Source organism: Bombyx mandarina, chromosome 23, assembly GCF_030267445.1.
Source record: "Bombyx mandarina strain Sakado chromosome 23, ASM3026744v2".
In the NCBI taxonomy this organism is placed as follows: domain Eukaryota; kingdom Metazoa; phylum Arthropoda; class Insecta; order Lepidoptera; family Bombycidae; genus Bombyx; species Bombyx mandarina.
Genome location: NC_143229.1, coordinates 16,853,718 through 16,985,756, shown reverse-complemented (window position 1 = coordinate 16,985,756; position 132,039 = coordinate 16,853,718). Strand labels below are relative to the sequence as shown.

Sequence of the window (132,039 nt, the reverse complement as noted above, 5' to 3'; positions counted from 1 at the left end):
TAGCCTATGTTCATCAGGGACAATGTCGGCTTCTAATGGAAAAAGAATTTTTCAAATCGGTTCAGTAATTTCGGAGCCTATTCGAAACAAACAAACAAACAAATCTTTCCTCTTTAATATTATAATATTAGTATAGAAGTATAGATTACTTTTCAAGTCCTATTTTCAATATTGACTACCTTTATTTAAAGCTGGTAGAGGGTTGGGCGTCCCTCTTATCACTAGACGGACCGTTTATCTGCCTAAAATGGCAAAAATAATGGGTCATTCATATATCAAGTAGCATTTTATAGTATTTTTCAAAATGATTTTAAGGATTACCTGAAAAATACGCTCTTTAGTAAGTATTTAATTATTGCAGTGAATTTAAAATTTAATACTTCTTATATTCAGATTAAGATTAGGATTTTAAATCGGGATTATTAAAGATGGGCACTCTGAAATAGAACAAAATTGATATTGTACTCATTATAAAAAAAAATAAAAAAAATACTTTAATGATATCACTAGATAATTAAAGTTTTGCAATTATTATTTTTAATATTTACTTTAAAAAGTCGGGTAGGTGTGTGTCGGTGTGTGTGTGTGTGTCGGACGACAAAGTGAAGAGTTCTGTGGTCAGAGTTATTACAGATAAAATTCAATACAGTTTTACCTTTATTCTTTCTATCGGGAGGTTACTTTAATTACACTAGGTATGTAGGTGAGTTCACGGGTTCAATCTGAGTGACATTGCTAACACTAGCCCTAGCAAGAGCAGTGCTTCGCTGAATCTACCACGGGATCGGAAACGCGATCCACGGAGAAGATCCGTCAAGCAACTCAGAGGGCTGTGTCTGTGGGTTAAGTTGCACATCAAACCCTTTTTCCGCCGGTGCTTGAAGTGCCTTAAAGCATTGAGAGTCAACCAGTAGGATCCGTAAAGACGTATTCAGGACGACGGCGGCTGTGTGTTGGGCCGTCGTCAGTATCAGGTATGTAATTAGCCTCACACCTTCTGTCACTACAGCGGACTTGGTGGGCCTGGTTACTGGATGTAGGACCTCTTGCGAGTCCGCACGGGTAGGTACCACCGCCCTGCCTATTTCTGCCACGAAGCAGTAATGCGTTTCGGTTTGAAGGGAGGGGAAGTTGTTGTAACTATATACTTGGGACCTTAGAACTTATATCTCAAGGTGGGTGGCGCATTTACGTCGTAGATGTCTATGAGCTCGCCTACCCATCTAAGCAATAAAAAAAACCATTATTTCCTTTCACCGTTCGGGTCCTTCCAAGAAGTTTCCTAAAGCATAGACATGTTCTTCATCAATAGAGGTTTCAAGTGGAATCCTTCATCGAGGCAGCGAGCGATCCCTGGTGTTACCAGTAGGTATACAGGATCTATTGAAAGAAATCAGGATACGTACCTAGAGAAATAACTAAAGGAAAAAGAGAGGGGAACCCTAAAACCATGGCTTCTTAATTATGCACAACAACAAAAAAAACCTTAATATAATCAGTGTAAAGTAAAATAATTAACAAAATTATAAAACTAATTAAATATGTAAAAAAATAATTAGTTAAAACGTAGTAGCATTGTCGACACGTGACCAACGCAGAAGCAAATTCGCACGTTTAAAATAATTTAGTGTTTTCCGGACGAAAAAAAAGGAATGTCTCGTCCACACTGAATTACATAATGCCATTTTAATAGTTAATCAGAAATTAAATCGTCCTTATTTGCGCTGTGTAAGCTGTCTCCTGAAACATTTGAGAAGCGAGACAGCGAGGGCGTTCCTATCATGGTCCCGGCGAGTCCTGGGTAACTTAAGTCGAGAAGACCATGTCAGCCGGTGTCTTCTACTGACTACTTCCAGTTAAGTCTTAACTTCGAAACGATGATTGAGGGTCTCTTTGCGACAAGAAAATACACAAACTGGTATAACGATCCAATTGTAACTTAATAAGAAACTCGTTATTATCATCACATTATTTCAGCCATTTCCAATACTTTACAATGGTTATTCGTAGAAAATTTTGCTCTAAATACCGTCAAGTTTATCTTTATAAAAATGATTTGTATACTTTCGTACGTTTCAATGCGGAAATACAGAAATGCGGCTCAGACAACCGTCAGCTATAGAAGTTAGAGACAATTTAGAGACTGACTGAGTCGATTGGTAAGCGTTAGACGTTAGAGCGTCTCACCCTACCATTAGAATTGGAATATGATGACGGTGGAGGGAATGCAGTAGGCACCAAGAGGTACATGGGACATTTGTAACAGAAAGATTCGATTGGAAGCTGTATACTCGTATATGGTAGGCAGCGGCTTGGCTCTACCCCTGGCTTTGCTGAAGTCCATGGGCGACGGTAACCACTCACCATGAGGTGGGCCGTATGCTCGTCTGCCTACACGGGTTATAAAAAAGGAAAATACTTCCGAAAAAATCCACGAGGGAAAACATATTAAGATCTTAATTTTAAAGTCCCAAAAACTTTTATTAATTGTGGTTCAATGTGCACAAGGTGGCTTAGTCGACTAATATTTTGACATTCAACAAGTAACTATCACATTATGACGACATTTATGTTGGAATAAAAAGTTTCAAACTTCATCAGGCCTAAAAATTTGCTTGAATGAGCAAAAACATCGGATGACAAACAAAACTTATGACGAGTAACTGTTATTGTAATCTCAGATTAATAAAATAAAACGCTGACGTGAAATTAATAAAGTACTGTTGATTTTAATACCAATAATACGTGAATCGAATTTTGCGTAATTCGACATATAAGCATTATCAGCACAGGGAAAGAAAGCAATTGGACATTCATCGGGGACCCATTTCCTACCCCCGTGGGTGAACCACTCCCCCGTCTGGGAGTGTTTGTATGTCGGTCCCTCCCCGCTTCGGTCTTCCCCTTTTGGGGAGCCCGGAGCGGGTGAGCGCCTAAACTATTGCCGCGGCTCCCTCTCTGTTTTGTAGAGGTGGGGCCGCGGCATGGGGCCGGTGGCGGGCCCTCGTCTGCTGACTGTTGTCCTGGTTTATTGTAAATAGTAGTTGTAGTTAGCTGTGGTTAAATTAGTTAGATTTAGTTAGACTTAGTTAGTAATAGAAAGAGGAAACAAAAAAAAAACCTAAGCCAAGGACAGCAGCCGGCGCCTAAGATCAAGCCCATCGTATTATATATATCGACGCTTGAAAGGCAAACGTGACTAAGCGACAATGCGTGAACTTTATAGTAGACTAATTTAAAGTTTTAATACCTGAAAAAAATCTATTTTAACGAATCTGTAAGATTGAAATGATTTTAATAGAGCTAGAAATATATTTTTTTGCGCATCGAATATGGTTATTGCCTATCATTTATGTACAAAGCAGTTATTGTCGCTTAGTCACAGTCTTAGTTGCCTTTCAAGCGTCGATATGTATACATAGATGTAATGCAGCCGGACACGCTGCGAACAGCAGTACCCCTCTCATCTCCTCCCTGCACCTACTTCACCCCTGCCCTGAGTGGCAGGGAGCTTCTGCCCGGGCAGTGGGGTTTGCCCCGAGGCCCGTTCTGTGCCCCCGTAAGGGGGTACGATGACCCCTCTTGACATTCATCCCGTTGTTCAGGTCGAGTCTCTGACCACGTGGTATAAAGTTTAGAGGGTGCACTTTTTTAAGTTGTTGTTAAGTTGTTGTAATGTTTACCAGGACAGGTGGGCGAGCAAGGCCTTAGCCAGGAGGGGTGGGATTTGCTAACAGCTGCCCGAGCACCTCCGAAGAAGACCTAACAACTCAAGAGCGGCTGCTTCGCGAATGAATCTACTACCGGATCGGAATCGCGACCCGCTGAGAAGATCCCGCGAGAAACTCCGCGGGCTGATGCTTAGGTTAAGTTGCACGTCGAACTCTTTGCCGAGTTCGACGAGTACGGTTACCGGGGAGAGAGCGCACGCGAGACTGCGGACAGAAGCTAGTTCTTACATATGAATAATTAAATATGATGTTAAATAGTTTGGAAGCCGCTGCCTCAAAACGTCTATGTCATACTGCGCGATATTTTTGTAACACAAAGACAATGTGTATTTGACATACAGACGTAACGTAACGGTACAGTCGCGCTGGAAATTCGTTCATTGACTTTTCTTTTTTTGTTCATGTTTTAATTCATTACACTTAACCCGCCTATATCACGGTAGATACGTTCCTACAAAGTCCTGTATTGTGCGAAACTGTGTTATATGAGGCTTGTTTTAATATCGGGTGGGCCGTAAGCATGTGGATCTGTATAGCGTAACAAATAAAATGCAAATACCGCCCAATAGACACAGCCCATTGAGTTTTGCGAGTTTCGGTGGGTAGCGATTCCGATCCGGCGGTAGATTCTGCGAAGCACGGCTCTTGCTAGGGTTCGTGTTAGCAACAACGTCAGGTTTGAGCCCCGTGAGCTCACGTGCTAGTTCGGTGAATCTAGAATAAACCTTCGAGGTTACTGGAATAGGTAGGAAAAAAACTCGAAGCTCCTCCACGCGCATATAGTGCTGAGGCGCATTGGAATCTTGAGCTCGGTAAGAATGGAGCATAAGAGCTCCGACGATGACGTCATCAATCACGTCGAGCCAATTTTGGATAGTTACTTCAGTCCGACCTCTTCAATATTAACACGTACGCATTGCGACACACCGGTGGGCCCAACGTACCATAACATTGGGGGCGAGCCAAAATCAACGAATCAGTAAATTTTTATAATTTGAGACTTTCGTTATAAAATTTATAAATAGTGTTACGCCGGTAAGAGTAACGCCATCTATCGCCGAATAGTCGAACGAATATCGAAGGATCTAGTAGCACCTTGAACGCTCGAGAAGTACAACGCCATCTATTGTCAGATAGCAGAAACTACTACTAGAGATGTGTGGAATATTCTCGATAATTCTAGGTATGAGGTGTCGACTATAAAAGCGTTGCAGGGATGGCACGGAGTCAGTCAGTAATCGGAACTACTCGAAGCGAAACAGCGAACGGATCACCTGAAGCGAAGCGGAAGAAGCGAACTGAGAATTTTAAAGTGTTTGTGAACTTGTGCAGTGTTTTTAAGTGTTCTAAGTGTTGAATACAGTTTTTTAGTTGTACTTTGGTGGAATTTTATTTATCCCCAACCCCAGCGCGTAACAATAGCAATAATTTGCGCGAAAGATAAAAATTAGTGACTTTTACCGTTCCAACTTCGGTATTTTAAAAGGTTCACGGGTGACCCTCATGTACCGAATGATTCAGTATGATAAGGCTCACTGGTGAGCATCGTGGCCTAAATGAAAATTCTCGATTTTTCATATCGCGTTCAGACTCCAAATAGGCTAGGAATCAATCCTATTACCAAATATTTAGTTTCGACAAATGCACTATTTTCACTAGGCTCCTTTTAATTTATCTTTGTCTTTTTAACTTGAAACGAAGGTCAGCTTATCAATTTTAGCTAAATTAGAAATTTGTTTCCTTGAAGTAACTAATAAATATGTATATAATTTGTTTGAAATGTTCATGAGAAATTAAATGAAATGGAGTAATTCTTTAAGGTTTTTATCATTTTAAGAATCGTTCAAGGCGTTGTATTCACGGGTAATTTTCGTAGAAAAACTTTGATATGTTTTTATAGCTTTAAAGGGTGTTGTAAGTTCTCGACAGCGTAAATCCTGCCATTCAATTTTAAACTTGAGTTCTAAGTTAATCCTACAATACAACGGTTGCTTCATCCTTCAAACCGAAACTCATTAACTGCTTCACGGCAGAAATAGGCAGGGCGGTGGTACCTACCCGTGCGGACTCACAAGACGTCCTACCACCAGTATTTACGCAAATTATAATTTTGAGGGTCTGATTTTTATTACACGATGTTATTCCTTCACCGTGGAAGTTAATCGTGAACATTTGTTAAGTACGTATTTCATTACAAAAATTGGTACCCGCCTGCGGGATTCGAACACCGTTGCATCGCTACATACGAATCCACCGGACGTCTTATCCTTTAGGCCACGACGACTCCAAAACTTGATTTGTAAACACAACCTTATTTTACTTTTTTTTTCCCTAACTATTCATTGGTAGCCTAAGAGGCTATTCCAGTTACGCCCGGACGGGTAGGTGAGCTCGTGGGCTCAACCTGAGAGAATTTGCTAACACTAGCCCTAGCGAGAGCAGTGCTTCGCAGAATCTACTACCGGATCGGCAACGCAACCCACTGAGAAAATCTGGCGTGAAACTCAGTGGGTAATTTACTTAGAACACGCGCCAAAGCACGTGAACGTTTTTAGGTTTCAGAATTTTAATGTTACATACATTTATGCCAGTTGTGTTTAGATAATTACGTCATTAATGACGTCATCGGTGCCCCATCATGTTCGTCATTGATACGTAACAGATGTTTCAAGTGAGAATCTGAACTCTTTTTTTATATGAATGAAAGATTACTGGTGGCCCAGAGGCCTTTCCAGCTTTACCAGGAGAGGTGGGCAAGCAAAGGCTCAGCCAGGAGGGGTGCGATTTGCTGACAGCTACCCGAGTGCCCCCAAAGAAGACCTAACAACTCAAGAGCAGTGCTTCGCGAATTAATCTACTACCGAATCGGAAACGCGACCCGCTGAGAAGACCCGGCGAGAAACTCAACGGGCTGATGCATGGGTTAGGTTTCACGTCGAATACTTTGCCGAGTTCGACGAGTACGGTAGATTTTTTTTTATTTTTTTTTTATTGCTTAGGTGGGTGGACGAGCTCACAGCCCACCTGGTGTTAAGTGGTTACTGGAGCCCATACACATCCACAACGTAAATGCGCCACCCACCTTGAGATACAAGTTCTAAGGTCTCAAGTATAGTTACAACGGCTGCCCCACCCTTCAAACCGAAACGCATTACTGCTTCACGGCAGAAATAGGCAGGGTGGTGGTACCCACCCGCGCGGACTCACAAGAGGTCCTACCACCAGTAATTACGCAAATTATAATTTTGCGGGTTTCATTTTTATTACACGATGTTATTCCTTCACCGTGGAAGTCAATCGTGAACATTTGTTGAGTACGTATTTCATTAGAAAAATTGGTACCCGCCTGCGGGATTCGAACACCGGTGCATCGCTTCAACACGAATGCACTGGACGTCTTATCCGTTAGGCCACCACGACTTCATAACTGTTTGAAGAAGCGTACCTTCACTGGTATAATATGTTACTATTGTTGATCGAAGTATAATATACATCTAATATATAAAATTCTCGTGTCACGGTGTGCGTGATTGAACTCCTCCGAAACGGCTCGACCGATTTTCGTGAATCTTAGCGTGCATATCGGCCAGGGTGGAGAATCAAACAACATCTATTTTTCATCCCCCTAAATCTTAAGGGTGGTCCACCCATAAATTTTATTTTTTATTTTTTAGACAAAATTTTTTGTTTTTATTTTTTTATGATACAACATACAATCCTAAATTTTCACCCCTCTACGACCAACCCTTATTTTTTATTTGCTAATTAAAAACTTTAAATATTTACAAGAATTTTGTTTTTATTTTGTCATGACTTAGAATAAAAAATTTCATATTACTCTGAAATTTTCACCCCTCTACGATCAATCCCTATTTTTTTTTTTATTGCCCTTGTATAACTATAATATTCCCTTGAAGTAAGTAAAATCGAGTGATTTTGGATGGCGTAACCTATGAAAGGAAGAACGTAAGAATTTCCGAATTTGATATGAAATGCTAGAAATATTTCATCTTTCTTAGAGGTAATTTTATTTTGGAAGATAAAAACCTTCATTTATGTCTATGTTTATTTATATATCCCGGAGTGAAAGGTTTAAGCGACATTTATCTTTGTAATTAAAGGTCCGTTTTATTTGGTATTACCATCAAAGTTCGATGTTTTTAATCGAACTTCAATGAAGTTTACTCCCTACAAATAGCTGAAGTTTATTTGTTATGATATATTTTTTTTCAAATTTTAAACTTTAAATTGCTCTCTAGTAATATTGCAAACATGTCGGAAATAGCCTCTCACCTTTCGATATACAAACACACACACACACACACACACACACACAATATACATACTCAAAACGGTTATCGGATTGTACGTACATTGCCCTTGGTTCAAGTAAATAGAATAAAGCCGTTGTTAAATTCGCACGTTCTCATAAGCGAATCACGTGTGATTGTCTCGCGGAGGCACGTTCTGACCGATCAGACTTCTAGCGCGGGAGCCTCATAGTCTTGATGCTAATGCGACTTTTTTTATCCTACCTAAGCTGATAGCCTTGAGAGGCTATTTCAGCGTAACCTTAACAAGTAGGTAAGCTCACGGGGCACAAACCGGACGGCGTTACTAACACGAACCCTAGCAAGAGCTGTGCTTCGCAGAATCTACTGCCGGATAGGAAACCCGACCCACTGAAAAAATCCGGCGGCCATGATAAGAGGGTTCTCATATCGTGCCGCTTTATCGAAGTGGGAGTACACAAAACACGTTTGTTGTCTTAGAACAATTTAGATATCTTCTCTTGACGTTAGCAAACGAAAACGAATGACAGTTGTTAGGACGGAGGCACCGCTCCTCAAGAAGGCTGGTTGGTAAGTGTGATGGCGTCTACGCGCCTCCATTGGCTAGGTTCTGTCGTAGCACGAAGTTAGCCGAGTTCCGACGAATCGCTTCGCTGAATCTTCCACCGGATCGGTATCGAAAACTCACTGAGAGGATCCGGCGAGAAACTCAGTGGGTAAGAAGAGTTTTTATTGAGCCAGCAAACAACATGTAGATAGCTTCTCCGTGTTGCGTTACCACGGCAGTTGCTATTTACGGATCCATCAGCTCTAATAGCCCTTGCATTACGACGCCTTCAGCAAAGCTTTCGGCAAAGATTTCGATGTGCTACCTAACCTAAACATAAGCTCGATGTTTCTCGACGGATCTTAGTTAGTTACTTAGTAGATTCATTCACGAAGCAGCTACTCTTGAGTTGTTAGGTCTCTTTTGGAGGCGCTCGGGTAGCTGTTAGCAAATCCCATCCCTCCTGGCCGAGCCCTTGCTCGCCGACCTGCCCTAATAAAACTGGCAAGGCCTCCGGGCCATCAGTAATCTCTCAAACCTAAAAGTTACTATTTAATCCGTTTTTGCGTTCCATTGCGTGTTAAAAAAACTTTGCACTAATTTCAGAAATACGAACATTAACTCAGCTTCCGCGGGTTCAGTAGACCGCTTAGTACCTATAGAGCCGCGAGCTTGTCATAAAAATAAAAAATAAAAGAAAACACATTACGGATAACTTTATTTTTTCATAATATTTAATTTTAGGTGATAATTTTAGACATCCCATACAAATAATACAAATAACATCACTAGATTTTAATTACTAAAAATAAATTAACTAACCGGTAACATTAATGATGCATCGTAATTACGACCGGATAACAAATACAGCCAACCTTCCTATAGCAAGGTATTTTACAACGCGGTTCCACTTTAAGACGAAAAGAAATAAATAATAATTAAAAAAACAACTAACAAAATACGCTTTTACAGAAAATCCAACTAAAAAATAGAAAATAAATTTTAATAAATTTGAATTAAAAATAGTGTAAGAAAAAATGATTTTATTGTAAAAAAAGCGTTGGGTGCATGGTATCAGTAGTTATATTTTATGAACATATATGAGTAGAAGGGTTATTTTGATAATATCCTGAAAATCATATTTTGTTAGTTCTTTTAAACTTTATTTTTCATTTTTTAGTTGAATTTCAATTTTTTCAATATTTTTTTTTAATACTGAATTGTCATCTATCTTTAATAACTATACAAAATTTCAAAATCATGTTCAAAGATTCCGTTACATACTAACATACATACGTCTGAAGCTAATAAAAGCGTATTAAAAATCCTCAAAACCCTCTTGAATGTAATACGGTACTTTTACAACACGATAACGAGATTTATGTTTAAAATTATTTAGAAAATTACATTATGCACTATGAACACACAATGTATGGGAATTACCGAAATTTTACTGCTTATTTTTTATGTATAACAGTACAGTAGTAACAGTTACGTCGGTAAGAGTAACGCCATCTATCGCCGAATAGCCGAAACGAATATCAAAGGTACTAGTAATATCGGGAACGTTCGAGAAGTCTAAGGCCATCTATTGTCAGATAGTGGAAACACACATCGAAGCTACTCGACTTGCCCAGAATGTTCTCGATAAATCTAGGGATGTCGTGTCGACTATAAAAGCGTTGCAGAGTTCGCACGAAGCAGCACCATTCCCGATCCTGCGGACAGAATGGAAAGCAGTCGACGTCGCCTAAAACACGTCATCTCGGATCCTCCCGATCCACTAACGGTGCTTTTAGGTACTTCAAGCACCGGTCACCGTCCTCGTCGAACCTGTCCATCGCGACGAAGGGCTCGACGAGTAAATTAACTCCTAGACACAGCCCACCGAGTTTCTCGCCGGATCTTCTCAGTGGGTCGCGTTTCCCATCCGGTGGTAGATTCTGCGAAGCACGGCTCTTGCTAGGGTTCGTGTTAGCAACGTCATCAGGTTTGAGCCCCGTGAGCTCACCTACTAGTTAGGGTTACGCTGGAATAGCCTCTCAAGGCTACCAGCTTAGGTAGGAAAAAAAAAAAAAAACTAAGCAGTCAGTAATCGGATCTACTCGAAGCGAAACAGCGAACGGATCACCTGAAGCGAAGCGAAAGAAGTGAATTGAGAATTTTAGTGTTCGTTAACTGTTTTAAGTTAACTACAGTTATCATTTGCACCTTGGTAGAATATTTATTTATCCCGAAACCCAACGCGTAACAATAGGAAAAAAATACAGGCATAGTTAAGATGTTTCATTCGGTAAAATTACTCTCCTTTTTGTACTGGCTTCTAATGCCCGTATCTTTAGACGTTTCGTAAAATAGTCCTCCACTCTTAACTCATCCGATGATGCTCGAGAATTCCCTCCAAACTTACTCGAGTTTGGTATTTTTAGTCGACCATTACAATATTCCTCAACAGTCCTCGAGTGAGGTAATAATGATGAAAATTTGATCAAGCTAGCATCAAACCCATAGAGTTCTGTAGTCTATGGTCATTGTTTAATGTCAAAGTCAAGCTGCCGCTGTCTGTTTGACACTAGATGAACTTGTTTGATGTTTTGGTTGCTGAGTTATTCGTAAATATGTGTGCGTGCGGTAAATCTGAAAGTGTATTATTTATTTTCTAACCTATTATTATTTTAGATTTCGGATCCGGCTTTGTATTTTTATTCGCCGCTTTTGTGTGATTTTGGTTGCATCGTGTTGTTGAAGTGCTTTTCCACAACCACCACTTTATTATTATATAAATAAAACTTATAATCGCATTGACTTTATTTATCAGGTAGTAAGCAAAATATGTCTCTTATGTAGGTAAATAAAATAAATAGTTTCAAATGTCTAACCTCGAACTATTTACTTTATTAATAAATATTATCATACTTAAATTATCAAAATATGCGGGAATCATGCACAGATCCAGGCCATTGCACAACAATATCATATATTTCCATTTGCGGTCCACATACTATTTGGACTTTGATAGAAAACCAGCCTTGAGGAATGTTCAAGGTACGTCGCGACGTACCTTGACTTGACAGTTCGCCTACTTCACTCCGGTTAGGAAAATTTTCCAAGGACGTTTGAGTGGAGTTTATTTTTACGACTAATCATACCAAAACGCGCGTTGGAGGTTGAGTCGAGTCGAGTTACGCTCGTGTGAACGACTAAAGATACGGGTGTAAGTCTCATATAACGCGGTTTCGCACAACACGGGGCTTTGTAGAAACTTATCTACCGCGTTATAGGAGGGTTACCTGTAGCATTTATTTTATTCCTTAGTAGTGTGGACGAGGTCACAGCCCACCTGGTGTTAAGTGGTTACTGGAGCCCATAGACATCTACAACGTAAATGCACCACCCGTCTTGAGATATAAGTTCTAAGGTCTCAGTATAGTTACAACGGCTGCCCCGCCCTTCAAACCGAAACGCATTACTGCTTTACCGCAGAAATAGGCAGGGCCGTGGTACCTATCCGCGCGGACTCACAAGAGTTCCTACCACCAGTAATTACGCAAATTATAATTTTTCGGGTTTGGTTTTTATTACACGATGTTATTCCTTCACCGTGGAAGTGAACATTTGTTGAGTACGTATTTCATTAGAAAAATTGGTACCCGCCTGCGGGATTCGAACACCGATGCATCGCTACATACGAATGCACCGGACGTTTTATCCTTTAGGCCACGACGACTCTAATATATACGGATATTGGACGTTGATTTAAAATTAAAGAGTTGAGATTTAAATATGATTTTTTTCGTCATGAAAATAAGTACAAATTTAAGAAACTAATCGAAATACATTTCACCGATATTCACTTTAGTTTAATTTTTAAAAATTATTTGAGATCTTCATGATTTTTTTCAAAGTGAAATTATCATCAGTGGCATTATGCAAGCGGAGCCGTCGCCTCAAAAATATCTTAAGTCATATGTCACAAGTTCTTATAAATAAATAAATAAAAAATTCCTACAGAATAAGTACTATATCTCTGAAAACACGTTCAGGTTTTTACCCACCGCAATGATAGTAAAGTCTTTTAAGCGTTTAAATAATGACTGACTACACTAACTTTAAGCTTTCCGTTAAAATTAGATTTTATAATCATTATAAATATTACCAATAGATAGAGCTACTTATTCAATTTAAATTTTAACGTTATATCAACATATCCAATTCTACCAATAGATGGCGCTATACGATGAATATAATTTTATATTATTTAACGAATATATTCAATTTTACCAATAGATGGCGCTACATGTTTAGTATAATTCTTATGTTATACCAACGAATATACTCAATTCTACCAATAGATGGCGTTGGATTTTTAATTTTCAACGATAAAAAGTTGAGACGGATTTATTGAACTTCATAACGTTCGCGCTGGCTGTCATCTAGGGCCAATTATGTCCTGGTTTGGTCCAACTGCGCCAATTGGTAGGCCAGTCTTTCCTCCCTCGCCCTCCTGGCTTGACCGAGGGCACGTTTCTCGGAGAACTTTGATATGAATGTCTCCACTGGAATGTTACCTGAAAATAAGTATTTATATGAAGTCGTCACGGCCTAAAGGATAAGACGCATTCGTGTGTAGTGATGCACCAGTGTTCGAATCCGGTCCCACCACCCCTAAGTGCCAAACAAAAACATTTGGATCCCCCCCTCTACTGAACAATAGCACAGGTGCCGTTGGAAATCTTCACCTTATTGTTTCTGTCCAAGGTACAAAAGAAGTGTTAACTTTAAAAATCCTTCGGTACCTAGTAAAAACTGTTCAGCTATCGCATCAGCATCCTCGTCAGCTTTCAGCGCGGCCTCACGAAGACAATTCCTGATGCAGTGCGGATCATAAACCTCGCATAGTTTCTGATGTTTCTTGTTCAATTCTTCGTAGTTCATCTGAGAAGGATAATTTTAGAATTCAGATACTTGCTGTGACAATAATTCAGTCCACAATGTGTCTGGAGCTGGAGCCGGAGCCAATATGCACTACAGCGAGAGTGAGTAAGGGTTCTGAGTCTCAAAGGTATAAAATAATGGCTTTTCTACCATTTAAACAGGCATTAAGTAAATAACATATCACACATTAATTGGGACATCACAAATATGATGTCTACATTGACTACCGTTTGTTTACGGAACGTCGTGGCCTAACGGATAAGACGTCCGGTGCATTCGAGTTGAGCGATGCACCGGTGTTCGAATCCCGCCGGCGGGTACCAATTTTTCTAATGAAATACGTACTCAACAGATGTTCACGATTGACTTCCACGGTGAAGGAATAACATCGTGTAATAAAAAGTGAAACCCGCAAAATTATAAATTGCGTAAGTACTGGTGGTAGGACCTCTTGTGAGTCCGCGCGGGTATGTACCACCGCCCTGCCTATTTCTGCCGTGAACCAGTAATGCGTTTCGGTTTGAAGGGTGGGGCAGCCGTTGTAACTATACTGAGATCTTAGAACTTATATCTCAAGGTGGGTGGCGCATTTACGTTGTAGATGTCCATGGGCTCCAGTGACCACCTAACACTAGGTGGGCTGTGAGCTCGTCCACCCATCTAAGCAATAAAAAAAAACCTAAGTTACATGATGACTAACTATGATGTAGTGTTCATTAATGGACCAATATTTCTAATATCGGATGAGGCAGAGATGCGAATGTTGAGATGGATGTGTGGAGTAACAGGAATGAACTAAATAAGGAATGAGTATATCAGAGTAAGTGTGAAAGTTGCCCCGGTAATTGACATATTAAAGAGCGGACGGTTAGCGTGGTATGGACATGTGATGCGTTAAGAAAAGATGCATGTGACTAGGAGACGTAAGGAAATGGTAGTGCAAGGTAGAGGGGGAAGAGATCGACCAAAGAAAACATGGGTGGAGTGTGTGAATGATGATATGAGGGAGAGAGAGGAGTGAGTGTTATGAAGACGGCTGATAGAAGAGAATGGACGAGAAAAATTAGCTGTGTCGACCCCACCGAATGGGATAAGGTGGCGAAAATGATGATTTCTAATATCAGATGCCTTTTTTTTTTTCCTACCTAAGCTGATAGCCTTGAGAGGCTATTTCAGCGTAACCGTGGCTAGTAGGTGAGCTCACGGGGCTCAAACCTGATGACGATGCTAACACGAACCCTAGCAAGAGCCGTGCTTCGCAGAATCTACCACCGGATCGGAAACGCGACCCACTGAGAAGATCCGGCGAGAAACTCAGCTATCAGATGCCAAAGTTCTGTAATTATATAGCTACTATTTGAAATCATATTTCGATTTAATAGTGTACTCTATCTTATCGCAGCAATTTACTGGTGGTAGGACCTCTTGTGAGTCCGCGTGTGTGGGTACCACCACCCTGCCTATTTCTGCCGTGAAGCAGTAATGCGTTTCGGTTTGAAGGGTGGGGCAGCCGTTGTAACTATACTTGAGACCTTAGAACTTATATCTCAAGGTGGGCGGCGCATTTACGTGGTAGATGTCTATGGGCTCCAGTAACCACTTAACATCAGGTGGACTGTGAGCTCGTCCATCCATCTAAGCAATAAAAAAAAATGACTTACCTTCATCTGTACTATACTAGATATTATTTCTATAACTTCAGTCTTCATGTCGTCCAGGGTTTGCTGTTTCGCTATATTCCCCTGGGCCACTTCCTCGATGCTGCTCATCAGCTCTTCAGTCTCTAAATCTAATTCGATCAGCTGCGGATTATTCTCAAGAAGTTTATCCTGGAATTAGTGTAAAATTTATGGTAGGGCTGTCAACTTTGATGCATGATGTTAATAAAATTTAGTTTGAAATGTAAACTGTGACTGCAATACAAATTAGAGTCAACCTTGTGTTGGATGTTGTGTATGGACACAGTACACTCCGGCAAATACATTATGCCAATATTATATGTGTTTCTTATAAAAGAGATATTTAGATTTAACTTTTCCATGATAAGTACTCTTTAAATACTCGTTTACTTGTAATAACAAAGTATGATGCACATATTCTTATGAATGTTAATATTGTTATGAAGACATGTTTCTCTGACCACAAGCACATTATTTGCTTAAATGGAGATTCTCAACCATGTTTGTAACTATTTATGAGTTCAAGCATAATGAGTAATTTGAATTTGTTAGAAGACCACCCATTTCTGGCAGTTTGAGAAGTGTAAGGGCTTTTGCAATATAACTGAGGCATTGGCTTTGGTATTATTAATAAATATATAAGTATTTAGTATTGGCATTGCTACTTTTTCACTAAATACTTATAATATGTTTATCTAGCCCATATGTTTTTATCTTTCTACCTAAGCTGATAGCCTTGAGAGGCTATGCCATCGTAGCCCTAATGTGTAGATGAGCTCTCGGGGCTCAAACCAGGAGTTGCTAACACTGACCCTAGCAAGAGCAGTGCTTTGCAGAACCTGGATTCGATGAGAAACTCAGTGGGCTGTGTCTATGAGTTAATTTACTTACCGAACCCTTTGTTGCAACCTTTGTAAAAGCACTGTTAGTGGATCAGGAGGATTCGAAATGGCGTGTTTAAGGTGACGTCAACTGTTTACCAATCGGTTTGTAAGACCGGACTAAAAAAAATTTCCGTGAACTTACCTGCAAATCTGTATTTTCTAATATCTCTCTTAACTCCTCTATGGTGAAATTATTAAGCTCCGGAAACAGCATTGACTGAGCACTGACTGTGGACCGAGGACTCGCCTCACTTGATCTCGAGCTTACTTCTACAGTTATGTTTAAGACGGATTTCTGGAATTCACGTATTATGGCTTGGACTACGCGGCCCAGGTCCGAGTGTATCGTGAAATTCAAGAGTCCGGGAGCTCCTACAATTTGGTTTGAGTTTTCGGCCACCCACGGATGGAGTACCGGTGGATTGACAAATATAGAAGGCTTCTCGTTAGGAAAATCTGGACTTAGTATCACGTTCAGACACATGTTTTTCTGATTAACAATAAAATCTATGCGATACTCTGAACTTTCTTTGATCTCAACGACATTTTCGTTGAAGACTTTTAAAGTGTCTATTTGTCTTTTGCGTGCGTCTTGATCGTTGTAATACGGCCACTGTAGCATTTTCTTTGTTGTCTTTTAAATCTAAAATACAAATCATGGAACTCAAGGTAAACTAAATTTTATTAAATTACTTTTTTTAATACAGTTAATTAAACCGTGCCTTGATAAGTTGTTCTGCTACTTACTTTAGCGGCAAAGCTGTTATGAAACCAGTGCAATGGCTGCTAAGGTGTTTCTTTATTAAATTGCATGAAAACGACAAAAAATTACAGGTTCTATGTAGCTTTTTATTTTCAATCGATATTTTGTTTTCTCAGTACTGTTTCGTTGGTCTTCAAAAAACGTCACATGATGTTTACATACGTATATGTGTTTTGATTGGTCAGTATTATTTTAATTACAAATGGACCAATGATATCAGGTCTTTTCGAATTCCTAGCTTTGACGAAAACAGTACTTTCAAGATTGTCTAAGAAACGTCAAAGCTTATTCCAATTTACACAAAATGACTCTTAGGAGTTAAAGAAAAAAATATTATTATCTGATTATTATATTAAAATTAGTATTTATATTTAGTGATATTAGTATTTCTTGTACTGTTGAATTTATGAATCTGCTTTTTTGTATTTTATATCTTTATCAAGACTTTACTGGCTCGATTCTCTCGTATCTAGGATTTGTCTATAGATGCCGCTATTAGTTTTATTAGTTTTGTTGAAAATGGATTGGATATCGAAGGATTAGGATATCGACTTTGAAAATGATCAGGATTTGGCTATCGATTATTAGATGGGTGTTCAATATTTTGTACAAACAGAGCAAGGGTACATTAAAGACTTGATGTAAAAATGGTATAATAGGTAGTTCTAATTTTGTGAACGCAATAAATTCCAATTTGATAATTGCCCCTCGTTAAAATTATCTCGTATGAGAAAAAAAAAAGCAACGTTCTGACGTTATTGCATTTTCCATGGATTTTATGCTTCAAACCTATCATTAACCGCTATTAAAATAAGCCTGAGAAATAAACGTAAAAACTATTTACGCTATTTCACAATTTTTTTACCTTCTCAATTGTTTTCCTGAAATTTCTTGCAGAGTAATTTGAAAAAAAAAACAACATCTCAAAGAAAACGTTGTAATAACACGTTGTGATGAACAAATCGCTTTTAAATGCGATTGTAATGTTTGTAGGAGTTTATTATTGCGTTAAATTATATATAATTTACACGCTTTTAATAGTTGTGCTTTTGTAAAAATGCGTCACTATGCTCCAACCCAGTGGTCGACAAAATTGTCAACAAAAAAAGCCAAATGTAGATAATACCTACACAATTGAAATTATATATTGAATATTTAAAGAGCCATTTTCTTTAAACTTTATTAGATTTATGTATAGTAGCGGACCCAACAGACGTTGTCCTGCATACACAAAATGAATGAAATGAATGAATGAATGAATGAATGAATACACAACAATTCATTCAAGTCGATCCAGTCGCTTAGTTCCAGTATAGTTAAATAAACTAGATACCGACTGCAACGCCATCTGCTGGGCTGATTTGTGAATCTAAACAATCCGGGGCGCCACTCAAACACAGATAAGAATATTAGCCGCTTAGGAGGAGTTCAGTGACATACACACATACAGTAAAATTATTGAAATAAAGATAATGTATTAGCTTAAAGCTATAATTTCTGTTTAACACGTTTATTGCCATGTAAGTCACTGGTGCCCTACGCGGCGCACTGAAGTAATTATGTCGATTTATTTAAGGCGCCGGAATATCTCTAGACTAGACTCTAGAAAAGACGAATCTGACGATACAGAGAATGAATCTATTTCTAGGAGATCTTAAAATTCTATAACATATATTAAAAACAAGGGAAGGCCAAGTTAGACTATCCAGGCGCTTATACAGAAATCGACATAATTACTTCAGTGAGCCGCGTAGGGCACTTCTGACCTATGCTTTAAACACGTCATTACCGATCCTCCCGATCCATTAACGGTGCTTTTAAGTTTTAGGTACCACCAGCACCGGTAAACACCGGTCAGCACCGTTCACTCTCCTCGAGCTCGCGACGAAGGGTTTGGCGAGTAAATTAACCTACAGACACAGCCCATTGAGTTTCTCGCCGGATTTTCGCAGTGGGTCGCGTTTCCGATCCACTGGTAAATTCTGCGAAGCGCTACTCTTGCTAGGGCCAGTGTTAGCAACACTCCTGGCTTGAGCCGCGTAAGCTCACCTACTCGCCCGGTTACGCTGACAAAGCCTCTCAAAGCTACCAGCTTAGGTAGGAAAAAAAGTGACACATGTCACAGTCTTACTTACACTCTTAGTCTTAATCACACAGTTATTTACTGGTTACCACCAGGATTTCTTGTGAGTCCGCACGGGTACCACCACCCTGTCTATTTCTGCCGTGAAGCAATAACGCATTTCAGTTTGAAGGGTGGGGCAGCCGTTGTAACTATACTTGAGGCCTTAGAACTTATATCTCAAGGTGGGCGGCGCATTTACTTCGTAGATGCTTATTGGCTCCAGTAACCACTTAACACCAGATGGACTGTGAGCTCGTCCCATCTAAGCAATAAAATAAAAAAAAGTCAAAAGTTTAAAAAAATGCAAGATGATAAGTAATTGTCCGTGCCTGAACTAAGCATTCAGCTGTTGCCGAGGAATCAAAGAGCTGCGGGTTTCCTACTACTGCTTCAATCGCTCGCCGCGACTGATTTTTCTCTTACCCTCTGCTCTGACGCAGGATCTTGAGTAAAAAGCGTAATTAGTCCACGCCTACTTCGCACAGCACATAGGAACTCCGGCATCACACTAAAAAAAAAAAAAACAACGACTATAATTATTTAGTTGGAAAACTAAAAAAAAACACATACCTAATTAAACAGCAAACCTAACTAATAATTATTTTTTTATTTCTTTCTTTCCTGTCGGTACCGGCATATTAGAGCGAGGCTAGGAAATTATTGTTCTGTAATCGGTCCGAAACTAGTAATAAGGTTTCTGATAAACTGAGCAAAGCTATGCGTAACGTGTCTTTCAATGTGACCAATCAGCTAAGCTTGACCATGGTTCTTAAGGAACGTGGATCTCCATGATGACCTGGAGCTTGACTCAGTCAGTAAGTATCTACAGTCGGCATCATTGCGCCACTTTGAGAAGGCGGCACAACATGAAAACCCTATTGTCGTGGCCGCTGGTAATTACATACCATATCCTGTGGACCGAATGGTAAACAGTCGACGTCGCCCTAACCACGTCATTTCGGATCCTCCCGAACCATTAACGGTGCTTTTAGATACCTCAAGTACCGATCACCGTCCTCGCCGAACCCGCCGAACCCAAACCCATGAGATACCTAACCGTGTGGGCTCAAAAGACGACCTGCCACCGTCAATGACGCAGTTATTATTTTTTCGAATTTGACTTGCATTACACGATGTTATTCTTTCGTCGTTAATGTCACTAGTGAACAAGTTCTCGCCGAACCCGTCGCTTGCGACGAAGGGCACGGCGAGTAAATTAACCTACACACACAGCAAACTGAGGTTCCCGCCAGACCTTTTAAGTGGGTCGCGTTTCCGATCCGGTGGTAGATTCTGCGAAGGCCTGCTCTTGCTAGGGCTACTGTTAGCAAAGTCGTCAGGTTTGAGCCCCGCGAGCTCACCTACTTTACCAGCTTTGGTAGGAAAAAAAAGCCTTTGCGTTGCCTTGTCGCCTGGATCGGATATTATGTAATTAGCGGCGACCACGTTAAGTGGGTTACCACATAGTATATCTACAGTACCCAGTGATAAATATTGCGCATCGAATGAAACGCTAACTATACTCGGACTGTACACTGTCGCACTGGGACAACGACTGATAAACGTCGCATACGTAGTGTGTAAAAGAGAGAGCGCTCTACGAAGCCGAAATTTGCCGATTGTCTCTTTCCAAAGGCCGATATGCGATATTTATCGCCGGGCACTGTAACAGTCGCGAGCAATATTTACAATACGTTCACTGCAACGATGTTAGAAGTACCTAATATTATGTAATTGGCTGCTCGTATCGTATTGGAATGTGTTTAATGTCACGAGTTAACATTAACTAAGTCAGGGGCGAAGTTTTTAATGGCTTCGAACGTAAAAGTATAAGTTCTCTGTGATAAATGTATGTACGAAGCTCAATTTTTGATTTCGTAACGTCGGTCACGTGGCTTATAAAATTATTAGCCGAATGCGAACAGCGATGTGGTTGTAAATTATGACAACGCGACATTAAAACGGGTAAAGTACATAATATTATCTTCTTTTTTTACCAGATTTGACGCGACACCGAAAGAAAATTGTGCGCGGATTCAAACTGGTTAACAAAACACATTTGATAATTTACCAGTAGTATCAAAACGTGCAAGATCTTAATTTACGTTTTTATGAGTTTGGAATATATCAAATCCGTATAGATTTCGTCAATAATCACATAGATTTAACCCAGAGATACAACGCAGTGAGCTTCTCGCCTGGCTCTCTGATCTGATTCTGATCTGGTAGTAGATTCACCAAATCACTGCTCTTTTTAAGGCAGATGCTAGCCAAGCTTCACAAGCTGAGCCCCGTGAGGTCACCGTACTAATACGGTGAACGCAGAAGGCTCCTCTCGAAGCTACTGGTGATTAGGCAGGAAGAAAGAGTACTCGATAGCATTTGTTTAATAATCTATGGTCTCAGGTATCCTCTTAGCACTAAGCTCCTTAGCACCATCTCCGTGTAGTAACAGTGTCTGCTGAAAGCGAACTAATTAAGGTGGCGCCACAGTAGCAAGTGTAAAGATTTTAAAAACAGCGCCATAAGCTACCATACTTCACTCTGTTTAAAACTGCTATATTCATATCATTTCCACTTGCTACACTAGCGCTATTTCGGTGAGTCTTTCAACAACGACTTGCTTTTTAAAGGTGGACACTATTTCAATTTGTCCCCTATACATGATGGTGCTCTGTACCTCTACCGTCCGTATTATATCTGCGGCGAAGGTATGCTTTGCGTTCTGAAGGATAGGTCCTCGATGTCAAATCTCAAGAAAGGTAGCGCCTTAAATCACGGTGAACATTTTTGTTCCTACCTATTCTTGTAACCTCGAGGGGTTGTTCTAGATTCACCGAGTTAGTAGGTGAGCTCACGGGGCTCAAACCGGGACTGTTGCTAACACTGGCCCTAGCAAGAGCAGTGCTTCGCAGAATCTACCAGCGGATCGAAAACGCGACCCACTGAGACGACCCGGCGAGAAACTCAGTGGGCTAAGATGAACCGTAAGTCATATGCAGTAATAAAAAGCGATCCGAATCGTTGCAAGAGACATGGGAATCGTATAAACCTTTTTCTGAGTCAAGGGTAACACTGCTTAACCTTGACGCTCCGATCTTGAACCACGTTCTAAGAAAATTGTGACATAGCGCCTGAGGAATAGCGACTAATAAACACATTAACAATTTCTCGGATACAATATTCCGAGAAGTCTGTCTTCTAGAGGTCATTGCTCATAACAAAAGAAAAACAAAAACCTAATTAATTGTGTCCCCATTGGAATACCGCAAATCATTATTCAGTGTATAACAAATCATTTTGTTTACAGCGCATTACAAATATCACAAAGTATTGACATATTCCACTCAGCTTAACCTGGAGGCCATGCTAGGGTAAGTCAATTCTTTTTTATTTTTTTATTTCTTAGATGGATGGACGACCTCACAGCCCACCTGGTGTTAAGTGGTTACTGGAGCCCACAGACATATACAACGTAAATGCGCCACCCAGCTTGAGATATAAGTTCTAAGTTCTCAAGTATAATTACAACAGCTGTCCCGCCCTTCAAACCGAAACGCATTACTACTTCACGGCAGAAATAGGCAGGGTGGTGGTACCTACCCGTGCGGACTCACAAGAAGTCCTACCACTGGTGACGAGACGTGGGTTTACAAGATTAATAAGCGAACTGGTCAACAAGCTCCGGAGTGGCGCTTTCCAATTGAATCGAAACCGAAAAAAACACGTCAAATAGTCAAAGTCCCATTGACTGTTTTTTTTTGGCTATCACAGGGTTATACACTCAACATTTTTGCTAGTAGATCAAACGGTAAATAAAGAATATTACATATTTGAGTGATAAGTGGCGTTTTAGAGACCAAATTCAGGAGGAAAACGGTCAGATTTATGGAAATATAACGCTTGGATTTTACACCGCGATAATGCATGCGCCTTCGCACAGTTACAGAATTGTGAACGATATTTTGATCAAAAACTCAACAAATGCCATTAAACAACCATACCTTATTTATTAAACACGGTTCCAGCCGACTTCTTTTTTTTTCCCTAAACTTAAATTATCGCTTCTTAGCACCCGTTTTCGTTCCATTTCGACGGGACTTTCACTGGTATGTAGCTGATGATACAAGGAGTAACTTAGGCTACTTTTTTTTTAGACTAGCTTCGTCCCGCGGATTCTCCCGCGGTACAACAATAACCGCGGATAACATCGCGGGACTCACCTAGTAAGTGATAAGTAAAATAAAAACTTTTGTATTGTACAGTTGTAGCATCGGGTAATGAATACTCCAGAGGGTCCCACAAACAAGTAAAATATAAAATTGCTTATTAACGACGCTTACGATCAACAAAGATATTTGCGGTTGGAAATTAACCAGAAATAACCGTGTCAAGGATTTTTGGGCTGGAGATACCCAGATGTACTATGATTAATAAATTTACATATTAAATCGAGGAAAAAAATTATAATGTTAATTTTTTTTATATTCGTTCCCTTCATGCGTTTACCTAGATTGGCGAACTTAATGCTTAATGCTTCCTTTATCAGTCGAGCGAAGGCAGTGCAGAGTAAATAAGTATATAATAATATACATTGCATACCTAGTATTTTAGATTGTATTTTGGCTTATTATCATGAAATGGGGAGTGCTTTGAGGAATTGTTTAGTTGTGGTAGGACCTCTTGTGAGTTCGCACGGGTAGGTACCACCACCCTGCCTATTTATGCCGTGAAGAAGTAATGCGTTTCGGTTTGAAGGGTGGGGCAGCCGTTGTAACTATACTGAGACCTTAGAACTTATATCTCAATATCTCAAGGTGGATGGCGTATTTACGTTGTAGTTGTCTATGGGCTCCAATAACCTTTTAACACCAGGTGTTGATCACTTAAACTAGGTCTCCCTATAACTTTAGACGACCAGATTTATGACTTAATCATCATATCTCACAAATGCGATCTTCCTTAAACTGGTAACCTTAACACAGGGACTAAAGCCACTTGAATAATCAACCATTGAGTACGTTGTAACAACATACCTGTCAATATTCATAAAGAGAATAAACAAATAACTGTAAATGTCATTATGGCTAAAACAAACAACATATTGTTTAATTTTAATCCTTTTCAATTACTTGAACATCTCAAAGGATACGTTTGGGTAAATATGCTGAGGTCACGGGCACGTTATGTGTTTGTGTGCGTGTTTGTTCGCACACGTCATACGTAGGATTGGATGCCATGTATTAGATGATCGGAGAGTACGTATATGGACTTCCTGTGGACCAAAAGGTTAATAGCCGCCGCCCATAACATATTTTTTATTTATTGCTTAGATGGGTGAACGAGCTCACAGCCCACCTGGTGTTAAGTGGTTACTGGAGCCCATAGACATTTACAACGCAAATGCGCCACCCACCTTGAGATATAAGGTCTAAGGTCTCAGTATAGTTGCAAAGTGATTTGCTATTTCTCTACTCGAAGTGCACTTTTGCTTTCGCGCTAAAATAAGTAGATACAAAAATATATTGAAAAAAAAAAACTATAGAGAGTGGTTATTTTGTTCGTCTAATTTTTATATCAATACGTGAAGCGAAAACTTTGTATCCCTTTTTATGAAAATTGCGCGGACGTAGGAGTATGGAATTTCCCGCACTTATAGAGAACATAGAGAAGGATTGCGGAATACTAATATTTTTTATTATAAAAATAATAAATAAAATAATATCAAATCATTTTTATGATATATTTTTATGATGAAATAAAATCATTTTTTTAATGATTTTATGTATGAAATACATAAAATCATTAAAAAAATAAAAAAAACATTGCGCACACTACCATGTATTTGACACACGCATGCACAAGTACTCTTTTGTTTATTGTTAAAGTTTGTGGTCAAATTGAAAATAGATTAATATTGTTTGCCTTTAATATTATTTGTCTATAGTGTAGACTTGGCGAAATCTGTGAATCATAGAAGTAATAAAGTCTTTGAGGATAGAACCATAATAATGTTCAAACTTATAATTTAAACTAATAATTATGGTTGAACTTCGACCGTTGGACGACCACTAATAAAATATTGCAACCACTTAACTTTTGTTATACCTAACTTATTCTCCGCTAGCAATCTGGTAGGGATGTTGCGTATAAGTATTCGATTTAATTTATGGTGGGGGTAATATAACTGAACGTCAGACATCGAAAATGCTCACAGCGATTCCCGCCAAAACTTTGACAGTGCGCTTTCGTGGATGAAGTATAACGTAATTGTAATTTGAAAAAAAAAAAAAAACGTATCGAAGGACGCACCCGCGGTAGCCCAAAAGAGGTGTTTGCATAATACGCGGTTAGCCGGCGGCCGTATTTATGTAATGCAATGTTATATAAGTATTTGGCCTCATAATTTTTCGGTTGCGATAGTCAGCTGTGCGCCATGGCAAGAGGCGTTCGCGCGCTTTCCAATTGACAGTTCTGTGTTTTGACATTTATATTTTTTTTTATGTATTAAAAAAAAAAGGAATCAAAGTGATATGTGCACGTAGTGTTTTGAGTGCGGGATTTTTTTCATGTAAGTCTTAGTTTTAGATTTAAATACAAAAATATATGTGTATTAAATGTAAACATGTGAAAGTCACGGAAATGAGCCTACGTAGACGGTGTTGTACCTCTGTGTGCTTTTTTTTATATTTATACATACGTACGATTTCTTAAAAATTGGGCAACAATTTAGTTAGATAATTTTTCGCTGACTCGCACCGACCTAGATAATCTCGATTCTGATTATAATGTTGGTCAGCGTGTTAACTACATTTTACTGTTTTATTATTATTAATGTATTCTTTATGTTGTTAATTAAAGTTGAATTATACATTTAATGTAAGATTGTATGTTATTACGTGTAAATAAGAGATTATATCTTGACTTTTTTTGACTTGAAGCTGTAATTACTGATGATTTAAAAATGTTGGACGAAAGAGAAGTTTGATGCATTGTTTCCCCTAAATATCATCTCCCGTGAGTATCATTCTCCAAGTATAATGCTATCACATCGCTGTCACCAATCCACATTTTTTTTTTTTTTTTTATTGCCTTTGTAGGCAGACGGGCATACGGCCCACCTGATGGTGAGTGGTTACCGTCGCCCATGGACTTCAGCAATGCCAGGGGCAGAGCCAAGCCGCTGCCTACCAACATTACGATGCCATCCCCAAACACTATACCTGATAAGTGACCACTAAAGGTGGGTGGCGCATTTACGTCGTAGATGTCTATGGGCTCCAGTAACCACTTAACACCAGGTGGGCTGTGAGCTAGTCCACACATCTAGGCAATAAAAAAAAAAGTATTTCCTAATATTTATAAAGATGTCTCTAAAGACTACTTCTTGTAGGTTAAGTAACACCGTATATATATAACAGACTAAGAGAGCAACGGCAACTTCATTAAAAAAAAAATCCAGTGAAGAGTTCGACTGAAAAGAACAGTTTCAATTAGTGGTGGTAGAACGTCTTGTGAGTCCGCGCGGGTAGGTACCACCGCCCTGCTTATTTCTGCCGTGAAGCAGCAATGCGTTTCGGTTTGAAGGGTGGGGCAGCCGTTTTAGTTTAAAAATAAAGACATTAGAACTTATATCTCAAGGTGGCATTTACGTTGTAGATGTCTATGGGCTCCGATAACCATTTAAAATCCCACGGGGCCGTAAGCTCGTCCACCCACCAATCTAGAAAAACACAAAAAGTTATGATCACTGAAGCCACAAACCCACATAAAAAAGGTTCTGTCAAATGTAGGTGATTCAAATTTGTAAATTCTCCCTAGACTGTTTGCCCCCGGGAGGTCTTTACAAAGCCAGCAAAGCCAGAATAGCTTAACGAAGGTAATTGCAGGAAAGCAAAACATTGCATTGAAAAAGAAATAAGCAAAAGGATTATTACTAAACAGTTCAGGCGAAAATGTCGATAACTCATATTTATTCAATAACAATGTATCTTTCTTTATTCATGTCGGTTCTGAAATTGTCATGAATTTATAGCCAGATAAATATTACATTCGTTACTTGAACTGTTTGAAGGTCTATTGTGTATCATAATTTTTATCAATAACATTAATGGACGATCGAAACTGTGGCAATACCCATCACGGAATTTGACAGATGCTTGCATCTTGCTAACGATATTTTCAAGATAAGCTTGCATATATACAAATTCCGAACAATAACATTTGGACCATCCTGATCACGCAGGAGCCAGTCACCGTCAACGGCTTTTAGGCTCCTTCAGCTCTAACACTAGGAGGAGGCTTAGGGACCCCGGTAACCATAGGTACTCGTCGAACTCGACAAAGAGGTCGACGTGCATCAACCCATGCATCAGCTCGCTGAGTTTCTCGCCGGATCTTCTCAGCGGGTCGCGATTCCGATCCGGTAGTAGATTTATTTTCGAAGCAGTTGTTCTTGAGTTGTTAGGTCTCATTTGGAGGCGCTCGGGCAGCCATTAGCTAATCCCACCCCTCCTGGCGGAGTCTTTGCTCGCCCACCTGTCCTGGTAAAACTGGAAAGGCCTCCGGGCCACAAGTAAAAGTCGTCATCGTTTGGAAGTCGTCGTGGCCTAAGAGATAAGACGTCCGGTGCATTCATGTTGAGCGATCCACCTGTGCTCGAATCCCAGGCGGGTACCAATTTTTCTAATGAAATACGTACTCAACAAATGTTCACGATTGACTTCCACGGTGAAGGAATAACATCGTGTAATAAAAGTGAAACCTGCAAAATTATAATTTGCGTAATTACTGGTGGTAGGACCTCTTGTGAGTCCGCGCGGATAGGTACAACCGCCCTGCTTATTTCTGCCGTGAAGCAGTAATGCGTTTCAGTTTGAAGGGTGGGGCAGCCGTTCTAACTATACTGAGATCTTAGAACTTATATCTCAAGGTGGGTGGCACATTTACGTTGTAGATGTCCATGGGCTCTGTGAGCTCGTCCACCTATCTAAGCAATAAAAAATAAATAAAAAGTAATCCTTCAATCATAAAAAAACATTTGGACTGTCGGTCTACCGAGCAATATCACCCGCTCGGTGGAAGATCTTCCCTTTGTCGTAATAACCCTACACTATTCAGGTTCCGCCGGATGCAGGTAACATAGAACCGGTCGTTGTGGCGAAGCTTCGCGAAGGCCTATGCCCAACAGTGGACATCCGTGGGCTGATAGATAGCTAGAACCACGAAGAAGATCTTATAATAACCAAGTTACATACTTGATCTTTAAAACCAAATTTTAAAACCTATACGCGGCTTACATTCGTCCATTACCCTGTAAACCTTAAAGGAATGTCGAATCAATTAAGTAAAGTGGTATAAAGACGAATTTTAAAGTCCTCGACCCTCGTATTTATTTGTGACATGAGGTCAATTTTATTGTACAACAGCCGCCTCACTCATTAGCCGGATCACATGGTTGCATGATATTGGATTTAAAATCACAAGCCTCTAATATCAGCACATAAAGAAAATCGTGGAAGAAAATAAAAATCTCTTTCTCTATATTCTCTATTAAAATAGCCCAGATGTTTGGCATGTAGCTTTTGTTTAGTACGATTATTAATATCATTATTTTATTCTTCGAAATTTAATTTCATGCTAAAGATCCCTCAGACACAACCCACTGAGTTTGTCGCTGGATCTTCTCAGTGGGTCGCGTTTCCGATCCGGTGCTAGATTCTGCGAAGCACTGCTCTTGTTAGGGCTAGTGTTAGTAAATTCGTCAGGTTAGAGCCTCGTCAGCTCACACACTCGCTCGGCTAAGCTGATATAACTTTTCGAGGCTACCAGGGTAAGAAAGAAAAAAAAGCTAAAGACAAATAAAAAAAAGTTTAATAGGCCGTTGGCCGCGAACGCATGGACTCCATTGCCTTCCCGCCAATTTAATTTAAAAAAAAAAACCGGGACCCTCAGGACGCATTTCAAAACAACATAGCGATTAAAAATGACGTTTCTTTAACCTTGTACAGACGGCGCGCGGGACGCATACCTACAACCGAAGTTACATCACGGACCGAACCGTGTCTCGCTTTCAAATGATGGACATCGAATTACGGTCGCCCGGGCAGCCATACGACAGACCTACGTTGAATACGATTTACTCAATCGAGGGGTGAAATTCTATTTCGTTTAAGCGACATTTTTGCAACTTTACAAAAGAGTCAGATAAAATTTGAAAAATAAATCTTAACAACAAAAAAAAAACACGTGTGGCACTCGGAGACTGCCGCGGTAAAGCTATTGTATAGCATTTTTTTATCAACTTATGCAATTATAAATCGACAATAATAATTTAATATTAAAACAACAATAAAATAAGACCACGCTATATTTATAAACATTAACAAAAGCAAAACATTAACTGTCCCCTTCACACTCATAACCTAGACCGCGCGAGGGAGAGATGGGTAGACTTTTCATGATGTGCATGCGGTAGTGCGACATCACGCCGCGCGCTTATTCACAAACACTACACAAGCGCAACGTGTGAATGTGTTGAACGCGAGCTACATAGTAGGCGTAGTGGGGGTGTCAGGTTATTTTCGTTACGGAATTTCTTGATTCAGTCGCCGCGCTCAAGGCCCGTGATAGAAGCTATGCAATAGCTTAAAACTTCTTCGGCTATTTGAGTGTGGAGTAAATTTAATTGAAGTTCTATTAAAAACATCGAAATGATGATGCTTGATGCCAAATAAAACGCACCTTTAATTACAAAGATAATTGTCGCGAAATTTCGCTTAAATTAAATAGCTTATCAAACTTGTATCGATATTTGTCAACGTGCTTAACCCTTTGACTAGCCTGTAGATCACCGGTGCCCTACGCGACGCACTGAATTAATTATCTCGATTTCTTTTACTAAGGCGCCGGAATATCTAGTAGACTCTAGAAAAGACGAATCCAACGATACTGAGAATAAGTCTATTTCTAGATCTTAAAATACTAAAATATATATTAAAAGCAAGATAAGGCAAAGTTAGGCATTCCAGGCGCTTAGTAACAGAAATCGACATAGTTACTTTAGTGCGCCGTGTAGGGCACCGGTGACCTACATGATAGTTAACGAGTTAAATACTTAACGAGTAATTTAAAACAAGACAAAAACTAGCGTAATGAGCCACTTATCATCAACCAGACTAACCGACTGTAATGATAATAGATGCTAGTTAAAAATTACTGAGGTTAGCCCGAATGCGTTCGGCTGAACTATAGTGAGACCTAAGAACGTATATCTCAAAGTGGGTGGCGCATTTACGTTGTAGATGTCTATGGGCCTTTTTTTTTCGGGCCGGGCACGAGGTCCCCGCGCCTATGGGGCGCGCGGGGTATGTTGACGATCTGCAAAGTGTTAGGAGCAGACCGCGGGTCCAAGGAATTTTAGTGCCCTACCCACTGAACAACTCCCCTGCACTCTTACACCCGACGTCTGATCTCCGTCCGGGGTCAAAACCCGGTCAGAGTAGGAGGATTGCCGCGGTCAACACTACAACCAGACACGCGGCGCCACCCCGAGAACGCCCGATCGACAGGTCGTCGAGGCGATAGTCGACGCAGCCTCAACCCCTTAGGTCGCCCCCTGACCATCACCTGGAGGAGACCGCCTCCTCATAGGGGCCGGAGCTGGACAAACGCCCTCCTCCGACCCCCGGCTCGGCGGCGGCGGCATGGTGCCGAGAGGGAAGAAGAGCTCTCCCTCTCCCGTTCCGCCGCCTCCTTCTGCGAGATGGTGGACTCGCAGAAGTCGAGCATCGTAGCCACGACGGTCGGAAGCGACAAGTCCAGTCCTATTTTTGCAATGAGGACGCGGCACTGCTAGGGCAGTACGCGAGCGTGTGCTCCGCCGTGTCCTCGTTGCAGCCACTGCAGTGGTGGCACTTCGGTGTCGGCTTCCTCCGGACGACGAGGTGCAGGTAGCAACCGAAACAGCCGTGTCCCGTGAGCATGTCTATGGGCTCCGGTAACCACTTAACACCAGGTGGGCTGTGAGCTCGTCCACCCATCTAAGAGATAAAAAATAAAATTCAAATTAATTAAACATTTGGTGCCTTGAATAGCCATGTCTACTACCCAGCCCGGGGTAAACAAATCAGCAATCTATACCGCTTATCACTGTCCCAGAGCAGTCATGCGTGCTTTGAGACCTCATGTCTCAAGGTACATAACGCGAAGCCGGCACAAAAAATCGCGTCCGATAATGCAATAAGGCAGACACAACGGCATGAACGCGTCACGGTCAGTCGTCAGTGATAAAATGCATGCGTCTGTATAAAGCCTAATTCTGGGTACGCACGAACGGATATCTGGTTCAGAACGATGAATGAATCGAAAGAAAAAAATTACACAGCATGCGATTTTCACACGTGTGCTCGCGGCTTAGGTCTGTGAGGTCTATTTCATAGATAATACACGTAAACTAGTTAGGTAGGTACTCAAGCACTCAACAAAAATATTTACGGGCGTCGGCCACTAGATGGCTTCGCTTTGATTAGTTTCTCATTGCTCCTGTAGATGGCACTAACATATTACCTATCCTATATTTTATTTTTAATGAAGGATTTTGTAAATTTTCAAAATCCACTAATCGATAAAATTTAATCAATTTGTCTATAACAAATAAAAGACTTGTATGATTTATTAATTTTTTATTTTCTGTGTTTAGTTACACAATAATTAAATGCCTTAACTTTAACAACACTTTTTACTGGTGGTAGGACCTCTTGTGAGTGAGGGAGGTGTAGGTGCCACCACCCTGCCTATTTCTGCCGTGAAGCAGTAATGCGTTTCGGTTTGAAGGGTGGGGCAGCCGTTGTAACTATACTTGAGACCTTACAACTTATATCTAAAGGTAGGTGGCGCATTTACGTTGTAAATGTCTATGGGCTCCAGACTTAGCACCAGGTGAGCCGTGAGCTCGTAAGCAATAAAAAAAATATGTCGCTTAAACCAAATAGCCCCCCCTCGATATAATTATTGTATCGTTAGCGGTACTTGATGGACGTCCGAAATTCGGACTACGAATTTAAAGACAGCATAACAAACTAATAAAAGTCTGATAAGCAGTCTAGATGGCCGCGTTCCCCCGACCGCTCCGGGGGAAGGTGTAGCGCGGTGCAATTAATGCGGGCTCTTGGCCCGTCGACCGAGGGAATCGGCGGTCGTGTCGCTGGCGGCCGCCGGTCCGGCGTCTGGGGGACGGCGGGATGGATGTAATATGCTCTGCGTAAACCCTGTCCCGCCGTCTCAATAGCTCCGAGTGGGTTCCGCCCGGTCCGGAGTAGGGCGCCGGCTGTGAGCGGCAGGAGTTTTTGGTGAGGTTCGACTCCCACATACCCCACCTGCCGCAAAAGCAGTCTAGATGTATTGCGTATCCCACAGATTTCGGCCTAAACGCTGATAAGATACAACTTAACTAAATTAAGACTTTAATCTAGTCGGCATTAGTGTCTATTTCGCGAATCAAAGACAAAATTAAAACTAATTTAACAGTTCAATGTCGCATTTAGGATTGTCATCATATCATTCTTGACCTTTCGAATACTTTACATTTCTCGTACCTAGTCGCTAACAGCTAAGGTGTTATTCATCTCGTTTCTGCAGGATAGTCGTCAGAGTATCGTTGTGTGTGTGGAATGTTGATCTTCACGACAATGTAAACCTAGAGTCGATACGTGAGTATCTTAAGGAAGTGTCAGAACGCTACTTTGATAAAGCGGCGCGACAGGAGAACCCGCTTATCGTGCAAATTCGGGGGCGCATCGTAAGGCCGCTGTCACCCTAAAAATGTTTTGTCGGATCGTCCAGATCCGCTATTGGTGCTTTTAAACTCTGCAAGACCGGTGCTTGACCCTTGTCGTAATCGTTAAAGAGTTCGATGAGCGATTGAACCCATAGACACAAACCATTGAGTTTCTCGCCGGATCTTCTCAGTGAGTCGCGATTTAAATCCGGTAGTAGATTAAGCGCGCATTACTCTTGCTGGGGATAATTAATAATTCTCTCAGTTTGAGCCCGTGAGCTCACCTACCAATCCGCGCGAAGCCTGACTAGCCCCTTAGGCTAGCAACGATTAAATTAGTATTTATTCGTTGACATTTCAATATCTTGTTATCTACAGCGTGATTTGTATCAGAAACTATTACTTTATTTCTCAGCAAAAAGAAAGATTTAACTAATTAATTGTTTAATACATTTGAAATGTCAAAAGAATGTTTTTTAGCCGATCCACGAACCTAATAAACACAATCTCAGTTATTATGTTATTAGTTCAAGTTCGTGTTTATGCAACATTGATTTCACTAGAACGACGTTGCAACACAACGCGATGATCGGACATTGAATCTAAATACATTTATTAAACTAGTTTTGCGATTAATTTCATTTCCTTAGTATATCTTGGTCAATCTTTCGATTTAGCTGTAGGTTCATCACTAAAGCTACAAGCTGAGGTTTATCAATTGACGTTATTTTTATTCGACGACGATAGTGAAATATCTAACCAACTAGATAGCAGAGAATCATTCGAAACCACATATTACAGCATCGTAGGAATCTTTGATGATCGATGGTGGGATTGCTAACGATTCCAATAATCATTGCTGCAGCGAACAATTGTCGTTTGTTAAACTACCAACTATTTCTTTACCCACCTTTGACGGATAGTATAAACACTGGCTGGAGCTTAGAGATACATTATTATCTTTAGTGCATAATTCAAAACGTATCAGTAACATTCAAAAAATCCACTACTTAAAGTCAATTATTGCTAAATCGTTAATCCTCAAACACAGCCCACTGAGTTTCTCGCCGGATCTTCTCAGAGGGTCGCATTTCCGATCCGGTGGTAGATTCTGCGAAGCACTGCTCTTGCTAGGGTTCGTGTTAGCAACGACGTCAGGTTTGAGCGCCGTGAGCTCACCTACTGGTGCATTCGTATCTAGCGATGCGCCGGTGTTCGAATCCCGCAGGCGGGTACCAATTTTTCTAATGAAATACGTACTTAACAAATGTTCACGATTGACTTCCACGGTGAAGGAATAAAACACACAATAACATCGTGTAATAAAAATCAAACCCGCAAAATTATAACTTGCGTAATTACTGGTGGTAGGACCTCTTGTGAGTCCGCACGGGTAGGTACCACCACCATGCCTATTTCTGCCGTGAAGCAGTAATGCATTTCGGTTTGAAGGGTGGGGCAGCCGTTGTAACTATACTGAGACTTTGGAACTTATATGTCAAGGTGGGTGGCGCATTTACGTCATAGTTGTCTATGGGCTCCAGTAACCACTTAACACCAGGTGGGCTGTGAGCTCGTCCACTCATCTAAGCAATAAAAAAAAACACGGCTGATAAACGTCAAAGAAGAAACACACAAATTAATTATTATTATCGAATTATATTAATTATTATAAACGCTGTATTATTAAAAAAAGAAAACCACCAAAAATCAGAATCTCGCCACTGACATTTACAAAGAATCATTAAAATTATTGCTTTTTTAATTTACATTAAATATCCAAATAAAAAAATGACCTTGATAAAATCAAAAGTCTGCTCAGTTATTGCCTCTAAGGCGGAGCATAGCTCGTCGGGTCAGCTAGTTGAAAAAAAAAAACAATATTCACACAACACTATATCACACTGCAATGCTTCCACACATAATTAAATCCAACGATGTCAGCTCGTCTCGTTATAAAAAGTCGTGTTTAAAATGTAACGCTAATCATCCACTTTATTCTTGTCATAAATTCATTAATAGCAGTGATTTAGATTCAGGGTTAAACTTAATTCGCGAGCACAAATTGTGTGAGAATTGTTCGGGTCACACTCCTGACAAATGTTTTTTTTTTTTTTTTTGCTTAGATGGGTGGACGAGCTCACAGCCCACCTGGTGTTACGTGGTTACTGGAGCCCATGGACATCTACAATGTAAATGCGCCACCCACCTTGAGATATAAGTTCTAAGGTCTCAGTACAGTTACAACGGCTGCCCCACCCTTCAAACCGAAACGCATTACTGCTTCACGGCAGAAATGGGCGGAGCGGTGGTACCTACGCGTGCGGACTCACAAGAGGTCCTACCACCAGTAAAGGGTATATTCGGGCCATGTCGAAAATGCAATCTAAAACATAACTCATTGATTCATAATGACAACAAGGATAAAGCATGTACACGTAAGGATTTTTAGCATGTCCGATGTGGGAACATTTATGCATCCATTTGGCAGCGAATATCAGCGACAGTTTCTATTGCCATTCAGTTGCGTAATTAGTCCTTTATAATATTGACTTGTGAATAGTATAGTAGAATATAATTATTCTAATAGTGATGGGAATTGTGTTTGTGGATGAATTATTTATTGGTACTCAAAAAACCTCCGAAATGTCTCCCAACTAACATTTCCCCTCAAATGGAATTTCCTCCCAAAAAATCTTTCTGGTGGTTTGGTGGTTAGCAGGAGTAAAATCTTGCAAATTTCACCGTCGCAGAGTGGTGGGAAACGCGCGTCTCACGACATTTCGTCTCGCGTCTCACGACGTCTCACACATTTGAAGAAATGTCTTTGTTTTTTTTTTGTTTTTTTTTGTTTTGTTTTTGTTTTTTTGTTTTTTTAATTGTCTCAAATAGAGGTTGTGCTAAGCTGCGTCTCACGTTTGAAGAAATGTCTTTGTTTTTTTTTGTTTTTCAGTATTTTTAATTGTCTCAAATAGAGACTGTACTGTTTTCTCCTCTTTCTTCGTATCCCCGGGACCTTTCTACTCTCACTCCCGCGCATTTTTGGTTGCTCGACCGCTGACTGCGCAAGGATGTGATGAGTTCAACCACACCCGGGACAGCAGTTTTAAGAGGTACCAACAGATGCGAAGCAAATGGACGGAGAACAAAGCAGGGTTGAAGAATGACGCGCTTGTCCTTGTAAAGGGTGTCACCCTTCCGCCTTTGAAATGGTCTATGGGTCGACTACTTCGGAGCGTCCCAGGCAAGGATGGAGTTTCAAGTGTGGCAGACATTATTACAACTTCAGGTGTACAACGCGCCTATGCGAAAATATGTCCTCTCTTCGACGATGTCCACGGTGATGAATGAAGATAACTGCTTCCAAGGCCGCGGACATGTTCACGCATCTGCAATGCTGAGGATGTCGATCCCTTAACTTATTGTATCTGTATTTTGTTATTAATATTATTATACTAGGTGACCCGGCAAACTTTGTTCCGCCTTAGAGGCAATAAATGAGCAGACTTTTGATTTTATCATGGTCAATTTCTTATTTGGATAATTAATATAAATTAAAATAGCAAGTATTTTAATGTTACTTTATTGGTCATGTATTTTAGCTGGTATTATTATTATTATTGTATTTTCTTGTTCTTCTTCAGTCCTTTCACTCGCAATGTTTCGAATCCTAGTTGCATTACGGCTTCGTCGGGAAAGATTTGATAGTGCTGGTCGCGGCATGGCTTTCGTAATGATTACCTATCTCGGCACAATGGATAGAAATTCGAAACAGACACATCAACCGGTCAACTTCAAAATTCTACTATAATTAGCCATAGACTACATTACGTTTAGCTGTCAGTTGCATTTTGTTATTCCATATCAGTTGCGTTTTTTTATGCCACATTTTATGTCGCGTTCCACGGGAGCGTGATAAAAAGTATCCTATGTCCTTCTCCTGGTTCTAAGCTACCTCCCCACCAATTTTCAGCCAAATCAGTTCAGCCGTTCTTGAGTTATAAATAGTGTAACTAACACGACTTTCTTTTATATATATAAGATATATATTGGTATTATTGTATGAATTTTCGCGACCAATTATAATCGAGCTGTGTGTGACGCTAGAAACGTGTGCAGTTGCAATTGGATAAGAATATTGTTCCCTGACTCCGCTAACCAGCTAACCTATAAAACTGTAAGATTGCTAATTCAGAATACACACGCCAACTGGTCTTTCAAACAGTAAACATCTTTTAATTTAACCGAATACAGTCCTCAAGTCCAAAAGAAAATCAAAAGTCAAGTAGGTACGGCAAATCTATTGCCGCAACAATGCCAAATTTCGAGTTAATCCGACGTTTTAAAGGGGTTCATAATCATGTTCAAAGATTCCGTTACATACATACGTCTGAAGCTAATAAAAGCGTATAAAAATACAATTGACGTTGTATTTTTGCCGGATAATGATTGAAATTACTGGTCGATTTGGATCGCAAATGTACCTTATACAAGTAAGGAGAGATCGGAATGCTACCTTCACCGGCCCTGTTGTCAACCCCACCTGCACGTGCCGGATGGTGGCGGCGACCAACAGGTTGCCGTGGTGCTCCCTGCTAGAAAACCAACGGGGCAATGGCGACCGAGCAATGGCGGTATAACCACACACACCCGTCAGGGCAACCTGTTCGGAAGAGGCGTCAGAAACCATGGGGATCAAATACCCCCTAAAATGCTGGTGCAGAAGGCAACGGGAAACCACTGCACTAATTTCCCACGAGAGTCACGAGCAGGTCGTATCCGACTGATGTATGACCACGACCACTCTATCAAGAGTGTAGAATACGAATAGGAAGAAGAATCTTATCAAATCAAATCAATACAAATCAAATCAAAAAAATAATTTATTCTACATAAATGAAAGTACATACTTGTTGAACGTCAAAAGAACTACCGCCAATTCACAAGAACTAGCCTCCGTCCTGAGAAGAATTGGCAAGAAACTCAGTGGGCGTGTCTTTTTTTTTTAAATATGATTTTTTTTTAATGTTAGATTTTTTTTTAATATAAAATTTTTACAATTTTATACATTAGATTACATATCGAGAGGTGAAAGGTTATTCGGTTTAAGCGTCATTTCGCTTAACACGCGACATTTAACCTTGTAATTAAAGGTCCGTTTTACATTTTGTATTTAGCATCAACTATTTCGATTTTTTAAATTGAACTTCAATTAAGTTAACTCCATTCAAATAGCCGCATATGATATTTTTTACAAATTTTAAAAGTTTAAATGGCTTCCTGTAAAGTTGAAAAAATATCTCTTATGGCAAATAACCTCTCGCCCTTCGATATTATATTACGGCAAAAAAAAAAAGTTTTATTTTTGAATGTAGATTATAAATTTGTTATTCGCATTACATTAGGTCTTTTTGTTTTCGTTTGTCAACCCAAGCACAAAACGAATGAAACTCGTTTTGTTTAGAGCACGACCGGACCGAAAAATCTAATTAATAGAAGTTTGTCTGCGATGTTTCTGACCACTCTGAATAACAAACAGGTCGACCTTATATCCGACCCGAGCGACGGGGCAAAGCAGAGCCGCCGTCGCCCAAAACATTTCTCGTCAGACAGGATACACTCTCGGTGCTTTGCTCTTCACCGGACACCGCCCTTCCGTTCGACGTCAGAACAAGCCCATAGACACAGACCATTGAGTTTCTCGCCGAATCATCTTAGTGGGTCGCGTTTCCGATCCGGTGGTAGATTCTGCGAAGCACTGCTCTTGTTAGGACTAGTGTTAACAATTCTCTCAGGTTGAGCCCGTGAGCTCACCGACCCGTCCGGGGGTAGCTGGAATAGCCTCTGAAGGCTATCAGCATAGGTAGGAAAAAAAAGTTTCTTCTTATTCATAATCAATTTTATTACTCAATTTATCCATTGAATTATACACTACTATATTTATATGAGTAAATCTGTTGTGACTAGACTGTGGAAATGCTCTGAAGTATTAAACTGAATCTCATCATTAAGCCTGCCTTAACAACATGAACACTGTCGACCTGAAACAGCATCGCTTAATACCTCTTAGGCTACCAGTGAATAGGTAGGGAATACAGGACCGAGAAAGATCTCTCATAGAGTTTTTTTTGTTTTATTGGATGAGTGGACGAGCTCACGGCCCACCTGATCTTAAGTGGTTACCGGAGCCCATAGACATCTACAAAGTAAATGCCGCCACCCACCTTGAGACATGAGTTGTAAGGTCTCACTTTTAACAGTAGAACTGCTGCCCCGCCCCTTAAACCGAAACGCATTATTGCTTCACGGCATAAATAGACAGGGCGGTGGTACCTACCCGTGCGGACTCATAAGACGTCCTACCACCAGTGTGCCGGTTAATGTATTTTATGTACTCTAAGTAATTCGAAGCTTATGTTAAATTGTAGTATTAAAGGAATTGTAGCTAAAGAGTGCTTGGATTTTTAGCCAAAATAAATCATCATTATCCTGCCCTTCTATCCCAGTCACCTGGGGTCGGCGCAACATGTTTTCTCCTTCCATACTCTTCTATCATATACCATTTCTTCGCTCACTCCCCTCTTACCCATATCGTCTTCCATGCAATCCATCCATTTCTTCTTTCTTCTACATCTTCCTCTATATCCTTCCACTATATCCTTCCACATTCATAGTTAACATTCTCTTACCAACCTCATTTTCATTTCGTCTCATCACATGTCCATACCATCCCAAACGCGCACTTCTCAGTTTCTCTGTCACAGGTGCCACTTTCAGACTTCATCTAACATATATTTAGCCATATTTATTACTATATACTACTATATTTATATATGTGCTATATTACTTTATACATATTTAGGCAAAATAAATACGTATGACTTTTGTTCGCAGGTTAAAAAATATGCAGTGATCGAGGTTGAAAAAAAAATGGCGCCTGTTGCTATCGAAGAAAACTATATTAAAACAAATGAATTGAGCACGAAGATATCGCGCATCATGGAGGGTTATAAAGAGAGTAATTACTGCGGGGATTGCGAACACAACATTTACAATGTAAACGAAGATACGAACCAGGATGTAAATATGTCGGAAGTGCAAAGGTTTTACAGCGGCAAAAACGTTTTGATTACCGGCGGGACTGGTGAGTACAGATTACTATTTTTCTTTTTTTTATGATTGAAGTATTACTGATGGGGCAAAAATGTTTTGAGTACCGACGGGACTGGTAAGTGCAGATTACTTTTTTTTCATATTTTTTTATGATTGAAGGAATGGTGGCCCTGTGGCCTTTCCAGTTTCACCAGGACTAAGATTACTTAGATTACTAATCGAGAATACTTGATATAGTGAATTGCGGAACTATTTTGGCAGCGTTTAGTCATAGGTGTTCCGAACACCGGCCAAAGTTCTCGTCGAATGCGAGAAAGAATTTAACGTGCAACTTAACCTATTCAGTTTCCCGCTGAATCGCGATTCCTAACCAGCGTTAGATTCAACGAAGCACTACTCTTGCTACGGTAGATGTTAGCAAATTATTTCAGACTTATTCCCGTGAGCCGCTTTGAGGGTACAAGTAAAAAAAAGTCCCGACGGAAGTTGAAAAGGCACAGATTTTCTTTTAATAAATAAACGCACAGGCTTACATAAACGAAAGATGTTTTCACAAATATATTTTTTATTGCGTAGGTGATTGGACGATCTCACAGCCCACCTGGTGTTATGTGGTTACCGGGGCCCATAGACATTTATAACATAGATGAGGGCATCCACTTTGAAATATGAGTTCTAAGATCTCAGTATAGTTACGACTACCCCATCCTTCTTTGCTCGCCCACCTGTCCTGGTGAAACTGGAAAGGCGTCCAGGCCACCAGAAATTCTTCAATCATAAATAAATAAAAAAACAACACTATAACAAACTGGCAAAATAGCGTCACAAAAAGCTAAATGCCATATTATCCGAAAAAACGACAAGCAATGTTTTAATGAAACAAAAAGAGTACCTACGTATTTCTTCAAACAAAAAAAAACAAGCTTAATTTCCTTTTGAACCTTCACCGCGACAGTAACATTGTTTATGTTTTAAAAACAAAAGCCATTACATACTCATTAAAGTTAAGTACCTACATTCTCATTATAATCGCGTGTTCAATTTGACGTTGACGACTCAGTTGATGGAGAGTTCCTTGACCGACTATGGTGAAGTTGCAAGATTAAAAAAACATTTACACGATGTCGCGATTTCGTAACACACGAAAATAATACGTTGACCACCCGCGGCCACGGGAATTAAAAATATTTATTTAAATATATTCGAAAGTAATTTATGTATTTTATAATTAATACAAATTGTATTCATGCAGACCTCGAAGCCGTCGTGGCCTAAAGGAAAAGGCGCCCGATGTATTCGTATCTAGCGATGCAATGGTGTTCGAATCCCGCAGGCAGATCGAATTTTTCTAGTAAAGTAATAGGTCGGGGAAATGTTTCTTCGCCTTTTTTAAGAAAATTCACAACATTTTTTAATATAGTTTATTTACATTTAACTAAAGTATGTAGGTACCATTTTTTTCGATAACTTTTTGCCATCTTATAGGTAGGGACATGATCCCATTGCTATAGAAATTTTAGTCGTATTAAAGAATCACAAATGAGTAAAAGGCTCATTAGGTTTCTTTCAGTGAGCTCGTGAGGTACCCAAATATCGAGCTTTTTGTGTTTTTTTCAAATGCGCCAAAACTGTTTTGTGTGTTCAATTCCCAGTTCTTCAGCTACGTCTTAACTACTGGTATGCTGATCTTGTTCCACTTTTTAAAAAATGGCACCCTTTTTATCCGTAATAGGGCAACCAGAGCGACGTGCATCTTTGACATCAAAATTTCCGGATTGAAAACGCTTAAACCAAATTTGTGCTACTCTCACAGACACTGCACTAAACATCAATCGCAATGAAACATCGCAAATTTTTTTCGCGGCTTGCGTTGCATTTTTACCTTTTTTGTAGTAAAATTTCACTCATCTTGACAGTACGAAAAATAAATGAAAATCACACATTTTCCTAATATGAATTTGGAATTATCTTCTTTAAAATTTCAACTTTTAATGATACCAAAACCAGCCAGATACAAATAGTATAGCCAAAGAGATTTAATTACAAGTTCATACATACTATAATGCAAAAAAAAAGACTTTTCCTCAACCTATTATAAGACGTATTGCACTCGTAGGTAAGTGATGGTTCAATATACAGTTCATGACTTCATGCTCGAAAACACGTGGACGCAACCACATAGTAAGCTCGCTGTCTATCTAGGCACGTACGTCGGCTTTGTCAAAATCACGTAATTAAATCAAATATCGAACTAATTAATTAATAAACGAGGACAGAAACGTAAGCTGTGATATTCAAGGTCCCATCGCACGGACGACCTCGGCGGAATTAGCATTATATGTGTAACCTTTATAATAAATATGACACAATATTGTTATTTGCTGTAAAAGTTATTTGTAAGTACGTCACTCAAATAAGTTATGAATCATTTCGCACTGAAGCCATGTACTCTCGGCATGCGATGGACAAGGTTGGGAATGGCTAATAAAATAATATTTTTTATATTCCATATGGGTTTTTTTAATTAATTAATTGAGAAACTAACTTTTAATCAATTCATGATACTAATCTTTATTATAATACTTAACAAATTTTTTTATTTATTTTTTTATTGCCTAGATGTGTGGACGAGCTCACAGCCCACCTGGTGTTAAGTGGATAAGTTCTAAGATCTCAGTATAGTTACAACGGCTGCCCCACCCTTCAAACCGAAACGCATTACTGCCTCACGGCAGAAATAGGCGGGGCGGTGGTACCTACCCGTGCGGACTCACAAGAGGTCCTACCACCAATAACAAATCAAAATAATTTAACATAAATCAATTCATACAGAAGACAAATCTTCCAATGCTTTTAATGCTGGACATAGGTCTCTCCAATAGCTCAACATTGAGCAGGATCCTCAGATTCTCTCATCTAGCTTTTTTCCCCCTACCTATTCGCTGGTTACGAGACTATTACAGCTACGCCCGGACGGGTAGGTGAGCTCACGATCTCAACCTGAGAGAATTTGCTAACACTGGCCCTAGCAAGAGCAGTGCTTCGCTGAATCTACCACCGGATCGGAATCGCGATACACTGAGAAGATACGACGAGAAACTCCGCAGTGGGCTGTGTCTATGGGTTATTTCGCTCGCCGAACTCTTTTTCGTAATCGACGAGCTTGACGAGGACGGTGACCGGTGCTTGAGGGTCCCAAAAGCACCGAGAGTGAATCCGGGGGATCCGACAAGACATGTTTCGGGCGACGACGACTTTGCGTTGCCCTGGTCAGATAAGTTTGAAGATTGAGTAGAGCTGGACATTCCTACCGTAAAACGTCAACGCCGAGCACTGGGCGGCGGGAAATAATCCAGCCCCCGGATACAACCAGAGACCCGGAGCGGGACCAGTTTGCCGTGAAGGACTAAATCCCTTCGAAATACTGATGTGGAAGGACGTGGGAACCCACCACAATTACATCCCAAGAGAGTCATGTACAGAAAAACATTTAAACTGTTTCAAGGCCACGACCACGACCCTCAGTAATGAGGAAACCGACGCAAGGAGGAGGTCAGATAAGACATCTAGCTCTTGCCAACCCCCCTGCATAGATCGCCAATTCGCTTATGTATATTATGTACCTAACTCACATCTCTTTGTTCCAGGCTTCCTTGGTAAAGTTTTGATCGAGAAACTATTAAGGAGCTGCCCCGGCGTCGAGAACCTCTATTTACTAGTCAGACAAAAGAAAGGAAAAGATATTTATACGAGAATCGAAGAAATATTCGAAGATCCGGTGAGTGGGGTATTTGTGGCAAGCGCATACGGATTACTGATCGATCGCCGCGAGGACTTTATGTTTATTTGCCTGTCCTACGAACCATAACGTTGTCGGACCGGTAATTTTTCCCAAGGCTTGGTATTTGGCCACCCACCTTGAGATATACGTTCTAAAGTCTCAGTATGGTTACAACGGCTGCCCCACCTTTCAAACCGAAACGCATTACTGCTTCACGGCAGAAATAGGCAGGATGGTGGCTCCTACCCGTGCGGACTCACAAGAGGTCCTATCGCCAGTAATTACGCAAATTATAATTTTGCGGGTTTGATTTTTATGACACGATGTTATTCCTTCACCGTGGAAGTCAATCGTGAACATTGGTTAAGTACTTATTTCATTAGAAAAATTTTTACCCACCGCGCCTGCGGGATTCGAACACCGTTGCATCACTAGATATGAATGCACCGGACGTCTTATCCTTTAGGCCACGACGACTTTTTAGGCCTACCCACGCTACGTCCTACTAGTATTATTATTAACCTAGCTTCAAGATAAAGATAAAGATAAATAATTGTAAATAGACATGCTTTAACAAAAAACCGACTTCAAATAGAAAAAAAAAGATATTCCAAAAAAATCAATATACACTAGAACAGTAATAATTGAAATCTGTTGGCGTAATATTGAGTTATTTGCGTTTCGGTTTGAAGGGTGGGGCAGCCTTTGTAACTATACTTGAGACCTCAGAACTTATATCTCAAGGTGGGTGGCGCATTTACGTTGTAGATGTCTATGGGCTTCAGTAACCACTTAACACCAGGTGGGCTGTACATTCAGTTAAGCAATAAAAAAAAAGAATGACCAACGACCTATTGAGGACCGATTTTTGTGGCGAGGGTTGGGGGAGGCCTATGTCCAACAGTGGACGTCTGTGGGCTGATATATATATAACAATGCAGATAAACGTTTTATTATATACCTATATATAATGTGTGTTGATAGATCGATTTGTGTCAAGGCTTGTGTTGTTGTGAATCGATCGGTAAATATTTGTTTGAGTGCAGAATTCATGCGGACGTCGGCAAAGTATGTTTATTGTTTAGTATTTACATATAGAATAAAGTTGTTCTCAAACAGATGCATATATGTGCACTTGTTAGAGGCATATTGTAATACATCCCCCATACCATACATAATTTCAGAGGCCTTCAGTTCTAACACTAGGAGCAGGCTTAGAGACCCCGGTAACCGTACTCGTCGAACTCGACAAAGAGTTCGATGTGCAACCTGACCCATGAATCAGCTCGCTGAGTTTCTCGCTGGATCTTCTCAGCGGGTCGCGATTCCGATCCGGTAGTAGATTCATTCGCGAAGCAGCTTCTCATGAGTTGTCCTTCGGAGGCGATCGGGCAGCTGTTAGCAAATCCCACCCCTCCTGTCTGAGCCTTTGCTCGCCCACCTGTCCTGGTAAAACTGCAAAGGCCCCGGGCCAACAATAATCTTTAAATAAATAAATAAAAAAATTCACCCTTCGATGGTGAAAAGGATTGGTTTAAGGGATATTTCACACGCGCGACATTTAACTTTGTAATTTTATTTCGTATTAGCATCAACGGTTCGATGTTTTTAATTGAACTTTAGTTAATTTTACCTCATTCAAATAGCTGAATAAGTATATTTGGTATGAGCGAGATTAAGTCGTAAAAGTAATTTCAATTATGCCAATAGTTTACAAAAAAATATATATTGTATGTGAGTTTTTTTTACGGGAGTCTAGTCTTTTAGTGTAATTATTGCACTTAGCTGAAAGTAATTTGACAGTTTATTTTTTAATTATCACGTTGACTTGGATTTCTCCTTATTTTTTTCACCTTATCCCACTAGGTGGGGTCGGCACAGCTAATTTTTCTCTTCCATTCTCTTCTATCAGCCGTCAGCTCAACACTCCTCTATCTCTCATATCGTCATTCACACACTGCGTCCATGTCTTCTTCGGTCGATCTCTTCTCCCTCTACCGCATTAAAAAGACTGTCTTCTGGTGCGGCAGACGAAACCGCCATTTTCGCTCTGTACAGAAGCCGACTATGCCCACATTTGTATGAGTATGGTAAAAAAACGGACCTTTATGAGGCCTATCAGGTCTCATAAGCATAGAAAGAGGTCAAATCTTACCCCGAAAAGCCTCATACGCACTGGCTGAAAATCCCTCAATAGTGATCCCGGAGTCAACGTGTTAGATATAAAAATTATCTCAGTCAAAATTCCGGTCACTTTAATAACGACGAATTAAAATAAAATCTATTTTATTGGTCAAACATAAACACGTTATATAGGCGACCTAGTTTAAACCCTCGCCATACTTATTGACCATTGTTATCCCGTGTAAACGACTCATTAACGCAAATAAACTGTTCAAGGTTTTCGACCGCTTAAAAACACAAGTGCCGAAGTTTAGGCACAAGATCGTTGTGGTGCCAGCTGACTGCGAGGCCGCGGGGCTCGGATTGACACTGTCGGACAGGCACATGCTCACCGAAAAGGTAAGATACTCCATAATTATCTACTCTAAGACAGCATCACTACATCCTTCTCATTCTCGTATCGACTAAGGAATTCATCAAAGAAATGGCTAGTCTCCTCCGAGTACCACTAAGACGTCATCTCAGACGCCACTCATAGACATAGCCCACTGAGTTTCTCGCCGGATCTTCTCAGTGGGTCACATTTCCGATCCGGTGGTAGATTCTACGAAGCACTGCTCTTGCTAGGGCTAGTGTTAGCAACGTCATCAGGTTAGGGCTTCGAAAGCTTAGCTACTCGCCACATAACTATATAGGTTACTAGCTTAGGTAAGAAAAAAACTAACCTCGCCACATTCGACTTAAGTTTCAGCAGTAGGTATAAGGGCTATTTCGGTATACAGCTTCGGGTACACAAGTACATAATGGTGCTACAAAGTGCCGACTGTTGATCGCAGTACGCGGATTCCCTTTTGTTTCCTACTGAATTGCAAGTAGACTAGCCTTTCCAGCTACGCCCGGACGGGTAGGTGAGCCTCACGGACTCAATCTGGGAGATTGCTGACACTAGCCCTAGCAAGAACAGTGCTTCGCTGAATCTACCACCGGCTCGGAATTGCGACCCATTGTGACGAAGCTTGTGTGTTGCGTTGTGTGTGTAGGTTATAGGACCCTACACTCTCCTCTCGCTTTAAAAAAAACCATTATTCAAACATTCATTCGCCGTCCCTCTTACCTTTTAACACGACATCTCCTATCTCTGTCATTCCTTGCTCCATATTTATTGATCCAATTATCTATACATTCCCTTCCTGCATACATGGAACATACTACGAGTATTTCATTTATATTCTTGAAGATCTCGCTGCCAAGCGACATGAACATAGGGGCGAATTTTACTAAGATGAGAATTAAAATAGCACTGGTAATTATTATCTGTAGGTGAACATAATTTTCCACTCGGCGGCCACAGTGAAATTTGACGAGCACCTTCGAGCGGCACTGACCACTAACGTGAGGGCGCCATTGCATCTGCTGCGGCTGGCGCGGGACATGAGGAAGCTCGATGTGAGTTATTTGATGATGAACCCACGTTCTGCTCCAGGTTTGAGACCCGTGGATGGACCTCTCGTTTCCTCAACCAGCAAATCGAAAACCGATTTTTGGATATCACTTCCAACGCTGCTGCCGCTACCTTGATACTTGAAGTTGCAATGTCGAATGTGCGACGACTGTTCCGCCCTCCAGACGGGTACGCGGCAAAAATTGAGGACAATCTGGGCATCTGGAATATCTGGTGGAACATCCTTAATAAGTCAAGCGTCTTTTCGCGATTGCCTAAAATCGTGGACGAAGTTCATAAGATAGAATAATATCACCTCCGCAGGTTCTGATGCACATCTCAACAGCGTACTCCAACTCTCACCTGCCCAAGATCGAGGAGAAGTTCTACGCCTGTGAACCGACCTGTCAGCAGTTGGAAACCACCATCAGCAAACTTAGCGACGAGCAAATCAACGCAATGTTACCGAAGTAATTCTATTAGTTTCTTTTAAAACCACCATGGTGTCATATATATGGTGGCCTCGTCAGTGGTGGTGTTATCGGTCACCGTCCTCGTCGAACCCGTCGCTTGCGACGAAGGGCTCGACGAGCGAATTAACCCACAGACACAGCCCACTGAGTTTCTCGCCGTATCCTCTCAGTTGGTCACGTTTCCGATCCGGTGGTAGATCCTGCGAAGCACTGCTCTTGCTAGGGTCAGTGTTAGCAGCACTCCGGTTTCAGCCCCGTGAGCTCACCTACACGTTAAGGTGAAGCTGAAATAGTCTCCCAAGGCTCTATGCACAGGTAGGAAAAAAAAAGTTGGTGTAGTTTGGTTTTCAATAAGCACCCCTAGTGTTATCCGATTTAAAAGGAATGCTTTCCAATTTTCAGGATTCTTGGACCCTGGCCAAACACTTATACGTTTACGAAGGCGCTAGCCGAGAAGGAGATCAGGGTGAACGCCAACGGGGTGCCCGTGGGCATCTTCAGACCGGCCATCGGTATGTATACTCATCAGTGCTAACACGTATTTAGGTATTGGTCTACTGGTATAAGCCTGCAAAAAACTTTGATGTGCAAAGACAAAAGGTCTCTAAGTATTATACCAGCGTGTAGTTATCGACAATCAGCTTTTATCAGTAGTGAGGGCGCACGGATAGAACCAACACTCTGTCTATATCTGTCACGACGCAATCTTGGGTTCTGGTTTCAAGGGTCGGGTTACAATTGAAACTGAGATCTCATATCACAAAGATGGCGACATTCATGTTGTCTATGGACCCTGGCCATCACTTAATAATGTCCGCTGAGCGTGATGTATGCAATTAAAAAACCCTCAGAAATTTTTTTACGGGAAGTCTTACATAAAACAGATTCATAAAGGCATTTCTTGTCCAAACACAAGTCAACAAGTCCTCCAGAGCTTGTCTCTACAACGCAAGGGGACGTATGCTCACGTACACTCACGGGTGCTCACGTGTGTTCACGAGTGCTCACACTTCCTGACTTTTCAACAACATGGACAGGAGCTGTGTCTCAGCCACTCTGCCGATTACGTTGCATTTAAACAATATTTCAGTCACGTCGACCTGCAAGGAGCCATTGAAGAGTTGGGTGGACAACATGTACGGGCCGACAGGTGTCGCAGTTGGCAGTGGTAAGAAATTCCTTTTTTTTCACACTTAACCGTTGGTAGCGGAGTTATTACAAGTACTCGCTGACTAGAAGGCGAGCTCACGGGGCTCAAAATGAGAGAATTAGCTAACATTAGCCCTAGCAAGAACCACTACCGGATCGGAATCGCGACCCACTAAGGAGTTCCGACGAGGAACTCAGTATACCGATTAGCAGCCCTTATTACTGCTAGGCCGAGTTGCAATTTACTTTTTTTTTCCCTACCTAAGCTGATGGTTTGGAGACCATGTCAGCGTCGCCAGGCTAGTTGGTGAGCTCACGGGGCTAAAACCTGACGATGTTGCTAACACAAACCCTAGCAAGAGCCGTTCTTCGCAGAATATACCACCGGATCGGAAACGCAACCCACTGAGAAGATCCGGCGAGAAACTCAGTGGGCTGTTTCTGTGGGTTAGTTTACTCGTCGAGCCCTTCGTCGTAAGCGACGGGTTCGACGAGAACGGTGACCGGTTCTTGAGGTACCTAAAAGCACCGTTATTGGATCTTGAGGATCCGAAATGACGTGTTTTGGGCGACATCGACTGTTTACCACTCTCAGGTCTGCAGGATGGGGAATGTAGTTATCGGCGGCAGCAGTTTACATCTACTTACCCTACAATAAAATAATTTTGGACTCCAGTGCGAGTGTGGTAGCATGATACCTGCGTCTCTTTCAGGTACGGGGATCCTCCGGACGCTGCAGTGCGATGGCTCCGTCACCGCCGACATAGTGCCGGTCGATGCTGTGGTTAACTGTCTTATTTGCGCCGCGAAATCCGTTCACAGCACATACGTAAAAAGGTGAGACCAAACGAAATTCGACCGTAATAGCAGATGGCGCAAGGCTTAAATTCGTTTTTAAAAACTAACGCTAGTTGGATCATTTTTTTAAACAAAACAAAGATAAAGTTAAGAAAAGAAAATGACATTTAAATTTCTTTTTATCTTTACCTATTTATACGTACAAGTTGGACCCGCAGTAATCGAAATTCGACAATAGTTCACTATAATTATAAGTTTGAACATTAATATGGTTCTATTGCCAAAGACTATTTATTAAACTTCTATAATCACAGATTTCGCCAAGACAAATACTATAGACAAATACTATTAAAGACAAACAATATTAATCTATTTTCGATTTGACCACAGACTTTAACAATAAACAAAAGAGTCTAATAATATATATATATATATGCGTGTTGTGTCAAATACATAGTAGTGTGCGTAAGGTTTTTTTATTGATTTAATGTATTTGTTTTGCATAATTTAAAAAAAAATATTAACATTCTGCACTCCTTCTCTATGTTCTCTATAAGTGTTGGGAATTTCATATTCAATGACCCCCATAAACGACGGTGACCATTCGGCACCAGCGTAGGTACGCAATACGAAAATAAAACCCCGGAGACACTATGAGGAACTTCCAATGACACTAGACTCATATAATCAGACGTAGCTCGTATCAGCTCATAACACTATTTATTCTCAGTTAGCACAGCGATAGGGTCTTTTGTCCAATCCGAGCTTAACTTTTAGAAGCACGCCTGAAGCTAACTGACCTGAGACGCTTTCATCAGTTCGTCTCATATCTATGTGACGGATTCTTTCGAGGTTATCCTCACAGACTTCAACACGTCCGATTAACTTAAAAAATCGCACAGGCATCAACGTTGCAATATCCCTTGACCCTGACCAGGATTAATAGGCTTAGAAAAATTGCTTTTACTACTCATCATTATTCTCCCGCCCTTCTCCCAGTCACTTGGGGTCGGCGCAACATGTTTTCTCCCTCCATACTCCTCTATCATATAGCATTTCTTCGCTCATTCCCATCTTACACGTATCGACTTTCACGTAATCCATCCATTTCTTCTAAGGTCTACCTCTTCCTTCTCGTAGCCTTTACTACTATAATAATTTTTACTGGTGGTAGGACCTCTTGTGAGTCCGCGCGGGTGGATACCATCACCCTGCCTATTTCTGCCGTGAAGCAGTAATGCGTTTCGGTTTGAAGGGTGGGGCAGCCGTTGTAACTATACTTGAGATCTTAGAACTTATATCTCAAGGTGGGTGGCGCATTTACGTTGTGGATGTCTATGGGCTCCAGTAACCACTTAACACCAGGTGGGCTGTGAGCTCGTCCACCCATCTAAGCAATAAAAAAAAAATAAAAAAATAAAAATTTAAAAAATAAAATAAAAATCTTTTATTTCGACACATCATAGTGTGTTAGTATTACAAATAACTTAAGAACTATGTTAGTATTTAAGTAAATCTAAGTATATCAGCTCTGTCCCTGGCAGTCTGGGCATGTTTGCTGTCGCATGTTCTACATGCTGCTTGATGAACCTACCCAGGGTCGGTCCGTCCAGTCTTTCTGCTAATACCCTCTAGACGTTGTTGGTGCTTCCTTCTACTCTACTATACCATATTGTCAAAAGATAAGAATTCCGTATTAAACGGAAACTTCATAGAATCCTGCATAGAAACATACGTTAATTGCGTTAGGCAACTCTTGACTCTGTCTCTGGCATTGCTGAAGTCCTTGGGCGACGGTAATAACTCACCATCAGATGAGCTGTATGCTGGTCTGCCTACCAGGTCAATAAATAAAAAATCACCAAAAAAAACACGAAAGTTTGCTTGGTGATCAATGGAATATCCCTTAGGTTTGTGCTTATATTGGATATTCCTTAAGACCTCATCAATGAGCTCTTGAAACAATCCAGGCAACAGCACAGCGCACAGGATCCCGTTCAGAAAGTGACAAGTCATACGATACGTTTCAGTCGGCGGCCCATCGATCCACCGATCTTCAATTACGTCAGTTCAGTCGAAAACAGGATAACCTGGGGCGATTTCATGAAGCACAACATGGAAATGATCGATCGAAATCCTTTCAGTGATGCTGTGTGGTACGTATTGTTCAGTATCTTCTAGCCCTATACTAACTACTACTGTAGACGCTTCTCTGCAGCTCTATACTGATTCGATCTACAATTTTTAATGCTTAGTTGGGTGGACGAGCTCACACCGGAGCCCATAGACGTCTACAGCATAAAAGCCGCCACCCACCTCGAGACATGAGTTCTTAGGTCTCAGTTTTAACAGTACAACGACTGCCCTGCCCTTCAAACCGAAACACATTACTGCTGCACGGCAAAAACAGGCAAGGTGGTGGTACCAACCTGTGCGGATTCACAAAACATCCTACCACCAGTACAATTTTGCGGGTTTGATTTTTATTACACTATGTTATTCCTTCACCGTGGAAGTCAATCGTAAACATTTGTTAAGAAAGTATTTCATTAAAAGAATTGGTACCTACCCGCCTGCGGGATTCGAACACCGGTGCATCGCTACGTACGAATGCACCGGACGTCTTATCCTTTAGGCCACGACGACTTCAAATGTACATCCATTTTATTGAATACTATATACATTTCAGGTACATTTCCTTGCGTCTAACGCGATCAGCCATTCTGAATAACCTCTATATATTATTCTTACACCTCATACCTGCTCTACTAGTGGATACACTCGCAATATGTCTAGGAAGAAAACCAAAGTGAGTAGCTTTCTTAGATCTTTCAGTTTGTTTTGGGTCCCTCGTAAGGATTTTCAATGATTTAGATTTCAATATTCATCAATAACTTAAGTCCTCACGTATTCCTGTTTCGAATACCAATGGCAGGATATATACAGGTCTGATGCATAACTACCTACCCGTAAACGTCGCTAATTAGTAGCGCATCTCAGTTTGAAGGGTAGGAGGCAGCATGCAATATTAACGGTTAGCTAGTTTCATTTTAGCAGGCGATATTCTAGTCGATGCCGTCAATGAATCCGGTGGCATTTAGCTTCAGTCATATCCTGGACTGAAGGCACATCTTGCCGTTCCTATATAGCACCTGATAAATCTCCAGCTTCATGCCGTGGTCCCGTTTATCGAGTCTCCGAAATTGCTTCACTGACTTACATCCTAGAGCCTGTAGCGATAGAAGCATACAGTGCCCGACATTAAACACATTCCCGATACTGCGGACCGTGGTAAACAGTCGACGTCGCCCAAAACACATCATTTCGGATCCTCCCGATCCATTAACGGTGCTTTTAGGTACCTTAAGTACCGGTCATCGTTCTGGTCGAAGCCGTCGCTTGCGATGAAGGGCTCGGCGAGTAAATTAACCCACAGACACAGTCCACTGAATTTCTCGCCGGATCTTTTCAGTGGGTCGCGTATCCGATCCGGTGGTAGATTCTGCGAAGCACGGCTCTTGCTAGGGTTCATGTAAGCAACGTCAGGTTTGAGCCCCTTGACCTACTTGCCCGGTTACGCTGAAATGGTCTCTCAAGACCATCAGCTCAGGTAGGAAATAAAAAGGCGTCAAATACTGCACATCGATCTATGGAAAGAGGCTGTCAGCTAATTGTAGATTCGCAAAGCATTACCTCTGTCGCGCTAGCAGGAGCCAGGCCGCAAGCTGCTGCGCTTGGACAACGACCGACAAATGTCACATACGTAGTGTGCGACAGAGATAGCGCTCTACGAAGCCGAAATTAGCCGATGTTCTCTTACCAAGCCACGATGTGAGGTATTTATCGGCGGGCACCGTAAACACGATATGATACGTCACATCAATATATAGGTTTTTAATGTCAAATTCAATTTTACAAAAATCAAATTCAACTTTGTAAATATGAAATTCAATTTTGTAAATGTGTTATGTTGATTAAATATATTCGAGTCATGTATTTAATGAGATTTCTTCTTTGTTTTTGGATTTGTTAATTTGTTGTTAATTTCAAAAGAATAAGTAGGTAACAAAAGATTTTCTAACCTTGAAATAGAGATTGAATTTCAAGTTTAGCAACCTATACAAACTAATTTATCGATGCGAATTTTTTATTAAAACAGAATGCTCAAAGTTTACAAGAAGATACATAAGTTCTCATCGGTCTTATCGTATTTCACGACGAGAGAGATAAGTTTTTGTAACACGAGAACGAGGGAGCTCTGGGATCAGACGACCGTCGAGGATAAAGAGGTGAGTGCTGATTACGGGGCTTAGGGTGAAGTATCAGAGAACCTTAAGCTTTTGGTAGGACGGCTTGTGAGTCCGCACCACGCTGCCTATTTCTGCCGTGAAGCAGTAATGCGTTACGATTCGAAGGTTGGGGCAGCCGTTGGACTGTCGCCGCGAGTCTGGTTGTGGTTTTGAACCCGCAGGAACCCCCCTACTCGGACTTGGAGATCGGACGTCGGGTGTAAGAGTGCAAAGGAGTCGTTTAGTGGGTAGGGCCCTAAAAACATCCTTGGGCCCGCGGTTCGCAGTTGAGGACCAATCCCATATGCCTTGCGCGTCACCTAGGCGCGGAAAACTCATAGGACCTTCGGCCCCCAGCCAGAAAAAAAGCCGTTGTACTGTAAAAATTTTTAAAAAACATTAATCCATCCGATATAGTACTCAATTGGGTGTGAAATCCAAAACTCGTCGGTACATTTCAAGTACGCGTGCACCGGGCGTGTTGTATACACTTGTCAACTCAGCTTCTCGCCGGATCTTCTCAGCGGGTCGTGTTTCCGATCCAGTGATAGATACTGCGAAGCGCTGCTCTTGCTAGGGCCAGTGTTAGCAACGTCCACAGGCTAGAGCCCCGTGAGCTCTTTTTTTTATTGCTCTTGTAGGCAGACGAGCATACGCCCCACCTGATGGCAAGTGGTTACCGTCGCCCATGGACTTCAGCAATGCCAGGGGCAGAGTCAAGCCGCTGCCTACCGTTAAGTACTCTCCGCAAGCCTTGTTTGAAGCTCACCTACTCGTGAGGTTACGCTGGCATACCCCGTTTAAGGTTACCAGCTTAGATAGGAAAAAAATCTTAAGCGTCAATTTCACAAGTCACCTCGCGTCGCCAGCTGTTCCCGTTCAGCATGGCGGAGGTTAACTGGGAAGAGTACTTCGAGAGCTACTTGGCCGGCATCAGGCGTTACCTGTTCAAAGAGAGCGACGAGATGCTACCGAGAGCCAGAATAAAGTGGAAAAGGTAATGTTAATATGTACTTACTGTCTTAGAACGCTTTTTTTAGCTTGGTATATATTGGGTGTTAGGAGACCGCTTCCGAAAACGAAGACAGTCGTCGCGGCCTAAAGGATAAGACGTCCGGTGCTTTCGTATGTAGCGATGCACCGGCGTTCGAATCCCAGGCGGATACCAATTTTTATAATGAAATACGTACTGAACAAATGTTCACGATTGACTTTCACGGTGAAGGAATAATATCGTGTAATAAAAATCAAACCAGCAAAATTATAATTTGCGTAATTACTTGTGGCAGGACCCCTTGTGAGTCCGCGCCATCACCCTGCCTATTTCTGCCGTGAAGCAGTAATGCGTTTGGGTTTGAAGGGTGGTTCAGCCGTTGTAACTATACTGAGACCTTAAAACTCATATTTCAAGGTGGGTGGCGGCGTTTACGTTGTAGATGTCTATGGGCTCCACTCAACACCAGGTGGGCCGTGAGCTCGTTCACACATCTAAGCAGTAAAAAAAAGGCAATTCCAACAACTTTGTCCCACAACCGTGATTTACCCGCGCTAATTTTTCTTTTACAGATTATACTATTTGCATCAGATAGCGAAAATTATTTTTCTGCTCCTGGCTGTTTATACTCTGTGGTCGATCTTATCGTTAATGTGGTAATTAATAAAACACAATGTATTTGTAATTAATTAATTAATTAATGTACGTAACGGTATATATTATGAACGGGCTCAATAAATTTTAGTTTTAATACGTATTTCATTAATAAGTTTCGATATTATATATCTTAATGAAGGGATTTTTGTTACCAAAATTTATTAATTGGTTCTAATAAAAATAGAAGAATTTCAAGTCAAATATTATGTACATATATACTATACATATGTCAAGTTAAATATATTTCAACGAGTGAAAGGCTATTGGGTTTAAGCGACATTCTTGCAACTTCTGTATAGTATTAATATTTAAAAAAAAACGTATATACAAACACTGAGTTGTTTTGTCTTAATATATACTGACACTGTACAATTATAGCACTGTCATTATTTTATTAAATTTCTTATGCAAGAAAGAGTCAAGCATTTTTTATAGTTTTTTTCTGGTAGAAGACCTAGTTTTTATATACAAATAAAGTGATAATGACTAACCTACAGGGCAGTCGAAGGGTTAAACCAAATAGTTTTTCATTCTTCGATATATATCAAAAACGAGCAATTTTTACAAAACTTGCATTACTGTTCCATACCTTACTCGTGAACTAGTATTGTAACGACAGTATCCAATAAAGTACAATGCATTTTATAAACGCGTATTAATAATTTAATTTTTCATTATTTTAATTTAAAAAACGGCATTATTGTAATTAATAATTAATTAATAGTTTTGGAAATATAGAAGATGAAAAAAAACACTTTTCATAATTGTATCTATAAAATATGTTATTTCAATAAATGTAAAATGGTGTGATAATTTGAGTTTTTTTATTTAAATTTTATTTTAACTAAGTATTACTTATATATTTCAAAACTAATTTTGATAATTTTTTGTGTACGTATCTTAAAAGTCAACTTAATTTTCATATATTTAAAAAATGTTTTGACTTTCCTAAAGGATTATATGACATTGTTTATAATCTATATATGTATGTAGAATTGGGAATGTTGCACTTTTACCTTCCTTTTCCAAAATCTTTATTATTATAATAATTAAAAACTAATTGACACCATTTTTTACGCCTTGCTCATTTAAACATCTTCTCTATTTTGATTTTCTGTCATTCTCTTTTCCCTTTCTTAATGTTTTCTCTCACTCACACCTTAACGCTTCGTTCTAAACTTTTTTCATACGTTCCGTTCTTACCAATCCTACATGAAGATCTCGGCGAGTAAATTAACCCAAACACACAACCCAGAGTTACTAGCCGGGTCTTCTCAGTGGGTCGCGTTTCCGATCCGGTGGTAGATTCAGCGAAGCACTGCTCTTGCTTGGGTTAGTGTTAGCAACGTCGCCAGGTTTGAGCCCCGTGAGCTGACTAGTTCTGTGAATATACCAGAATACGTTGGAAAAAAAACTAAGCGTTAGCTTGTGACACATTTATCTCTCTTCTCGCGTGACGTCAGAGCTAACAGTTCAAATAGTTTTGCCACTGACGTTATCACTTTAAACCGACTATACAGAAAACCAATACATTTTTTATATTCTTTCTTGCGAACCAAACATAATTTTTAACTATAAGATTACACAAAAATAACAAAATTAATATAAACACATTTCGTAACCAGGTCATTGAATTTCATATGAAAAAAAAACACACACAACGAAGAATAAAACACAATTAAGTTACTACAATTTTTTTATTTTCAAAAACACACTCACCATCACTACATATAAAAAAAAAATTATATCCGAAATTACAAAAAAATAAGTCTTTAAAACTGGATGGAATTAGAATCGTTATAATCACAAAACCTAAAATATCTAATACAGTCCGAGATAAATTGAGATTTTAAAACAAAATAAAAATTACAAATACATTAGTCCAGGTCGCGTCGCTAAATTGTACAAATCAGATAACTTCTATTAATATCTATAGATGTTATTAATAAAAACTCACCCTGAGCCTGAGATTTAAAACTCGTTATACTTATGAATACTGCGTACAATATACGAAAAATTGTGATTCATTAAGAATATAAAACATGATACTAAATTCTATTTTAACTACGAAAATCGATTGAAAACGTTGGGGCGACACGTTTTTTTTTTTGACCTACCGTCATCCATATCGACGCTTGAAAGGCAAACGTGACTAAGCGACAATAACTGCTTTGTACATAAATGATAGGCAATAACATATTCGATGCGCAAAAAATATATATTTCTAGGTCTATTAAAATCATTTCAATCCTACAGCTACTAGCTGGATTCTAATACAGCTGGTTTCTTTAAAATAAATTTTGTTTTCAGGTATTTCAACTTTAGATTAGTCTACTGTAAAGTTCACGCATTGTCGCTTAGTCACGTTTGCCTTTCAAGCGTCGAATATCTTTAGCAGTGTTCTAGGGTGCTGCTATAAAGCTGTCAGAGATATACACGTGAAAGAATAGGACACTTCGGAGCGCTACCAAAAAATACAAGACAAGTGGGTAGCGTATTAAAAAAAAAAGGATACGTTATTATAGTGCACGCAATGTAATACAATTCGATATCAGTTGATAACCTACTTCGTTTTCCATTGCGGGTTCGCGAAATTCAAACCATCGATACAAAAGATGATATCAGTTGTTAACCCACTTCGTTTTCCATTGCGAGTTCGCGAAATTCGTACACATCGATATAAGAGATACGTTATTATAATGCACGCAATGTAAGTCGATTCGATATCAGCTGTTAACCCACTTCGTTTTCCATTGCGGGTTCGCGAAATTCGTACACATCGATATAAGAGATACGTTATTATAATGCACGCAATGTAAGTCGATTCGATATCAGTTGATAACCCACTTCGTTTTCCATTGCGGGTTCGCGAAATTCGTACACATCGATATAAGAGATACGTTATTATAATGCACGCAATGTAAGTCGATTCGATATCAGCTGTTAACCCACTTCGTTTTCCATTGCGGGTTCGCGAAATTCGTACACATCGATATAAGAGATACGTTATTATAATGCACGCAATGTAAGTCGATTCGATATCAGCTGTTAACCCACTTCGTTTTCCATTGCGGGTTCGCGAAATTCGTACACATCGATATAAGAGATACGTTATTATAATGCACGCAATGTAAGTCGATTCGATATCAGCTGTTAACCCACTTCGTTTTCCATTGCGGGTTCGCGAAATTCGTACACATCGATATAAGAGATACGTTATTATAATGCACGCAATGTAAGTCGATTCGATATCAGCTGTTAACCCACTTCGTTTTCCATTGCGGGTTCGCGAAATTCGTACACATCGATATAAGAGATACGTTATTATAATGCACGCAATGTAAGTCGGTTCGATATCAGCTGTTAACCCACTTCGTTTTCCATTGCGGGTTCGCGAAATTCGTACACATCGATATAAGAGATACGTTATTATAATGCACGCAATGTAAGTCGATTCGATATCAGCTGTTAACCCACTTCGTTTTCCATTGCGGGTTCGCGAAATTCGTACACATCGATATAAGAGATACGTTATTATAATGCACGCAATGTAAGTCGGTTCGATATCAGCTGTTAACCCACTTCGTTTTCCATTGCGGGTTCGCGAAATTCGTACACATCGATATAAGAGATACGTTATTATAATGCACGCAATGTAAGTCGATTCGATATCAGTTGATAACCCACTTCGTTTTCCATTGCGGGTTCGCGAAATTCTAAAACATCGATACATGTGTTTGTATCGTTATGATTATTGTCGTATTGTCTTCGGGAGGGCCTTTGTAACACAGTCGAGTGATCGATTTGTGTAGTTACTCTATACATAATCTATTTACGCACAATCAGGTCAGTGTTCTTCGAGGAATTAATTAACTGATCGCTTAATCTTAGCCCCAAATGACGTCATACAAAGAAACTTAGGTACAGGAATTGAAAAAAAAAAAAAAGAACTGAAGAAAACCCTTCATCTATACGTGGACGATATTCTAATGATAAAACACTAACCGACTTATAATCTATGTACTGTTATAATAATTAATCATTGGGGAAAAAAACCATTCGTGTCTTCCTTAGAATTACCCTCTCGCAACAAATAAGTTACAAGAAGAGAAGCAGGTTTCTTTTCATTTTTAAATTGAGATATATCTTCATTACCTTCTAAACATGTATACTATGAAAATCGGTGACGTTACAGAGATATGTTCCAGTAGTTTAGTTGCCGCATTCGGATCTCCGTATACAAGCGGGTCTGGTCTCAAACCCGGGTAGTTAATGTTTGGTATTGGTGATTCTGTTGAGAAAAAACAAAATAAATATTTGTAAGATTGTGATTCTTAAGAGCTGCAGAGGACTGTGTCTATAGTAGTGTAGTATAGGACTAGAGGCTAGATGTAGGTCGGATCTGTGTCTGTTTGTGTACGAGAAGAGCTCGGGATCAGTACAGAGCTGCAGAGGACTGTGTCTATAGTAGTGTAGTATAGGACTAGTGGCTAGATGTAGGTCGGATCTGTGTCTGTTTGTGTACGAGAAGAGCTCGGGATCAGTACAGAGCTGCAGAGGACTGTGTCTATAGTAGTGTAGTATAGGACTAGTGGCTAGATGTAGGTCGGATCTGTGTCTGTTTGTGTACGAGAAGAGCTCGGGATCAGTACAGAGCTGCAGAGGACTGTTTCTATAGTAGTGTAGTATAAGACTGCCGGCTACGTGTGCGTACCTTCTAAAAGCCATTCCCACGTACAGCCCCAACAAAGCAAGGACAGTCCCTACAGAGGGCGCCACGGCCGCGGCGCCTCCGTACCGCGCCTGGCCGCAGGCGGGAGGGCACACGGGTATAATGGATTCTAAAAGCAAAAACAAAAACAAAAGGCATGCGTTAAACTCAACATTCAAATTGTACGAAGTATTTAATTAAAATGACGATGACATCCGATGCTATTTATTACCAATAAAAAATATCGATCGAAAATTTTCTATTTACTACAAGCAATGTAACGCGAATGAAGAAACAGCTGATCCGGTGGGGTCAACGACCTCTACGGATCGAGCTAGTCGGATCCTGGGTAATAGTTGTCCAGGATCCTAATCCTTGACTGTCGTACTTACAAAGCATGCAAGGTACGGCTCTACAATACTATCAGATTGTATCTTCGGGAAAGTTCTTTTTATTTAAAATTTTTTTTATTACTTATATAGGTGGAGGAACTCACAGCCCACCTGGTGTTAAGTGGCACCGGAGCCCATTGCCATTTACAACGTAAATGCCGCCAGTAGTTTTTTTTATTTTTTTATTCCCGTTTTCCCCTGACGTTGTCAAGGCTCTTGTAAAGCCTCTTTAATGTTTTATATTTATTTATATCATATACATTATATTATTTATATTTGTTTTATATTTATGTATAATTTGCCTGGAGTTTTTGATTTTTTCTTTCCAAAGTAATGAAGTTACACTATTTTTCCCAATAATTCCCATGCTTACCAGACCATATTATTTCTAATAAGGTGGAAGCATGGGTCAGGCTTCTTTATTCCGTTTTCTCAGTATAGTTACAACGGCTGCCCCGCCCTTCAAACCGAAACGCATTACTGCTTCACGGCAGAAATAGGCAGAGCGGTGGTACCTAACCGTGCGGACTCACAAGAGGTCCTACCACCAATTATCTTGCACAACCCTGGCTCTTGTACTAGTTCAACGTCGCTTCTCAGCCAACTCAGATGAGTATCGAACCGTTTCTACACGTGAGTACCTGTGAGCTCGACGTTCCCTTCTGCTGTACCCAGCTTATTCTGAGCTTTGCACGTGAACAGCCCGTACTGTCGCTTCTCGATCGTGATAACCCTGATCGTGGTGTCTGTGAACTCGTCCGCCGTTGCGAAATGCGAGATCCTGCAAGCAGAAACAGATTCTAAGTCAGCGGCCTGAAGGAACATTCTCCTGTGAACTTTACGAGTTGTAATATGATCTCTAATACTAAACACCTCAATCGAACCTGTGGCGAGTAGATCAATAGACTGATGAGACGAATAGTATATTAGGACGTATGTTAATAATGAAACTGGATTGAGGTGTATGTATGTAACATTCTGGGAGATGCTATACTTTTATTGGAGTCGACTGATGATCTTGAGGTTAGGACCTCAACGGTACTGTCCAGTGGAATTATCATTTGAGCGCAGGGCTGCTCTGTTGCTAAGCTCCACGGAACATCAGCGTTATTTAAGATATAATTATATGTATGTTGGTGAGACAATGCCTGGTAATTGAAATGCAAACTTTTTCACTAGCTAATTACCAATAGCGTCTAGGGGTCATTTTTTGTTTCAATTAATTGGTAGGTGAGCTCACGGGCTCAATCTGAGAGAGTTTGTTAATACTGGCCCTAGTAAGAGCAGTGCTTCGCTGAACTGAGGGTTAAATTACCCATCAGACTCTTGAAAACGGTGCTTGGAGTGCCTAAAAGCACCCTCAGTGGATCGAGAAGATCCGATAGGACATTAGTTCTCTCACCTATAATGTTGGTTGTTCGACAGCTGGATGCCGTCTTTCAGCCAGGTGATGGCAGGCGGCGGGTAGGCCTCCACGTGGCACTCCAGGTCCATGTCGTATTGGAGGGCCTGGAACAGTTGGGACACACGTGAGGGAGAAGCATACTGACGGACGCATTCACGTTACAGATATCGTTCTGAAGCCAAACTGTGCTGGGTTGGCTATGACTCATGTATTGAAATCGAAGTTTCAACCGTATACTGATCAGTTCTTCTGGATACAATTCCAATTCTATGTCATGCGACATTATCACTACAATAGTTTGAGACAATTACTATATACAAATTTGGAGCAGTATTGGAAGCATCTGCTCAACAACTAACCAGTTGCGCCAATGTCCTTTGATGAGATCCTTTAAACCTGTAGTGAGGTCTTTAACTTCATAATCAGATTAACCGACTCACAGTTTGGCTTATGTTAATTTTTTTTTTAAATTAAAAATGAAGGTAGTTTAATAACCTAAAAGTACATATTATTATCCGCAATATGCTTCGTCAAAAACCACAATACTTACTTTCAGCTACAAGCGTCGTCATAAGTAACCTATACGTCCAAGCAAACAGCAATGCGCGCATAGGCATCGGCTAGTCAAACAATAGTTAATAAATTATCGGTACTAAAAATCAGTATAAGCCGCGCCAATAAAGAAACGAATCTAAGATGGCGGCGGCGATCATGCGCTCTCACTCTTAAACTATTGCTGTCTTAGTCACACGGCGCGTACTGCATGCAAAAAAATATCAGTTTTGACTTTGTTCCTTTGTTCTCACACGGTCTCGACACGCTCTGTTTTCTCTCAAATTATGTTGTTATTTGTTGCATTTTTCCGTTATTTCGTTGTTATTTTGTTGTTTTTGTTAAATGCCAAGACACCAAAGTAAAGTACCTACATTCTCATTTGTTTTTTTATATTTTTTTTACAATAACCAACTTTTTCATCTTTCTTTTTATTTGTTGACCCTACCATCTGTCAGTGCAGGTACATAGACGCCATTTTCAAGTCGTTTGCTTTACTGGCGCGACTTATACCTTTAGACACAGCTTCAAAAGGTTCTAGACGTGCAGCCCTACTAAGAGTTTTCGACCACGACCTTTTAGTGAGTCTGCGGTCCGTGGTCCTCACCTGGGAGAGGCGCGGGCGGGGCACGGAGATGAGGGGCGCGAATTCCACCTCGAGGTTGATGTTGCGGCGGGCGCCCTTGCCGACGCCATTGTCCGCCACGCAGTAATAAGTGCCGCGGTCCTCCTTGTGTACGGCGCTTATCTTCAGCACGTTGCCCCTGCGCGGACCACACATGTAGACGACCGACCCCTCCCCCTCCCAAAGTGGGGGGCGGGACTGCCACTGTATTTACTGGTGGTATGTCGGATGGTGAACCCATCAGTATAAAACCGATCCCAGCTTATAGAACAGGTGGACCCCGGTAAACTTTTATAGAGGTATTTTTATGGCAACATCTATTAGATTATAGGATAGCCCATAGACCTTACTCATCTTGAGATATCCGGTTTCAATTGGGGTAGAGGTCGGTGATGCCTACCCGTGTGGGCTTTTATTGTTTTTTTATTTTTTTATTGCTTAGATGGGTGGATGAGCTCACAGCCCAAGTGTTAAGTGGTTACCGGAGCCCCTAGACATCTACAAAGCAAATGCCGCCACCCACCTTGAGATATGAGTTCTAAGTCTTAGTATAGTTAAAACAGCTGCCCCACCCTTCAAACCGAAACGCATTACTGCTTCACAGCAGAAATAAGCAGGGCGGTGGTACCTACCCGCGTGGACTCATAATACATCCTACCACCAGTAATTACGCAACTTATAATTTTGCAGGTTTAATTTTTATTACAGGATGTGTTATTGGTTCACCGTGGAAGTAAATTCTCAAGTACGTATTTCATTAGAAAAATTATTACCCGCCTGCGGGATTCGAACACCAGTGCATCGCTACACACGAATGCACCGGACGTCTTATCCTTTAGGCCACGACGACTTCACTACACACACAATGTGTAAACAAGGGTCACATTGGCGTGGCTCATGCGTGCTCACAGTCCTCACCTGTAGATGGAGCCGCCCGTCGGCAGGATGGCGTTGTTCTCGCGGCGCCAGGATATCTTCGGGGGCGGGAAGCCACCAGCGTAGCATTCCATTTGAACACCTAAAATGAGATTAAAATTAATCACTATTTTATACATATAGTTCTTTCTTAGAACGAAATTTTAATCTTAAAACGGCTCTCATGTAAAGTTGCATAAATTTGCCGCTTTTTTTTAATTGCTAAAATGTGTGGACGAGCTCACGGCCCAACTGGTGTTAAGTGGTTAAAAGAAGCCCATAGACATCTAGAACGTAAACGCCGCAAAGTAACTTGAGATATGAGTTCTTAGATCTCAGTTTTAACAGTACAACGGCTGGCTCACCCTTCAAACCAAAACGCATTGCTTTACGGCAGAAATAGGCAGAGTGGTGGTACCTATCACCAGTAAGCAAATTATAATTTTGCGGGTTTGATTTTAAATACACGGTGTTATTGCTTCACCGTAGAAGTCAATCGTCAAGATTTCTTAAGTACGTATTTCATTACAAAAATTTGTACCCGCTAGCGGGATTCGAACATCGGAACAGTCGCCTCGATACATACGAGCAGACCAGGCGTCTTATCTTTTAGGACATGATTCCTAATTGCCCAATAAATAGCCTATACTTACTTTCCCCTTCGCTAGCGACGATTGACCTGGTGGAATTGTCCGATATGATGGGGGGCCTCCTGACCTGGAGCTCCACTTCAGCGGCGATTTTGTTGCTTATGGATATCAGCACTTGGCACTGGTACCAGCCGGCGTCGTTCTCTTGAATATCCCTGATCTATTGGCGGCATCAGAATATAATAGTACAATTATAGTGGTGTACGATGGATGTAATCAAAGATGTTACCGTATTCAGCTGATCAGAGATCATCAACCGAAATGAAAGAAAAAAAAAACATGTTTAGTTTGAATTATAATTTGGCAATAGTTAGTTGTAATAGTCAAGTCCATCCTTAATTGTCGTAATAAATAACCCTTTTATTGCTGAGCTTACTTTCACATATTTTGCAGGAATTGCAAAGGGATTTTTGAAAAAAAATTACAAAAATCCATGTTAATTCCACAGCAAAATAATTTTAAATGTTTTTTTTAAAATGTTAATTTATTAAAAAGATTATACGTGCGCGCGCTAAGACACGTCCGTACACGTTAATACCTAATGCCTATAATAAAACTACACAAATAGTCGATATTCCGACGCTCGGTCCTTTATACACATTAATAAAGAGTCGTCAAAGGATTAAATTAGTGTGTTGTAAGTGGAGTCTCTACCCTTGATTGTCTTAGCAATAAAAAGAAAATTTTAATTAGTTTTTATTTCGAGTTATTATATTTTTCACGAACCCTAGTTCGTAATCATATGTGTATGACAGATATAGAGCATGACTGAGTGAGAGAGATAGAAGATGTCGTGTTAGGAAGTAAGAAAGACGGCGAATGAATGTTGAACACATAGTTTTATTTTTTAAGTGAGAGGACGGTAGTTATGGGACGCAAAGACAGACAGACGCGGTGAACTCGATGATTTAGTTATATAAAATAAGAAAGACGTAATAAAAATTAAGTTTTTGTGAAGTAATTCACTGATTCACTGGTTGAAAGGCGATTGCATGCAGCGGAGATGCGAATGTTGCGATGGATGTGTGGAGTAACGAGAATGGATAGAATACGGAATGAATATGTTAGAGGTAAGTCTGAAAGTGGCACCTGTGACAGAGAAGCTGAGAAGTGCGCGTTTGGGATGGTATGGACATGTGATGAAACGAGATGAAAATGAGGTTGGTAAGAAAATGTTAACTATGAATGTGGAAGGATATAGAGGAACAGGTAGACCTAAGAAGAAATGGATGGATTGCGTGAAAGACGATATGGGTAAGAGGGGAGTGAGCGAAGAAATGGTATATGATAGAAGAGTATGGAAGGAGAAAACATGTTGCGCCGACCCCCCGTAACTGGGAGAAGGGCAGGATAATGATGATTCACAGATTCACTGGTCCAACCCGAATAGAAGACTCCATACATCGCACACACGGTGCTATAAAGTCACTTATGCAATTTTTGTTAACACTGAACCGAGTATGAGAAAACGCATTTTTTAATAGTTATTAGTGAGACGAGAGAGATGTTTGCTTTTACTGATGAAGTTTAAAGTTGTAGTTTAAATATTATCATTTCATTTCTATAGCCTAGCAGAACTATTTAAGATGTTGAATTTTCCAAAGTTTCTCCTGGAAAATTACATAATTTGCTAAGTGACGTTATTGCGTTATTATGTATATGGAAACTAGCTGACCCGGCAGACTTCGTAGAGCCTCAATCGATAAATAAAAGACCTAAGCGTTTGTATAAAAGCAACTTAAAACAAACAAAAGGAATCCGTCCGACGGGGGACACATCAAAGGAAAAATAAAATTGTTATTTTTAGTTAATTCCGAGCATTTTCATATTTATTTACCTTTTAAACCTGCTCTGGACTTTCGCAAATAATTCAAGACCAAAATTAGCGAAATCGGTCCAGCCGTTCCCGAGTATTAACGAGACTAACTAACTAACAGCAATTCATTTTTATTTATATATAATTTTGTACGCAATTATACTGGAGGACAACTCACGGAGAGCGTAAACGTGGCCGTTGCCTCGTCGTGGCGCAGCGAGAATCTAGAGTCCTTGATGATGAGCCCGGCGTTGGTCGACAGGGGTATCGATTCGATCGTCTTCAAACCATCGCGCTTGGTCTGCAACAAAATATATCGTTAGAGGTTTAACTTTTTTTTATTTGAGGGTAGGTTGCCGCTGCCTATAAAAGGCGGTACGGAGAAGGTTCGTGAACACCCTCAGGTTGGGTTCACGCGGCATTGTCTTGCAGTCTGCATGTATATATACCGAAATTCGGACAACTTCTTAAAAGGAAAAAAATTCAACTCCGATGCGGCAGTCCAAACCGCCGTAATATTATGTACTAAGATTTTTTTTTTCCCCTGTAGGCAGACGAGCATACGGCCCACCTGATGGTAAGTGGTTACCGTCGCCTATGGACTTCAGCAATGCCAGGGGCAGAGCCAAGCTGCTGCCTACCGCTTAATACTCTCCACATGGTTTGAAGAAGGACATGTCATAGCGCTCGGGAAACACCGTGGAAGGGAGCTCATTCCATAGCCGGATGGTACGTGGCAAAAAAGACCTCTGGAAACGCACTGTGGATGACCAGTGGCTCCAGATAGTATGGATGAACTCTACTCCGGTGGCGGGCGGTGCGATGGTAAAAACGAGATGACGTATCATCTCAAACAATTCCTCAGAGAGCCATCCTCCCATGGAGCTTACGGTACAAAATACAGAGGGAACCAAAGTCCCTCCGCAGACCGAGAGGTTCCAAACGATCCGTGACAATAGGATTATCGACAATCCGAACGAACCCCTGGGTTTTGCTTCTCAAAATATACATCAAAAATCAATTTATTTATAATTCGAAAAGAAATGGAACGAGGGCGTACGTGACCAGCGGCACGGCAGTACATTTTTTGACGTCCTTAAAGAAAGACACAAAAAGACGAAAAAGAACGAATTGACCGTTCTCATATAAGACGACAATAGAACAAACGACCGTTCCCCTGTCCTGGTGAAATTGGAAAGGCCTCCGGGCCACCAGTAATCCTTCAATCATAAAAAAAAAAACGACCGTTCAAGTGGTAATCGACCGTTTTTTTTAATTTATTGATTTATTTTATTTTTATACTTATTGTACACAAAAAGAAAATACAATAAAAACAGATTTAAAGAATGTCTAAATACTATGTACAAAGGCGGGCTTAACTCATTCATGAGTTTTCTTCCAGCAAACAATTAGCAGAGAGAAATACGATGTATAAGAGGGGAAATAGTGTACAATATAAGAGCTATTAAAGCATGATTTTTAAACTAAGCTTTAAAAAAAATATATATATTAAATGAAAATAACATGAACGACCGTTCAACAATATTCCGACCTTCGAGAGACGATTCGGATACTTTAGTTTACATACCACATTTTCTATTGAAGCCTTCATAGTCACATTGATTGTCCGTAGATAAATTAATATCAATTTACACACATTAATACAAGGACCTTCAACTAGACGTCAAGTAACCAAGTGGCTGAATTATTAAGTCATAGAGTACTATTTCTATTGTAGAAGCCGTTACTTCGATATACCTTGGGAGATGCATACTACTTTTCATTTACAAGCGAACACGACCCACACTCCTGTGACGTAAACTATCGAAGTTCGTAGAAATCAGTGAATGGAACTGGTTAAAGAACTGAACGGCCGCCTGGCCTGAAGTAGTTAGTGCAGCCCATAGACATCGACAACGTAAATGCCGCCACCCACCTTGAGACATGAGTTCTGAGTCTCAGTTTTACAGTACAACGGCTGCCCCGCCCTTCAAATCGAAACGCATTACTGCTTCACGGCAGAAATAGGTGGGGTGATACCTACCCTTGTTAGCTCACAAAACGCCCTTACTACCCGTAACTTCGCAAATTATAATATTTGCGTAATTGATTCTTATTTTACTCCTTCATCGAGGTAGTCAATCGTAAACATTTTTTTTTTATTTTTTTTTTATTTTTTTTATTGCCTTTGTAGGCAGACGGGCATACGGCCCACCTGATGGTGAGTGGTTACCGTCGCCCATGGACTTCAGCAATGCCAGGGGCAGAGCCAAGCCGCTGCCTACCGCTTAATACTCTCCATAAGCCTCGTTTGAAGAAGGACATGTCATAGCGCTCGGGAAACACCGTGGAGGGGAGCTCATTCCATAGCCGGATGGTACGTGGCAAAAAAGATCTCTGGAAACGCACTGTGGATGACCGCAGTGGCTCCAGGTAGTATGGATGAACTCTACTCCGGTGGCGGGCGGTGCGATGGTAAAAACGAGATGCTGGTATCATCTCGAACAATTCCTCAGAGCACTCCCCATGGAACATACGGTACAAAATACAGAGGGAACCGAAGTCCCTCCGCAGACCCAGAGGCTCCAATTTGTTGAGCACGTATTTCATTAGACAGTAGTAATGGCATCCTCGGGATGATTGCTTCTCGCGCTGATTGTCCGATCCAACATAAATGGATGTGTATAATTACCGGACAAGACTGACATATCCTTATTATTATTTTACTCTTCATTATGAAATGTGTATGATTTTCTTTTTATTTTATTTTTTCTCCAAATTAATTGACTGATTGACATAATGATAGCTAATATTGACATAGAGTGGTTACTACTGTATTGATATAATTATGTGTTTCTAATTCATTTCCTTTGTATATTTAATTAATTGAATTAGTATATTGTTCATTTTCTATTTCTATTGTTGAACTGTTTGTGTGCTGACTATTGTATTATTATTATTTTATGGATTTTTTCTGAAATAAATGTTTTATTATTATTACTATTTATTAGGGAGATTCTTGATACGAATGCAACGGGCGTCTTATCGTTTAAGCCACGACGACTTCATAAATATATTTAAATGTGGTCTCAATTCAGCGGAGCACTGCTCTTGCTAGGGCTAGTGTTACCTACCCTCAGGTTGAGCCCGTGAGCTCACCTACCCGTCAGGGCGTAGCTGCAATAGCCCCTTAGGCTACCGGCGATTGGATACGGAACAAAGGTATCAATATTGTCAAAGACAAAGAGACATCCTAACCTTCATATACGAACCAAATACGAACGAGTTGAGCGAATGAATAACAATACATTTAAATAAATTCGTCGCTTCTGTCACTTCGTAAGATCTATGGGCATGTTATGCTATAAAAAAAACACAATTGAATTAAAAAGCCACATATACATTGTCGTGCATTATCATTATATTTATGTTAATGTCTAAATTGTTTGAACGATTCACGCTTGTTAAAGCGAAAAACAAGATGACTTCATAAAATTTTATTGAAAATAATCATATATTATAAATTTTACGTGATAAGAGATCGTGTTGATTGAATGTTCATTGTCCCGTGCTGAAGTTAAGACGTGTGCGTTCTTACTTATGTGAGTATAAAAACATTTTAATAATACCGCTACATAACTGAGTGCAGTGGTTAGCGCTCTCGACTGTTGGACCGAGGGTCGTGGGTTCGATTCCCGCATCGGGCAAATATTCGTGTCATAAACAGGTTTGGTTGCTCTTTGCCTGAGTGTTTATTAATCGATTTCAAAAAAGAAGGAGGTTCTCAATTTGACTGTTATGTTTTTTTATGTTTGTTACCTCATAACTTTTGACTGGGTGAATCGATTTTGATAATTGTTTTTTTTATTAGAAATCTGACGCTTCCCGTGTGGTCCCATTTCAATTTAGTCCAGTTCTGATAATGGTATCCATGAGAAAACCATATAAGTCTTAAATTTGCATTATGTACGAGCGCGACAAATAGATGAATAGTTCAATAACTCAATATCACGCAAACCGATTTCGATGATTATTGTTTTTAGTGTATATTAATTTGTTTTGGAATATATTTTTTGTTTTCTATTTGAAGTCGGTTTTTGTTAAAGCATGTCTGTTTACAATTATTATCTATACTAGCGACCCGCCCTCGCTTCGCTTCGGAAACTGTAATTCATTATTGATTTCTCCACTATTTAATGGATGTTATTATACATATAAACCTTCCTCTTCAATCACTCTATCTATTAAAAAAAACCGCACTTATATCCGTTGCGTAGTTTTAAAGATTTAAGCATACATAGGGATAGACAGAGACAGCGACTTTGTTTTATACTATGTAGTAACAAGTATATATTTAAACATATGTATGACAGTCTTTGGTACCCGTAACACAGGGAATCCTAATTTTGGGACCGATTTACTGTGCGTGATTTGTTCTCACTTCTTTATTTACTATTATTATAATGTAATTAAATGTAAAATCCCTTCCCGAATCCCTTCCTGGTGGAAGGGATTGAGAATTGAAGATGGGTTTCTGAAGCTATAAAAAATCGTTGTTAAAGCTTCAGAATCCCATCTTCAATTCTATATGGGAGCATGGTCTGCTGGGATACCAGTAATCAATGACAAAGTGATCTATTTCCATTTGATGTCCAATAGATCAGTTACCACCACTCTGCTTATTTCTGCCGTGAAGCAGTAATGCGTTTCAGTTTGAAGGGTGGGGCAGCCATTGTAACGATTCTGAGACCTTATAACTCATATGTCAAGGTGGGTGGCGGCATCTACATTTTAGATATGTATGGGCTCCAGTAACCACTTAACACCAGGTGGGCTGTGAGCTCAGCCATCTATCTAAGCCATAAAAAAAACCATCAAAAACCTTGAAACTAGCTTCTTCAAGTTTCAAATTGCTTTTTTTTTTACAGTAACAGTATGGGCTATTTTCCATAAAAATACTGCCATCTGATGAAACACTATAAATGTTTTTGGGGCGTTTGATTTTTTTGACTAGTTTAGTCATGTGTATTTCATCACCTACCTTGAGACATGAGGAATGTCTCGATGATTAGCCAATGGCTATCCCATACTTCAAATTGGATTGTACTATGACATGTATGTATGTCTGACTATGGCCGTTCTATGGACATATCCCTAGAAGGGCCATAGCAATGCCCTCTACTTGTAAATGTCAGTTACTGATTCCAGTATACTGGTGCATAATTCAGAGAAAGCTATTGGGTGTGGTCAGATGAATCTCAGTCATCATTTTCAGCATCCAAAGACCTGGGGGGCTGGTCAATTATGAGAAATATTGGCTTTCCGGCATGGAAAAGCCACAGGCACAGACAGACTTACCCAGACAACAGGAAACTCTTGAGCATAATGCACGGAACATTCCAGGTCTACCTGGCCTCCGATATCCCTGATCTGCTCTTGTGTGATGTGCGAGATTGTTGGTGTCCTTTGGGCTGATACTGTAAAGACAATTCAAACTTATTTTTACATTTGACAATGTTAATGCAGCTACTAAGAAGGCAATATCTTAACTGCATTATAGTTTGGTCTGTCTTGAAAATTACTAGTGATAAGACATATTGTCTTCTCGCATTAAAACTGTATAATCTCAAAACTTATTAATTTTACAGGAAAGTGTTTTAAAGGTTTAACATGTGATATTTTTAATATTAATCATCTTTGCAACAGCTATTTTTTTTTACCAGTTACATTATCAGTCTTATAGAGAAAGATAAAATTATGTATTAATTTTGTTAATAGTAGTCAAAATATGGGTAAACTAAAAAAAAAAAAACTACAACTAAACTACTACTACTAAAAAAATACTGGTGATACCAAATGATTCCGCATATTAACTCAATTTCGAATATTTTTGAAAATTGTACACTTTTAATGCGAAAAAACGATCCGAGATAACTCCTTATGCATGAATACCACCATCTTACTATTTCAGCAGGAAAGCAATCATGTGTTCCTTGATACTAACTGTCCAGCCTAAATTAGAGTTGTTAAAAAACATAATGCATGGAAAGTGCTTAAAATTACATAAAACTTTAAGTCAGACGGGTACATTTGTCATGACTTTTGTTTAAGTTTATTACATTTTGCCAATTGAGTCGACTATTATCAAAGGCGGCAATCTGACTTTTGGACAATGATTGGTAAATCAGAAAAACGAATTATTGACTTTGTATTCCATTGGCAGTCACAAAACTCTTCGGAACGACATCTTAGATAAATAACAGGTTAACTATTAACCTTTATTAAATGCAGGTTTTGAACCGTATTCTTTGAAGGAGACGATTATATTCAAATAAATCTGTATTGACATATCAATAAAAAATTTTTGTCCAAATGTACAGATTGCCGCCTTTGATAATAGACGACTCAATTGTAACATTTAAATCAAGGTATAAGAAATTCAGTGAAGCCCTAACAGTCTGTATAAGATCCATAGACGAATTTCTGTGGTGCCACACAAAAGCCCTTAAAAGTTTTTGTGGCACTCTAAGCTTGATTGTAACTTTTTTTAAATCAGGTTGCAACAAGTTTTGCCACCTACCATGACTACTCTCCTAATATTAAGCTAAAAATCTTACATCACATTAGTGTATTTAAGATCAGTGTGTTTTTTGAAATATCAAAATGTCATCATTTATTATTTTCAAATTTACATAAATAGCTACTTTAGATCTGACTAATATTTCTTCTTCACAATGTATTAATACCATGACTTAAATATCAGTTTGTTGTAAATATTTTATGATCACACATTGTGTTTGTGTTATAGCATGGAATTCATTACAAACATTACATCTTTACTTGTTTTAATATTTATGTTCCGAGACTGATTTAACTTATCATTGATATTGTTTTCAAAACTCTAAGCAGAGTAGTTTACGATAAAATAGATGGGTTTTCTTGCCTGTGCAACTTATTTCAAGGCAATATAGGTACTATTTCGAAAATAAAACTTAGAAAAATTATAATGCCAAAACTTGTACTAATGGACTTGAAACACGAGCTGTACATTTACACAATAGGGATTTGTAGCCATGGAATATGTGCTTTCTTTAATACTAAACTACTAAAACAATTTAGATCGTAGTAATGTTTCCCATAAAACTGTCAATTAGTATGCGAAGTTCAGATAGAAATTAAAACTTTTTGGTGAATATGGGCGTGACACCCAATTGCTTCAAAACATTGTTTTTGTTCTTTAATTTCTCTATTTTCCATGCAAATACTTATTGATGCATTCTAAAACCTGTTTTGGTATACAGATTAATAATTTCAACAATAGTTTAACTTACCATTATATGTGAAATACAATAGTAAAGTGTAAAAAACGTAAATATTCCGATCCATTTTGTACGTTACAATCAGAAGCTTTTTTAATCAAACGTAAACTGATGAATGATAGGGACGAACATAGATTATACACTTAATATATGGGACGAATGAATTGAAGCCGAATGAATAGGTTGAATGAACTAAGGCGCCTAGTACATGTGCAAGCTTAACCACAGTTTTGCTCAAACTATTGAACATAAGCGCTTGTTGTGTTATTAATAAAAAATTTGGCGTAATAAAAATGCTACTCAATGAAAAATATTTCTTTACTCTCGGAAATAACACGAGAAGGATGTGAAAGCACTAGATCTTTCCACTTTATTATCTATGGTTAACACAAATGGCGATTGTTACTTTGTTACTAAATTATACCTGTTTTATTTCGTTACGTGCCTATTTGTTACATCATAGTATTACTTTATTTATATTTTTTATGTTATTTTTAGATTGCCCCACTCTGCAACCATACGCTCAACGCACTTTCTAAAAATTTCCCACCTAACCCTGTATAGGTTCTTGATGCTGCAAGAAGGTGATTGCCTTGATAAACTAAAATGAAACACAGCTATGAACGTCGTGAATAAAATTACCCATTTACGATAAAGCTTCTAATATTGATAAAACTTATATTATTTTGAACTATGTACTCATGATAATGTATTGTGGATAAATCGCAGCTTACAGAATATAAAAGGCTATATTTAATTGCGATTAGGCTCTTCAAGCATTACCATCTTCATCAAGCTCGTCGATTAGGACGAAGAGTTCGACGACCGAACTAGCCCATGGGCATAACCCACTGAGTTTCTCGCGGGATCTTCCCAGTTGGTCGCAGATTTTGCAAGGCACTGCTCTTGCTAGTACTGGTGTTGTAATTCTCATATGTTGAACCCGTTAGCTCAACCACCCTTTTGCGCGTAGCTGGAATAACCCTCTAGGCGATTAGCAAATAGGTAGGGAAAAAAATTATAACGTAGAACTAATTAAGGATCGACAGGGTTGCTAAAAAATAATTAAAAGCTTGTGCGTATACGACAGAACTGACCATTTGCAGAAATCAACGCCATTTTCTTTATGGTTTATGGTAACTTTCGAATCAAACCGTGCACAATTAAAAAACGACTCCTCTGAAATGTTTTTGGTTTGTGGCGCTAGTTGGTTTTTGTAACAAACCCAAGCTTTGACAAAGAAAAAACTAATTTCTAACTGTAAACTTATATAGTATTGTATTCTTTTAATTGATAATATTTATTCAGTAGAAGACAAAGAATATAAATAAAAATGAAATTAAATTATAAGACATTCTTGAATTCTACCACACTCGGTGCAATAATTCATTTAATTTGTGATTGTTTTAATGCAATTTATAATTGATTTTATTTTAGGCGTTTAAAAAGCATACTGTAGTGAAATGTTGCTGTTCTTTTTCTTATTTTGTCAAGTTCCAAAAGCTCAATTTTTACAGATAGAGTTAGCTATTAGGAATCGTTTGCCAAATAGAATATATAATACATCAAACGATATGTACAAGCTCGCAACCTTAGATTTTATTTACATTTTTTTATTGCCAATGTCTGCAGACTTTTTTTTTTTTTTTTTTTTCCTACCTATGCTGATAGCCTTGAGAGGCTATTTCAGCTTCACCCTAACGTTTGTAGGTGAGCTCGCGGGGCTCAACCGGAGAGTTGCTAACACTGACCCTAGCAAGAGCAGTGCTTCGCAGAATCTACCACCGGATCGGAAACGCGACCCACTGAGAAGATCCGGCGAGAAACTCAGTGGGCTGTCTGCAGACGAAGTTATCACCGCTGCGCGTGTGATATTAACAATGCCAGTGGCATGACCGTGTCGCAGACCTTTCCAGTTGCAGTCGCATTTTGTGTCTCAGTTTTTAAGTACTCTATTTGATACTAGATGGCAGTGATAGTAAGAGTTAGCCTTATTGTACACTAATATACAAGTGAGACAAAACAAACCCAAAACATTAAATACAAAAAGGCTAATGGGCGGTCTTATAGATGAGATCGTTCTAGAGATAAAGAATCATTTAAGGATATCAAACGCTGTGTACGTATAGTTTAAAACAAAAAAAAAAGTCATTGAGCGATTAATTACTTAGATCAACAATAGATGTCGTTATTCAAATAAAATTAAATGATAATAGAGTATTGTTCTCAATATTATTAACATAACTATGATCTCGTGACATTTTATAGGCATTAGGCGTTTGTCTTGTGATAGAGTATTGTTCTCAATATTATTAACATAACTATGATCTCGTAACGTTAGGCGTTTGTATTGTGTGTATTCTTAACCGCATTATTTTTCTTAAATTAGGTAACTAATCGTGAAGTATTAAAATTTTACGGCGACAACAGCTGGAATTCGTAATGTAGGTACCTAAAGTAAAATCAACCAATCATGAAGTTTGAGGATAACTTTTGTTTTGCAAAAATTAGTCGCCCTTGAACTTTGTGATAGGAGTGACTTTATTATAAAGAAAAGTCAACAACAAATACGCGAGTTAACCATTCCGAGTCTCGCATTGCAACGCAACACACCTGTAAGTAGAAAAATTATTTAAAAACATCCACAGATAATACAGAAAGCATAAACAAAACAGAACGCCGCACGATTGTTATCTAAATACATTATTCGATTAGATACACACAAACAATAACAATTTGTTGTAAATTAATAAACATAGCATCCAGAATTTATTAAAATAAACGTCATTTTAATAACAGTTGTTTTAATAACAGTTATTAAATATAAGTTACTAGCGGTCCGCCCGGCTTCGTTCGGGTATTTAACAATAATTTCAAAATATTAGTTTTATTGAACCTATTGTTACGCGCCATTGTTACGGAAGTTTCTGTTAACCCAACAACCACTTTCGACTAATGCGAAACTTCATATCGGCAAACGCTCTGTAACCAAAGACAGGCGCGATTTTATACATCGCCCGTCCGCCGCCAACGTTCACGCCGCGAGCGCTACCGACGCGTCAGTGTACTTTAAAGTAAATGTCAATGTTAATATATTGTTACGCGCTAAAAAATGTAAAAAAAATTGTAAATAACTTTAGTACACACACCAAAGCCCAAATATTTTCGTCAGGTTACTAAAAAAAAATATATTTATAAATAAAGATTTTTTATTGTTTCTTTTTAATAAGGATTTAATGATTTTTTCTTTCTAATTTTTTGTAAATGATATTTGATGTGGTTTTTCTTTTTTTAAAGAAAAGAAAACTTTTTATGTATTATGTATAAGTATAATAGTTAGATATTTCCTGTCGCGACACCTTTTGTGAAGGGGTGTGATGTAAAGGATAAGTTAGGTATTTTTTACATTATTGGAGTATTGGAGTTTTAGTAGTTTTTTGAAAATATATTATTGTTTATGTCATCCGTGAATAAGTGTAGCTTCCCAACACAGTGAAATAATTTTTCAAACCGGTTCAGTAGTTTCGGAGCCTATTCAATACAAACAAACAATTAAATCTTTCCTCTTTATAATATTAGTATAGATAGCAGTATCTTTATTAAAGGGATCTTCGTGCTTATCATCAAGATATAAAGTACCTACACGAAGTAAAAGTGTATTTTGTTTTATATCAATTTTTTTATATACATACGTGTTTGTCATGTGTGCGTCTAAGCCAGCGACTCTCAATCTTTTTCTCTCAGCGGCGCGCTAACATAGTTACATCCTTATGTCAACTTGTCATAAATATGTCACCGTTCTCGTCAAACTCGTCAATCGTTCGACCTACGAACTAGCACAAGGACTGAGTTTCCCACGCCCACTGAGTTTCTCGGTGACCCCTTTTTCTTACCTATTGTAATACCCTCGAGAGGTCATTCTAGATTCACCGGGCGAGTAGGTGAGCTCACGGGCTCAACCTGAGAGAATTTGCTAACACTAGCAAGAGCAGCTTCTCAGTCTACCACCAGATCGGAAACGGGATCCACTGAGAAGATCCGGCGAGAAACTCAGTGGGCTGTGTCTGTGGGTTAATTTACTCGTCGAGCCCTGCCTTAGTGATGACCGGTGCTTGGGGTACCTAAAAGCACCGTTAGTGGATCGGGAGGATCCGAAAAGACGTGTTTAGTGCATCGCTGGTCTCGCTCAATGTTAGCAAACTCTCTCAGGTTGAGTCCATCAGCTCACTTACCAGCCAGTGAGTAGCTGGAATAGCCTTAGGATACCAGCGATTAGGTAGGTAAAAAAATATATTTACATGTAATATTTTTGAATACATGACGTGAAGGTATAAATATTTTAAGTGATATTAAATAATTGATCAGGACTTGATATTTTTAATTTTAAGTTGAAAATTAGCATGTATGGTGTAATGCTTATAATATCGGAGTATACTTTAATAATTAAAATAACTTTTACGAGTTTTCGCGGTCGTGGGCGGCTGATTAATTGGTTCAATCCGTAAAAGTTATTTTAATTATGCCTACGACTCGAACGAAACTAAATTTATAATATTTAAATACGTACAAGAAAGTATTCATAAATATTTTACTATTACTATCGTGCTGTACAGATAAACATTTGATGCGAGCGACGATAACCTTAGTCTTTAACATAACAACGTTTATCTGAATAGGGCCACCGTAAATGTTTATTGAAATTGTTTTTTTCTTCGGTATTTTGCCAGTCGTAGACATAATTAAAATAAATTTTACGGTTTTTATTGTCACTATATTGAGAAGTTTATTTTACCTTTATAATACCTGTGTCCGGTTAGCGTGAAGACGCAAATTCAAGTCGCACTGCCACACCTCAAGATACAGTTAATTGTTTTCGTGCGCAAAGGAATGCGTCTAAAAATTAGATATGCTTATACAAAAAATAGACGGCAACACCAGGTGAGCCGTGAGTTCATCCACACAATTAAATAATAAAAAAAAATATCAAACCGTCAGTGATGGCGTGACGGTAGTTTCAATAAGGAAAGTTTTTCTTAAAGATATCACAACGGATTCTGACTGCTGTCCGATAATTTAATAAAAAAATGTAGTCACCCTAATTGTATGTCATAATAGTGATAATCCCAGAACTACATACATTATCTTGTTTTCGAGATATAATGTTTTTTTTTCGATTTAGTTCTGTTCGAAGCGCAGCACAAGGAGGTGAGTTAAGATTTTGAATATTATGGCTTTGTGTTTGTTGGCGCCATTGCGATGAGATGTTGGTTGAAAAGCTTATCTGAATAAAAGTGGACTGTATTTACAACTGGTTTATTAGTCGGATTAAAGTTTTGGGGGATCGACAATGATTGTGCTTTTTTTTCCCTACCTATGCCTTGAGAGGCTATTTCAGCTTCTTGACTTGTAGGTGAGCTCATGGGACTCAAACCGGGTGCGTTGCTAACACTAGCCCTAGTAAGAGCAGTGCTTCGCAGAATCTACCGGATCGGATCCGCGACCCACTGAGAAGATCCGGCGAGAAACTCAGTGGACTAAGGCTTTCTGTTACCCACCTCGGGCTTCTTAGATTGTGGATATAAAAAATAAGTAGTTTCTTATGACCCCCGAACTACCCTAGATAACCACCAGAAAAACAGTCAATAACCATAAATTGTAATTTGTATACATTTGCAGCGTTGGATTTCTGGTGATTGTGTTTGTTACATTACACGTTGTGATTTTTAGTGGTGTCGTATCAGGAGTCGCCTGGGAGTCGCCAGTAAAGTTGGGTACTTTAGTGTTCACATGACCGGGAACAGTTTCAATACACTTATACCACAGTTCATTCTTTATTCTATTCTTTATTGGAGTTTACTCCTTTAGAATCGATTTACATATATAGGCCCGGGGTATGAAAATTATGGGGACCAAAATCGTACTAGCATGTCACACGAAATGCGTTATGCGCATTTCGTGTGACATGCTAGTACATGCGCCGGCAGTCCGCCACAAAGCCTCGTACTGATCGCGCGTTTCTCTCATTATTGTATTTTCATATATTTGTTAGTCGTTTGTTTTGTGTCTCGTTAATTTGTTAATAATCTGTAGTGTATCGTGTTGTCGTAATATAGAACTATTTCTCGTATTGTTTCGTTTAATTTTTTATATCCAGTAAACTCCAGTCGTGCGTCGGAGCGGACACACACACTTTTTTTTTATTACGATTTCGAGATTCGGGCATTTGTCATCTACCCGTCACAAAATACATAAATGAAATTAAGGCGATACAAGCTTAGTCAAAGCTGCGATGCAACTGCGATTCGAATCAAGAACCACTAAGCCAGGAATTTACTGAGGGAACCGGTGGTCGTGTCGACGGTAGTTGCCAGTCCGGCGTCTGGGGGACGGAGGGATGGATGTAACATGCTCTGCGTCAACCCTCGTCTTAGTGGCCCCGGCTGGGCTCCGGCCCGGTCCGGGGTAGGGTGCCGGATGTGGACGACAGGAGTTTTTATTGAGGTCCAATTCCCACACACCCGCCGCGCGGCTAGGAATCCGGTGATTTCTTCCTGCATAAAAAAGCTAGAAATTTAACAGGACAAGTTCTTTAAGCAGTACTGGCGTCAATATTACAAAGAAAACCATAATTTTTTCGTAATTAAAATTACATACTTTTACAGTTTAATTTTCGCGACCAAGAAAACTGTAAAGTATTGGACGCGTCGCAGAATAATGTTAACGACCATCAAAAAGCGACGTTGAACCGTAAATTTAATTTTAATTATGTTCACGACTCGCTAGAATGGATCTAAATGCTATGTTTTCATTGTTATCTGTGATCTTTTCGATGCGGATGTCATGTTTATTTTAGCTCCCAATATACGATATATTATTCACTAATATATCACACTCAATTCCCGATCCGAAAGAATCAAAACAATTTATTACAGAAATTCAAAATGGAGGCGGTCGTATTCGATGGAAAAACTTTGACATTAAAATACGAGAACAAGTATCCATTGCCGAAGATCGAAAACGACGATGATGTCATTGTGAAAGTGGAGTACTCCGGGATATGTGGGACTGATCTACACATTGTACAGGTTGGAAATTACAATTCAAAATAATTATAAATTAGCTATAATCAACGCCATCTATTATCAAGGGGGCGTTACTAAATCAGAATTTACTGGTGGTAGAATCTTTTGTGAGTCCGCACGGGTAGGCAGCATATATTAAGTGTATAATCTATGGTAGGCAGCACCACCCCGCCTATTTCTGCCGTAAAGCAGCAATGCGTTTCGGTTTGAAGGGCGAGGTAGCCGTTGCAACTATACTGAGACCTTAGAACTTATATCTCAAGGTGGATGGCGCATTTACGTTGTAGATGTCTATGGGCTCCAGTCATCACTTAGCACCAGGTGGGCTGTCAGCTCGTCCATCCATCTAAGCAATAAAAAAAATAGCTTTAGAACTAAAGATAATCGTGAAATTATGTGGCTCTTCCAATATGTTTTTTTATCAGGGTGAGTTTCCGGCTTCCAAAGAGCGCCCCCTACCGCTTGGTCACGAATTCAGTGGCACCATTACGGATGTTGGGAAGAAGTCTGTCTTCAGGAAAGGTCAGAAGGTCGTCGTGGATCCGAACAGGTTCGTGGACATGCGCAAGGTTATTTGATTCACTATAGAGGAGTTATACATCGTGTTCTTTTGGGGAGTTTTCGAATAGGTCAATCATTTTGATTCATGTGAATAGGCTATTGATTAATGACGGTTTGTTCCTTTTTACTTACTGATAGGACGTGTTGTGAATTCGCACGGGTAGGTGGCACGGCAGCCATTGTTTTTTTGGTGTGGTTATCGGAGTCCATAGGCATCTACAACGTAAATGCGCCACCCACCTTGAGATATGATTTCTAAGGTCTCAGTATAGTTACAACGGCTAGCCCCACCCTTCTAACCGAAACGCATTACTGCACTGAAACAGGCGGAATGGTGGTACTTACACGCGCGGACTCACAAGAGGTCCTACCACCAGTAATTACGCAAATTATAATTTTGCGGGTTTGATTTTTATTACAAATGATGCTAATCCTTCACCGTGGAATTCAATCGCAAATAATTGTTAAATACGTATTTCATTACAAAAATTGGTACCCGCTTGCGGGATTCGAACACCGGTGCATCGCTACATACGAATGCACCGGACGTCTTATCTTTTAGGCCACGACGACTTTAAAACTAAGTAGATTGTTTGTTCGCGTTTCAGAGCCTGCAGCCTTTGCGATTTTTGTCGTAAAGGAAAATACCAGTACTGCTTGACCGCCGGTATTAACAGTACCGTCGGGATCTGGCGGGACGGGGGCTGGGCCCAGTACGTGAAGGTTCCGCAGGATCAGGTCTACCTCCTACCTGACGGCGTGTCCACGGAGCAAGGTCTGTTTTTATTTCTTTCTCTTATTCAAACGAGATTATAACCTTAATAGAGCCTAAAACATCGCAGCGTAAACAAAATCTATCCGTTTCTAATTTAAGTTTTATTTTTATCTTTATAATATGTATAATTCTACTATACGTGTGTAGGTATGCCACTGAACTCCTCCTAAACGGCTGGACTGATTTGAATGATTTTTTCACAAATCATCCCGGCAGATGGGATATTTATCTGTACTGCAACTAAACGGCTGGATCGATTTGAATGAATTTTTGTGTATGTATTCATTCATTCATACTATTCGTGAAGCAAATACCTACTTTGTACCCCTTTTTATGAAAATTGCGCCGACGGGGGAGTATGAAATTTTCCACACTTATAAAGAATAAAGAGAAGGAATGCAGAATGTTAATATTATTTTAAATTCTGCTTAAATAATACATTAAATCCTCCTCCTCGTCCGGACTGTGAATAGCGACATTGATACCGGAGTCCAATGTCGTCTTAATCTGATCGGACTAACGTGTTTACAAAAGTACAGATTCGGCTTTGTTATACATAGGTGGCCTATGCGAGCCATACTCTTGCGTGGCGCACGGCTACGATCGCGCTTCCCCTCTACTTGTCGGAGAGAAAATCCTCATCGTCGGAGCCGGAATTATTGGTAAGTTTTTTTTTTTTTTTTTTTCGTACCTATGCTGATAGCCTTGAGAGGCTATTTCAGCTTCGCCCTAACGTTTGTAGGTGAGCTCACGGGGCTCAAACCGGAGAGTTGCTAACACTAACCCTAGCAAGAGCAGTGCTTCGCAGAATCTACCACCGGATATTGGTAAGTAATGAATACGTACGCGCCTCACGAGCAATCGCCACTCCTCCCGGCTTGTGGTGAGCCCGGTACACTCATGCGAACAGCCGCCAACTGCCGACTCGATCTGGTCGGGCCATCGCATGGGCAATGATGCTGGATGACGACCACGACCGCTCTGACAAGAGTGATACGACATACGAATGAATACGTATGTAGAATAGGGATCGCAGCGCATAAAAAAAAACTTCCACTGTTCCGAAAACTTCTGTTATTATAATAAAAAATTATCTAACACCTTTTTTACGCCTTAACCGTCTTCGTCATCTTCCTTTTCTCTGTCATGTCTGTCATTCTCTTTTCCTTGTCTTACCGTTTTCTCTTACTCACATCTTAACACATCGTTCCACACTCTTTTTATGCGTTCGATTCTTACCAATCTCACCTGGCGTTAAGTGGTTACTGGAGCCCATAGACACTACAACGTACATGCGCCACCCGACTTGAGATACAAATCTAAGGTCTCAGTATAGTTACAACGGCTGCCCCACCCTTCAAACCGAAACGCATTATTGCTTCACGGGAGAAATAGGCGGGGTGGTGGTAACTACGCGTGCGGACTTTCAAGAGGTCCTACCACCAGTACAAGTTTCCCGAGCGCTATGACCTGTCCTTTATATGGCTTGCGGAGAGTGCACAGCTTTAGACTCCGGCTTGGCTGTGCCTCTGGCATTGCTGATGTCCATAAGCAACGGCAACCGCTCACCATCAGATGGATCGTGTGCTCATCAAACTAAAAAGACCTTAAAAGTCCCTTGTCCATTATAATACAGGAATTTCAGGATACTTGAGCGCTTCGCGGTAAGAAGGTCCTGTCCGTGTACTACTAATAACTCCTTGATTGAATTTGGTCTTTTAGGTAACCTGTGGGTCACGTCCCTACATCAACTAGGCCACAGAGACGTAACCGTTTCAGAGATGAATAAAGTCAGACTTGAAATCGTCAACAAACTGGGTAAGGTATTACTTAACGATGGTCTGAATGTTTGTGGTGAGGTTATTTATGGTTAGTGTGTAATGTCCTCCAGAAACCTCATTGGAGCGGTCAATAAGTATAAGTACATGTTTATTCGCGTCAGCGACCGCGGTGGTTTGGACGTTAACCACTGACCAACATAATTATGTATATGGCTTATTACCAAAACTGCCTAGTAAGCTAAGCGGAGTGGGGTATTATCATCAGTATGGATGGATAAACCGGTCTTCGATTGATGGGGTGCGAAGAAGAGTTAAATTTTAATGTGAAGATGGGTGGAGGAATTCAAGGCTTACCTGGGGTTGATTGAATACCGGAGCCTATAGTCAACAATGCCGCCATCCACCGGAGTAGAGTTCATCCATACTATCTGGAGCCACTGCGTTCATCCACAGAGCGTTTTCAGAGATCTTTTTGCCATGTACCATCCGGCTTTGGAACGAGCTCCCTCTACGGTCTTTTCTGAGCGCTATGACGTGTCCTTCTTCAAACGAAGCTCGTGGAAAGTATTTAAGGGTAGGCGGCGGCTTGGCTCCGCCCCTGGCATTGCTGACGTCCACGGACGACGGTAACCACTTCCCATCGAATGGGCCGTACGCTCGTCTGCCTACTAGGCCAATAAAAAAACCTTGAGACATAGGTTCCAAGTCTCAGTTTTACAGTACAACGGCTGCCCCGCCCTTCAAACCGAAACGCACGCATACTGCATGAGGGTTACAACTGGCCGTCTTTCTGACGTCAACCCACCTTGGCCCATACCTAGTAGTATATAGGGGTCACATGCGAGAGACTGTTTCTTCTTTTACTGTCACATGTTAATGTGATGTTAATCATCCGTTTTTAGCTCTACAATTTAGATTTTACTATTCAAAACGTTCATTTACCAAAAAGAGTTTTTTTCTTCTGTACCTTAATCGGAACAGTATCACACTTACAGGACTTTAATATTCCGATTTCCAGAGACTGGATACAGGTTGGTCACCCCCGATGTTCTGGAGAAGGAGAAACAGCTGTATGACGTCATCATCGACTGCACAGGTCAGTAATTCGGTTGAGGCCTTAGTGTTTTAGGAGCGTTTTGCTAAAACAGACGCTATGAACACAGATGCTAAACAATCTATATTATTGTAATCATTGTGTATAAAGATTCCATTACTCAGTTGGTGTGCGAGCCCATGACCCACCTAGTGTTGAGTAGCTACTGGAACCCATAATCATCAATAACGCCGCCTTACGAGCTGTAAGTCGGGGGTCTTAAGGTACCTTTCAAGCTGGAAGGCGTTTGTTCGCGGCAGAATTAAGCAGGGTGGTGGTACCTATCTACGGCCTCACAAAACGTCCTACCAGTAAAGTTTGTTGTGGTCAGGCCACAGAGGTTTCCTGCTGGACATGACTTGCCATAATGACTGCTCTATTGAATTGTAAATCCTGAGTAACATGATTAAACAGCTCTGAAGAGTTATATCTGTCATGTTTTTTTTTAAATAAAGTTTAAGTGGTAACTGAACTCCACAAGGTTTCTATAAATCACAGGACCATACAAAGTTAAGGAACTTTAAATTAGGATGATTCTTTAATCGTGTTCCGGTCCTATCAGGACCCAAAGTTAATGATAGATCACAATAGAATGAGTTGTGTTTGATTTAGGATCGACTCTGCTACTTAACCCACAAATGACGTCACACGGACGTATTATCACATTAAGCCGAGCTCTGCGAAGTTTGCGCGGCAGATTTGATAAGCTAGAGCGATTCAGGTACCTGCTCTATTATAATAAATCTGTTCTGAACCGAATTAACCCCAATCTCCTATCAATAGATTCAAGGAGGAAGTCAAAAGATGTGGCCCTTGTGAAAACCGGACATATGTAACTAGTAGCTTTTGTTTTTTTTTTATTGAAGTATTACTGGTGGCCCGGAGGCCTTTCCAGGACCAGGACAGGTGGGCGAGCAAAGACTCAGCCAGGAGGGGTAGGATTTGCTAACAGCTGCCCGAGCTCCTTCGAGGGAGACCTAGCAACCCAAGAGTAACTGCTCACGAATGAATCTACTAACGAATCCGAATCGCGACCCGCTTAGAAGATCTGGCGAGAATTAATAACTGTTTATTATTTGGTCCCATTTCTAGGTGTCGGTAAAGTGATGGAGATCAGTTTCAATTATCTTCGTCACGGCGGGAAATACGTGCTATTCGGATGCTGTCCGCCGACTCATCAAGCTTCGTGAGTGTCTATAATATGTACCTACATATGTTTTTCTTTTTTTTTATTGCTTATATGGGTGGACGAGCTCACAGCCCACCTGGTGTTAAGTGTTTACTGGAGCCCATAGACATCCACAACGTAAATGCGCCACCCACCTTGAGATATAAGTTTTAAGGTCTCAAGTATAGTTACAACGGCTGCCCCACCCTTTAATCCGAAACGCATTACTGTTTCACGGCAGAAATAGGCAGGGTGGTGGTACCCACCCGCGCGGACCCACAAGAGGTCCTACCACCAATACAAAAACAGTATGTCCGTATGACTGCCAGTTTATTTCGTTCGCAGAGGAAATTCCGCTTTAATAGGACAACTTAGATGTATATTCATCTTTTTAGTTTTAATAACGCTTTTATCAGATTCAGACGTATGTATGTAACGGAATCTTTGAACATGACTTTGACCCCCTTCAAAACGTCGGACTAACTCGAAATTTGGTATACTTATTCCTTAATAAGTATACCAAACGGTCATCGGTCCTACCGATGACAATTCAATACCAAAAAAATAAAAAAATAATAATTGAAAAAATCGAAATTCAACTAAAAATGAACCCGAACCCGTCGCTTGCGACGAAAGAGCTCGACGAGTAAACTAACCCATAGACACAGCCCACTGAGTTTCTCACCGGATTTTCTCAGTGGGTCACGTTTCCAGTCCGGTGGTAGATTCTGCGAAGCACTGCTCTTGCTAGGGTTCGTGTTAGCAACGTCGTCAGGCTTGAGCCCCGTGAACTCACCTACTAGTTAAGGTTACGCTGAAATAGCCTCTCAAGGCTATCAGCTTAGGTAGGAAAAAAATAAGTCTTTAAAATCTGAATGATGTCCACGTTTTTTCAGGATAAATCCATTCCAAATTTACGACAAGGAACTTACCATCATCGGCGTTAAGATCAACCCGTTCAGCTTCCCTAACGCCTTGGGCTGGCTGAAGGCCATGGGTAATAGGTATGTTCATTCGGCAAACGGAAAAGCAATGTAAGGTAGCGGTTTTTGGTGTTTTGGGTTAGCCCCTGACTACCGTCCTGGATAAACCAGAGAGCGATTCCACTATCTCAAAAAAAAACCTGGTACCTTATTCAACTTCTTTCCGCACTGCAGCCGAGAAATTTTCTAGTGTTGGGTGAGAGGAATTTCTTATTGCTTTCCTTCCCCTTGAAGTCCCCTTAAAAGCCACATGTTAATATTTACGTTGATTTATACAAACTTCTTGTCTATATTAAGGTCGCTTAGGAGCTTTTCTCTATGCTTTTGATATGAGTTGTTATCGTTCCAATATGATTTTAGGCTGATAATGTTTTTGAAATATAAGACCCTAGAAAATAGCAGTAAGGATCGATAGGTCTGAATTCAATTTGAGTTAAATTTTTTGAGGACAAACATCCGCTGTTTGATCTGATTGAGTTAAGTTAACAAGTTAAGCTTAAGTTAAACTTGTTAAGCTGACAATGCCATTAATTCTCAAAGACGGAGTTCAGAAGCTATGTCTAATAGTTACATGAAAATTTAAAGTTTCTCAATTGCGATAAAAACAAATTGCGGGTATATTATTCATTTGCCTCGTGATGTATTTCCTTGAATCCGTGACAGCAACCAATAAAGAGGGTGGATTAATAATGTTTATAGTCAGTACGTTCAAGGACCTCTGTCAATAATAATAGGAGTAACATCCTTCAATTTTATTCTCAGATACGTGAACTATGAAAAACTCGGCGTGAAGACGTACGCTCTATCTGAATACGAAAGCGCTCTGAAAGATTTAAGAGCCGGCCTTGTTTCTAAAGCCATGTTCAAAATCAATTAAATAATACAAAAATCTTGTTTTATTATGTGTGTTTTAATTTTAAATATAGCCTCTAGTCCTATACTACACTACTATAGACACAGTCCTCTGCAGCTCTGTACTTATGCCCCCCCTCGTAGGCCCCTCAGGCCGACTCGCGGCGTTCGATGATGACGAAAAAGCAGAGCTGCTGATATTCCAAGCCCAGTGCACTCCCAGCACTCAGTTCATGGACTCTGCTCATGTAGAATTAGTAGATAGTGAGGTCGAACGCAGAGCCTCCTTACCACCTTCGGACGCGTTACCGACCGTCACCCCGATGAAAGTTAAAGAATTGATCAAAGACCTACGTCCTCGCAAGGCTCCCGGTTCAGAAGGTATTTCTAACCCGTTATTAAACTTTTTTTTTTTTTTTTATGATTGAAAGATTACTGGTGGCCCGGAGGCCTTTCCAGTTTCACCAGGACACGTGGGCGAGCAAAGGCTCAGCCAGGAGAGGTGGGATTTGCTAACAGCTACCCGAGCGCCTCCGAAGGAGACCTAACAGCTCAAGAGTAGCTGCTTCGCGAATGAATCTACTACCGGATCGCGACCCGCTGAGAAGATCCGGCGAGAAACTCAGCGAGCTGATTCATGGGTTAGGTTGCACGGCGAACTCTTTGTTGAGTTCGACGAGTACGGTTACCGAGGTCCCTAAGCCTGCTCCTAGTGTTAGAGCTGAAGGCGTCTAATGCAAAGGTTATTGGATCTGATGGATCCGTAAGGACGTGTCTAGGGCGTCGACGGTGACTGGCTCCTGCGTGATCAGGATTCGGGGAGTAGTCAGCGGCGGCAACGATAAGGCGATTATCATGACGCATAGCCTTATCGAAGTACCGTTCCGACGCTGACTTCATGTATTTCTGGATAGATTCGAGGCCCAGGTCGTCGTGTAGGTCAACGTTCCTCACGAACCACGGAGCTTCGACGGCTACCCTGCAAAAGCGGGATTGTAAAGATTGGAGGGTGTCTATGTGTGTGCGGGCCGCGTGAGCGAACACCACACTCGCGTAAGTCATGACGGGCCTAATGCAAGTTTTGTAAAGTGTCACCTTGTTCCGAAGGGACATTTTACTCCGCTTACAGATCATGGGGTAGAGTCTACCGAGAATAAACGCGGCACGGTCACGGACTGATTTTATATGCGGGCGGAATGTCATCGATGCATCCAGGGTAACGCCCAGGTACTTGACCTTCCTGGCCCAGGGTATGGGTTGTCTAAAGAGAGTAATCGGGGGTGTGAGATTCCTCCTCCTAATCCGGGAGGAAATCCGTGTGGAGCTTCCCCTCTGAAATAGCACCGCAGTACTTTTCGCTGGGTTGATGTCTATGCGCCATTTTCGGAACCACTGTCCTAGGGCTAGGGCTGCGCTCTGAAGCTTCTTCGCGATTAGGGACTTGTTTCTACTGGAATAGTAAACAGTCGTGTCGTCGGCGAATAAAGCTAAATGGGTCGGCGGCGACTGGGGAATATCGTTAACGAATAAGCTAAATAGGAGGGGTGAGAGGACAGAGCCTTGCAGGACTCCAGCTGTGAGAGATCGTGGGGAGGAGCGGGTTCCCTCGACTCGATATCGAAAAGAGCGGTTCGACAAGAAGTCCCGTATGATGAGCACGAGACTATCCGGCACGCCCATGTTGAATAGTTTGAAAATCAAACTATTGTGCCACACTTTGTCGAACGCTTTTGCGACGTCGAAGAAGAGAGCTCCCGTGTATAACCGTTTTGGTCGATTAAGCCCCACAAGAATGTGCTCCGTGAGGCGGTGCACCTGTTGAACGCATGAGTGATTTGTACGGAATCCGAATTGTTCATCGATGAGAATGCCCTTGGATGAGACGAAGTCTCTGAGGCGTTTGTAGAGCAGACGCTCATACAGTTTGCCTAGAGACATGGGTAGGCTAATCGGGCGGTAGCTCGTCGGATGATTTTTTGGTTTACCGGGTTTATGTATGCCGATAACGTCCGCTTCTTTCCACACCGCGGGAAAGATACAGTTCGCCATAGCGGCATTGAAAATAGATGCCAACATCACGATGAGTTGGACGGGTAGAAGTTTAATAACGCGGTTGGATATACCGTCGGAACCGGGAGCCTTGCGAGGACGTAGGTCTTTGATCAAGTCTTTAACTTCCATCGGGGTGACGGGTGGTAACGCATCCGAGGGTGGCAAGGAGACTCTGCGTTCTACCTCACTGTCTACTAATTCTACATGAACAGGGTCCACGGATTGAGTGCTGGGCGTGCACTGGGTTTGCAATGTATCGGCCAGCAGCTCTGCTTTTTTGTCATCATCGAACGCTGCGAGTCGGCCTGAGGGGCCTACGAGGGGGGGCATAGTTACTACCGTATCCGATTTGAGAGTACGAGCTAAGCGGTAGTAAGACCTTTGGGAGGGCGCGAGTCCTTCTAAGAAATCAGACCATCTGGCATCTCGAACTTCGGCGATGCGAGACTTTACGTCGCGTTGTAAGGCACGCATTCGAATACGATTTTCCGCGGTAGGATACCTGTCGTAGGCGCGTATCGAGGCGTTCTTAGCTCTAAGGAGCTCCTTAATATCGTCGGGCAACCCGAAGCGGTAAAGGAAGTCCTCCGCTACAACTTGTTTCGATGACCTATCTAATGTCGAGGTGATGTGTGACGTTAAGATGTCTATGGCTTCAGCGGTATCCTGAGGAGACGGGGTAGAGTCCGAGCTAAACGGGAGATATGGTGGATCAGATTCAGCCAGGCTAATGCCCAGTGTGTGCCAATCCACCACAGTCCTCGCGACAGAAACGGAATCGGGAGCGCGACCGAGCTTCATAACGACGGGACGGTGGTCTGAATCTAACTCTGAAACGACTTCGATCGAATGTAAGCGCAGAGTTACGTTTTTTAATAACGCTATGTCGAGTATATCCGGGCGATGTGCGATATTTAGCGGGTAGTGAGTCGGGGTTAGCGGAGCGACGATATCGAAGGCGAGATCATCGACTAACGCGTCAAGCCGCCTGCCATTCGGGGTTGTGGTGTGTGAGTTCCACCTGATGTGTTTACAATTTAGGTCGCCCGCCAGAATGACAGAGCTCCCCATGCCGAGCAGCGCCTCGATATCACTGCTTAGAACGATCCTATCCGGTGGAAGATAAACGGACGCGATAACGATCGGCGCGTGTCCCGTCAGTGAGATTCGGCACACTGATGCTTCGATATTAGCGAGCGCGGGAGGATCGAGCGGGACACAATGCAGGGCTCTTCTATAGTAAATGACGGTACCACCACCACGAGCAGAGAGCATGTCGTTCCTGACCATGTTATAGTTCGCGATTTTAGGGTCACGGCGCGCGGGCTTGAGTAGGGTCTCCTGCACTAAAAATATATCAATTTGATGGTCACGCAAAAAGTCAGAAACCTGATCACGTTGATTTGCGAGACCGTAAGCGTTAAAAAATCCTATCGTTACGGATAGGGGCTTTACTCTACTTATATACGCCATTGATTACCGGCGGAGTGAGGGGAGGACGTACGTATTTAATAACGAGTATACGTCGGCATATTCTTGCACAACGACGATAAAGTGTTGTGCGGTGGAGGCAGCGCGGATGGCGTCGCCCAAAGCGTTAACGCGCTCAAAGTTGATCAACTGAAATAAGTCGATCGCTAAAGCGAGATTGTCGGACGCGGTCGGAGGGCAAGTCGCGGGAGAGGGACGAGTCGCGGGGGCGGGACGAGTCGCGGGGGCGGGACGAATCGCGGAGGAGGGGGTTGTAGCCGTGTTCATGTACGGCACCGGTTTCGCCCAGGCCGAGACACTGGGCACCGGCGCCGGAACGAACGCTGGCTTAGCCTGCGACACAGAGGGTGCCGAGGCTTTGATGTCTGGGACGGAAGCTCGGAGGCGGTTTTGGTGGGCGACGCGGCGATTTATTTTAGGGGCTCGGGGGCAACCACGGTAATTCGCGGGGTGACCCTGTGTTCGACACAGGACGCAGCTAGGCGGTTCCATCGCGGTTTTTTGGTCGCGAGCGCAGAGGGCCGTGGCGTGATCGCCCAAACACTTAACACATCGAGGGCGTGCGTGACAGTTACGGGAAGAGTGCCCGTACAATTGACAGTTATGGCACTGGCTAGGAGTGCCTTTTTTATGGGGGGCTTCGACGGCGATACTGGAGAGCCTACAGACGGTCTGTGTGTTGAAGATTTTCTTACCCTCGGGGGTAGGCTGGAGGGTGACTAGAACCATATTATATGGCTCCCTACCGCGACCGGTGTGCATACGGTGCACAGAATTCACTGGGAAGCCCTGTTCTAACAGATCGGCCTTGACGAGCTCTACATCTAACTCTTTAGGGATTCCGCGTATTACAACGCGGAGTTCGCGCTCCTCCTGGAGCGTATAAGTATGGAAACTTATACGTTCCTTACGGAGGTAAGAAGATAGGGCCCTATGGTCGTCGGGTGTTTGAACCTTAATTTGAATGCCGTTCGCGAGGTTACGGGCATTCGTGAAATTTATATTTTTGGCCTTAAGGGCCAGGCAAACTCGATCCCAAGCTGCCTTCTCCTGAAGTATAACCGGGGGAGGGGTCTGGGTTTTATTTTGTGCCACCGGACGCGGCGACGGAGTGGCACGGGCTGGGGCAACGGGAGTCTGAGAGCGGGGGCGCGACGCATTCGCGGCTTTGCTAATTTTAGCGGCAGCGGGAGCTCGGGACTCCGCGGCACGCTTCTTACCCTTCTGTACCAGGGTGAATCCATCCGTCGATGAGGCGGGGGCGAGGTCGACCTCCATGTCCGAGTCAGAGTCGGAGCACGAGGAGGCGGGTGCAGGCGACCTACGAGCAAGTGTAGGTGTTTTAGAGGGCGCGACGGAGGCCGCGGATGATCGCTCAGCTGAAACGATGGTCACAGCGGACGACGCAGCAGCTTTACTCGCCAGTATAGGCGACACGGGAGCGGCAGGCACGACAGAGGCTGCGGTGCTCAATGCAGAAGCTTTGCACGCAGGTACAGGCGACGCAGGAGCAGCGAGCGCGGCGGAGTCCTCGAGAGGGCTCTCAGTGTGATTGGCCTTGAAGGCCAGAAACTCTGAGGCGAGCTGTGGGTGGCGAAGTCGGAGGAATTCCGCGAATACAGCGTCCATGATCGCTGAGTACCCAGGTGGGGCGGCCCCGGGTCTTGAAAACACTCGCCTTGCGGCGAGGCCCCAACTTCTCGGACCTGAGCGGTTTTATTGAACACAGGTGGCAATGCGGCGCGATTACCACAGGACAAAGAAAAAGCACAACAAAACAGAAATTACAAAAAGAAACAAAACAAATAAATACTTGCAGGAAAACACTTTGTCGGCAAATGTTCCACGAACACAAAAATAACTAAAACAAAACAAATAAAAGCTTCCAGGAAAAACACTTGGTCGGCAGATGTATCACGAACACAGGCCGCGCGAACAATGGCCGGGCTAACAAAGACCGGGCGATCGAGTGGTCGATGAGCACGTCCGCACGTGACGGGTGCCTCTATCGGAATGGACCTTTAAACGTGCAATTCTTGTATATTCATATATATATAATCTGAATCTCGGAAACGGCTCCAACGATTTTCATAAAATTTAGTTTAAAGGGGATTTTGGGGGCGATAAATCGATCTTGCTACGATTTATTTCCAGAAAATGTTGTTTTATTCGTGTTTTCAATAATCAACTCTTCCCGACATTTATTGGCGAATAATAATAATACTATTTTTCTAAATTGAGAGCAACTAACCGCTTTAAAGACACAACAACATGGCGTTATAAAAAAAAATCATCTAGTTATCATAATTCACAAAACTTAATGTCTACCACTTATTCAATACAAAACTTCGATCCACTAAATTAATCCATTTCTAAATTTCGTAACTAAGTTCATTAATCAAACCTTCTTAATTAAATTCTGTAAACAAATCTTTTTTAACTCCAATAATTAATTAACTCTTCTTAACTAAATTCCTTAATCAATTTAATTTATAAAATTCTATAACCCAAGTCTATTAATTAGACTCATTAACTAAATTAATAAAATTCAGCCCACCCGGCCTAAATTTAATTTTACAAAATTCTTAAATTCAACTATTGCAAACTTAACAAGTCTCAACAAATTTACCAAACTACAGAAAGGGGAATGTCCATTTCAGGCCCAAAGCGGACAATAGATTAGAGAAAAAATACTTAGTGCATTAATTTTGTCATAAATAAATATGCATTTACTTTCTTCCAAATAAGCGCCACTACAGTTTACAATAAGTAATTTAAAAAATGTAACTGTATTGAAAAAAACAAGATTTTTATTTTTGCGGAAGAAATAATGCCAGCATCAAAACCTTTTACGTATTAAGTAAACATTTTAAGTATATAAATAAAACATAAATAAATCATTTTAAGTATTATCATTAATCAATCGATTTTAATCGATTTTAAGCACATAAAATAACATTAAAGACATACCCATTGGACTTTAACTTGTTACTATACTTGAGACCTTAGAACTTATACCTCAAGGTGGGTGGCGCATTTACGTTGTAGATTAATATAGATGTCTGTGGGCTCCAGTAAGCACTTAACACCAGGGTGGCTGTGAGATTGTTCACCCATCTAAGCAATAAAAAAAAAACTTAACTAGTATTGTAATTTAAATATGTACAACTAAAACAAAAACATAAAAAATAAAAAATAAGGTGTACTCGTAAAAAAAAGATTAAGAAATAAATCAACTATCGGTTATTAAAAAAAAAGGATCGATATATGAATTTAATGTATTTATTTTTCTTTATACTGACAATACTGATTTTAACCTGACTGACCATAGATTATATTCGCTTGCTGCTTGTGCTTGCGTTCAAAATGGATGTGTTTTGATTTTTCTTCGATTTATTTTGCTTTTATCAATAACGTTTCATACTACGACTGAAAAACATTGTGTGAATTGTGGTTTTAACCTGACCGAGATTTAAAACCGTGTATATGCTCTCCTGTGCTATTTTTAGATGATTTACTAATTGTGTATGAATATGGTGGTGGTAGAACTTTCACCGTGAAGCAGTAATTCGTTTCGGTTCGAAGGGTGGGGCAGCCGTTGTAACTATACTGAGACCTTAGAATTTATATCTCAAGGTGGGTGGCGCATTTACGTTGTAGATGTCTATGGGCTCCAGTAACCAATTAACATCAGGTTGGCTGTGAGCTCGTCCAATCATCTAAACAATAAATAAATAAAAAGATGAAGAAAATATATATATTTAAAGAAGTATGTGTGTTTTTTTATACCCTAATAACTACAATTGGATAAAAATACATTAGGAACATCTTAAACATTAAAAAAATAAAAGTTCTTGAAGTATTTAAATAGAAAATTAACCTCAAAACGAGTTTTTATTTTTATTATATTTTTTATAATAGTGGTGTTAATTTCAATATATTTTTTAGATATCCAATACATTTAAGAATTTCATAGTAATATTTGATGTCCACCTTGGGCCCAGCACACTATGGAGAGTGGGCATTCCCCTTTCTAAAAAGATCTTCACTATCTTTTATGCAAGTATTTTTACTATTTCAAATTTTGCTGTGACAATTTTAACTTAATAACCAAAATACCTGAACTAAACTAACTAAATGACCTTGACAAATCATTTACGTATAAAAGAACCTACTAATATAAAAGTAACGCATGAGACAGTAGCAATAATTAATTCACGAAAATTAATTACAATTGTTCCAGCCTCTTAATTTACCAAATATTTAAAATTGGCCTAAAACAATTGTAAAATACCTGAAGTTCAATTAGTGTTATTATCCAACGCCAAATATTATAACGTGTCTGTGTCTGAGGGTGCCCCTGGGTATGCCGATGTTACATGAGGCCTAGTCGCGTCACTCACCAAATGGTGGTCTACGAGTATGGGTCGAGAGACACGGGGCCGAGTCGCACCACTTCTTGACACGTCATCACCGGTAGACAACCGATGAATAGGAGACTCTGTGAGGAGGATCACAGGGCGCCACCACTTACCGCTCTGGGAGACTTACACCAATAAAAGAAACAAATTATAATTAACAAGATTGTGTTTATTTGACACAAATATTAAAAGCATAAAATAGTTAATTTACAATCATAGTTATAAGATTATAATACTAGTGAGAGGTTAAGATAGTTACAAAATTTAACTTACTAAAGAAGGTGTGTCGGTAGATACACCGAACACGCGAGAAAGTTAAGGCGAATTTACATTACGAAATTAGTGGCATGAAATTAGTTTCGTGACATTAGTTTTACCGACAGTTTCACGTGTAATTTAGTACTTTAGTGCATTAGGCATGCATTAATTTCATGCATGCAAATTAGTTTCGTGCCCTGCGCGATTTTTTGGTGAAATTAGTGTCATGCAACTAATTTCATAGTGTAGACGCGACGTGAAACTAATGTCGCGAAAGGGCCTGCGCTGTGCGGACGTGTGTATTGTTAGTTCGGACGAGCTTCAAGCGTTGAAAATGGCAAACCAAAGATGGAGTACAGAAAACAAAATTGATCTTAATGAATATCAGCGACAAGAGTGTCTCTGGGACTCGAAACACCTACAGTAAAAAATCAAAATTATCTTCACTCATTCGAAAATAGTTTTTATAACTCTTAGGATCTTCATCTGCTAATTCAGAGACTAACTTCATTGCACCGAAATACATTCTTGTTGACCATCCTCGAATCTACCAACTTTTTTTTTTGATAGTCTTTTTTTAAGTTTATTGGTATATAAGCATTTCTTTAGCTACATTGAATATAGCAAATTAAAGCATTGATGCTGACGGCGCCATGGTTACTGCGATACTGTGGATTTCGCGACACTATTTTTTTAACGAAATTACTTTCGCATATATCGAAACTACTTTCGTGAAACTGAGCTCAACATGCATGACATTAATTTCGTAATGTAAATCCCGCATTACACAATCAATTAATACAAATGAAATAAAAGAAAAAGAATATGATTCACCGGGATCACTTCTCAGCAACCGGGGTTGCTGTATTAGAGCGAGGCTGGGAATTCGGGTGTGTCCTGTTATTACCGTAGTCAAGCAGCCTTCCTTGGACCGACTGGCTAGAGCTCCCCGCTTCAGGCAGAGTCCATATAGGAAAGTGCTATGGGATTTTGAAGGTGATTAGAAGGTCACGTTCCGCACCCTAACTGGAGTACATATTTGTACCAGTTATTGGATCAGCTATTGGTTTGTCTCCTAGTCTCCAATGAATTAGTTGGCTCCAGATAAAGGCTTTCCAAATTTCAGTTCACAAATTGGCTTGCTTCTTGACTGTTCTGTACCTCGATGACAATTATTACACTGCACTATACTGATTCTAACGACTTCTCTCGAAAGGACCACTCTCTCAAAAGCGTCACTGGCTCAAAAAACAAAAGGCCACTGGCTTCCAGAAGGGAAAAGGCAAAGGGTCACTGGCTTCCAGAAGGGAATAAGCCTCGTTCTTCCTCTAACCGGCCCTTTTATACTCTCGGGCCTTGGTTCTAGAACTTTTCTATTGTTACGCCCCGCTTCATTTTCCGGGGACAGCATTGGGGACTTTCGATTTGCAAGCCCGGTGACAAGTCGAAACTACTCGTCAAAATCGAAAGGTAAGGGCAAGCCCTTACCTACCGTGGCGTCAATTAACTGGTCGATAATGATCCTGGGAAGTTCGATTTTCCCTGTTACAACTTCAATCAGCTAATTAATTAAATGACGCCATCCATCACGCCAGCAATATTTCCTTATAGCCTAATTATTTTTCGACTATTTTTTTATATTTGCCTCTCATTTCTTGCATTTTGTTACGAATACTGTTCACAACCAGCTGCCTATCAAAATCAGCCCAATTTTTTTCAGCCGCATATTTCTTAACATAGTTCAATAAAACAGTTCTTGCATGTTCATCTAGACCGGGCCTTATTGGTCCTTCGAATGCATTGGCTTTTTTTCCAGTTAGAGAACAAACGCTTAGTGCATTCTTGGTAAAAATTTCTAGTAACAACATTCGTGCAAGGGTTTTGCTGTCTTGCGACATTATGTTACAATTGCTTAGTTGAATGGCGTCTATGTACACCTGTGACTGTGGTAAGAGTTCAACGAGACCGCTTTTCTTTTCCCGATGCTTTAGGGTCCATCTTGAGTCATTCGGATCATACACTGGTGGTAAAGTAAACTTGTACGCTTTGTCTCGGATCTTATTCAGTGGATTATTATTTTTAACTTCTGAACCGTCACTGTTGTGTTTCTTCTCTTCCTTTTTTCGAGTATCATTTTGTACTTTTGATCCGGTTGCTTTATCTGAATTGTTTTCATTTATATTTATTTTCATCGTTCTATTTTCTAATTCTTCGACTACAGAATCTAGATCACTAATATCAGGACCATTACAGATTTCACTAATTACCTCAATGAAGTCTTTTAAGATCCTACAATTTTCCATAAACGCAAGCCGCATTTTCTCTAACAGTAATTGGTTTTTTTCATACTGACTATGAAGTTGTTCCAATATTTCTTTGAAGTTATCACCAAAGACTGACCGTAGAGCCATTATAATTTGCCATTTTCTCTTTAACTCTGAAGAGTTCTGTGCTGATGGTTCATTTTCTTGGTTGTTGTTAATCTTATCGCTCCCTTTAACACAATGGCTAGTTGTCGGAAGATTCTCTTTTGCAGTTTGATCTGGCAAACTAACGGTATTATTGCCTGATAAAGATATTCTGAGTGACTCTCTTGTCAAATATCTTCTGGCTTTGGGGGAAGAATCGGCAGTTTCAACTTTACTTTTCTTTTGGCCTATTTTTACTTCGGCATTAGTTAAGTCAAGTTGTTTTGGTATTTCATTACTCACTGGTTCCGCATCACTATTTAGAGCTGAAGTTGTACGGACTTTGTTTGTTTTTGAGCTCGATTGTGATTGGAGTAAACTCTTTTCCGATGTTGATGGCACATCTGGAATGCAATTTTTAACTATTAGCGACCTAATCAAAAGAAATGCTTTTAAGTGTCAACAGAACAATAGCATACCTTCGACTATTTTCTTGCTGCTCTGATCTTGATCGGATATTTTATTTAATATCTTGATATAGTTGCTTGCGTCTTTATACGAGTCTATAAAAAAAATAGTTTTAATTACCCAAACTATGTCGAATACTCTTTTAGACTTGTATTATTGACAAGGAAGTATCACTAGTTCTAAAATAGAATAGCGATTTAGTCAATTGCAGCAAATAGTTTTTAGAAAACATAGTGGAGGTTAAACTGTTTGCCAAATCGTATCAGATATTATCGCTACCTAAAAAAGAGGCCCTATAATGAACACATAAAACGATAATTATTACGACTTACTGGTACTGTACTTTATATCAGCCAATAAAACTTTCCAGTTTTCTAAGACTTCTTGATTCTTAGCACATCTCTTTATATCTGATAGTTCTTCGCAAGGAAATTTAACGAGAGCTTCACTATCTGATGTTTCACATAATCTTAGCCAAGAATTCGGAACGCAAACATATTTTTCAGCATCTATGCATGGAGGTTCCAATAATTCAATCACATGAAACTTAAACTCTTTCTGTTTACTCATCTAAAAATAAATCGTTAAATTAATCGATAAAAATGCAAAGTATCTAAGACGGCGTCTATAAATCCACAGACTCGGGTTCTCAGCATAGACCTTCATCAGACGAAAAAGTTATATTCAATGCACCGCGGTCAATCATGGTTTTGAAACGTAAAAAGGTTCAATTTAATTATACCGCAAACCTCGGCAGGAGAATATTTTCATTGCTGAACTGGGAACTGGGATGACATTGGATCGACGTGATGATCGATCTGCGATATAGGTCTATATACTTAGGTCTATGATTCAATGACTTGGGGGTTATCTGTGTCAATGGTGTCAATGACGTACATTAAGTACTACGTTTAGAAACTGTTTACATTAATTATTAAATTTGGAATAAAATCGGTTAAACTTTCCTTTTGGGTCCGTCTATTTTTGGGTTGGGGTGGAGGTGGGGGGAGAGAGGAGGGTAAGGGTTTACCCCCTGCACAATTCCCACCCCGCGGAACCCCATGGTTATGAAGATATTCACGGCTAAAGTTTTTAGGTTAGAATAGCACTATTTAATCAAAATAAGGTTAAAATTTAGATTAGGATCCATCAATTTTTGAGTCGGGAGGGAGGGGAGTAAGGGCTAATCGCCTGCACCATCCCCACTCCGCGGAACTCCATGGTTATGAAGATATCCACGGTTAATGTTTTGAGGTTAGAATAGCACTATTTAGTCAACATAGGGTTAAAATTTCAATTATGGTCCATTATTTTTGAGTTGTGGAGGGAGGGGTGTAAGGGCTTACCACTGCACCATCACCAAGCCGCAGATCCCCATGGCTATAAAGATATCCATGGTTAATTTTTAGATTAAAACTGTATTATTTAGTTAAACTCCAAGGGAGCTTAAGTTTGAATCCGCCTAATCTCTGGCGCTGCGGGAAGAGCAGCCCTTCCGCCCTTGCGTGCCGAAGCACGGTCACTCGTGCTCCGCTCCGCAGCTTCGGCTCAGCCGCTCCGCCTCGCACTGTTTCCGTGCTCCATCACAGCGGGCGAGGACTGCTCTCCCTCCGCGCCTCCGGTTTTTTATATACACTCTAGGGGTAGGGCAGACAAGACCAGGTGGAAAGTGGGGTGTTCTGATTCGGTTTTCGATATTTTATTTTTGCAATTTTATTTCCAAAACACGAGCAATTTTACTGTTTTATATTTAAATCTTATTTAAAAAGTTAGTTGGTTACAGAGACAGATAAAAAGACGCTAAAAAAATATGCGTCATTTCACGTTTCGTTCCACAGTATAAGCAAAATTTTGTTACTTTTTGTGTAAAAAAGTCAATATAATTGCTTAGTACAGAAACAGTTACAATGCACATTAATTACAACAAATTTACTATGTGAATATATTAAAATAATAAAATATATTTCGGTAAAAACATGACATAAAATTTAACAAAATACACGCTTACCGTGAATGGAACGTGAAACGTCAAATGTGACATCTGTCTACCTTGACGATTTTTCTAATATTTACGGAAACTTTAAAAAATTATATCTCGTAAACCGTGAGTCTCCGCAACTTGAAATTTTGCAAAAAGCTTTTTATTTATGAGTACTATCTACAACTAATATTGTGAACTTCCAAATCGACGGAACCAAAAGGAAAGTTTAGCCTTGTTTTTAAATAACCTGTTGAATATGAACTTGGCGCAATTCTCACAGTAAAACCGCTTTTGTTCGACTTAAATTATATACAACACCAATTATTAAAATAGCTTACGTTTAGATGCCAACTTTGTGTCTGCTGTTCAATCAATTGAGTTGATTACAACAATATGGCTTATTAAAAAGCTTATTATACACTGTTTTCACTTCTACATTTTCAATAAAATTCATAGGAAAAAATATTCGTAACGTTTACGTGGCGAGACATCTATTATTACATTTATTACGCCCGACGACATGGACGCTCAATGAATGAAATTGGATTTGAAACTCTCGAATTGTTGTTATTATTAATAGATGCGCGAGTGCGAAAAAGATAGATATAGATCACACAGCTTGTGTCGGTGTTATTAGTCGCAGGACTCACAGGCAGGTCAATAATTGCGTCATCCATATTGCTTCAGATTTCCGTCAGGAACAATTTGTTGAATGTTACGAACGAATATACTGATGGCAAAAAAGATCTATGCTATTCATCGACATTTAACTCGTATATTTCTATCAGGCTCATCAGTAGTTTGATTTTTTTTTTTTAAAGAATACATTTTTGTTAGTTGTCATGAATAGGGGATATACTTAGGCTGGCCATAAATACTGTTACAATTTAAAAAAACAAAATATTACATTTGAATTCGGAATCTGTAATTTTTATATGATTGCTCATTGAGTTTTTTCATTTTGGCGCCAATACATTGTACAATATTTTGCGATATTAAAATGGAGTGGGGTGATAAAGAGAACCGAATCGCTGTGATTGCATTACACAAAGTAGGTATAGAGCCAAATGCAATTTTCAAAACTCTCCATACGCTTGGTATTAGTAAAATGTTTGTGTACCGGGCTATTAATAGGTGCAATGAGACCTCCTCTGTTTGTGACAGAAAAAGATCTGGCCGTCCACGTAGTGTTCGTACGTAAAAGGTGGTCAAAGCAGTAAGGGAAAGAATTCGAAGAAATCCTGTCCGAAAGCAAAAGATTTTATCTCGGGAGATGAAGATAGCACCTAGAACCATGTCGCGTATTTTAAAAGATGTTTTAGGACTTGCAGCCTATAAGGGACGTACTGGTCATTTCTTAATTAATAATTTAAAAGAGAATAGGGTGGTAAAATCGAAACAACTACTGAAGCGGCAAAGGGAGGTCATAGAAAAATTTTGTTTACGGATGAGAATTTTTTTACAATTGAGCAACATTTTAACAAACAAAATGACCGTATTTATGCTCAAAGCTCTAAGGAAGCTTCCTAATTAGTCGACAGAGTGCAACGTGGGCACTATCCGACTTCGGCGATGGTTTGGTGGGGTATTAGCAATGAAGGAGTGACTGAGCCATACTTTTGTGAAAAAGGTATCAAAACATCGGCACAAGTGTATCAAGATACCATTCTTGAGAAGGTAGTGAAGCCCCTTAACAACACCATGTTCAATAATCAAATGGTCCTTCCAGCAAGACTCGGCGCCAGGTCATAAAGCTCGGTCTACGCAGTCTTGGTTGGAAACGAACGTTTCGGACTTCATCAGAGCTGACGACTAGCCGTCGTCTAGTCCCGATCTTAATCCGCTGGATTATGATTTATAGTTAGTTTTAGAGAGTATGGCTTGCTCTAAACGCCATGATAATTTGGAGTCCCTAAAACAATCCGTACGATTGGCAGTGAAAAATTTTCCCAAGGAAAGAGTGCGTGCTTCTATTGATGAGACCAATGGAGACCAATTCGACTAAGCTTTTTATACTTTAAATTGTTTTATATTTATGTATTAAACTAACACACTGTAAAAGTAATAAATGTTGTTTGCAATAGAATTTTTTTTATTTTTTATTGTAACAGTATTCATGGCCAGACTAAGAACTTACAGTCTTTAATTTAATGAACCAATGATGATTCAGATACAACTTAATAATATCATTACAAATATGATGAATTGATTTCTATCATTAACAGTTACGATGTAACAAGTATGCGAGTATAACAAAGCCTATTGTTATAAATACCTGAATAATGAATTCGAAGAATATCTACAAGTTTTTTGGGACAGCATCATTGATTTTATAGTTCCATTTAGCTTTGTGGTTGATGATTCTATATCTCCTTTGATACATGACTATAGTCTATCTATCATAGTCGGATACTCTTGGCAGAGCAGTTGTGGTCACGTGGAGTCTTTGTTTATTATAGCCTAGACAGCTGTTCTCCATAATTCGCGATCTGAGGCTTGGCACACGCACTCGCTAAGTGGGGTTTTGGTAAGGATTTTCGCTTATTCAGCCCAGCGCATTATAGTCTATACGCTTTTTTATACGCTATGATTCTTAAATGAAGTCGGTTTAAATGATATTTTTTTTTATGATTGAGAGATTCCTGGTGGCCCGAAGGCCTTTCCAGTTTCACCAGGACAGGTGGGCGAGCAAAGGCTCAGCCAGGAGGGGTGGGATTTGCTAACAGCTGCCCGAGCGCCTCCGAAGGAGACCTAACAACTCAAGAGCAATTGCTTCGCGAATGAATCTACTACCGGATCGGAATCGCGACCCGCTGCGAAGATCCGGCGAGAAACTCAGCGGGCTGATTCATGGGCTAGGTTGCACGTCGACCTCTTTGTCGAGTTCGACGATTACGGTTACTGGGGTCCCTAAGCCTGCTCCTAGAATTAGAGCTGAAGGCATCTAATGCAAAGGTTATTGGATCTGATGGATCCGTAAGGACGGGTCTAGGGCGTCGACGGTGACTGGCTCCTGCATGATCAGGATTCGGTGAGTAGTCAGCGGCGGCAACGATAAGGCGATTATCATGACGCATAGCCTTATGTACCGTTCCGACGGAAGTACCGTTCCGACGCTGACTTTATATATTTCTGGATTGATTCAAGGCCCAGATCGTCATGTAGGTCAACGTTCCTCACGAACCACGGAGCCCCGACGGCTAACCTGCAAAAGCGGGATTGTAGGGATTAGAGGGTGTCTATGCGTGTGCGGGCCGCGTGAGCGAACACCACACTCGCGTAAGTTATGACGGGCCTTATGCAAGTTTTGTAAAGTGTCACCTTGTTCCGAAGGGACATTTTACTCCGCTTACAGATCATGGGATAGAGTCTGACGAGAACGAATGCGGCACGGTCGCGGACTGTTTTTATGCGTGGGCGGAATGTCATGGATGCATCCAGGGTGACTCCCAGGTACTTAACCTTCCTGACCCAGGGTGTAGGTTGGCCGAAGAGGGTGATCGGGGGAGTGATATTTTTCCTCCTAATGCAGGAGGAAATAAGCGGTGAGTTTCCCCTTTGAAATAACACTGCTGTGCTTTTCGCCGGGTTGATGTCTATTCGCCATTTTCACTCTGGAGATTACTCGCGATTAGGGACTTGTTTCTACTTGAGTAGTAAACGGTTGTGTCGTCAGCGAATAAGGCTAGCTGGGTCGGCGGCGACCGGGGAATGTCATTAATAAATAAACTAAATAGGAGCGGAGAGAGAACGGAGCCGTGAGTGGTCGCGGAGAAGAGCGGCTTCCCTCTACTCGATATCGAAAAGAGCGGTTCGACAAGAAGTCCCGTATGATGAGCACGAGACTATCCGGCACGCCCATGTTGGATAGTTTGAAAATCAGACCGTTGTGTTAAAATGATTAATGAATACTTCAAAAGCACGGGAGGGTAGAGCAGTGGGGAGAAGTCCTATCTCCCTCGCACCGTCATATCGGTGACGTCACAACTTTTTTTTGCTTAGATGGGTAGGGCAGTCGTTGTAACTATACTGAGACCTTAGAACTTGTATCTCAAGGTGGGTGGCGCATTTACGTTGTGGATGTCTATGGGCTCCAGTAACCATAAGTGGTTATACATACACCAGGTGGGCTGTGAGCTCGTCCACCCATCTAATCAATAAAAAAAAAAAAAAAAATTGTGAATTTTATCAAAAATAAATTACAGTTCCTGAAGCGAAGCGAAGTCGGGTCGCTAGTATTCTATATTGATGATCACTTTGATGGTGGAACTAAATAAATAAATGCAATCGAGACGCTCATCTCAAGCTGTAACTTGGACTACGAAACTGTCGCTGCATCTATACAAAGAGGCAAAATATCCTGCTGTTACCAAGAAACAAAACATCCAATGTTTGTTCCAGTTCACAACAGCAACCTATTATCGCCCACGCGGACCTTTTCAATAGACACTCGGAAGCGAACTAAGTCCACGACACACTGACATTTAAACACACATAGCTCATTGTTATATTCAACCTTCAACGAACAAGAGATGTCTCTTTAACTAGATCGGAACAGAGACAATCTAAGCCGATCGAAAGTGGGTATGGTTTAGGTCCTTCGAATCTAAGGTGTCTTTGGCGTTTCGTTTTGTGGTCACAGAGCTGAAGGTAGAAATGTGGGTGGATCGCGTTGGAAGAGCATGGCGCATTCTTTTAAATTTCATAGCAGAAAAGGCCTTTTAAAAACATACTCCAGATAAGGTAGTTGTAAAGTTAATTCTTATTTATCTGGAATCCGGAACAAATTACAGACGATTATTTGATCTTAAACTAGGATTCCGTGTAGTTTGGAAGCCCGGGACTGATATATATACTTAGACGTTAAAATAAATGTCTTTATATAATAGACCTTTACTTATGAAGTTGTTGTTTCGCAATACCGTACCTTTACACGTCATTGCGGATCCTCCCGATCCATTAACGGTGCTTTTAGGAACCTCGAACACCGGTCACCGTCCTCGCAGAACCCGTCGCTTACGACGAAGGGTTCGACGAGTAAATTAACCCATAGACACAGCCCACTGAGTTCCTCACCGGATCGTCTCAGTGGGTCGCGTTTCCGATCCGGTAGTAGATTCTGCGAAGCACTGCTCCTGCTAGGGCCAGTGTTAGCAACAGTTAGAGCCCTGTGAGCTCACCTACACGTCAAGAAGAAACTGAAATAGCCTCTCAAGGCTATCAGCATAGGTAGGAAAAAAAACCGTACCATTTGTAACGTAATTCCTGTTTGGCAGGCAATTAAGTCTAAATTCAAATGGATTTTATTTTAACAATACGGAATTATAATTTCGAATTCAGTCATTTATTTATTGTTTAGTGTTTTATTTTCATTGAAGTCGTATCTTTTTCAGTAAAATCGAGACGATAAAAATACGAGTACTTATTGTATACAACTTCTGTCGCGATAGCAATGCCCCACAACTAACGACTCACAACATTAATGACGTGTACGGAGTGAGCACTACAAACAAATGCACAACTCAATATTGGCTTGCATGATTCTGACATTGTATTTTTGATTTAAAAGTAAAACCTCTCGATCGTCCGAAGACTAAAGCTAACAACGACGAATTTAAGGCGATAGTGGAGGCTGACAATACTCAATCTACCGTTGAGATAGCGGCAACTTTTAACGTTAGTCTTAAAATAATGCCAATCCAATTGTGGTAGCTTGGCAAGGTAAAAAACTTGGTAAGTGCACATGAAGTGAACGATCGCCAGCGCAATGAACGCGTTAATTAGTTTGATAGGGCCGCCGTAAAGCGGAGACCGGCGTCGTTTGTCGTCGACTATCATTTCGACGACCCCTCGGTCGGGCGTCCTAGGGGTGGCGCCGCAAGTCTGGTTGTTGACCGCGGGATCGGACGTCGGGTTTAAGAGTGCAGGGGAATGTAGTGCGGTAAGGCCCTAAAAGTGTCTTTGGGCCCGAGGTTCGCAGTCGCGGACCAGTCCCACATACGCCGCGCGCACCCTGGGCGCGGGTATTTCGTAGAAGATCGGGCCCCCGGTTTGAAAAACAAAGAAAAAATGCCTTGCGTTACTTAACAGACACAGAAACAAAGGGGTTTTGAATCGCATTGTTACTTGGGCCGGAAAATAGAAACAAATGGATAACAAATTCACTGACATTCCCCTAGCGTCCCTTGTGGCAAACGTACGCAAACGTTCTAATCCCATATTCCACTATCCCACGCTATCGAGAACGTTAAAAAATTCGCACTAAGCACACTATAAAACAAGGTAGGTAGTTGCAACTGCAATCCACTTCGACCACACCATCTGCTGAGCTATCGGCTATCTGTAATCCCATGGTTATAAAACCAGTGAGCTCAATGCTTAGAACTTCTCGATCGCGTAAAAGCTAACTCAAATTTTTATGGAGTGGGAACAGCGCCCCAGCGGTCGTAGTAGCGATCAAGAAGTTTAAAAGCTCCCATAAGCACACATGTCCTTCTTCAAACGGCTTGGCTCTGCCCCTGGCATTGCTGACGTCACCTGCGACGGTAACCACTCATCGTCAGGTGGGCCGTATGCTAAAATGCACAGAAGACCATTGATAACATTTTCGCCCGCGTTTGAAGAAGATACAATGTAATCTACAGGTTTTTTTTTTTTTTTTACTTGCGATCTCTTGATGGGTTGACGAGAATCAGTTTACGAACATAACATGAAACATTATGCATAACGTTTATCGATAAATGTGATTCATGGCTTTGTTAAGCTTCGTTACATGCGCTGCCTTACATAGTGCGTTAATTGTATAGTAAGTACACTATTTTATCGGCAATGTGAATCGCCCAAATACGGGAAAATTATGGTGCATCTATAAATATGTGAAGCAAAAACTTTGTAACCCTTTTTACGAAAATTGTGCGGACTGAAGAGTATGAAATTTCTCACAGTAAAGAATATAGAGGAGTGCAGAATGTTATTTTTTTTAATTATGCCTAAAAAATACATTAAATCAAAAAAATAAACATGACATACACTATATATTTTACACACACATGCATATATTCTCTTTTATTTATTGTCAAACTTTTGTTATTGTTTAAAGTCTGTGGTCAAATTGAGAATAGACTAATGTTGTTTGTCTTTAATAATATTTGTTTATAATTTAGTCTTAGCGAAATCTCTTATAATAGGAAGAAAAATAATCTTTCACAAAAGAACCATAATAGTGTTCAAACATATAATTTCCATTCATTATAGTCGAATTTCGACTACTGAGGGACCACTAGTTTAAATTGATGAGGGATTTTACGGATATTTCGACGACGGTGTGAAATATAGAAACACAGATGAATTAACCTTTTTGGTGAAGTGTTTATTTTCACTTTTTTTTTTACAGAACTGGCTAAAGGATTTTTCAACAAAATTACCTTATATAAAATACTTTAACGTAATGAAAACATTATGCAAAAATCAATGCTAATTTAACATCAAAATAATTTTAAATGTTATTAACTTATTTTTATATATGCGCGCATTAACACACGCCCGTCTAAGTGAATACCTAATGCCTATAATCAAACAGCAATAGTCAGTGTTAGTTAGTAAAAGATAAAGATTCAGCAGGTATGTTTTTTTATTTTTTTTTTATCGGTTAGGTGGTTGGACGAGCTCACAGCCCATTAAGTGGCCAGGCCCAGGCGTTAAGTGGTTACTGGAGCCCATGTACATCTACAACGTAAATGCGCCACCCACCTTGAGAATTAAGATCTCAGTATAGTTACAACGGCTGCTCCACCCTTCAAACCGAAACGCATTACTGCTTCACGGCAGAAATAGGCAGAGCGGTGGTTCATACCCGCGTGGACTCACAAAAGGTCCTACCACCAGTAAAAAGGTGGTGTTGGGGTGTACTATTAATAAGACATTGTTAAAAAAAAATTGCGAGGCTTGATCGTTTTTTGCCTTCAATGTACTCACTGCAATACATTTGAACTGTGTACACGTCCTACATTTTAAATGATTCACCGACCGACCAGGCTTCTTCGTTTAACTGTATAGTACGGTGTCTCGCGTCTTAATAAAAGGCCAAACTCAATTTTGACTTTTAAACACAAACAATATCGTTCCTTTTGCGATAGTACTAAAGGTCCTTCGATTGAGCATAACTTACTACCTTTTTCCTTTACGTAAAATGTGATTAATCATGATGTTACGTAAATTACTTGTGTTTTTTTTTTGTTTTTTAAATCATACGTCACAATAAATACGAAAGTTAGATTGGTTTTATAAGGATAAGACGACATGGCTTCAAATTCGTGACACTACAAGATAAATATGTCGGAGACGGCCATTAGTTTGGTATACGGAGGATAGAGGTGAGGAGAACCGTCTCATATGCTCTCGATGCTTGAAAAAGTGTCCCACTTTCAGCACTAAATAACAGTTCAAAAATCCGCAAGAATGGCGCTAGCATAGGCACAGGGTATGATATGAATTGAGCACTTGTTAACTGATTGTAGTAGGCCGAGTTAGGAAATTTAATATATTCAATGACTAGAGAGAGTTAGTGACAGTGTAATATACAAAACCTCACATGTTTACGTAGTCCAAACTAATTTCGTCAATATAACCTAAAATTATTGCTGTGGTAAAACATGGAGACATCGATTGCATTTTCTTATCAGCTTTAAATAAAATACTTTTTGTGATTTTGTAGTGCTTACAGTTCTTTCGTCTTTTTTTTAAATTTACCCGGTTGCTACTGTAGCGCCACCTTTAGTTAGCAGATTTTAACTGATACTTTTTCACACACAGAGATGGTTATCCTTACCTCTACCCTCCATAGTTTGGTGGCTAAACGAAACGCGCAGCACGATTCCCGAGAGATGGCAGCACGATTGCGGTATCGTCGGAACTCGGCTAACTTCGTGCTACAACAGAGCCTAGCCGATGGAGGCGCGTAGACGCCATCACGCTTAACAACCAGCCCTCTTGAAGAGCGGTGCCTCCGTCCTAAGAACTGTCTTTCGTTTGGTAACGTCAATAGAAGATTTCTAAATTGTTCTAATACAACAAACGTGATTGGTATACTCAATATTTCTCTTAGCTCGATCTTCCTATTCGCTCCTGCGGTGTCTTACGATGGTGTTAATAATTATGGTTTCTCCGACATATAGATAGCGGTTTTCTCCTCAAGATGGATCCTCAAGTGGAGACCACGTACTAGTAAACGCAGTGTGGGATGTCCACCTACCAGACCTATTGACAATCGCTGGGTCGCGTCGGATATAGGTGTCACCGAGCGGCTGAACTGGAGAACGGTTGGAGAGGCCTATGGTCAGCAATGGACAGCTATAGGCTGAGATGATGTTGATCGATGATATTTTATTTTTTCCTGCCTAAGCTGGTATCCTTGAAAGCAGTGGTGGATTTACACTAGGGGCAGTCGGGAAAAGCGCCCAGGGCGGCAAATTTTTTAAGGTGACAAAATTTTGAAAGTAAAATTTTTTTTTAGTCGTCAATGTTGCTCAATAACATTAATTTTTGCAATATATGACATATGATAAAGTTTCCGCAATAAATTAGTTATTTTAATTTTGAAAAATAAAATATACAAACTATAAGTTTTGGTAAAATTTTAGTATTGGGGCGGATTTTTTTCCGGGACCCAGGCGCAATTAAGTTTAAATCCGGCCCTGCTTGAGAGGCTATGCCATATATCGTAACCTAACGAGTAGGTGAGCTCACGGGGCTCAAAGCTGGGGGCGTTGCTAACATTAGGCCTCGCGAGAGCAGCGCTTCGCAGAATCTACCGCCGGATCGGAATCGCGACCTACTGAGAAGATCCGGCGAGAAACTCAGTGGGCTGTGTCTATGGGCTAGTTTACCCGTCGAACCCTTGTTATATATTGACGTTATATACAAAGACTTTCAAAGATTCACTTACCATCCAAAAACATAATAGCATACCGAGCCAATGAAGGTGTGCTAAAAATTATTACTGGCGGTAGGACCTCTTTTGAGTCCGCACTGGCAGGTACCACCGCCCCGCCTATTTCTGCCGTGAAACACTAATGCGTTTAGGTTTGAAGGGTGGGGCAGCCTTTGTAACCTTAGAACTTATATCTCAAGGTGGGTGGCGCATTTACGTTGTAGATGTCTATGAGCTCTCCAGTAACTACTAAACAAGTGGGCAGTGAGCTCGTCCATCCATCTAAGCAATAAAAGCAAAATGGAGCAGAACAATTACCAATATTACAGTTGTCTTATTGTTAACATAATTACAGCGCGGATTTCGGGCTGCGGCAGCGCGCGACCGTTTCACGGAATCGAACGCAATATTTCACTTGGTTTCTTGAGCGTGGCTAATATCGTCTGACCTTTCCGACCCATTACGGGACCTTATTGTGTTCTCGTGCCATAAAAAACCAATTCATTTACTCGCGATTCATATTTACGAGCGTATGTAGCTAAGTATGCCTCGATATTCCATGGGGAGTGCTCTGATGAATTGTTTGAAATGATCCCCTCATCTCCTTTTTATCATCGCACCTCCCGCCATCGGAGCAGAGTTCATCCATATTATCTGGAACCGCTGCGTTCATCAATAGTGCGTTTCCAGAGGTCTTTCTTGTCACGTATCATCCGGCTATGGAATGAACTCCCCTCGACGGTGTTTCCCGAGCGCTATGACATGTCCTTCTTCAAACGAGGCTTGTGGAGAGTATTGAGCGGTTGGCAGCGGCTTCGCTCTGCCCCTGGCATTGCTGAAGTTCATGAGCGACAGTAACCACTCACCTTCAGGTGGGCCGTATGCTCGTCTGCCTACAAGGGCAATAAAAACAAAAAGATTTCTGCCTTGAAATACCATTGCTATTCTAATACAAATTGTGTGCTTAGTGCGAGTTTATTAACGTCCTCGATAGCGTAAAAGTTAACTCAAATTTGTATGCAGTTGGAACAGCGCCCCTAGTGGCAAACGTAGGCAAACGTTCCTGCTCCATACAGGTAGTTTTCCAATTACAGCACAAGAGCGCATTATTCGGCATAATGCTTAACATAATTCGGCATTGTGCGTCACTGAGTCGCATTATGCTCTGTAATTAGTTTTCCAATTACAGAGCATAATGCGACTCAGTGACGCACAATGCCGAATTATGCTGAAGCTTAGTTGAGCATTATGCCGCATAATGCGCTCTTGTGCTGTAATTGGAAAACTACCACAGTTTAGAGTTCACTTTTACGCTATCGAGAAAGTTAAAAAACTCGCCTAAGCCCACTCACTGTTTCTTAAGACCGAACCGCGCGTCGCACTATATAACCGAATCGGACAAAATCAATGGTGGACGTAAACAAGTTCGTTGTCGCATTTGTACTACTTTCGCGATGAATCAAAGTTGACATTTAAGTACAGAGAACTTAACTGTACCGATTTGAGATGGAATCGCCTTTGGCACGAAGCAGAGGCTATGAACATTTTAGCCGGTATTGGATAACAACAACAGTTTATTTAAAAAAAGTTTTTTAAATTTCTTATTGTATAGATGAGGACGAGCACGTGGCCCAGCTGATGTTAAGTGGTTACCGGAGCCCATAAACATCTCCAACGTAAATGCCGCCACCTACCTTGAGATATGAGTTCTAAGGTCTCAGCGTAGTTACAATGGCTACCCCACCCTTCAAACCGAAACGCAATACTACTTCACGGCAGAAATAGGCATGGTGGTGGTACCTACCCGTGCGGACTCACAAGACCTCCTACCACCGGTATGCCACGAAAAGGTTCGCAGTTAAGTACCTAATGACGAGCTATAGTGGTATCATTTTGATTTGGAAATCGTTTTTCCGTACTAAATATCTATGGTTTCTTCATGTTTCACTTATTATAATAAAATATAGACTATTTTATAGATTATTCATAGTTAGTTATAGTTTATAGAATAGTTTTATTGTATTTTTTTTTTATAACGATTACATTTCGTGAATGCGCGATGCAATGTGACGGTATTCACCAACTGCCCGCGCTTCCAGCAGGACATTGACCCCGCGCGTTCTAAGTACGTAATACATTGCGTGCGACAAATTATTTGCGTTTGTCACTTCCATAATTTTAATGCGTTCATTAATTTTCGTTAGACTTTTAAATAACAACCAAACGTTGCATATTTCTGTTCATTGAATACAATACTCGATTCATTTCATTATCACGTCTGCCTTTCATATATCGAGCGCGAAGTACGGAGGACTTTAGAAATTCCGTACCAGGAATGATAACAAAGGCGTTGCTTTAATTAGGGCTTCAGTCATCACTCCGAGAAATCCTACGCCAGCTACCAGCCGTCTCTTAAGATAGTTCAAGTATAATCTACAGATGTATCTTATGATACGTATAATCTTATACTAGTGGTTTGTTTGCCTTTTTTATACACGCCACGCTAACGGTGCTTTTAGATACCGGTCCGGTGGCAGATCCTGCGAAGCACTGTTCTTGCTAGGATCAGTGTTAGCATCACTCCGGTTTGAGCCCCGTGAGCTCGCCTACTAGTTAAGGTTATGCTGAAATAGCCTCTCAAGGCTATCAGCTTAGGTAGGAAAAAAATGTGCTTATGGCTAGCAGGAGAGATTAAGCGACGTAGATTTTTAGTAATGGTTTTTTTTTAATATAGTGTAAAAGAAAGTAATCCTTATCCAAATGAGAAAGTACATTTTTTGTTTTTTTTTATGATTGAAGGATTACTTGTGGCCCGGAAGCCTTTCCAGTTTCTCCAGGACAAGGTTCAGCCAGGAGGGGTGGGATTTGCTAACGGCTGCCCGAGCGCCTCCTAAGGAGTAGTAGTTATCGTTGGCGGTGGCTATATGATTATGATTTTCACAGAAAAACTGACTGATTCAACTTACAGCATAGCATTACACTGTACTTACACGCAATTGTTTATATACGGTTTGGAAAACAAAAACATTAATAATAATTGTTTAATACGTTTCTTTTTTTTGTAATTTTGGTTTTTTTTTACTTCTTACGAGTGGTTGACATAATCAAAAGTAGGTACTTTTACGGTTTAATATCGTGAATTTTATTTCCATTAATCAAAAGTAGGTACATTTACGGTTTTTTTTTATTATTATGTGAAAAATAAATATTAGTCATTAGATGAGAATTGCGATGATACGTACGTCTGTATAAAATACTTAATCCAAAATGTTATGCGAAATGAGCCCACTGAGTTTCTCTCTTTTTTTTTCTACCTATGCTGATAGCCTTGAGAGGCTATTTTAGCTTTACCCTAGCATGTAGGTGAGCTCACGGGGCTCTAACCGGGAACGTTGCTAACACTGGCCCCAGCAAGAGCAGTGCTTCGCAGAATCTACCACCGGATCGGAAACGCGACCCACTGAGAAGATCCGGCGAGAAACTCAATGGGCTGTGTCTACGGGGCTAATCACCGGATTTTCTCAGTAGGTTGCAATTCCGACCGGTGGTAGACTCGGCGAAGTACTGTTCTTGCTAGAGCTAGTGTTAGCAAATTCTCTAGGCCGAGTGAGCTCGCCTACACGTTCATTGAAGCTAGCAGCACACCTCGGGGTTCCTAGAGAGGGTAAGCCCAAAAAAACTGACCATTGCGTGGTTTCTATTTAGTTAGTCCTAAGCTTAGTTGATCCTTCACGCTTGTAACCCATTTTTTTTTATTGCTTAGATGGGTGGACGAGCTCACAGCCCACCTGGTGTTAAGTGGTTACTGGAGCCCATAGACATCTACAACGTAAATGCGCCACCCACCTTGAGATATAAATTGTAAGGTTTCAGTATAGTTACAACGGCAGCGAAAGGCATTACTGCTTCACGGCAGACATAGGCGGCGGTACCTCCCCTTGTGGACTCGCAAGAAGTCCTACCACCAGTAATGTAATATTTTGATAAGCTAAAATGCTAACGGTCACAACTGACTCGGTGACGGGATAGTTTGCGCTCCAGACTGTTGATCCAAAGGTCGTGCATTCGAATCCCATTTCGTGTGACGAGAAGTCGTTCTATCTGTCAATGCCTATTAATCTTCCTTCTCCATCCGTCATTCTCCTGAGGGTTGCGACTCCACCGCTGTATCAATCTCTCTTGTACAATTGGTCTCTATCTGCTGCGATTTAAGAATCGCCCAACAAACTTGCTCTATTAATCTTACTGTACAATAACAAAAAGGCTTTTTTTGTCGTCTGTACTTAGTTATTATTATGCGACAAATGGCCCATATAACGAAATTGTTATAGGTCAAAGTTACTCGTTGTAGATAATATGCAAATTTTCTCATACGCAACTGCTGTAGGACATAACTTAATGCGCAGTTTTTTTATGAAATCTAGATTTATCTGGATTCTGATTCGGTTTGTGTCAGTACGAGGAATTTGTTATTTAAAAACATTTACTAGTAGCAGGTTCTTGTAAGTCTTTATGGGTATGTATGTATGGTGTTTTTCTCGTTAATCCATTCCGTGCTTTGGTTTCGGTAGGACCTCTTGTGAGTCCGCACGGGTAGGTACCACCACCCCGCCTGTTTCCGCCGTGAAGCAGTAATGCGTTTCGGTTCGAAGGGTGGGACAGCCGTTGTAACTATACTGTGACCTTAAAACTCATATCTCAAGGTGGGTGGTCGCATTTACACTGTGAATGTCTATGGGCTCTGGTAACCACTTAACACCAGGTGGTCTGTGAGCTCATTTACCCCTTTAAGCAATTTTTTTTTTTTTTTTATACTAACAATCACGCCACGTTAACTAGTCCCGTGGTAAGTTCGTAAAGAACTTGTGTTACAGGTACCAGATAACGGATATAAATGTAATATTTTTATTATACACATACATATATTTAATATACATCCATAACCCTGGAAAAGACATATTTATATTTATCATACAAATATCTTCCCTTGGCGGGATTCGAACCCGCGACCCCCTTGTGTAGTGACCATGTCACTTACCACTACACCAGACGGCCGTTAAATAGTTATAGCAATAGAGTTTCTCGCCGGATCTTCTCAGCGGGCCGCGATTCCGATCCGGTAGTAGATTCATTCGCGAAGCAGCTACTCTTTAGTTGTTAGGACTTAATTGGAGGCGCTCGGGTAGCTGTGAGCCCTTGCTCGCCCACCTGCACTAATAAAACTGGAAAGGCCACCATTAATCTCTCAAACATAAAAAAGTAGATATGAAATTACAGCTATTCGAATCTATGCTGAGAATAGTGTTTCATAATTCTGCAGCTCTTCATAACGTAGATTAGTCTCGAATAAATCTACAATAAATCTGTCAAAATAGTGACATAAGCGAGGGAAAAATGTGGAAAACGCGATACCGCAGATTTTAATGTTGACAACGGAAAAAACGCATCGTAATTATAATTTTCCGAACAAAATATTGCACGATCTAAAAGAAATGGTGCAACAAGTCTGTGATCATAAAATAATAATAATAAATTTAACAAAAATATGTATTTATATGTATTTGGTAACATAGGAAGATTTAAGATCATGAAACTCATAGTTAAATATTACATTCGCAGATGTCTAATTTATGGAATATAATAACCTAGTCCTTTGTACCCATATTCTCATGAAAATGTAGAGAAATGAATAAAATCTGTTTTTTTTCATGCTTAAAAATCTAAATCTATATACTAATATATAAATCTACAGTAGTTTTTACGGATGTTCCGTTATAACTACTGAACCATGCATCCGATTGATTTGAAACTTAGTATCCATGTAGAAAATACATGTACTTAATAAATAGGCTAATATTTACATGACTGTTGGACACCAGTTGCGGGGGCGTTAATGATGAGAATCTTTGTGGGAATGAGAAATAATAATGCTAATTTTAAATGCCCAGCGAAGCTAGTTTTATTATAATAGTAAAATGCAAATCTCAGAGTCGTCTCTCATCGTCGATAGATCGAAGACAGATTCTTAATATTCAGTCTACTTAGCTAGTTATAATAACTGTCTGTGGTATTAATTCTCCTATCTCAGAGAATTCTACTTCATTCCCGAGAAGCCCGACCGGTTAGGTACTATTATTCTTAATTCTAACTACGGTTAAGCAATGAGCTCTGGCTGGGGTAGCCTTCAAGCCATCTCAATGAGTACCTATAGGCAGTATGCCGTCTCTATAACCCCGACATACATTTTTATTCCCACTTTTCTTAGCTTTAACTATGGAGGGTAGAAGTAGCGCTATCTTTTATAGAGGACAAATTTAAAAAGTATCCACCTGAGTCCTCTGAGGAATTGTTTGTGAAGATTCCATCATCTCGTTTTTACCATCGCACCGTCCGCCACCGGAGTAGAGTTCATCCATACCACCTGGAGCCACTGCGTTCATCCACAGTGCAATTCCAGAGATCTTTTTTGCCACTTACCATCCGGCTTTGGAATGAGCTCCCCTCCACGGTGTCCTTCTTCAAACGAGGCTTGTAGAGAGTATTAAGCGGTAGACAGCGGCTTGGCTCTGTCCCTGGCGTTGCTGACGTCCATGAGCGTTGGTAACCACTCACCATCAGGTGGGCAATTTTTTCGTGAGCTGTGTAGTTAAAAAACATCCAGTATTTAAAATATCAACTATTTATTTTTATTACTATTTACGTAGGAAGCGTTTCTTTCATTCTTAATTTAGTATCCTACTCTAATATCTTATGGCGCGCTGTTTTTAAAATCCTTCCACTTGCTACCGTGGCGCCATCTTAATTGGTCCTCTTTCTGCGGAAACTTTTTTATACACTAAGACGGTCTTCCCTAATTTAGCTCTCCATAGCTTGAATTTAGAAATAAATCGCCATTTTGCATTTTTTTTTCTTTTCTAACCTATATAATTTTCCTTAACCTCAATAAAGAAGAGCCGTGAAAATTCATTAATTTAAATACGAGATAGCGATGGTAATTGCGGCCATTGAGGCTTCATGTACACATGAGATTTATTTAACGGTTAAATCTGAAGATTTCTAGGGAATTAATTTTCGCGCGGGTGTTGCAAACGGTTAGAAGATATTCCAGGTTAAATGTCCAAACTTCATCTCATTCCGTGCCATTTTTACCTTTAATAAGATATACTTATCTTTAATTATACAAATCTTCTGTTTATTACCTGAAGTCCACCTAATCTGGGCTGGACCTATTTAGATGTTTATTGGTTGTATTCAAGTAGATTCGATATTGGCTTAGACTCACCTTGCGGTTGACTACATACTAAAGATTTTATCATACTTAATTTTGTACAAAAAAAAACAGTAACTAGTTTTCGGATTTAAGACGTACATATCAAGTACTTAGTCTGTAGGATAAACTTACTTTTTTAAAATAATTGATGTTTTTTATAAAGTCGACACTGGCAAAAATTGAATCCGAAGAATCCTATTGCCATACTTAAAAAACAGTTGAAAAGAAAACTGTGATTAACATTTAAAACTCAACTTCGCACCTCGCCTTCCTGCCAATAACTTTAAAGCATTAAAAGTATTCTAGGTTCTAAATTGTCGTGCTTTCAGATCAATCTGGACTGCAACTTTGCCAATGCAAAAGATTAACTGTTAGGCGGAATCTACCTTATGCCTTAGACGTTTAGTTTTGAAGGGAAAAATAGCTGTAACTTTTTTTTTCCTACCTATGCTGATAGCTTTGAGAGGCTATTTCAGCTTCTCCTTGGAATGTAGGTGAACTCACGGGGCCCAAACCGGAAGTGTTGCTAACACTGGCCCTAGCAAGAGCAGTGCTTCGCAGAATTTACCACCGGATCGGAGATGCGACTCACTGAAAAGATCCGACGAGAAACTCAGTGGGCTGTTTCTATGGGTTAATTCACTCGTCGAGCCCTTCGTCACAAGCGACGGGTTCGGCGAGGGCGGTGGCCGGTGCTTGTGGTACCTAAAAGCACCGTTAATGGATCGGGAGGATCCGTAATGACGTGTTTAGGGCGACGTCGACTATTTACCATTCGGTCCACAGGATCGGATATGTAATTCCCGGCGGCGGTTTCCATGTCGTGCCGCCTATTTAAAGTGAGGCTGCTACATTTACACACTTGACAGTTACATAAAATGTTTCAAGATGGCTGCCCGCGTCGCCTGTGTTTATTTACATAATCGAAATGTGTAGATACACTAAAACGTTGAGTGTATACGTTTTGTTAATCAAACCGAGGGGTAAAATACTCTTTGGTTTTAGCGTTATTTTTCCAACTCAACAGGAGAGCCATTTACAGTCAGTTAAATTTTGGAAAAAATAATATCTTAACAAAAAAACTTCTTCAGCTATTCGAATGGAGTAAACTTATTAGAGGTTCAATAAAAACGTTGTACTGTTGATGCTGATACCAACACCGGTGCATAACACGAATGCACCGGACAATTTATCGCTTAGGCCACGACGACTTCTAAAAAATAATCGACAGTATCTATTTATTTAAGCTAACCATATATTCGCGTTCATTTTCACTGTCGCACAGCCCAATTTGTTCGTCAGTCCGTTGTTACAATAAACAATGAAATAGTTTGGAAAGTGGGTCGGTGTGTCGGCAGTTAGGTCGATGACATGAATACTTTGACTCAAAAAAATAAATAAAAGAGCGTTGTCGCGATTATACTCACTCACTGATCTTGTTTGTTTTTGTTTGTTAATCTATATATTAATACGTGAAGCAAAAACTTTGTATCCCTTTTTACGAAAATTGCGCGGACGGAGGAGTATGAAATTTTCCACACTTATAGATAATATAGAGAAGAAGTGCACAATGCTAATATTTGTTTAAAATAATGCATAAAAGATACATTAAATCAATAAAGAAAACATTACACACACTACATACCATGTATTTGACGCAACACGCATGCATACTATTTATTGTCAAACTTTTCTTCTTAACGTCTGTTGTCAAATAGAGAATAGATTAAATATTGTTTGTCTTTATTAATATTTTTTTATAGTAGCCTTGGCGAAATTTGTGATCATAGAATATGTACAAACTTCCAATTCCAATTAATTATAGTCGAATTTCGACTACTGTGGGACCTCTAGTTCTCTAGAATAATGCGACTAGAGGATAAGAAGCCCGCAGGTGAGTACCGATTTTTCTAATGAAACACGTACCTACTTAGTCCTTTGACTGTCACGTAGGTCACCAGTAACTTACGCGGCGCACTGAAGTAATTGTGTTAATTTTTGTTACTAAAGCTAATTAGATTACCGAATTTTGCCTTCTTTTGTTTGTTAATTCGCGTTTTAGTCTTTCAAGTCTCTTAGAAATAGATGCGTTCTCATTATCTTCAAATTAGTCTTCCCTTTTTTTTATTGCTTAGATGGGTGGACGAGCACACAGCGCACCTGGTGTTAAGTGGTTACCGGAGCCCGTAGACATCTACAACGTAAATGCGCCACCTACCTTGAGATATAAGTTCTAAGGTCTCAAGTGTAGTTACAACGGCTGCTCCACCCTTCAAACCGAAACGCATTACCGCTTCACGGCAGAAATAGGCGGGGTGGTGGTGCCTACCCGTGTGGACTCACAAGAGGTCCTACCACCGGTAAAAGTCTACTAGATATTTATTATTTCTACTAGATAGTTCCTAAAGTCTACTAACAGATCGACATAATTACCAGGGCCTTGAAACTGCGATACTTTAAGACGAATATTTTTTTGTATGGAAACTATCGACATCTTGCAGCGGATGCCCCTAAACTTTAATGTTGTCAAAGTTAACGCATTTAATTATTGTATAACTAAACACAGAAAATTAAAAAAATATAAATCATAGAATTTTTATTTGTTATAGACAAATTGATTAAATTTTATCAATTGATTGTGGTTTCTGAAAATTTACAAAATCCTTCTTTAAAAAATAAAGTATAGGATGGTTAATATGTTACCGCCATCTACAGGAGCAATGAGAAACTAATCGAAGCGATGCCATCTAGTGGATGACGCCCGTAAAGATTTTTGTTGAGTGCTTGAGTGGCTTATCTATAACTAATTTATGTGTATTATCTATGTTAATTACTTCAGTGCATCACATAGGACACCAGTGATGGTAAAAATACGTTGATGAAGGTTTAAGAAACGTTCAAGACTGACTTCAACGGTGAAGGAATTACAACATTTCTATAAAAATCAAACCGTCAAAATTTGTTGCAGTGTTCATTTGGTAGTTTGAGCACCGCTCATTGTTCTCGTCAAACCCATCGCTTGCGACGAAGGGCTCGACGAGTAAATCAACCCACTGAGTTTCTGGCCGAATCTTCTCAGTGGGTCGCGTTTCCAATCCGGTGGTAGATTCTGCGAAGCACAGGTCTTGCTAGGGTTCGTGCTAGCAACGTCGTCACGTTTGAGCCCCGTGAGCTCACCTACTAGTTAAGGTTACGCTGAAATAGCCTCTTAAGGCTATCAGCATAGGTAGGAAAAAATAAAAAAAGTTTGAGCATGGGTTTCGCTCGCTTAATTCTGTCGCGAATAAGTCGTGTGATTTGGAGGGTGGCACGCGTCTTAAGATAGATGCCGCCCCATTTACCGTTCCTTCAGCTTGCGTCGCTAATTCTCAATGCTGAGGGTCGTGGCCTCATGAGGCTTTCTTAGGAAAATGCACATTGTCCCGCGTCCTTCCACGGCAGTGCTTTTGAAAGAGATTTTTCACTCATGGTAGGACCTCTCATGAGTCCGCACGCGTAGGTACCACCACCCAGCCTATTTCTGCCGTGAAGCAGTAATGCATTTCGGTTTGAAGGGTGGGGCAGCAGTTGTAATTAATTATACTGAGACCTTAGAACTTATATCTCAAGGTGGGTTTACGTTGTAGATTTCTATGGGCTCCAGTAACCACTTAACACTAGGTGGGCTGTGAGCTCGTCCAGCCAGCTAAGCAATAAAAAAATAAAAAAAGATTTAGTTTTTTCAGGTAGCTGAAGCCTTATTTAAGACCTTTTTACGGTGGAAAAGTCCAACTGAACCCTCCTCTTTCCTCATCCGAGCTTGGGACCGGCAATCGCAGCGTTACCGGATTAAACAATGGATAAATGAGATATTTGTGATGATAAGCCTCGATGTCCTGTCATATTTGAATTAAAATGTTTTTTTTTTGTTTATTACTTTTTTGATTGCACTTTTACAACTACCAGGAGGACAACTAAAAGAGGATCTTGCGTCGAAAAAACACACATACTCAACACACACACACACACACACACAACTTAGTTTCTCGCGTTCCCGCCAAAAATTAAATCGAAGTTTTAAGCGCGCTGAAGTGGCAGTGGGCAGGCCACATAGCGCGAAGATCGGACGGCCGATGGGGCGGAAAGATCCTCGAGTGGAGACCACGTACTGGCAAGCGCAGTGTGGGACGGCCACCTACGAGATGGACCGACGACCTGGTAAGAACCGCTTGGTCACGTTGGATGCAGGTGGCAACGGACCGGCCGCACTGGAGATCACTTGGAGAGGCCTATGTTCAGCAGTGGACAATGGACAGGCTGAGATGAAGCGCGCGTTTTTTCTAAATCAACATGAAATATTTTTAACTGTGAACGTTTGTTATTATGACTCTAATATGAGACGTATATTAGAATAGAGTATAATTTTAGCGTAAGATAGAGATACAGACAGATTTAAATTAAAAATTTCTGGTTTTGTTTTTTCACATTAATACCACGCATAACCTATAAGTTTCAGTACCTACAAGAAAAATCAACTTTAACCGTTTGATGTGTGGTATGATTTTTTATTGTCTTTACGAACTGAAACGTCAAAAGAGATAGAGACAGAAGTCAGAAACTGAGCTAAATTAAAATAAAGATGGTGAATTGAAATCTCTTTGTGTTTTGCTACTACGAAAAGGTGATGGATTGATAAAGGTCACTTGATTTCTTGTTTTGAGGTGAAATTTCCTGCGTGTGTCTGACGTGCCGGCCGGAGCGATTTTGATGTAATTTTTTTTTTATAAATGCGTTCAAGTGAATTCACATTTTGCTCCACCGTGAAATGTTTTTTTAATGAAATTTAATAAATCATATAATGAAATTTTCGGGCTTAAGACGTATGTCGGATGCGCTAGTCAATTTAAATATTTGTATATCTATTAAAAAAAAAAAAAACTGAGGTAAATTTTTTTCTTCCCCTACTAATGCTGATATCCTTGAGAGGCTATTTCAGCTTCTCCTTGACGTGTAGGTGAGCTCACGGGCTCTAACCGAGAGTGTTGCTAACACTATCAAGAGCAGTGCTTCGCAGAATCTATCACCGGATCGGAAACGCGACCCACTGAGAAGATCCGGCGAGTAACTCAGTGGGCTGTGTCTATGGGTTAATTTACTCGTCGAACCCTTCGTCCCAAACAACGGGTTCGACGAGGACGTTGACCGGTGCTTGTGGTACCTAAAAGCATCGTTAATCGATTGGGAGGATCTGTAATTACGTACTTAGAGCCAAGTCGACTGAGGTACCTATCAATTTCCCTCTGTCAAATGCTTTCCCATTTTTAAATAAGCATTTTTTTTTAAATAAAGCACTCAAAATTAATTTAAGCCTTGAGGTACCGGCAATTATGGTCGAAATTTAATTATTCAATGAACATTAGTATGCTTAAATGAATGAATGTTTTAAATGCGGCACCGGCCTGCGTACATCTCGAGATCTGTCTCTGGCCCGTATTCACGTAACCACCGCAAGTGTCATTGTAAACGGCATTGCTTGAATACATTTAAAAAAAAAAACAAATCGATCCGAACCACATTCAAACTCATATCGTACTCGGCGAGCGAGGTGCTTGGACGCATCCTTCGAATGGTGTATCAAAAAAAAAAAAAAAACAATCTGTCATCTTGACGTTCAAGAGTGATTTTGGCGCCAATTTTTTTCTCTCTGTGTTTTAAAGAAAAAAAAAATGCTACGTAAATTGTGTTTGTTGTTATGCATTTTAAAATTAGTTAACGCCGATTTTTTCGTCAATAAAATCAATCATATGGAGTATTATAGGAACAAAACGCGCCCTTCGAAGGCTTTTAACAGTTTCAGTACAAATTATTTTAATCAGAACTTTTTGGGTGCTCACGCTAAGCCGGGGAAGGTTTTATGCGGAACTAGAACCATTGACTTCAACCCTGGAAGGACGGGAAAGATAGTAGGAGGCACCGAGACACCTTATGGAGCGTTTCCATGGCAAGTGAGTATTCTGGCTGAATTTAACTATAATCCCTCGATTGTGGATTTAAAAAAAAAAACAAAAAAAAAACGCGCCAAACTGATTTGACGTCTGTAAAATACGGCTTCAAAACATTAAATTAAACCTATGTATATTCAAATCCTATATTAACATAAGTATTATACAATTTTATATTTAGCATCCCTGACTGTCGCGCCGAAGGTTCGATTCCCACATCAGACAAACATTCGTGTGATAAACATGTTTATTTTCTCTTTGTCTAGGTGTTTATTATCGTTTTTTTTTTTATTTTTTTATTGCTTAGGCTGGTGGACGAGCTCAGGACCCACCTGGTGTTAAGCGGTTACCGGAGCCCAAAGACATCTACAACGTAAATGCCGCCACCTACCTTGAGATATAAGTTCTAAGGTCTCAGTATAGTTACAACGGCTGCACCACCCTTCAAACCGAAACGCATTACTGCTTTAAGGGAAGAAATAGGCATACAACACGTCCTACCACCAGTAAAAAATGTATATATTTAAACGTATCTAAGTATGTAGGTCAGTCTCTAGTACCCATAACACGGAATCCTAAATCGGGGCCCGATGATCGTGCGTGATTTAGTTATTTATTTATTACACAATAAAAGCTAAAAAGATATACGAGTCGTCTATTATCAAAGGTGGCAATCTGTGCATTTGGACAAAAAATGCTATTGATATGGCAATACAGATTGATTTCAATATCAATCGTCTCCTTCAAAGAATACGGTTCAAAACCTGCTTTAAATAAAGTATTAACTTAACCTGTTATTTATCTAAGATGTCGTTCAGAAGAGTTTTGCGACTGCCAATGGAATACAAAGTCAATAATTCGTTTTTCTGATTTACCATTAATTCTCCAAAAGTCACATTGCCGGCTTTGATAATAGTCGACTCATACAATAAATAACAATAAGTAAAAAATCTGACTTGTAACATGCGCACGACTAAACAAGACAAATGTGCTGAGTTTCTACAAAGTTCCTTACAACTATAGCACAAAACAACACGACAACGATAACTAAGTCGTCGTGGCTTAAAGCATAAAACGTGCGGTGCATTCGTATGTAGCGATGCACCGGTGTTCAAATCCCGCAGGCGGATACCAATTTTTCTAATGAAATACGTACTCAACAAATGTTCACGATTGACTTCCACGATGAAGGAATACCATCGTGTAATAAAAATCAAACCCGCAAAATTATAATTTGCGTAATTATTGGTGGTAGGAACTCTTGTGAGTCCGCACGGGTAGGTACCACCTCCCTGCCTATTTCAGCCGTGATGAAGTAATGCGTTTCGGTTTGAAGGGTGGGACAGCCGTTGTAACTGTACTGAGACCTTAGAACTTATATCTCAAGGTGCGTGGCGCATTTCTACGTTGTAGATGTCTATGGGCTCCAGTAACCACTTAACACCAGGTGGGCTGTGAGGTCGTCCACTCATCTAAGCAATAAAAAAAAACTTATCTAACTTATAATGTAATGAAATAATTTTACTCACAATATATAGGTACATTAAATAACTACACAACTTAATCTACTATTAACCCGTCGTCTGCCGCGTAGGTCACCAGTGTCCTACGCAGCGCACTGAAGTAATTATGTCGATTTCTGTTACTAAGGCGTCTGTATTACCTAATTTTGCCTTCTTTTGTATGGTTGTAGTCATGTCTCTTAAAAAGATTCATTCTCAGTATCTTCGGATTCGTCATTCCCAAGGTCAACTAGATAATCAAGCGCCTCAGTAAAAAGACCAAAGAGAAAAATCGTCACAATTACTTCACTGCGCCACGTAGGACACCGGTGACCTACAGGGCAATTAACTTGTTAACATAGAGGATGCCCCTGAACGTTTTTATAAACGTCACTACTAACTTACCAGTAAAAATAAATAATAGTTTAAAAAAACTAACAAAATACACTTTTATAGAAAATCCAACTAAAAATAGAAAATAAATTTTAATAAATTTGAATTAAAAATAGTATAAGAACAAAATGATTATATTTAAAAAAATCGTGGGGTACTTTTCAGGATATTATCAAAATAACCCTTCTACTCATATCTGTTCATAAAATATTTATAACTACTGATATCATGCACCCCACGATTTTTTTACAATAAAATTATTTTTTCTTACACTATTTTTTATTCAGAATTTACTGGTGGTAGGACCTCTTGTGAGTCCACACGGGTAGGTATCACCGCCCTACCTATTTATGCCGTGAAGCAGTAATGCGTTTCGGTTTGAAGAGCGGGGCAGCCGTTGTGCTGTACCTTAGAACTCATATTATCTCAAGGTGGGTGGCGGCATTTGCGTTGTAGATGTCTATGGGCTCCGGTAACACCAGGCCGTGAGCTCGTCCACCCATCTATTCAATAAATAAATAAAAACGATTTTTTTTAGTTACCTAAAATTTAACTAGTTTAATTAATTAATTAAATTTTATTTTTCATAATTTTCATAACACCTGACTTCATTTTATGATTTTCACGGTCATGGACATTTTCCAGATTCCAGTTACGAAATAATTCGTGTCAATCTAATGAAACTATGCCAAGTTGCATGGACGTTATAGTTAAAATAATACATTTTAGGACTACATTAATGATTCTGTTTTTTATAAAATCACATGTCTAAATGCCGGTTTGAGGTCGAAACAACTCCGTCGTCCTGCAAGTCTATTCGTGAATACTTGTTACAAATTTATTTAGGTAACGTATAGGTGGTAGCTATCATAGTGCAAAATATCTTTAACAGATGCCTGAATAGTGCTAACGAAATTTTAAAGACGGGCAAATTCATTCGCTTGTTGCAAGCTCGCTGTCATGTTCCCTTATTTGATACTTCCAATAATTTACTTTGTCTTAGAGCAGCCTTTCCCAAAGTAGGCGATAATGGGCCTGACGGGGGCGGTAAGAGACCCAGGAAAAAAATGGAGGCGTTATGTAGATGCTTGGAAGGCGATTTTAATTTCATCTAGAGGGACTCTGAGGCACTAATTGAGCTCTCGCTATAGTAGTTTTTAAATAGGTGAAAAAATGGGGGTGCTAAAAAGTGATTTGTTCTCAAAGTGGGCAGTAGACCGAATAAATTTGGGTGCCCCTGGCTTAGAGACTGAGGTAGCCGTTTGCCGTACGATAGAACTGAAACTTAGAACTTATGTTTATGCTTATGTTTTGAGGCGGGTGGTGGCGTTCACGTCCGTGGACTCTATTAACTACTAAACACCAGGTGGGCCGTAAGTTGGTTTGAAGCAACAAAAAAAAAACCGCCATTCTTGAGATCACAGCGACATTTAAATGCCGATATCTGACTTCAAGAGGGCCATAGAAATACTTACTTACGAAAGCAAAACAAATTACCGTTTGCAATTGTCTTAGTATCGGAAGAGCGCATGGGCTAGTTAGTTACCTTTAAGCAATTTCCGAAAGTCACCCACCGTCGAAGCCTTAGTTTCGTCATCTAGTTTAATACAAACTGAAATTCATCTTCTATCCTGATAGAAGTAAATGTCACTCTCAATAATAATTACTCTAGGCCACATTTCCAAGACCCGTTACGGTGTATTTCCTCTCCTTCGTTCAGCTCAATCGGGTCCTAATATTTTAACAGAAGCTAAAAACTACTGGTGGTAGGACATCTTGTGAGTCCGCACGGGTAGGTACCACCTATTTCTGCCGTGAAGCAGTAATGTGTTTCGGGTTGAAGCGTAGGGCAGCCATTGTAACTATACTCGAGACTTTAGAACTTATATCTCAAGGTGGGTGGCGCATTTACGTTGTAGATATTTATGGGCTCCACTAACCACCTAACACCAGGTGGGCTGTGAGCTCGACCACCTTTCTAAGTACTAAAAAAAAGACGCATGTTTCTTATTACGTCGATATAAAAGGTGATGTAACACCGCAACCCACTTCCAGGTATTCGCGGTGAACAAAAGCGCGAAATGTTGGCTTGCGTTTGACAGCTGTCAACTGTGACACATTTCAACGGTGACGAATTAACTTAAGGACGCTTTCACTGTTGGTTTTTCGTTTACGCAATACACGTTTTTAGAGGATACATAATAATGTATTATCCTTGTTCGTTTTTAAAGCATTCTTTTTGTTAACGTCTTCTGTGAATGGTTAAATTCAACAGACATTAAATGTATGACCATGTACGTCTTCAGGTCGAGATCCAGATGCTTGATGTGGACAAGTTGATCTTCGAGCACCACTGCGGAGGCGCCGTCATAGCGGAACGTCTGGTGCTGTCCGCTGCCCACTGCTTCGATAAAGTTAGTAGAATTACTCAATAATGGTGTTCGACGAAAGATTGTTTCAATGGGCACATGCTCAGCATCTAAGATGGTAGAAAATTACCTCTTATTTCTGCCGCAAATCAGTCAGATCCGGTTAAAGATCACAGCCTTAGATCTTGTCTCTCAAGGTAAGCACAGGCTTTTAAAAAAGCCGACGGACCTATGAGGCATTAAGGTTTACTCATATACACGAGAATGCGGTTTCCAATCCACCTGATATGAATTTTTTCGAACGACTTCAAAATTTGAGGTCAACATATCGTGTAATAAATCGTAATCGCAATTTTGAACTCTAATTACGTTGGTGCAGCGTATGTAGTTGTCGTGGTCTAAAGGATAAGACTTCCGGTGCATTCGTATCTAGCGATGTAACGGTGTTCGAATCCCGCAGGCGGGTACCAATTTTTGTAATGAAATACGTACTTAACCAGTATTCACGATTGACTTCCACGGTGAAGGAATAACATCGTGTACCTAATAAAAATCAAGCCCGCAAAATCATAATTTGCGTAATTACTGGTGGTAGAACCTCTTGTGAGTCCGCACGGGTAGGTACCACCACTCTGCTTATTTCTGCCGTGAAGCAGTAATGCGTTTTGGTTTGAAGGGGCAACCGTTGTAACTACACTGAACCTACACCTTAGAACTTATATACTCAAGGTGGGTGGCACATTTACGTTGTAGATGTTTTTGGGCTCCAGTAACCACTGAACACCAGGTGGGCTGTAAGCTCGTACACCCATCTAAGTAATAAAAAAAAAAAAATAAGAGCCCACACGGGTAGGCATCACCGACCTCTCCCCCAATTGAAACCGGATATCTCAAGGGTCAGATGAGTGAGGTCTATGGGCTCCTATAATCTATTAGATGGTGCAACAAAATTACTCCTGTAAAGGTTTTTCGGATTCCACTGGTAAACACTCTGATTAACTCCTCACAGCAACCACTACAATTAGACCACATACGACTAGTGCTAGGCGAGCACCGACTGAAGATCCAGGACAAACACGAGCACCAGTTCTTCGCTGAGAAGGTGGTTCCGCATCCCGACTTTAGGAAAAGTGAGTGTTGGTTGGCCCCAACGGTGTACTATGTCATCTTCTAATTATGTTGCAAAGCTGTTCTCTATATATACAGCGGTGTACTTTCTTGCTGATGTCCATGAGCAGCAAGAGCATCGTAATATCTTAAGAGTACATTTACAGTTTGATAAATATATGGATAATAAACACCCAGACAAAGAGCAAACAAACCTAGTCATCCCACGAATGTCTGCTCGATGTGGGAATCGAAGCCACGACCCTCGGCGCAAACAGTCAGGGCCGCTAATTATCGCACCACCGAGTCAGGAAAATACCAATAGAAAACCGTGAATGCTGATTTCGGTGTGGTGGTATTCCTGTATTCCTCCATCTTCCAGACGGTCCACACAGCAACGACATAGCAATCATATTGGTGTCTAAGTCGGGTAGCGGAGTGCAGTTCAATTCTCATGTGAGGCCAATCTGCCTACCCTCCAGCGAGGAGACTACTGGCCAGTGGTGCACCGTCAGCGGGTGGGGCTATCAGGCAGGTAAGTTAAAATTCAAACCCACAACTATGTACCGTCAATTCTCAACAAAAATATCTTGTAGTTTCAAGATACTTTTTTCAGTTCTCATCCGAAGACATTTTACGATGATGGTTGAACAAGATGCTTGTAATCCACATCGCTTCATGTTAGAATTGTTTTCTGTGTTGTTACCAAAAACCTTAGACGAGACAAGAATCAGTGACTCCAAAGCCAAATGTTTTATGATGACTCCTCTATTTGAAGTTCCCGTCCACTTCTGCTGTATTCTCCCAAATAAATACCCAAATTCTAAGTGGTTTATGCTTATTAATGGTAGAGTAAGTACCTATATTGGCTGTTTACATGGCTAGATGCCACTACCCTGTGCATTTCTGCCGCTAATCATTACAAATACCATGCCATGTTTTTTATAACCACCCAAATCCATGTGGACCGTAAGCTCACATTTTTCAACTAAGCCAAGTCTCTTTATGTTTGACCACACAATCAAAGTCATGTGGCTTCTATCACCTCTTTTCTGCAATTCGTTTTGCTAGACCACATATCCGAACTTCTACCTGATCTGGTTTTTTACATCTAGCTATTTAGGGATGATAACACTTAATTACAGAAGGTACAGAGACCTTCGCCCCGGTACTCAGGGCTGCTTCGGTGCCGGTTCTAGACTTGGCCACGTGTAGGCAAAGCCACGTGCTGGGTGGAAGACAGCAACCGATTTTGGACTCCATGATCTGTGCCGGTAAGACTATTTTACTGTACCCAGCTGGATGGGGGGTATTTGATAAATGAATTTCTGATACAACCATCACTACTGTTTAGCTTTGCTGTTCAATTTAAAAGTATGCCACGTTTATATTTTTCTTAGATGGTTCTTGTCAACCTGGTGATTGTCTGGAAGAGATCTCTGTTAGCGATTAGACTGACCATTGTATGTTCTGTGTTTATTTTGTATTGGTGTACAATAAGGCATACTTTACTCCACTATTGGCGAATGAAAGATGGTTTTCTCGCGCCTTCTCTTGCTTAACTGCATGTAATTTGTCCCAGTTATTTCAAAAGGTGCTCCCTATTCGAAAAGATCAAACTATGAGATTAAGATAGCCCGAGGCTATAGGATCCTTTTGATACAACTAGCCTGAGTACTAGTCTCCGAGAATTCACTAAACTCAAGGGCAAGTCTGTCGCTTACGTCACAATCCGTCCCAATGATAGATGTCCACGGGACTTAGCTATGATATTAGAACATCATTTTTAATGATAATATAAATTACGCAGGTATTCTGTCGGGGGGCGTGGATGCTTGTCGTGGGGACTCGGGGGGTCCGCTGGCGTGTCGCTCGGGGGGCCGAGCTGACGGACAGGTGGGAAGTCAGGCTGGCTGGGCGCTTCAGGGGGTCGTGTCTTGGGGGGCGGGATGCGCGCGCAGGGCCCGCCCCGGGGTCTACACGAGGGTCGCCAGCTACATACCTTGGATTAGGAAAACTGCAACCAAATTGGGACTTACTATACCTTCGTAAATGAACTTAAAAAAAGTGTCTTAACAGCTTTACTACAAATTGATTCAGTGTGTTTCTACGCACTTGGGAGGGGGTTGTTACAGGGGCTTGTTCACCCTTTGAAACCAACGTTTGTAGCTGAGGATG

The 132,039-nt window shown here is 40.4% G+C and overlaps 6 protein-coding genes across 14 annotated transcripts in view; 3 read left to right on the top strand and 3 right to left on the bottom strand.

Annotated features, from left to right (window-relative positions):
* Nucleotides 1–12,340: 12,340 nt before the first annotated feature.
* Nucleotides 12,341–17,297, bottom strand: LOC114244158 (vacuolar protein sorting-associated protein 37A). Of its 2 annotated transcripts, none has more exons than XM_028175879.2 (5): nt 16,816–17,297; nt 16,211–16,711; nt 15,167–15,334; nt 13,367–13,505; nt 12,341–13,138 (listed from the first exon to the last, which is right to left on the bottom strand). In XM_028175879.2, exons 2-5 carry the CDS (start codon nt 16,688–16,690, stop codon nt 13,014–13,016), a joined length of 912 nt encoding a protein of 303 aa, XP_028031680.2. In that variant the 5' UTR covers nt 16,691–16,711; nt 16,816–17,297; the 3' UTR covers nt 12,341–13,013. The 2 variants fall into 2 exon arrangements, with proteins under 2 accessions (XP_028031680.2, XP_089593940.1); XM_089737814.1 differs by having other exon boundaries at nt 16,791–16,942.
* A 7,862-nt stretch (nt 17,298–25,159) lies between these two features.
* Nucleotides 25,160–56,365, top strand: LOC114244175 (fatty acyl-CoA reductase wat). Its single transcript, XM_028175900.2, has 14 exons — nt 25,160–25,527; nt 39,628–39,877; nt 43,494–43,624; nt 46,028–46,150; nt 47,072–47,197; nt 47,517–47,662; nt 48,068–48,177; nt 48,756–48,833; nt 49,528–49,651; nt 51,643–51,768; nt 52,302–52,421; nt 53,772–53,901; nt 54,771–54,898; nt 55,468–56,365. Exons 2-14 carry the CDS (start codon nt 39,664–39,666, stop codon nt 55,553–55,555), a joined length of 1,644 nt encoding a protein of 547 aa, XP_028031701.2. The 5' UTR covers nt 25,160–25,527; nt 39,628–39,663; the 3' UTR covers nt 55,556–56,365.
* Nucleotides 56,366–57,234: 869 nt separating this feature from the next.
* Nucleotides 57,235–74,236, bottom strand: Lac (septate junction protein lachesin). 2 transcript variants are annotated; one of them, XM_028175930.2, is made up of 11 exons: nt 74,098–74,228; nt 73,950–74,066; nt 71,977–72,095; nt 66,797–66,919; nt 64,806–64,962; nt 64,156–64,255; nt 63,220–63,376; nt 62,058–62,164; nt 61,297–61,436; nt 60,267–60,393; nt 57,235–59,843 (listed from the first exon to the last, which is right to left on the bottom strand). In XM_028175930.2, exons 2-11 carry the CDS (start codon nt 74,002–74,004, stop codon nt 59,822–59,824), a joined length of 1,107 nt encoding a protein of 368 aa, XP_028031731.2. In that variant the 5' UTR covers nt 74,005–74,066; nt 74,098–74,228; the 3' UTR covers nt 57,235–59,821. The 2 variants fall into 2 exon arrangements, with proteins under 2 accessions (XP_028031731.2, XP_089593936.1); XM_089737810.1 differs by lacking the exon at nt 60,267–60,393 and having other exon boundaries at nt 74,098–74,236.
* LOC114244156 (uncharacterized) lies at nt 70,082–88,279 on the top strand. 4 transcript variants are annotated; one of them, XM_089737811.1, is made up of 10 exons: nt 70,082–70,220; nt 80,870–81,022; nt 81,445–81,569; nt 82,189–82,355; nt 82,916–83,017; nt 84,078–84,173; nt 85,155–85,232; nt 86,322–86,415; nt 87,294–87,401; nt 88,143–88,279. In XM_089737811.1, the coding sequence occupies exons 2-10, from the start codon at nt 80,879–80,881 to the stop codon at nt 88,255–88,257; spliced, it is 1,029 nt and encodes a 342-aa protein (XP_089593937.1). In that variant the 5' UTR covers nt 70,082–70,220; nt 80,870–80,878; the 3' UTR covers nt 88,258–88,279. The 4 variants fall into 4 exon arrangements, with proteins under 4 accessions (XP_089593937.1, XP_089593939.1, XP_028031677.2 ...); XM_089737813.1 differs by lacking the exon at nt 70,082–70,220 and adding an exon at nt 70,323–70,345; XM_028175876.2 differs by lacking the exon at nt 70,082–70,220 and adding an exon at nt 76,210–76,552.
* Nucleotides 88,280–96,347: 8,068 nt separating this feature from the next.
* Nucleotides 96,348–103,672, bottom strand: LOC114251825 (uncharacterized). Of its 4 annotated transcripts, none has more exons than XM_089737769.1 (4): nt 103,587–103,672; nt 99,663–99,900; nt 99,342–99,425; nt 96,348–99,266 (listed from the first exon to the last, which is right to left on the bottom strand). In XM_089737769.1, the coding sequence occupies exons 2-4, from the start codon at nt 99,898–99,900 to the stop codon at nt 98,071–98,073; spliced, it is 1,518 nt and encodes a 505-aa protein (XP_089593895.1). In that variant the 5' UTR covers nt 103,587–103,672; the 3' UTR covers nt 96,348–98,070. The 4 variants fall into 4 exon arrangements, with proteins under 4 accessions (XP_089593895.1, XP_089593893.1, XP_089593894.1 ...); XM_089737767.1 differs by lacking the exon at nt 103,587–103,672 and adding an exon at nt 101,650–101,973; XM_089737768.1 differs by lacking the exon at nt 103,587–103,672 and adding an exon at nt 100,677–101,041.
* A 20,400-nt stretch (nt 103,673–124,072) lies between these two features.
* LOC114251826 (trypsin) overlaps nt 124,073–132,039 on the top strand; it is an 8,667-nt gene continuing 700 nt past the window's right edge. Inside the window, exons 1-6 of the mRNA XM_028186223.2 lie at nt 124,073–124,493; nt 128,692–128,799; nt 129,764–129,884; nt 130,244–130,396; nt 131,007–131,135; nt 131,672–132,039. The exon at nt 131,672–132,039 is cut by the window's right edge and continues 700 nt beyond it. Of these exons, the coding sequence (XP_028042024.2) occupies nt 124,215–124,493; nt 128,692–128,799; nt 129,764–129,884; nt 130,244–130,396; nt 131,007–131,135; nt 131,672–131,913 (1,032 nt within the window). The 5' untranslated portion in view covers nt 124,073–124,214 and the 3' untranslated portion in view covers nt 131,914–132,039. The remainder of the gene's footprint in view (nt 124,494–128,691; nt 128,800–129,763; nt 129,885–130,243; nt 130,397–131,006; nt 131,136–131,671) is intronic.

What these genes read in the sequence shown, in the direction of transcription:
- LOC114244175 (XM_028175900.2), top strand. Translation starts at nt 39,664, where the DNA reads ATGGCGCCTGTTGCTATCGAAGAAAACTATATTAAAACAAATGAATTG. An exon ending in TTTGATTACCGGCGGGACTG is followed by an intron (nt 39,878 to 43,493) that starts GTGAGTACAGAT and finishes TCTTTGTTCCAG; the next exon opens with GCTTCCTTGGTAAAGTTTTG. An exon ending in CGACCGTCGAGGATAAAGAG is followed by an intron (nt 53,902 to 54,770) that starts GTGAGTGCTGAT and finishes TCGCGTCGCCAG; the next exon opens with CTGTTCCCGTTCAGCATGGC.
- LOC114251825 (XM_089737769.1), bottom strand. Translation starts at nt 99,900, where the DNA reads ATGAGTAAACAGAAAGAGTTTAAGTTTCATGTGATTGAATTATTGGAA. An exon ending in TGATATAAAGTACAGTACCA is followed by an intron (nt 99,426 to 99,662) that starts GTAAGTCGTAAT and finishes TTTTTTTTATAG; the next exon opens with ACTCGTATAAAGACGCAAGC. An exon ending in CAGCAAGAAAATAGTCGAAG is followed by an intron (nt 99,267 to 99,341) that starts GTATGCTATTGT and finishes ATTGCATTCCAG; the next exon opens with ATGTGCCATCAACATCGGAA.
- LOC114244156 (XM_089737811.1), top strand. Translation starts at nt 80,879, where the DNA reads ATGGAGGCGGTCGTATTCGATGGAAAAACTTTGACATTAAAATACGAG. An exon ending in CCGCCGACTCATCAAGCTTC is followed by an intron (nt 86,416 to 87,293) that starts GTGAGTGTCTAT and finishes ACGTTTTTTCAG; the next exon opens with GATAAATCCATTCCAAATTT. An exon ending in CTGAAGGCCATGGGTAATAG is followed by an intron (nt 87,402 to 88,142) that starts GTATGTTCATTC and finishes TTTTATTCTCAG; the next exon opens with ATACGTGAACTATGAAAAAC.
- Lac (XM_028175930.2), bottom strand. Translation starts at nt 74,004, where the DNA reads ATGGATCGGAATATTTACGTTTTTTACACTTTACTATTGTATTTCACA. An exon ending in CGGCCACGTTTACGCTCTCC is followed by an intron (nt 64,963 to 66,796) that starts GTGAGTTGTCCT and finishes TGCCGCCAATAG; the next exon opens with ATCAGGGATATTCAAGAGAA. An exon ending in ACGGGCGGCTCCATCTACAG is followed by an intron (nt 63,377 to 64,155) that starts GTGAGGACTGTG and finishes TGGTCCGCGCAG; the next exon opens with GGGCAACGTGCTGAAGATAA.
- LOC114244158 (XM_028175879.2), bottom strand. Translation starts at nt 16,690, where the DNA reads ATGCTACAGTGGCCGTATTACAACGATCAAGACGCACGCAAAAGACAA. An exon ending in TAGAAAATACAGATTTGCAG is followed by an intron (nt 15,335 to 16,210) that starts GTAAGTTCACGG and finishes CACTAATTCCAG; the next exon opens with GATAAACTTCTTGAGAATAA. An exon ending in AGCTGAACAGTTTTTACTAG is followed by an intron (nt 13,139 to 13,366) that starts GTACCGAAGGAT and finishes ACTTATTTTCAG; the next exon opens with GTAACATTCCAGTGGAGACA.